Here is a 137,260-nt window from a genome sequence, read left to right on the forward strand (position 1 = left end):
GCACAGAGGGAGACACAGAATCCGAAGCAGGCTCCAGGCTCTGAGCTGTCAGCACAAAGCCCGACGTGGGGCTCGAACTCACAGAGTGTGAGATCATGACCTGAGCCGAAGTCGGACGCTCAACCGACTGAGCCACCCGGGCGCCCCGATCTCAGCGAATGTCTTGATCTCAGGGTCATGAGTTCAAGCCCCTCAATGGGCTCCTCGCCCATTGGGTTTACATAAAGCCTACTCAGGCAAAACACCAAAAAAGGCCAACTCGACGTGCGTCTGTAGGTTCAGGGTTCTTCCCCTGGTGTCAAGCATCTTCTGGACAGTGAAGGGTGAATTTCAGCAGGGATCTGTCGTATTGACCAGTCATCACGCCATTTCGTTCAAATTCCTTGGTCTCCAGACCGGAGTCCTCCCTTTGAACGGAACCCGTAGCGATGTTCCGAGGTCTCCAAAACCTCAGTCATTTGCCATCTTGGGAGTCTCTCCTCAGTGGTCCCCGGGGGTGTCTGGAGGGGCTTGGAGCCCAAACTGAGCCCTGGGAAAATGGCGGAAGGCCTCAACACCCCCCACCCTGCCCCGTGCCCCGGAAAGGCCGAGGAGACCGCTGCTGTCCAGGCTCCAGTCACATCTTTAGTTTGGAAGTTACGGAACGCTGGTACAGCCGGATTATACCTTCATCGTGCAGCCGCTTCCAGAGCGTTCTCTCTAACTGGAAGTCGTGGTTGATGTAAAAGACTGTTTTTTTCCAGGACTTATCGTAGTAGTGATCGGAGAATTGCTCGTGGCCCTCGGTGATGAAGCCATAGGCACTCACCTACATGAAGGTCGGAGGAGAGAGAAGCCTGAAGTCGCTCTCTCTCAGGCTCGCTCTCGTGGTCTCTGTGTGTCGGGGGAGGGGGGCCGTATCCTGGCTCTAGCCCTAGGGCTCCGGACGCAGGGCCCTGGACGGACACTTACGGGGCCCCACTCCCCCGCCCTCCCGGCCGTCGTCCGGTGCTGGGCACGTCCAGGAACGGCCGGCAGCTGTTTCCCCAGGTGGCCCCGCTCTTGCTCCAGAATCTCACCTGGTCACAGAGCTGAAGGGCTGTGAGCAGGAGGAGGGCGCCGGTCGTGGGGCGGTAGATTCTCCAGTGCACAGTGTCCAGGGTCTTGGACCTCAGGAACCTGGGAAGTGCCCCGGCCCCGGGCTGTCAGGAGGCTGCAGGGCTGACAGGGGCCCGGGCCTCTCCACACGCCTCAGCTGCCCTCACCTGTTTTTCATGTACCGCAGCGAGTCGGGGTGCAGCAGCAGGTATCTGTCCCATGGCGGGTCTCCCTGGAAAGCCACCTGGGGCCTGTGCCTGTGGGCAGGAAGGGGTCATTCGCGCTCCGTTCTCTCGCCGCCTCCTGTGTGGGCCAAGTCAGGGCACCTGGTACCCCATCTCCAGGTGACAGCGGAGGCTGTCCCCACCCGCCCAACCCCCTTCAGAGCCGCTCCAGACACAGCTCCGCGGGGGGCCGGGGGGTGGGGAAGGAGGGGGGGCCTGGGGTACCTGAACCAGGAAAGGCTAGTCTTCACCAGGCTCTGATTGAGAAACATCGCCTCCAGCCACTCATAGTCTCGGGTGCCTTCCAGGAAATGCAGGTAGCGGACGTCCTGAGGACCAAGGACAGTGTGTGGTCCGAGTCCCGCCTTCAGGACCAGGTGCGGCCTGGCTCTGACTCTGGCCCGCCCCCTTGCTCTTTCCGGCTCTGTCTGGCCTTCGTCCGTGTTCTCGCCCCTCGTACGAGCAGACCCTGTACCGACCAGACCCCAGACCCAGGACACCCGGCTCCCTCTCTTGGCTCGTGCGCCCTCATTCAGATTCTGCGCGCGGCCGGGCCGTCCCTCCTTGCTCACCTTCCCCAGAGGCACGTGCCGGAAACCCTGACCGTCCAAGGCCATAAGCGACTGGGTCAGGGAGAAGGCGGTGAAGCCGTAAAACGACGTCCGGGTGCCCACATCCTGTTCGTAGCCCTTAGTGACCGCTCCACTCAGTCTACACAGAAAGAGGCAGACGGAACCCGTGAGTGCAGGAGGGAACGCACAGAGGTGGGGGGGGATGCACAGAAATGGTGGGGGGCGCGGCAGCTATGTGGGGAGTCTCCGGAGAGCCCAGGATTCCACCTTCCAGGTACAGGCAGAGAACGCCCGATGAGACCTCTCAGAAGAGCCCGTCTCTGTAGGAGGGAGTCCGGGCGGGAGCCCGGGGCCGCACCGCTTACCGGAAGACGTGATCATGGCTGTCTATCTCCTGGCCCACGTGAGAGTTGTTCAAGATGCCCCCGTTGCCCACCACGGCGCACGTGATGCACTGGGAACTCCCGGCGGGGAGACCGGCCAGGAGCAGCTGTTGCTGGGGCACCGGAGGGAAGCGGGTCACGACCTTCTGCACCACTGAAACAGGGGAGGTTCACGTTCAGTCCCCGGAGGGGCCCGGAGGCAGCCCATCATTTCTCCCGGGGCTGGCGGCCTCCAGGGAAGAGGCAGGCCAGAGGCAGAGGGCAGCTGCCGTGTGCTGTGGGCCCAGGCCCTCCCTGCGCCCCCCCGGCCCCGGAAGACTCACACGAATAGTTGAGCTCCATGAACCCAAACGGTGGCGCAAAGTGCTCCAGACGGTCCCACTCACTCTGGTTGAGGTGGCTGGAGTCCAGGAAGAGGGTGAGGTTGGCCAGAAAGAGTGTCCGCAGCCAGGGTGACTTGGAGGCCTTGACCTTCACTGAGTCGGGGCAGGTCTACATGCAGGAAGGCGGGTCAGGCAGGGACAGGCCCCGGAAGGCCACGGCCAGGGACGGGGCTGGGGGCAGGGGCAGAAAGTGGGCCTGAGAGGTTGGAAGGCACTGCGGCTTCTGTGGTGTTCGGGGTGCAGATTTGGCCGTCTTGCTGCAGAGCGGGTAGATTCTCTGACCCTGCCCGGTGACCCTGCCCGGTGACCCTGCCCAGGCCTTCTGGGAGCTCCAGGGCAGGCCCGGGGCAGGATCTGGGCCTGCCTTCCCGTCCAGCCTCCACCACTTTTGGAAAGAAGGATGGGGAGGGCACGGGGTGGGACCAGGCAGGGCCTGGGGGCGGAGCCCGGGAGGTCAGAGAGGTGGGGTGGCCTGTCTGTCTGCAGGGGCCTTCAGAGCAGGGAGCCAGGGGGAGGACTCACCGTCTGTAGGGCCCCCACGTCAAAGCTGTATTGTTCCTCGAAATCCCACCGGGGCTCAGACTTGAAGTTGGCAGCCCGCAGACTTCGGCTTCTCTGTGTGGTGCGGGCCTGGCGAGGGGTGGAGGGTGGCTTGGCCCGGGGTGTCTCCCGGCGGGGCATCACGGCCGAGGCCACTCCTTTCATTGGCCCTGCTCCCGGGGTGGTCAGCGCCTCGGCCTGGCTTTCTGGCACAGGTGTCCTTGCCATGGTGGCCGCTTTGGCCCGAGGCTTCGAGGGCACCGTCCTGGTGGCCGTGGGCTCCCCATTCTGGTCCTGCCTTCCTTTGGTTGTCCTCACGTCCTGACTCCTCAGTGACAGTGCCTCTGAGGCCACTCCCCCATCCCGTGCCCTCGGGGGCCGCGTGTCCAGCACGGTGTCCTTCCTCTTTCGACCCCTCGGTGGGGCCGGCCCAGTCGAGGTGGCCCCACCGGTCTCTTCTCTGATGTCCCCCTTGGCAGGGAGGGCTGTGGCCTGGGCCGGAGGCACCTGCACGCTGTTCCCTCGCACGGACGATGATGCAGGAGCCGCTGTCCTTCCTTCCCGTGGGGGAGCCTGCCGTGCAGACTTGTGTGGCGACCCTGAAGATCTCTCCTCGTCATCCATGTGCTGACGCCTAGGGACGGATGTGCCCTTTGATTAAGGTCCAGGATCGTATCAACAGGTTGAAGCATAAATGGTATTTCTTTTTGTGCCTCGGGTAGACTTCAGACCGGTTTCCGCGAGACATGAGTATCGCCATCTATGCCCCAAATTAAGCTGTTGGCGTTGGGTCTGGAAACTTACCCGTGACCTCTAAATAGCGGGCGGTGGTGGCTTGGAGTTTGTTATGGGAACTGGCGTCAGGAGTGCCGCTGACAAGGCTGACCTTGGACAGCGTCCTCTCTGCGCTGGCTCCGGGATGACTGTGACTCCGCCCTGTTACTAATATCTGTAGGATGCTATTGACCTTTTCTCTTTTTCTTTTTTTAAATTTTACTTTTTTTTTTATATAGGTTGGTTTTTTTAAATTTTTTTTAACGTTTATTTTATTTTTGAGACAGAGAGACACAGAGCATGAACGGGGGAGGGTCAGAGAGAGGGAGACACAGAATCTGAAACAGGCCCCGGGCTCCAAGCTGTCAGCACAGGGGCCCGATGCGGGGCTCGAACTCACGGACAGCGAGATTGTGACCTGAGCCGAAGTCGGCGCTCAACCGACTGAGCCACCCAGGCGCCCCTAAATTTTACTTTTTAAAAAATGCTTGTTTATTTTTGAGAGAGAGAGAGACAGACAGAAAGAGAGAGACAGTGTGAGCGGGGAAGGGAGGGGAGAGAGAGAGGGAGACACAGAATGCTGAAACAGGCTCCAGGCTCTGAGCTGTCAGCACAGAGCCCGACGCGGGGCTCGAACCCACGAAGCGCGAGATCATGACCTGAGCCGAAGTCGGACGCTCAACCGACTGAGCCACCCAGGCGCCCCATCTTTTTTTTTTTTTTTTTTTTTTAATGAAGGGTAGGTAACAAAGGTAACCTCGTTCATAAGGGAGTAGGAGAATATACATTCATGTCAAGACTATAGCTGCCATCCTTGATCGAAAGATCGGCCTGAAATATTTACTTCAACCCCTGCCTAACAACAAGCTTGCCTGTTGGCATTGTTGGGAAAAAATCTCGGTACTCAGCAAGTGTTCACTCGTCAAGAGCCCCCATCTCACGTTAGATGCCAGACATCCCGGATGCGAGGTGTGTTTCCCAGCCACCTGCAAGGGGAACCCTAGTGAAGACACATTTGTGTGATTACGGTACAGAACATGTCTCACCCCGGGCGGGGGGCACGTGAGCTTGGTGGGCACGAGGGAAGGGTCTGTGCCTGGGCAGGAGATGATCCCAAGTGGGTAGACAGAACCGGATTATATTCTGCATTGTAGGTCCGACTAAGGAGTTTGGACTTCATCGTTGGTCTTCTTGTCCGGGAGGAGCTACTGAAGAATTTCAGGGGGGAGAGGGGGGTGGGGAGGGTGCCGAAGCAAGGGGGTGGGGGCCCATAAGCTGAATTCCACTGCACGGTGCTTGGTCTAGCGGTGGGAGAAGATACATTCAGGGTGCCTGGTCTGGCTTGGGGCACTCAAGGGTTTTGACTCCAAGGGTTACGTTTAGTTTCTTTTCATTCTCTTCTTTTGTGTGAGGCCGTCAAAAGTATCACTTAATTTATGCAAATTAGCGTCGGGTGTTCTGAGAAAAGCGCAGGTCCTCTGCTCAGCGCGGTTCTGTAATTGGACTTTGAGGTGGGGTCTCTGTGCTCACAGGTTTTGGGGGGCGATTCCTGGGAGGCTTGGGAGAAAGAATCATCCTCTCTGGTGACCTAGCCATCATCCTACTGGATTTCCAGGTGTCCTTAACTCCTGCTCTTTACCCTGATGTCCTGGGCCTCCCTGGCTCATCGTGGTCACTCTTGTCCCAGGCAGCTCCCTTGTGTCTGCTCTCATTCTTCTTCCAAGTCCCGTATCACAGACTCACTGAGGCCACAGAGAGAGAAGAGAGAGCATGACAGGTGCAGCCAGCCAGACCCGAGTGGGAGTTTGCCAGCATGACTGGGAGAAATCTTCACCCCCCCCCGGCCCTCGGTTTTCTCATCTGTAAAATGGGCTGCTGCCTTTTGCCTCTGAGAGAAGTCAGCTGTGGGCGTTGACTCACAGCCCGTGTTTAGCATCTGGCACAAAACACCTGCTCAGCCAATAACACCCGCCCTTCTCTCCCCGACCGCGGGGCTTCATTCATTCTTGATTTGTCGTGTGCAAGTTGGGGCGGGGGGAGGGTCTCCTGAGTCCGGTGTCCCAATCCCCTGGTTGCAGCTTTGACTTCTGCCCGCCTCCCAACTCCACCGCCCGTAGTTTGTTCTTTTATTCAGCCACGACTTTTGAGCGTCTCCTATGAACGCTGGGCTGGTTACTGGAGCCTGGGTGACGAGCTCAACCAGGTCCGGTCCTGCCCCCACGGAGCCCAGGATATATGGGGGACCACAGATCATCACAGATAAAATGCCAAGTCGTAACTCGGAGGTGTGCCGGGGAAATGGGTGATCGTGATGAGCCACGGGAGGTAGCCTGACCCAAGCTCTGTGTCCGTGACAACGTGAATGCTAAACCCCTACGTGGCATCGAATTGGGCGTGTTTTGGGTTGTAGTCGTTCAACGAGATGTCAGCTCTGCCCTAGATCGCAGGCTCCGAGGGGGCAGAAATCACTCCAAGCAGCCCTTACTGCAAAGCCCCCCCGGGGTGGTGCCATATCACATCAGTGCTTTCGAAAGGCTTTCTTTTAAACATTTTTTTTTAACGTTTATTTATTTTTGAGAGACAGAGCGTGAGCGGGGGAGGGGCAGAGAGAGAGGGAGACGCAGAATCCGAAGCAGGCTCCGGGCTCTGAGCTGACAGCACAGAGCCTGACATGGGGCTCCAACCCACGGACCATGAAATCATGACCTGAGCCAAAGTCGGATGCTCAACCGACCGAGCCACCCAGGCGCCCCTTGCAAGGCTTTCTGAGCCCCCCGGGAAATGGATTTAAACAAACGTGGGAGAGAATTTGAAATATGTACTCGCAGAAGAACATCTCATTCAACAGCTGTTCACTGTCTCCGTGCAACGTGCTTTGTGGGTCCCAGGAATACAAATTTGAACAAGGCACAGACCTCGAACCCACAGAAAACACAGTCACTGTTGTTACAGGTGGAAGACAGAGGAGACTTTGATCCCTAGACCAATAGAGGGCTGGCCCAAGGTGGTACGAGCAATAAGGAGATTACCCATGTTAATCCTTCCTCGTGTGGGGCCTCCCTCTGCATTGTGGCCGTGTTTCCTGCTTCCTGCGCCCCAGGGAAGAATGCTTGTTCAAGTGCTCCAAGAAGGACACTCTCTGTTCTGACATTCAAACTTCTCTGGAGGCTGTTAGGGAAAGGCTGGCAGTGGGGGTCCTTCCTCCTGGGAACACTTACACATTGTTACCTGGGCTCAGTGAACAAATGCCCCTGCCTTTGTTTTATGGCTCAGAGAAGGGACTCGAACGAGAGCTATCCCAGCCCAGAAAGGAGAGAAAGGCCACGAGGCAGGGCTGGGCTGTGACACGGAACAGCCTGGAAAAGATAATAGCCTTCAAGGTTTGAAGCCTTTATTCTTTTTTTGTTTTCCATTTTTAACTAAAAAAAAGGGGGGGGAAGGGGTGGGGAGATTTATCATAAGGAGAGAAAACATCTTGAGCCCAAGGCCAGGACGTGGTTGGGGCTCTAGAAGGTTCTGGAACCTGGAATCTCTCTTTGAGGCCTGTCCCTGTTCCTACCTATCCTGTTTCCCTCTCTGCTCCTCAGCCCGCATGGAGGATGGCAGCCCCGAGTCACCTGCCCCAGGGACTCTTGACTCTCATTCTGTCTCACTTGGGTCCCTTCTCCATCCCTGGCCACATGGTAAGTGACACGGGTCTCATGGCAAGTGGCCTCCTGGGGTCCACCCTGTGCACGGGAGGAAGACAGTCTCAAGAGAAAGAGGGGGTTATTGGCTCATGAGCTGGGCAGACACCCCTAAAGTATCCATTCTGAAAGAGGACCATCCACGCGGAGTGGAAAAGCTGAGATAGTTCAGAACATACACTTGATGGATTTGGGCCACCTTTGTTTCATAGAAAGGTTTGAGGCCTTGAGATTCACTCCTTCCCTTAAAAAAAATTTTTTTTTAAATGTTTATTTATTCTTGAGACAGAGAGAGACAGAGCATGAACAGGGGAGGGGCAGAGAGAGAGGGAGACACAGAATCCCAAGCAGGGTCCAGGCTCCGAGCTGTCAGCACAGAGCCTGACGCGGGGCTCGAACTCACAGACCGCAAGATCATGACCTGAGCTGAAGCTGGACGCTCAACTGACTGAGCCACCCAGGCACCCCAATTTTATTATTTTTTTAATGTTTATTTATTTTTGAGAGAGAGAGAGAGAAAGAGCACGAGTGGGGGAGGGGCAGAGAGTGAGAGGGAGACACAGAATCCCAAGCAGGCTCCAGGCTCTGAGCTGTCAGCACAGAGCCCGACACGGGGCTCGAGCTCAGAGCCGTGAGATCATGACCTGAGCCGAAGTCAGATGCTTAACCGACTGAGCCACCCAGGCACCCCTTCTCCCCTTTAATGTCACAACTGAGCTGAAGCCCCAGGCTCGGGGCACAGGCGAAGGCCTAGGTGTTAGCTCTCATGGCAAACAGCTCTCGTCACTCAGCCTTGAACCTCGGATTCACCTCCACCTGCATTTCCCACGTCCAAACCGCAAGAGGCCTCTAGAAGTTTCCCTTCCAAACTGCGAGCACCTTCGAATAGCTGTGATCGGGGAGCTGGTGTGGCAGGGCGGTGGGCGTGCAGCCCAGACAGCTGGTCCTCTGCCTCGTGGTCACGCCAGCCCCTAAAGAGGGGGCACCAGGCACTCCTTCCTGCAGCCCCTTCCAAAAGCGGGAGCCCCAGGGCCCCGTGCAGGGCTGTCTGCCTGCGACGCTGGCAGATTACTGATGACTCTTTTAAGTTTTACACGGAGTTGCAGCAGTGACCCAGGTACTGACAAAATTATGTAATTAAGTTCCATTTCAATTCCCTATAATTAAACACAACTATGATTGCTAGGAATGTGGGTGTTTTACGTAGGCATTTCCTTCTGTTCCTGCCTGGTATTTACTGAATGCTCAAATTCCTTCCGGCCATATGGTGAATGCCCTGCATTCGTCTTGTCCAGATCCTATGTGATCCTGAATGTAAACACCATGGGCAAGGCCAGGGCGGGGGGAGGGGCGGGGGGTGGTGAAGGAGGGGACCCTGTTTTCTGTTAAGGGTTCCGGGGGACAGGCAAGTCATTTACGGATCGCATCCAAGCAAAAAGCAATTCCATATCCAATTCTGATCTCCCGGGGAGGTAAAAACGTAAAATGTTGCACTTTAAAAATAGATTTATCAGCGGGAATCACATAGCTCTAGTCAATACGTGAAACGGATACGGAAGAATAATGGTCTGACATCTTCTTCCCTCCAAATTCTGAACTACGCAACACTCAGGGGGACCTGGAAGCAAAGAGGGTCAAGGTTTCTTTGTCCTTGGCGCCATGAAACAACGGTTGGCAAGCGTGCGATAGCACAGTGGATCCTTGAATGGTGTGTGGGTTGGGAGGGCGCCAGCCCACACACAGTCGAAAATCTGCGTGTAACTTTTGACTCCCCCCGGACTCAACTCCTAATAGTCTGCTGGTGACTGGAATCCTTATCAAGAGCATGCACAAGTCAATCAACACATGTTATATGTGCTACATGTATTGCATACGCGTACCTACAATCAAGTCAGCCAGAGAAGAGAGAACGTCTTTCAGAAAATCCTAAGGAAAATAGGGGGCGCCTGGGTGGCTCAGTCGGTTAAGCGTCCGACTTTGGCTCGGGTCATGGTCTCGCGGTTCATGAGTTCGAGCCCCGCATCGGGCTCTGTGCTGACAGCTCGGAGCCTGCTTGGGATTCTCTCTCTCCCTTTCTTTCTCTCTCTGCCCCTCCCTCACTCGTGTATGCTCGCTTCCTCTCTCTCAAAAATAAATAAACTTTAAGAAATTAAAAAAAAAAAAAGATTCTTTTATCCAGGAAAAGAAAACAGCTCAAAACACCTCCTTGATGATCTAGCAATTGCACATCTAGGTATTCATCCGAAGCAAATGAAAATGCTAGTCTGAGCGGCGCCTGGGTGGCTCAGTTGCTTAAGGGGCCGACTTTGGCTCAGGTCATGATCTCAGGGTTCGTGAGTTCAAGCCCTGCATTGGGCTCTGTGCAGACAGCTCAGAGCCTGGAGCCTGCTTCGGATTCTGGGATTCTGTGTCTCCCTCTCTCTGCCCCTCCCCACTTGTGCTCTGTCTCTCTCTCTCTCTCTCAAAAATAAACAAACATTGGGGCGCCTGGGTGGCACAGTCGGTTAAGCGTCCGACTTCAGCCAGGTCACGATCTCGCGGTCCGTGGGTTCGAGCCCGCGTCGGGCTCTGGGCTGATGGCTCAGAGCCTGGAGCCTGTTTCGGATTCTGTGTCTCCCTCTCTCTCTGCCCCTCCCCCGTTCATGCTCTGTCTCTCTCTGTCCCAAAAATAAATAAATGTTGAAAAAAAAAATTTAAAAAAAAATAAACAAACATTAAAAAAAAAATTAAAAAAAAAGAAGAGAAAATGCTAGTCTGAGAAGACACACACACCCCTATGTTCATGGCAACATTACTCGCAACAGCGGAGATACGGAAGCGACCCAAGTGTCCATCGGTAGATGAATGGATAAAGACGCGGCCAATGTGTACATAATGGAGTTGCTCAGCCGTTAAAAAGAATGAGATCTTGCCATTTGCAGCAACGTGGATGGACCTGGGGGGGTATTACACTAAGTGAAATGAGCCAAAGATCTTCCAGTAATAAATAAGACACGGGGGTGTGAAGTCCAAGCATCGGGAATATACGATAATACCGTAACAACTTGGTATGGTGACAAGGGGTAACTAGCCTTATTGTGAGCATTTCATAATGTCTGTGAATATCGAATCATTATGTTGTACACCTGAAACTGATATACAATTTCATATATCAGTTATTCTTTAATAACCTCCCCCCCAAACCAAAACCCTTTGATTTCCCTGAATAATTCTGGGCTGTGCCATTCAGTGGAGCAGACGCTGAAGAGGCTGCAGGCTAGGTGTGCCTGCCTTGTGATAAGTGGCTGGCCACACACAGGCCTCTAATCACGTCCTCACGACCCGGACCCCCTTCCCCGGAATCCCCACCATTAGCTTCTTCGCTCACTCTTTTATCTTGAGCCTCTTCAGGGTCACGCATCTCGTTCCCCCACCTGGGTTTTCATGATGCCTGCCTCTCCTTGGAAAGGGGAACCGACTGTAGGGTCCCCACAGTGTCTTTCCTCACCCCCTGCTGAGGACCCTCTGTGATGGGCGGCTCTCCCCTCCAGTACCTGATTTGTATTAAGCATTCAGGGGGACAGGCAAATCATTCAGGGATCGCATCCAAGCAAAAAGCAAATCCAACATCAAGTTCTAATCTATTGGGGGGGGGTGGTTAAAAATATAAAATGTCGCACTTTTGGGGCACCTGGGTGGCTCAGTCGGTTGAGCGTCGGGGTTCGGCTCAGATCATGATCTCACGGTTTGTGAGTTGGAGCCCCTGCGTCGGGCCCTGTGCTGACAGCTCAGATTCTGGGTCTCCCTCTCTCTCTGCCCCTCCCCTGCTCACACTCTGTCTTTCTTTCCTTCAAAAATAAATAAATATTCTTTAAAAATGTAAAGTAATTCAGTAACAGTAGGGCGCCTGGGTGGCTCCGTAGGTTAAGTGTCTGACTTCAGCTCAGGTCTTGTCCGTGAGTTCGAGTCCCGCGTTGGGCTCTGTGCTGACAGCTCAGAGCCTGGAATCTGCTTCAGATTCTGGGTCTCCCTTTCTCTCTGCCCCTCCCCGACTCTCTCTCTCTCTCTCTCTCTCTGTCAAAAATAAACATTAAAAAAAAAAAAACAACAACTTATAACCCAGCCTGGAGCCTCCCCAACTCCCTTGGTGCCGGCCGACATAACTCTTTAGGGGCTCTGGTCTTCTCTGAGATGAAAACCAATCATTCTGCTTCCCCCTCCCCCAGACTTTGAAGTTTATTTCCCCCAGGAAATCCTGACACTTTCTTGCATGATTTACATTTTAGAACTTCACTTTGAATCTTTAGACGCGTCCACAAGTTGCTTCAGTCGCTAAAATCTCTACTTTGCCTTAATTCTCTTTATTGGCTCGAAAGAAAACACCCAGAAATCCGTATTCTATTGTTATTCCAAGTGTTCTCTTTTCAAATCAAAGCCAATTCTCTTATTTGTGTAGTTTCCGGCCAATTAAATCCTAATGGGGAACAACAGAAAGAGGGAGAAGAAGAGGAAACACATCTAAGCCACTGCTCCTAATGCTTCAGTAGCGGGATCCAATTTCCAAAGCTCTCCCCCAGCAGGGGAGCCCTGAGCCTTCTCTGGGATCCCATTCACCTCACTGAACTCACTGTGGCCCAGGGTGGGTGGGAGGCTGGTTTAAATGTTGGACGATTTCCCTCCCTGGGATCCACAAAAACAGACACAAGCCTACACCTCTCCCCAGACCCAGAGGCGTGAGTCTTGAGATTAGTTAAGGAAAGTAGGGAAGACCTTGAACGGGGAGGGTGGTGGGTGTGACCGAGGTCATTGTTGTGAGCAAGAATGGCAGGTATGTCTGGGTCAAGAATCACAGATACGAGATGAGACCCTGTGGCCCGGTGGCTGGGAAACGATCCTTGTGAACCAAGACTGTTTAAAGCAGAGTCTATGTTTATCCCCTGTATCTGGTACCTAGCTTACCTCTCTTGGGGATAATCACAGAAAACTAACTTCCCGGCACTGGGCAAGAGGACAGCGGAGCTCACTGCGGTGGAAAGTCACCTGCTTGAGTTCCAGCCCGGCCACCAAGTGACCAGCTGTGGGATCTTGGGCAAGGTGCAGCACCCTGAGAGCCCCTGTTTCCTCATCCATTAAATGGGACTCTGTTTTCTTTTTTAAGAACTCCAAACTTACCTTTATTATGATATTTAGGGAAATATGTCATTAATGTTGAATGGCTACCGATGAGGCACTTACATTTTACTAAGATTTCATTTAAACTACCTCAAATCAAATAAGTTTAGCTCTCATTTTGCACATTATTGATAAAATGTATTGGCCTCTTTTGGTTTTGTTTTGTTTAAAAATTTTTTTAACGTTTATTTATTATTGAGAGAGAGAGAGAGAGAGAGAGAGAGAGAGCATGAGCAGGGGAGGGGCAGGGAGAGAGGAAGACACAGAATCCGAAGCAGGCTCCAGGCTCTGAGCTGTCAGCACAGACCCTGATGCCGGGCTCGAACCCACGAATTGCGGGATCATGACCTGAGCTGAAGTCAGACGTCTAACCAACTGAGACACCCAGGTGCCCCAGTAAGAACTAGAAAGTAGAGGACACCCTGAAAGACCTTAGAGGGAGGAGAAGATTTGGTGAAATAGATCAAATGTCTCGGAGAAGGACTTGTCTGTTTCCTCCCACCATCGCCCCCTCCCTAGAAAGTTTAGTCTGGGTGAAGAGGACGGAGAGGAGAGAGGGGCTCTGGGTCCCAAGTTCGGAGGGCTCCTGCGCCCTACTTGTCGTGTTCCTAGGGTCTAATAAGACCCCTGACAGACAATGGCTGACCCCTGAACCCAGGAAGACAGAACCGTAATTCCGACAACATCAGGAAATTCTCACACCTAAGCCAGATGGACATGAAAAGGCCAAGAGGCAGGGACGACGGTTGTCTCCACGGCCACACAAGGGCTAAGAATCAGCCACCCCTACCCGGGCGCTGGCACAGCGTGGCCATCCGGGAGCCCTTGACATCATCCTGGGGAGGCGGCAGAGGAGGGAGGACGGTCCCGACATGAAGTTTCCCTGCAGCTCCATGAATGGGGGTCCAGGACCGGAAACCAGGAAGTTATAGAAAAGAAAGTTCTGTGTCTTAGACCAAAATAAGATAAAAAAGAGAATCCACAGAATTGTTGAAGACAAATTCATTCCAGACCAGGAAAACCAAGCAGGTAGAGACATGGTCTTAGCTGGTATCTACCTATCCAGGGGCACAATGGAGACTGGGACCAAATGAAGAAGATACGAGTAGTCCAATAACCCAGGTTTGAAATCATACAATTGTGTCCCAGTCCTTCCTCTCTTTGTTGCCAAATCCAGCCGATCTGAGTTATTCAGGCCTTTCTTCCGAACGCCGTCCGCCCAGGGCTCTTGGGCCCTAAACCATTGCAACAGCCTCTACCCTAGCCCCCCACGGAGACCACCTTCCCCCCACCGTCTGCCGTGCAATCTAGTAACCGAGGAATCTGCACAATGCACAAATGTATTCAAGTTACTCCGTTCCTGTAAAGCTTTTCCTAGCCGTGGAATCTAACTGTTGGTCCCTCAAGGGCCACGCATTCACTCTTTCATCAACAAGCGTTTAAAAACCACCTCGCAGGGGCGCCTGGGTGGCTCAGCCGGTTAAGCATCCGGCTCTTGACTTCCATTCAGGTCATGAGCGCACTACTGGTGGGATCGAACCCCGCGTCAGGCTTCTTCGCTGAGAGCCGGGATCCTGCTGCGCATTCTCTCCCCCCCCCCGCCCCTCCCCTGCTTGTGCTCCCCCCCCCAAATAAATGAATTAACTTTAGAAACAAAAGATGAAAAAACACTGCCGAGGGACGGGGGTGGGGCTTGTGACACCAGCCTGGGTCGTGGCTTGGAGCACAGACTCCGGAGCCAGCTGGCCTGTGTCTGAACTTAAGTGACAAGGGTGACCTTGGTTGGGAAAGTTGCCTAACCGCTCTTATCTGTAAAAGAGGGGTGTTGCTGATAATAATATCTACCCAAAAGCCTTGATATGTGGTCAGTAATCATGGGTTCTGGAGACCAGTGCCTGGCATGCGGAGCCCCTATCAGCCTTGCTCACATTAGTCATCAGTCCCTTGAGGAACACGCCCCGCCCCCCCACCAGTGGCCCTGCTTCTGCACCATTCCTTCTGCTGCCTCCTTAGTGCGCGGTGTCCCCCCTGCTGCCATGTCGCCCAGCCCACCAGCGCTCTGCAAATGCCACCAGGATGTTGTCCTGACCCTGCCCCCTGGATGTAATTACTCTTCTCAGTTTCTTCCCATAGCGCTCGTCACCTTGGACTTAAATCGGGGGGTGGGGGGGGGTATTTACCACTATTAATAATGTCACCCTCCCTCTCTTGCTTCTTGTGTGGCTCTCCCCTCCATCGGACTTTTGAGTCTCCTGAGAATGAATGCATTCTGGGTAGTGGAGCCCAAATCCCGTGTTCACGTCTCTGTCTTGCTCCTTCCTGGCTGGGTGGGATTAGGCTTAACCTTTTGGAGTCTCATCTCCCTCATTTGTGTAAAAGAATAAAAACGCTGATCTTGGGCGACGATTGCGAAGATTGGAAATCACCCCCAGGAGAAAAAAAAAAAGGGAAATAACCCCCAGAAAGCTCCTGAGCATAGGTGCGGGTCTGGGGAAATCTCCAGCTCTGAGATGATATTGAGGTGTCATTAACATGCAGACTTGGGAACAGGGACCTTCAGAAACCGCTGATCCTATACTTGGGTTGGCATTCTACGACTCCCTTTTATGTCTGATGTTACTGTCACCCTTTGCCCAGGCAGCACTGTGGGGCGAGGTGGGCCACCCCCACCCCCACCCCAACCCCGTCTCTATCTAACTGCACACGTGCCTCCCCTCCCCCCACTCTTCTTCAAAGTGTCTCCTGATTTTCCGCTTCTTCCTACCCCACCCCTCCCAGATCTTCTGCACCTTACGTTTCACTGCCTAAATCTGCCAGGGAGGGCATTTGTCAGCCCCGGTCCTTCCCTTCACCGCAGGATAATCGGCTGTCGAAGTCCCTCCCTTGGTTCCTGCCCTGGGTCAGGCCAAAGCGGTGACTCACACCTCCCTTCCGATCTATCCTGTTCCCTCCTGGCAGACCAATCGTTGCACAATCCTGCTTTGCTGAGGTCGCCTCCCTGCCTGAAAAGCCTCTTGCATCAACCCTCGGCCCCACCCTCCTGAAATGCCCTCCCTGGGCTCCCCAGAGCAAGCCCCTCATTTCTGCAAGGCGGATTCGGATTCGCCCGAGGCTCAGCCAAGAGGACACTTCTGCAGGTCGGCCTCCTTGTTTATGCTATCCTCCCCACAAGCCTTTTCCAAGCCCTCCCTGCCTCCGAGGTCCTTCTTCTCAACGAAGCTTTCAACAGACACACAACCTTTCCTCCAGGGACCTCTGGCTCAAGGGGCTCAGTCTCTGCTCTGCGGTTGATCGGCAGTGTAGTAAGGAGAGACTTTCACTGAGAAGTCTCAGTGTGTGGCCCTTTCCCTATCTCTGATGCCTAGGGCAGATTTACTCACTTCACAGTCACCTTTGATGATTCAAACTCCGTCCACACACAAAAAACAATTACAGAAAAGATTTAAAAAAACAAAGCAAAACACTTAAACCCCAAATTCAGTCTCATCCATTTAGAATTCCAGGTGTCCCGCCTCCCCCCCCCCCCCAGAGACCCAGGCTTGGCAGGGGTGAGGCTGGAGGGGTGGGGGAGGTGGGGGCAGCTAGAATCCCTGGTCAGGCACAGAGTAGACCTTCCCTTCCTTCTGAAGGCCTAGCTCTCCTGTATTATTACTCAAGTCTGGGAAGAGTGGGGAGCACTTGGTGTCCCCGCTCGCACTGAGGTTCCAGTGGCTTCTGTCTGCTGACGTGGTGCTCTCGGTAGGGTCAGTAAGTGTGGCTTCCCTGGGGCAGCGCTCTCCTTTGCATTGAGGATCCCCTCATGAATGCCCCCAACAGTATTCGGGGTCCCCAAACGCTCCTCTGGAGTGGATGTCCCTTTACTTGGCCCCAGCGGGTGACTGGGGGGTTCTGGGGCCGTGATCCCTCCTGGCACCACAGGAGTGCTGACCTGCCATCCACAGCTTCCTGGGCTCTGAAGGCCCAGGCCAGAGCCTTCTTCCCATGTACATTACACCATGGACAATTCCCACCACCTTCCGCCTTCAGAAATCTCTAGACCAGAAACAGGCACCAGTCTGCTTATATCTCCCCTTAACTCCAGGACATGTGACATCGGCTGGGGAAGGAGACCAGGCATCCGGGTCACTATGAGTGACTCCTGCAGCCCACTCCTACCCCAACGTGTCTCTCCAGGGACATAACTCCTACATAAGAAGGAGTTGTGTCACGTGAGATAGCATAAACAAGGCAATAAAAACAAACATCAGCCTGAAGAAAACATTTCAAGTATTGTTACATCTACGATAGAAAAGGGTTAATATCCCTAATACACAAAAAACTCCTATCTCCTATTGTTAAATAAAAGAGAAATAATTTCGCTTCCTTTTTTGGGGGGTGGGGAAGCAAGAGATATGACCCAGTCATTCCCTAGAAAAAGACAAGCGGCGGTGACAGCTGGCTGACTTAGAAAAAATGCAAACGGTCAGCACACGTCAGAGGATCCTCAAATTCACGGTGGCCTGAGAAGTGCAAAGTCAAAAGAGAAACATATTTTCACCTCTCAGTTTCTAGAAACTTCAAAAGCATTAGTGATCTAGTGTGGTGACCGAGGAAAGAGTCAACGTTCACACCTGTTACGGTAGCCTTTTCAGAGTTGATGTGATGGCGTCTGATGGGACTAGATTTGTATGTAAGGATGAACTTGGGGACCAGAATTAAGCGAAGGGAGGGGTTCTTTTCTTTCCTTTCCTTTTCTTTTCTTTTTTCTTTTCTTTTCGTTTTTTTGGGGGGAGAGGTCATTTTCTGACAAACTCCACGGGGAGAGTGTGATTTTGAAGTGCATGGAATCGGGGCGCCTGGGTGGCTCAGTCGGTTAAGCGGTTGACTTCGGCTCAGGTCATGATCTCGCGGTCCGTGAGTTCGAGCCCCACGTCGGGCTCTGTGCTGACCGCTCAGAGCCTGGAGCCTGTCTCTGACCCTCCCCCATTCAAGCTCTGTCTCTCTCTGTCTCAAAAATAAATAAAAAAACGTTAAAAAAATAAAATTTGAAGTGCATGGAATCCACGGGGTAAATCTTGTACTTTAGGACACAGCGAATGGCATGTAAGAACTCACCCCCAAGCTGCTATTATCATTCACGGTCCCAGAGGGGGAAGGCATTTTCTGTCTATACCTTCCGGAGACCCAGACTCCTCGTTCTCAGACTCCTGCCCACGTTTCCCCTCTACCAGCCCCAAGGCATCCGGACCCCTTGGTTTTCCCACCCCTGACACCTGCTTGTCCCCCAGAGGCCCCCTGGGATCTTGCTTGCCAGTGTTTCTTGACAACATCCCTGACCCCCGCCTACCCCCGTGTGGGTGCAGCAGGTTCCCCAGGCTTCCCTGGACAAGAGGCTTTCAAGTTTCCTCTAATAAGTTCTGAGGCATTGGGAAAGGGGCCAGAACCTCACCTGAAAGGTTTCGTATCGGGTTCCTTAACGAAGGAGGGCAGGACAAAGAATAAGGAGATCAACACGGCCAAAAGCAAGAGCCATTGGACAGCTTGGTCCAGACGACTGGGTCTCCGCAGGCAGGTCCTCATGGTGGTGGCTCGGGTGCTGCGAGAAAGTTCTGCATATCCTGGAGCTTTGATGTGGACCGCAGGTAGTTTAAGGGCTTAGGGCTCCTGGCCAGGGAGTGCACGCCGTTTGTCTTGACGGTGAACCACTCTGGTAGGCACGGAGTCTATCAGTGTCTGCGAACGAAAGGAGGAGCTGCCTTCCCTGCTTTGTGGAGGCTTATAAGCTGGCGTGGCTCGAAGGAAGAGAAACTCCTTTTGTTCAAACAAGTTTGCTTTCCTTTTCTTTGTCGCTGAAGCCAATTTCTGCATGTAGAACTTTATGAGAAACATGCACACGTCACAGGGAACCTCGCTTTTATCAGGTTCCAAACCCTTGGGGACCCTGGACAAGTGCAGACGCTGGGAGAGCCTTGAACGGCCCCCAAGTTCAACATGACCTTTATAAGGAAGGTACAGGGAATCTGGTTGGCTTTAAGACCTTCCAGCAGTCTCTCCTAAAAGAACGTTCTGCAGCCGTAGACCAGAGCTGCGAGAACATCTCATTTGCAAACTGTTCAGGGTCGTAGCTCTCAGTCCTGGGTGCACATTAGAATCACTTGGGAGCTTTGCTACATCCAATGCCCAGACTGCAACCCCCACCAACGAAGCCGGAACCCCCAGGGGTGGCTCTTCTCCCAGGCAGGGGTATTTTTTTGAGTTCCCCCAGGTGATCCCGACACGCGGCCAAGTCGAGAACCGCTGATTTACCGTCAGTCGACTCAACCTTCCCGGCTTCTCATGCGGAGTCATGGCCATGACAGCAACGAGTGGTGTGGGTGCAGGCGAGAGCTCTGAGCCAGGCACTCTGAACGGTGCGCACGTGGGACCGCCCTCACAGACACCCGAGCCGCTAGGCGTTATCAACCCCCTTTTGCGGTTGGGGACATCGCCTTTGAGAGCAGGCGGCTTGCCCCAGATCGCGGAGGGAGCCCTCAGCTCTCGGGGACCCATCCGACTGACCTACAGATGGCATCCTTATCTGCGGAGTAACGACACCTCTGAGAAATCATTAACTCTGTTTTGATAGGAAGAACAAAAGGCGTGAGGCCTAGGGGAAATGTGTAGCTCAGAGAAGTGATACCAAGACCCGGTGTAGAAGACTTAGAAAATTCAGAGACGCAGCCCTCGGTCAAGTACGGTGGGTTAGTACTTTTCAAACTCTCGCTTACAGGATGTTGAATCACACAGGGGTTGTCCAGCAGCCGAAATGGCTCGCGATCCTCAGCTCTGAAGGTCGCGGGACCAGGGTTCATGGCTCACACACGGCCGGGTGCATTCGGAGGAATCGGACAGCCTCCCATCCTGTACCCAACGTCCTTGGCCTTCACCCAGGGCACGCACCAATAAATGTTTAAACCACCTTCCCCAGGCAGGATGAAAAGAGTAAGAACATGCTTCTGAGTGGCTGCCAGGAATAGAGACGCAGGATGGGCTTCCTCTGTCCCTTGCCATACGCCGGGACGCATGGCACTGTTCCAGGGGAGGGGCTGGGAACGAGGAGACAAGTGCCTCTCAGTGCTGATTCAGTCTCTCTCTCTCTCTCTCTCTCTCTCTCTGAACACACCTCACCTGCAAACGACCCTATACACTGATTCTATAAACATTGTCTGCATAGACCCGGGTTAAGTTCTAACTCTCCGCCTTAACCGACCCTTAATTGACCAGAGTTCGCCTGTGAACTTGGCGCGAGCAATCGCCCGACGCCCTGGTGCCTGTTCGCCATGCTAGGCAAACGGACCGCGCTTGGGGAAGGCGCTGGCTTACCCTTGGCACTGGTCTGATTGCGACGAAGCATCTCTTACATCTCGCCCCCTGCTCTTGGAGAAGGTTCTGGCTGCTAGTGTTTTCTCTCTGCCTTCCACAGCGCGGAGAGATCTAAGTGGGCTCCTGGGCGCGAGCTGAGCCACCGAACAACGGTCTTGCTGCTCACCCCCTCAGCGGTGGGTGGAACTGGGAGCCCTCGAAGCCCGCTGAGGGGGTGGGGGGTGGGGTGGCAGGCAATCCAGACTTCTGGCTTCTTGGTTCTCGGGTTCCAGACAACGTCGCCGCCGGGCACAGAGTGAGATCCAGAGAAACACGCGTTCTAGTGGAAACAGACTTTCCGAATGGGTTTCCGGCCATCACCACGGTTTCGCATTAGGTAAGGTGGACAAACTTCCCTCTCCTTTTAAAAGCCTCTGACTTTAGAGTTTATACGTCAGCGGACAGGATGCACAAGATCTTCCGTGCAGATAAAGTTGGTAAAAGATCATTCTCGGTAAAAGGTAAGATTGCGACGCTCCCGCGGATATGAAACGCGAACATGTGTTAAAGGTTTTATTCCACTCGTAAGCAAACCGGGCAGATGTAATATTGATCTCCAAGAAGTGCAGGGGCACCTGGGTGGCTCAGTCGGTCGGGCGACCAACTCTTGATTTTGGCTCGGGTCGTGATCTCACAGTTGGTGAGTTCGAGCCGCCCCCACGTCGGGCTCTGCGCCGGTCGCTCGGAGCCTGCTTGGGATCTTCCCTGTCTCTCTTTTTCTCTGTCCGTCCCCCTCCGTTTGTACTCTCTCTGTCTCTCTCAAAATAAATCAGCTTAAATAAAAATAAGCAAATACATAAAAGAGAAGCGCAGAGGCACAAATTAAAACAGAGTAAGGATGGTTAACAATGATTGCAAATGGGGACAAAACTGGTTTTTCCATGAAGAGGAGGAGCATTGGATAGACAGGACAGAATCTGCATGACTATCAACTCCCTACAATTTACCGAGTTGTAAAATAGTTCAAAGACCCGTGGGAGGCTGAAATCAGCTAAGCTGGAGAGAGGTCTTGTAGACAATGCGCCCTTTTCCACTGACGCACGACAGTGTTTCTGGAGTGCATGTCCCTTGGAATCACTCCAGGATTAGAACTGTTGACCTCAACCTTTGGATCCTCTCTGCTGGAAGAGACTCTTGATGACTTAGAGGAATGCTGGGTTAAATGGGAAGAGGTCAGCTTCTTAGGGGCGGCGGGAAGCGGCATTCAATGCCCCAGTATATGTCCTGCCTTCTCGAATTCCATTTTCTGTACCAGGCCCACTCCAAACTTTGTTTTTAAAACAGTCCGATTGAGGGGCGCCTGGGTGGCGCAGTCGGTTAAGCGTCCGACTTCAGCCAGGTCACGATCTTGCACTCCGTGAGTTCGAGCCCCGCATCAGGCTCTGGGCTGATGGCTCGGAGCCTGTTTCTGATTCTGTGTCTCCCTCTCTCTCTCTGCCCCTCCCCCGTTCATGCTCTGTCTCTCTCTGTGCCAAAAATAAATAAACGTTAAAACAGTCCGATTGAGATATAATTTATAGATAGTGTCTAGTTCACCCACTTAAGTGTACAATTCAATGGGTTTTAGTATATATATATATATGTTTTTTTAATTTTTTACGTTTTATGTATATTTGAGAGAGAGAGAGAGACAGTGAGTGAGCAGGGGAGGGGCAGAGAGAGACAGACACAGAATCCGAAGAAGGCTCCAGGCTCCAAGCTGTCCGTACAGAGTCCGACGTGGGGCGCGAACCCAGGAACCGTGAGATCATGACCCGAGCCGAAGTCGGACGCTTCACCGACTGCGCCACCCAGGTGCCCCCCAAAAATAGAGTTTTAAGTCCTGAGCCTCTGTTGTCTGATGAAGGAGTTGATGATTGAGGGTGCCCTGGGCAAGCATTCACTCTCGCGCTCAGGTAGCCTCTCTTCCAGACACAATGTCCTACCTCCCGGGCGGTCACGGTCAGCGGTGTGCTCGTCTTGGAACACGGTCTGGATCGGAAGCCTGAGGGGAGCTGTCTGGGCTACGGCGGTATTTGTGGAGGCGGCTAGAAAGGCCAGGTGGACCCGGATGGACCTCCGCGACAACGTTTCTTTAGTCTCCGGGTGCAGGGACAGTATTTCCTGTTCTCCGCAGAGTCACTATCAAAGAAGAATCTTCCTTCATTTCCTAAGCCTACCCTTCCTCGGCACATGGGAGAGCGTCTAGCCTTCCCACGTTCTCTCCTCGTGGAGAAATTCGCCTGGTGGGAAGGTGAATGTGCCCTGCGGGGCCCGGCGTCATGGTGTCAAGCACTATCTGAAAGAAACGTGACATGAGAGCGTTTGTTTATTTCACACTTGCTGAGAGGTCACCGTAGGGCAACACACACAGGGCCTTCCCTGGGGGCACGGGGCAGGGTTGACCAGCCTGAGCACAAAAAGGTTTCCCGGGCAGTGCTCCCAACATGGCCAGCGAGGCCCCCAGAAAACGTGGGACACGGACAGCACAAAAGACAGTGCCAGTGGGGGGGGGGGGGGGGGGGGCGCCTGCGTGGCTCGGTCGGTTCAGCGTCGGACTTCGGTTCGGGTCATGATCTCACGGTTCGTGGGTTCGAGCCCCGCGTCGGGCTCCGTGCGGACAGCTAGGAGCCCGGGGCCCGCTTTGGTGCTCCGTCTCTCTGTCTCTCAAAAATAAATAAACGTTAAAAAGGCAGCGCCAGGAAGGCTGAGGATGTGATGTAAGCGGGAAAACTCCGTTCTGCCCTCCGCCAGCCCAGAGAGGAGAGGCTGAGAGGTAATGGCCAACCGCCATCTGCAGCCTTAATCATCGCTGTGTAGAAGGTAGCTTTGTGGAGAGGCTTCTCTGGGTTGGCAGGAGACTGATCTTTGACGACAGTTCCCCAACACCGGGCCCTGTTGGTGCTGCAGGCGTGCAGATAAAGTCCTGACCTCCCGGAGGCTGCCTGCCGGGCAGAGAGGCTGATGAGACTCTGATAGACAGACAGGGGTGGGTTCTGTGAAGGGAAAACATGGGGGGTGAGAGCTGTGGTCAGGGACAGCCTCTCGGGGGAGGGAGCAGGTGAAGGAAGGAGGCAGGCCCCCAGGAAGATACGGGCAGACACCGGGCTGAGCCGAAGGGACAGGAACCCGAGACCCGGAGTCGGAAGCTGCTTGGCACAGAAAGGGACCAAATGCCTGGCTGGGGCTGAGCCAACAGAGGGACGGGTGGGGGCGGGGGTGCAGCTAGAGTTGGGAAAATGGAATTCAAAACAAATCTCCCTGCCCAAAACCCTCCGGGCAGAGATGCACGAGAAAGAAAACACTTTCCCTGTTGAATAACCTGACACCAGGATTCAAAGGGCTTTTGTAGGCAATCCGCTAAGAGATAGCAAAGACAGAGAGAGAAACCCTGCCCTTGGCTGCAGCCGAGAGAGAGCATGTCCACAACATAAACAGGGTCGAGTCCTCCAGTAAGAGGGCTTCGCAGTGCATCTGGCCCGTGGAGTTCATCCTAACTCCCCTCGGGGGGTCGGGGGAGACCATCTGTGTGGGCTCACTGGCTTTAAACAAAGCAAAATAAACTAGGCTCCTGCCCGCCCACAGAAACCGGGCTCTGGGGGTGCTATCTTCCTTGATCACATTTCAAAGAGATGCTTCCAGAGTCTTGGAGAAAGACCTTCCCGGGGCTGGCAAGAGGATTCTTTAGCCTTCAAAAGACTCACATACGTTTCAAACCGACAAAGAGTTTACATGTTTTCTAAAGCAAATGCCCTAAGACAAGGGAGGGGGAGAGGACTCTCTATCCTTAGTTTCCGCAGGGGAATGAAGCCTTATTTTTCCTTTGTATTTGCTCTTACCCTGGAAAAGCAAAGCGTGTGGGTGTTGCAAGTCTCGGTGAGAAGGTTCGGTTCATTCCGAGCTTGATGGACAGGCCCCGGGAGGACTGGAGCTGGACAGCCTTCTACAGGCTCACCACTGGGGCCCCCAGGCTCGGCCTGACCGCCGCAGCCAGGAGGGGACTTTGGAGGCTCCAGAAGGTGGAGAGAGATACTGATTTCTTTTTATGGTTTGTGCCAAGTAAACCAGGCAGATCTGCTTAACTGCCCCACTCTTTTCGTCGCTCTGCCGGAGCCCTGAATTCCTGTGTAGTGAGTGCCATGTGGTCATTACGGAACACATTCAGCATTCTTCCACTTTTCCTGGTCTTTTCTCTAGGACGCGCTCTCCCAAACGTTTCAAACTTCTCCCTACGAGGCGGAAATAAAGTAGAGACTCGGGAAACAAAATCTGGGGAGCTATTTATGGGAAGAGAAAAGAAATAACGAATGAGGACAGTGGCACAGCAAAGTCGAGGAAGGTAGACAGTAATGCGTGCAGCCGTAGGGCGAGGCTTTGAATGTGCCCCGCTCCTGAAAAGCAAGCAAAGAGAGAGGGCATTACCCACATCAGACCAAAACAAGTTGGTTTTTTTTTTCTTCTTCTTTTTTTCAGGTTCTCCACCTGGATCCTTTGTGCTCCCCTCCTCCTTTATGTAACCGTCAGTAGAATATTCCAGCGAAACAAACAGGTCTCTGAAAAGAAGCAAACTGATGACAGGTTCTTTTATGCTTGTAGCGCCGAATCTTAAATAGACTTACGCCCTGACAGCGCTCTGAAAAGTTTCCTCTCTGCCTGGCGGGCTGGGAGCTGATGTTTACGTGCGGAGATCAACCCACTCACCTGAATGTGTGTGACATTTCCGTTTGCTGTTTTTCTTGTTTGTTCTCTGGCTATCTGCTGTTGTTGTGTGTTTGTTGGAGAACACTCTCCCTATTTCCGAACCGCAGGCTGGCCAGAAACGAGGAGCTGATTGGATCTTTTCTGTGCCTCCACGGGAAGGTTTGTTTTGTTCTTGTTTTCATACCTTTGCGAGATCTTGGCTCTCGGAAAGGCACATGTGACTTCACGCCGTACATGATGCGTTTACCACGGAGACCTTTAGCACCTAACTGTGCAACTGCCTCCAGTAAAGGCAGCTGTTTGCCAGATCATATGATAAGAAGGACCTTCGGGTGACTTTGGGAATGTGAGTCTTTTAACCCTTGGGGAGTCCTCCCCCTTCTTGGGGTGGCAAGGCTGTTTTCCCCGAGGCTCATGGCTCTAACGGGGCCTCAGTGGGTTCCACGGCCGGCAGGCTCCTTCTGGCGGCCAACGTAGAAGGCGTCGCATCCGCCTCCCTGTCTCTCTCGTTACGCCCTGCCTCAATTTAGCCGCATAACCTTGAGCAAATCACACATTAGCGGTTATAAACATAACAGCTCACAAAGGCACAGACTCTGTTCTAAGCAGTTACACATACTGTCTTATGCCTCATAACAACCTGATGAAGGTGGCAGTTAAAATCCCCGTTTTACCATTTTACAGATAAAGTGAAGGACAGTAACTTCCCAGAGGCCACTCCGCTGGGAAGTTGCTCGGCCAGGATTCGGGCACCCGCACCACTCTGCTGTGTGGCCAAGGGCTTTGTGAAGATGAATACGTCGTCCGTCACATCAGCTAGTTGACCACGTGTCCTCCAAGGTCCCCACGAGCCCCGCAAGTGTCCGTGATGCTCAGTGGCTCACTAGCGTGCGTGCAGAAGAGGAATTCTCCATGCTGGCTCTGTTCACGCCCCGGGAACTTTCGCCAGCGGACGAGGGCAGAAACCACTGCCGGCGGGAGAAACCCAACAGGACTCATCTTCATGGATAAGTCATTCATGGAGCTCTACTGTGTTGGACGGTCAGGGTCTCTTCCCCTAGGTCGTCATTCACATACTAGATGACAATTCTTGTGTCAGATGGAGCCCCGAAAGCTTCTGGAACCCGCTGGTTCCTGGGCTGTGCAACGAAATTAAAGTTAAGCCCTTCTGCACCCCAAGTGGAACTGGCTTCTCTGTCCTTTGCACTCGCATACGTCCTACCAAGATTTGATCAATGACGTTTATGACGTGTCTTACTGGCTCCTCCCTTGACAATACAGTGAGGGGGTTTCTGAGCCAGGGACCGCCGCTCATCTCTAGGTGCTTCCCTGGCACTATTGTTATTGCGTCGTAGGCATTTAGCGAATGTGTGGCAAATCGAGGGAAGGCAAACAAAACACATACACGATGACATATGTAGTGTAAGCCCCGGCAGGCTTTTTTCCCTCTGTCTTTTTGGTAATCCAAGTGCTTAATTTAAGCTTCACTTGCCAAGGCACCCGCTTCAAAGAGCATTATCCACTTCTAAGACAGCTCTCTCGAATAAACACGATAAAGAGCCGGCTGTCCTCGCGCCGACACCCAGCCCCGCACCCCCCACCCGCCCCCGACTCCTCAGTCTTAGAGATCTTGGTTGATTTCAGTAACTGACCATCGAGGGTGCTTTTTCCTGTTCTCGTCCCACCCTTTATTTATTTTTTTTTCTTTTAAATTTTTTTTTTTCAACGTTTATTCATTTTTGGGACAGAGAGAGACAGAGCATGAACGGGGGAGGGGCAGAGAGAGAGGGAGACACAGAATCGGAAACAGGCTCCAGGCTCTGAGCCATCAGCCCAGAGCCCGACGCGGGGCTCGAACTCGCGCACCGTGAGATCGTGACCTGGCTGAAGTCGGACGCTTAACCGACTGCGCCACCCAGGCGCCCCTCGTCCCACCCTTTATAAAGTCCTGCTGTTAACCTTTTAAAATCACTGGTAAAGGCTGGGCCCCCCAGACCCTAGGGCCCTACCCTCCACCCCAATAAAAGCAGAGCCCCCGGCCTGCGCACGCTCTCTCTCACTTTCCCTGTGACCTCGCGGTGTGGGCCCAGGTGTGCGGTGTGATTTCCAGATCCTGTAAGTCACAGACCCTCTGTTTTTCACAATTTCCTGATGGTTGTTGCTGAAGGGCACCTTGTGATCGGAGTAAGAACCCCCAGGGCTGGTCCACTCGTCACATTGGTTTGGAAGGTGGAGAGTCTGAGGGAAGCTCGCTGGGGCTGGGCCTGCATAAGACATTATAAGACCCTTGTTTTTCGGCCCAGATGTCAGGATTCAATGCGATCAAACAAGCGCTCAGTAGTCCGGGAAAAGGGCTTGGGAAGAGAATGAACTCAAGCTCTTTGGGGTCTGTTATCATTACGGTGGACACCCAAAACGGCCTGGAAAATGGAAATTTCACATTAGTTATGTCGGTGGCCGAGGGCAGGCCGCCCCAAGAGGGACTGCTTCGGTGTGAAGATTATTTTTGATTTCAAAGTAATCAAAACCCCGCAGATTCAGGAAACACTCTTAATCTCCTGGTGCGCTCCCCCACCCCCCACCCCCCACCCCCCAACGGACTAAAAAGAACTTAGACACCGGACCTGCTCCAGGGACAGAGCTGTCACCATAGGTAACTTCATTAGGATACGAACAGGGAGGCTAGACAGGGAGGAACCCAGCGAGGCCTGTTTGATCAAAGACCTCTCTGTCCCATTGTTCCCGACAGGCCCCGCAAACGTTTGTGCACCGAATGTTTGCTGGTTTTCATCTTCCCGTGAGTCGAATCCCTTCCATTTGAAGTCCCAGATCCCTGGGGTGCCTGGGTGGGGCGCCTGGGTGGCGCAGTCGGTTAAGCGTCTGACTTCAGCCAGGTCACGATCTCGCGGTCCGTGAGTTCGAGCCCCGCGTCGGGCTCTGGGCTGATGGCTCGGAGCCTGGAGCCTGTTTCCGATTCTGTGTCTCCCTCTCTCTCTGCCCCTCCCCCGTTCATGCTCTGTCTCTCTCTGTCCCAAAAATAAATTAAAAAACGTTGAAAAAAAAAATTTGAAGTCCCAGATCCCAACCCACTCCTCCTTAGTTCAGGGTGACAAATACACCCTCTGGCGCCTGTCTTTGGAGTTTCTATGTCTGTGTGGATTCCCCACAGACGCGGTCTTCCTATCCCAAGACCCTTAACAAGCAAGCACTCACGAGAAAACAGCGGGCAAGTCGGGGTCTTCATCTGACAACAACCTACGAGGATGTCCATGAAAGGGGAGAAGGGACCCCTGCCCGTTTTTGCACCCCTTTGGAGCCCTGCCTGTTAAGAAGAAAATGCCATTTCTCTAGACTCAAAATGCCAGCTTGTTTTGGCCTAATATTTGAATCTTGACTCACCTTCCTCTCAGGGTTCAAAGCTCAAAAACGAGGCCCTCAGACAGACCTGTATCTTGAAAATGGGAAAGCTGGACTTCCTCCAAAGGCTCAGACAAGAAAGGCCACCAGTGGGGTGGGAGGGGGAGGGTGCACCTCCTGCTCACTGAGCGTGGCAGCTGCAGCCGGGCCTGCCACCAGCGTGCACCTTTTGGGGGACGGGAGCTTTGGAGAAAAATTGACGCACGTTCCCTAGGGGTTTGGAGTTCACGCAGGTGACCACTGCATGACTGTTCACACTAGTGTGGCTCTTGTCTCCAGTCTAAGGATTTCTGGAGGCGGGACCCTCAGTGGAGTGGCCCATGCCAATGGAGTCTGAAAACACTGTGTGGGTCTGGGAACGAGGATGGGGGTGCCCCCGTGCCAGTCTCCCGTGGCCCCTGGACGGTGCACAAAAGCCTGGGCGTTTCCTGAATTTTCCTAAGAAGCACAAAGGTCAGAGGAAGGGCGGGCCCCGCGGGCTGTCCAGGTGGCCTCCAGACCAGACCGTGAGCCGGCACTGACAGGCTGGAAGCAAACAGAGAACCGTTTCGTGTCGCTACCCCGACCCACCGAGGCTCAGTGAAACCACACGTAGATTCTTGTCCGGAGCGCACGCCGCCTGCCCCTCTGAGAGGACAGTTCTGTCCCAAGGTCCTTTTCTCAGCCAGCCTGGAGCGTTCGCCACTACCCTTCCCTTTGGGAAACCCGGGAGCCCAAAGTGCACGTTCCTTAGCACGCCAAGGGTAGGCCTTGAACTTCAGACCTCCCTGGTTGTGGCGACCCCGCGGAACGGTGTCGGTCAGAGGCATTCGGGACAAAGGGCATTGCATACCACTTAAGAAGTGTGTTCTTGGGGCGCCTGGGTGGCGCAGTCGGTTAAGCGTCCGACTTCAGCCAGGTCACGATCTCGCGGTCCGTGAGTTCGAGCCCCGCGTCAGGCTCTGGGCTGATGGCTCGGAGCCTGGAGCCTGTTTCCGATTCTGTGTCTCCCTCTCTCTCTGCCCCTCCCCCGTTCATGCTCTGTCTCTCTCTGTCCCAAAAATAAATAAAAACATTAAAAAAAAAAAAAAAAAAAAAAGAAGTGTGTTCTTCTAGGGAATTCACGAGAATAAGAGGGAGGTTTGCTGATAGTGAAGGCAGTTCCGGGTGAGTCGGGAGCCCTTCTGACCGCAGAGGGAAGGACCTCGCGGAGGACAATTGCCTCCGGGGATAACCGGGGGTGGGGGTGGGGGGGCTGGGACAAAGCCAGTCCTCGGGAGTGCTGTGTGTTTATTGTTTCCTTCGAAGCAGCTACCTCATGCTTCTAGGTACCCGGTCACTTCCCTGACAGCCTCTTGAGGCCTCGGTTTCTGTTTGCATTTCCGGTGATTACAGTAAATCAATAATGTTAGATAAGAAAAAACAAGGAGATCTTCGAAGCTGCAAGACACCATAAAGTCTGTCATAAAAAACGAGTAGGTAAACACCTCAGGGATGCCACTCCAATGGACAAGCGTCACATGTCCTCCTGCTTTTCCTACTGGGAAAAGCTGGTCTGCGGAGGCCGGCCTGAAACCACCGTTCCCCCCCCCCCCCCCCCCCCCCCCGCAGGGATCTGGGTGCCACTGGAGAGTCAGCCCCCCCTCCCCCCACCCCAGCTGCTGCCCATGAGCCCACAGCCCCCACCCCCCTCACATCTGGCCTCCGCCACCAGCCAGGGCACTGGAATTCAGTCCTGTCTCTAAATCCCATTTTCCACGGAAAGAAACCAGGGATGTCTGGACAAGCGGCCCATTAGGCTCCAGAGCAGGAAATGTACAGATGGATTCGGGGCATCTTGTTATGCCAGAAAGCAAGGAAGCTATCAAAGAGGAATCACACTAGAAGTTCACAGAGTCTAGTGAAGAACTGGCCTGTACCCTTCAGAAATGTCAAGGTGACGAAGGACAAAGAGACCGAGGAGCCCGTCCAGATGAAGGGAGACAAGAGAACCAAACACAGCGTTTGATCTTGGATCGGATCCTGGTGTCGTCGACTCTGAGTCTAAAGCTGTCTTTTGTCTAGCAAAAGAGCGGACGCAGGATTCAAACGAGAGACGGCTTGTGTCTGGCGGGGGGGCGGGGGGGGGAAGACAAGAGTGTCCAGGGGGGAAAAAGACAAGAGCCCTGAATAACGGTCCTTGCCCCGTATTTATTCAGATCAGAAGGCTTGCAGATGTGATGGGCGTGTACAAAGAGACAAAGAAACTAGGAACATTAACTTGGGGACGAGGCAAAGGGGGTTTTGAAGATATACTGTGTTTGGGGTTGGGGTCAACCTAAAACAAAATCCAGGCGCCGGGCAGATGGGTAGATGGTTAACAACAGACAGGAGGCACCGTGCCTGTTTACCTTTGCCAGCCTAGGGGATGAGACAGACAGGAGGAATAACCTCAGGGTTGACAAGGCACCTTTTCTTTTGTTAACCATCTCCCATCCGGGCTGCTTTGCCTGCAGCCCAGCGGTCCAAAGTCCAATCCACCAATTTTTACCTACCCTGGCCCTATTCTCCTATGAAAGCAGCTTTTCTGCTATAGGACTAAACTTGGGGTGCTTTCACCCTGAATATCTAATCTTGTGATTCCTATGTGTGGGGCACCTTTCCACTGATTCTATTTCAGGCCTTTGCCTCTCTCTATTTTGGGGGGGTTCAGCACCCCCTCCCTATTTGGGGGTGCCTTTGCACCTCCCTATTCTTGGCACCTTTGTGCCTCCCTATTCTTTGTTTTTAAATTTTTTTTAACGTTTATTTATTTTTGAGACAGAGAGAGCCAGCATGAGTGGGGGAGGGGCAGAGAGAGAGGGAAGGAGACACAGAATCCCAAGCAGACTCCAGGCTCCGAGCTGTCAGCACAGAGCCCGACGTGGGGCTTGAGCCCATGAAACGTGAGATCATGACCTGAGCCGAAGTCAGACACTTAACCGACTGAGCTACCCAGGCGCCCCTGTGCCTCCCTATTCTTGGAGTGCCAATCTGGTTACCCAAACTCGGGTGTGAGCATTTTATGACTCTGTGTTTCTTTGTGCCTTGTTAACCCATTGGTGTAGGCCCGGGGGATTCCTAAGCTTATCCCCCACATCCTGGAATAGGTTTTTTTTTTTCTTTTTTAATGTTTATTTATTTTTTTATTTATTTATTATTATTTTTTTGAAACGTTTTATTTATTTTTGAGACAGAGAGAGACAGAGCATGAACGGGGGAGGGGCAGAGAGAGAGGGAGACACAGAATTGGAAACAGGCTCCAGGCTCTGAGCCGTCAGCCCAGAGCCTGATGCGGGGCTCGGACTCACGGACCGCGAGATCGTGACCTGAGCCGAAGTCGGACGCTTAACTGACTGCGCCACCCAGGCGCCCCAAGGTTTATTTTTGAGAGAGAGAGAGCAAGAGTGAGAGCACGAGAAAGGAAGGGGGCAGAGAGAGAGAGGATGAAGGATCCGAAGTGGGCTCCCAATTTTTAAAAAAACAAAATACTTTGGGGGCGCCTGGGTGGCTCAGTCAGTTAAGCATCTGACTTCGGCTCAGGTCGTGCTCTCACGGTTCGTGAGTTGGAGCTCTGACATCAGGCTCTCTGTTATCAATACAGAGCCTGCTTTGGGTCCTCTGTTCCCCTCTCCCTGCCCCTCCCCTGCTCACGCTCTCACTCAAGAATAACATTAAAACAAAACAAAACAAAACAAAACAAAACAAAACACTGTGTTGGGACAACTGGCAGAGTAAGACTGAGTCATAGATTATGGCCCCAAACACTGCACTTGAACAACTGAGCCTTTAGAGCAGTTTGCAGTTTCCAGTTTGCAGGAAATACGGGGTTTAGAAGAATAGGGAAACTGTACCTTGAGAGCACCATCAGCCAAATCCGGAAGGTGAACTATTCTAGAAAAGACATATGAGTGACCTGGTTTCTCTGTCAAATCAATGTCATTAAAAAAAAATTTTTTTTAACGTTTATTTATTTTTGAGACAGAGAGAAACAGAGCACGGGGGAAGGTCAGAGAGAGGGAGACACAGAATCTGAAACAGGCTCCAGGCTCTGAGCTGTCAGCACAGAGCCCGACGCGGGGCTCGAACTCACAGAACCGTGAGATCATGACCTGAGCCGAAGTCAGCCGCTTAACTGACTGAGCCACCCAGGCGCCCCAAATCAATGTCATTTAAAACAAACAAGAAAAAGGGGTGGCTGGCTGACCCAGTTTGTAGAGCACACACCTCTTGATCTTGGGGTTGTAGGTTTGAGCCTCATGTTGGGTACAGAGATTACTTAAGTATAAAATCTTAAAAATAAAAAATAAAAAAAAAATAAATAAATAAATGAAACAAAAAAAGGAAGGTAGACTGTTATTAGCTAATAAAAGAGACTCGAAAAAAAAATTAAAAATTAAAACTAAAAATAAATTAAAGAGACTCAAAGGGTGCCTGGGTGGCTCAGTTGGTTAAGCATCCAACTCTTGATTTTGGCTCAGGTTGTGATCTCATAGTTCGTGGGTTTGAGCTCCACGACAGGCTCTGAGCTGACAATGTGGAGCCTGCTTGGGACTCTCTCCCTCTCTCTCTGCCCCTACTCCACTCGCGCTCTCTCCCTCTCTCAAAATAAATAAATAAACTTACAAAAACAAAAAAAGAGGTAGACTCTCAAAGGTCTTCTTCTCTTAAGCTACACGGTTCACTCCTCCCTGGGTGATAGACTCTTTTGCTATCCATGACGCCAGAAACCAAGATGAAACAAACAAACAAAAAAGCAGAAGAAATCTCGAACTATGTTAGAAGCGGATTAGCTTCCCACCGGCAAGTATGATACAAAGAGAGAACATGTGAAAAACCAGATAGCCCCTGCCCCCTCCCCCCACACCCCCAAACAGAAGCTTTAAGCATCATACTCAGGTCTCAAGTAACAGTTTGGACATACGTAGGACAAATTTAAATTCTACTAATGTTTGTCCAATAAACATTTACTCTTTAGGTCTGATCATCTATTTGCCACGGAATGATTTTTAATATCCGCCTGTCGCAGGGTGGGCTTTTCTTCTCCCCGTCTTTTCTCCCCTCTCCCCTCCCTGAGTGGGAGTCTTTGATAAGGGGAGAAAAAAAGACAGTCACGTCGTAAGACACGGGCGCAAAGGAAGAGCAAAGTGCGTTTGTTGCGGACGTGTTTTGCCCTGACGAACCGGGTAGATTTCAAGCCCAGCTAGGTCTCCCCCAAACCACCACCCGTGAACCGTGGTAAGAGTGTAGTGCATCGCCGTGGTGCTGCCCAGATTCCCCTTCAGGACTGGGGCATTCCCCCCACAGCGGCTGCGGGGTTGGCTGGTAAATCATTTTCTGGAAATTTCCCTCCGTTGAGGGCACCACCCTGTGCCCAAGCAGGTTACAGCTACTTCCTCAGGAGCAGCTTGTATTCGGTGACTGGTCCGAGTGGAATCTCAAGGAACTGGTTCTCTCTCCTGCGCTTGGGATCCCGGTGAAGACCATTCCAGCTTTGGAACTCCCTATCTGGGGCCTCTCCAACTCCGTGGGGGCCCCGCTTCTCTTCCCGCCGTGTTCCGCTTCCTTTGCTCCTTCCTTAGCAGTGGTGTTCCCGGTGCTCCCAACAAACCTGCCGAAGGACACTGGTTGTTTTCTGTTTCCTCATCTTCTGTTAAGATAATTGCCATCTTAATGGGAGTAAGGTGACAGTATGTTTCAAATGTCCCTGTTTTGTCATTTGGGCTTCAGCTACACATGTTGTTGGGGAAGAAATTTTTTCCTCTGTCATTCACAGGTTCTTCCAGCTGGTCTCAGAATGAAATCGAGGGGCGCCTGGGTGGCTCAGCCCGTTGAGCGTCTGACCCTTGATTTCGGCTCAGGTCAGGATCCCAGGGTCACGCGATGGAGCCTGCTTGGACTTCTGTCTCAATCTCTCTCTCGCTCCTTCTGTCCCTCTTCCCTGCTCCCATGCTCTCTCTCCCCCTCAAAATAAAATCAAATAAATCTTTAAAAAAATAAGGAAATTGACATGATACGGATTAATAGGGGGAAATCGAATTTAATTTCATACATATGGGAACCCCACATACAGGAGAGGTTCAAAGACCGAAAAGTAAAGAGGTGCATTGCCATTCTGAGCTGAGGAATGGGATGGGAGCCTGGGCAGGGGAGGAGGGCAACTCACAGGCAATGAGAACAGGTGCTTGGTAATTACATGTTTGCCCTGCCGTATAGACGGGTCACTCAGATAAAATTAATTTCTGTAAAAACTCCCATTCTGGGATAGACCTCCAATTTAAATTCTTCTAGGTAGTTAAGACACGGTCAAAAAAGTTTCTCTTGAGTTTTCAGGTCTTGATTGCATTTGGCTCAAAATAATTCAACGGCCAACGCGGAGCATTTTGGGGAGACTTGTTCTGATCCCCTTTCAAACGTTTCTTATAGACACAAACAAACCTTCCAGTTTAAGCTGAAATCTTCTCTGTTCACCATCCTGATTCCATTCTTCCTCCTTCCGATCTATCAAGAACGGGGTCGTATCCAGCCCCGATTTTTGTACCTTTAGAACGTGGGCGTCGCGTCTCGGTCTGTGGTCCCCAGAAAGCAGAGCCGAGATAGGACTTGGGTGCGGGTTTATTGGGGAAGTGTCCCTAGGAAGCAGGCACGAGGAAACGGACTGAGCCACTGACACAGGGCAGGAGGAAAAGCCCGTGTGGGAGCCCTGTTGGCCGGCTGCCACGAAGATGGTAATCTGGGCATTTATCCAACACTCCTGTTTACCACTGATGGAGGGTCGCCCTTGCACTTCCGGGTTGCCCTAAGGGCCGAGTCGAAACAGAAAAGAGAGAATGTGGAAGGTGCCTGAGGAGGTGTCTAAACACAACGGAGGTCCTGGGGGGGTGGGGGGCAGCCAGCCAGGTACTAACCAAAGGTCCTGGGCTGTGAGTTCATCTAGTCACCTGCAAAGTTTGGGTGCTCGACGCCTCACTGCCCCTCAGGCCCAGTTCTGGTTCTCTGGCCCTCGTGGTGACTTGAGCTCCCAATGTCCTTTTAGCATAACTCCCCTTCCTCTCAAATCTTCCAGAAGTGGTTTCTCATCCTGGCATCAGTGCTGACAGATACGGTGTGGAAGTGAAAAGCGAGAATTCTGGCATTTGTAGAAATGATTTCCTCTGTTTGACCCCCATCTTTGGCGTCTGATATCTGTATTATCGGTGGGAAAGGAGGCCGTGAGAGGCTCCTTCTAGCCTCCTCTTACAGTCCGTGGTGTGCCCACCTCCCCTGTGAGATTCCCTGTTTGCATTTATGTTAAGGGCTGCAGGGTTGCCAGGGGCATGGGGAAGGGGGGCGGTCAGAAGCCGTAGGTGGCTCTACTGGGTATCTTCCTGGGGAGGGGGGCTTGGTGCTTCTGGGCCGGTCCGAAAGGGTGTGGGGGTCAGAGGACCCACCAGCCTGACCAGTCCCGGGAGGTCTCTAACAGGTCGCCTGGCTCGTTGTCCCGGAGGGCTCCATGCTGCAGGGACCATTCTAGGCCGTGCAGTAATCCTGGAGGGAGCAGTTCTCTGCAGTACCCTGGGCCGTGTGGTTCTTCTTCACTCCAGCCACTCAAGGCGTCTCAGGGCAAAGGCAGTTCAGCTACAGCCCCCCCCACCCCCAGCCACGCAGCTTCCCGTAGCTTCTGTACCTGCACCGTTGAGCTACTTAGCCTCTCTAGGCCTCAGCGTTCTTTTCTGTAAAATGCAAACGATACTCACGGTGGGTGCATTGATGTGCCACCCAGATTCCCCAGGCCTGGTCCTCACACTCCGTGGGATGAGCTCTGCATGTCCGTCCAGTCTTCAAAACGCCCTCCGGAGTCTGCCGCGGGCCCTCCCCTCCTCCTGCAGGGGCTGACGCGGGAGCACTCCGAACTCTCAACTTTTTTTGAGACATAATTCACATACCATGCAAGGCATCTATTTAAAGCGGACGGGTCAATGGCTTTTAGCGTATTCACGCAGTTGTGCGAACATAGCCACAGTCGATTTTAGAATGCTTTCCTCGCTCCCCCAAAGTACCCTGTACCCATTAGCGGGGACTGCTCTTGCCTTCTACCCCACCCCCAGCCCTAGGTAACCACGAATCTACTCCCTGTGTCTCTCGATTTGCCTCTTCAGGACATTTCATATAAATGGAATGGTACAATATGTGGTCTTTCGTGTCTGGATTTTTCACTTGGCGTATTATTTTCAAGGTTTATCCATGCGGTAGCATGTCAGTACTCTGTTCCTTTGCAGGGCTGAATCATATTCCATTATATGGTTGGACCACATCGTGTTTATCCATTCACCAGGGTATGGACATCTGGGTTGTTTTTACCTTTTAGCTATTATGAATAATGCTGCTCTGAACATTCACGTCAAAGTTTTTCTGTGGGCATATGTTTTTTTGGTGGCCCCCCCCCCAGCTTTATTGAAACATAATTGACATACGACCTTGTGTAAGTTTCAAGTGTATAATGCGTTGATTTAATACACATATACTGCGGGGCGCCAGAGTGGCTCAGTCGGTTGTGTCCGACTCTTGATTTCGGCTCAGTCGGTTGTGTCCGACTCTTGATTTCGGCTCAGGTCATGATCTCACGGTTCTGCTGAGCACGGAGGCTGCTTGGGATTGTCTGTCACCCTCTCTCTCTCTCTCTCTCTCTGCCCCTCCCCTGCTTGTGCGTGCTCTCTCTCTTTCAAAAAAATTTTAATTTAAAAAAAGAATACAAATTAAAGATTTAAAAAATACACATATATTGCAAAATGATTTCTACCATGGTGTAAGCGAAACCTCCATTACAACCTATGATTACCATTTCTTTCTTTCTTTTTTTTTTTTTTAATGAATGCGGACATACGTGTCGATTTCACTTGGGTGTATACTTTGGAGTAAAATGGCTGAGTCATGTGGCAATTCTTGAACCTTTGGAGGAATCGCCCCTGTTCCACAAAGCAGCTGCATCGATTTACATTCCCGTCAAGAGCGTAAGGGTTCCAACTTCCCCACATCCTCACCAACACTTAACATCTTTTCTGTTTAATTGTTTTTAATGTTTATTTCTTTTTGAGACAGAGAGGGACAGAGCATGAGCAGGGGAGGGGCAGAGAGAGAGGGAGGCACAGAATCTGAAGCAGGCTCCAGGCTCTGAGCTGTCAGCACGGAGCCCGACGTGGGGCTCGAACTCACGGACCGTGAGATCATGACCCGAGCCGAAGTCGGACGCTTAACCGACTGAGCCACCCAGGCGCCCCTCCTTTGCTTATTTTAAAACCGGGTCATCGCCGATAGTTTTGGAGTCGTTTCCTTCTCCCATAAAAGAAGAGCGTTACTGAGGCCTTCACAGATTTGCTGGGACGATTTCACACAGTGCCCTGTGCTTCGCGCGCGTTCCAGAAAGTTGGTGAACCTTCATCTCACCTTGCCTCAAAAGCAGAAATCAAGTCAAATTCATCCTGCACGACATCACCCAGTGTAGCGCTTCGCAGGAGGACGCGTGAGGACGGGCGCAATAGACGTCTGGAGGCATAAATGTGCCAATTCACAGGACTCAATGTCCCAATTTGCGTCTCCGGTGCCTTGCCCCCTTGCTCCCATTTCTCTCGGCGAACCTTTTCTTCTGGGAACAATTTTCTTAATTTTATTCCCCTTGCCAGCTGCTTCCCGGCCTGAAATTTCGCTGGCAGCGGCACTGAAGCTGATTGCAAGACAAGCGAAGGCACCACCCCACAGGGCTGGGGGGAACCCGAGAAACTTTTGAAGGCACCGAATGCCTGGCGGCACAACATTGTCCCCCTTGGGAGAGCTCAACAGAAAGCAATGAAAGGCATTACAGAAGCGGCTTGAGATTTTCAAAAACAAAACCCTGACTGCAGACTGAGTTATTGAACGGTTCAGTAACCCTTAACGTCCCCCGCCTGGTCTGAGGCATAGCCCTCGTTCTCATTTGTAGAGAACCAGGCCACTCACTGGCAGGTCCAAAGATTCGCGATTGGGGCTTGGGGGTGGCGTCCCCGCTAGGGTGTGGACGGATTTGAGTGTCGGACAGGAAACAACTGAATCACTCAGGCCAAGTGTGAGTTCTGCCTGATTGCACACTTACTCAGCGGTGCTTTGGTAAACCCGGCTGGATAATCGTGTTTACCAGGTGAACCCGCCCGGGGCACGGTGGGAAAGGGCAAGCACAGGTGAGGAAGGTGTCTCATTCCACCTTGCCCCTTCTTGAAGGGAAGCCCAGTACCAGAGGCACCACGGGTGGGAACGCGGGTGCGTGCGCTTGTGCGATCAGAAGGTTCTGCTGGATTGTACCTTAGGCCCGGGTATAACCGGGGAGGTGAAAAACAAGGAGTGCGCGTGTGTGTTGGATTCAGCTGCAGAACAGGGGTCTTAAACCCTGGGCCACTGGACGGCGGGACTGGGCAGTGCTGGGGGAAGAAGGTGGGGATAGTGCGCTCCGGGGTGCAGGGACCAGAGCGACTTCGTATGCGGGGAGGCGGGTCCTAGCACGACGGACTGTCCTGTCCGGGCCCCTGGCCCTGTCGCGGGAGGGAACTGGAAGCCAGCCTCTGGCCGTCCAGCTCACCAGGCCGTAGCCGGAAGCGGCGGCGCCCGGGCGGGACAAGGGGCACCCGGGGAGCCGCAAACACCTCGCAAGGTCCGGGTGGAGCCAGACGCCAGACACCGCCCTGGCGGCCCCTGTGGCGAGGGCGGGGCCTGGCGTGGGCGGGACGGACCAGATCGCGCTTCTCATTGGACAAGTGCCCCTGTCCATCACTGAGGAAATGAGACCGGACGTCCTGGACTTTCCACCTCGAGGGAAGGAGGGCTCTGGCTAGATGGAAGGATGCGGTACCCAGTAGCAGTCAAGATGTTTGCCTTCTCGAGAGATTGGCATTTGCTCTAACCACTGAGGCGTCGCGGAGGGATACCGGTCGTGGAAGGGGATTGGCTGCGGCACTTGGATGTTTCCAGGCGCCGGGAGCCTCATAGTCTATAAAAGGGACGCCTAAGGTGCAGGTGAAAGGGTTTGGGCTGCTTCGAGTTTTTTGCGTTTTTTAGGCTGGTAGTTAGGGTTGCGGTTTTCATGAAGGCTCCTGAGTTTGGTAGGCTTTTCCTGGAATTACCGAGATTTTGTGGACTCATTAGTAAAGCACCCCGTTTCACGTTTAGGGTCAGGACTGGACACTAAGGGGCGCTGCGCCCGGAGCGATGACCGAGACCCTCGGAAAGTTCCGTGTTCCCCGGGTTAAAGCGAAGGTTAAATGGAAATTCAGTAGAAAACAGGAAGAAACAAGAACGGAAGTTTGCAGGGGGGAAACAATGCAAGGAGCCCCTAAATATTTGAACGGATGCTCAGCCCTTCTCGTAATAAGAAAGATGTAAATTAAAACTTAGCTGTGAGCTGGCCATTGGCGGGGGTTGGGGTGGGGAGTGTCCCCAACGCCTGCACCGGGCACCAACCCCGCCGCGCCGACCCTGAGTCCTGCATGGCGTCACTTGCTGGCAATGCCGGAGACCCGTCCACCCGTTCCCCTGATGGGGACCCCTTCTTCTCTTCCTCCCTTCCCCCACGCCCTTCATCATCACATCCCAGGCTTTCCTAAGTTGCCTCCTTCTAGGGCCCTTCACCCTTTGCCTTGGCAGACCCCCTCGTAGCTCCCACTGCTCTGCCGACCCCCTACCATCTGGACAACACAGACTTTCCAGAAACCAAAGGCATGTCCTGAGGGGCTTCCAGTCTGGACAAGATGGCATAGGCTTGTCTGTCCGCTCCTCCTGACTAACCTAACAATAAATGCAGGAAATAAGAGACAATGAAAACGGGCGCCTGGGCAGCTCAGTCCATTAAGGGGTCCACTCTTGATCTCGACTCAGGTCATGATCTCAAGATTGTGATTTCGAGCTGCACATTGGGCTCTGCGCTGATAGTGCTGAGCCTGCTTGGGATTCTCTCTCTCTCTCTCTCTCTCTCTCTCTCTCTCTCTCTCAAAATAAACATTAAAAAAGAGAGGGAGAGAGGGACGCCTGGGCGGCTCAGTTGGTTAAGCCTCTGATTTTGGCTCAGGTCATGATCTCGAGGTTCATGGGTTCCAGCCCCGCATTGGTCTCTCCGCTGACAGTTTGGAGCCTGCTTCGGATTCTGTGTCTCCCTCTCTCTCTGTGCTCTTCCCCCCACTCGCACTCTGTCTCTCAAAAATAAATAAGCATTAAAAAAAAGAAAAAAGAATTTTAAAAAAACTTCGCTGAGCTAGCCTTTCTGACCTGTCAGATTGGCAGGAACTTTGTTTGACAGGGTACTGAGTTAGGCGTGGAGCTGGTGGTGGGCAAACTGGCCCAGCCCCCTGGAGGCCATGGTGGGGATCTTACAAAATAACATGTATTCACCTTCGGCCTAGCAATCCATTTTTACGGACCTACTCTGAAAATACACTTCCACACACAGGATACAAACCGTGTGCACAAAGCTTTATTCACAGTGGCATTATTTGAATTAACAAAAGATGGGAAACTACACGAACGTCCATCAGCAGGGAATGGATGGACAAACTAGGCTGTCAGCACTATGTAGCATTATATGTGTATATATATATATGTATATGTATATATGTATATATATATGTATATGTATATATATACATATATGTGTATATATATGTATTTTTAAATTTACTTTTTAAAGTGTTCTCTCTTTTTAAAATTCCTTTCAAAGTTTATTTATTTTTGAGAAAGAGAGAAAAGGGGAGAGAGAAGGAGACCCAGAATCCGAAGCAGCTCCAGGCTCTGAGCTGTCAGCACAGAGCCCCGATGCGGGGCTCGCACCCACGAACTACAAGATCATGACCTGAGCTGAAGTTGGACGTTTAACTCACTGACCCACCCGGACACCCCAGCGGCATGTAGCATTACAGAGCGGACTATGAAGCATGAAAAAGAATGAGGACACCAGGGGTGTCCTGGGTCCTGTGGCGTGAGCTCCAGACGCTAAGCAGGCTGCTACCTTTAGCAAAAAGAAATGCGGCAAGGACAGAACCAGCACGATAACAATAGTTGCTCCTAAGGGGTAGAGGTGGTGGTGGTGAGTCTGGTGGAAGCCGTGGGGGGTGGGGGGGGATAGAATACAAATAAAGTGATAGTAATAACAATAGTAAAAGAAACCCAAAAATAAACCAAACGAAAATCTGTGACAGTAGAAATTTGCCAAGCTTGGCCCCTCTTCTCCCGGGACCCAACATTAGGTCTCGAAAGCGCAGGCATGCTGGGTGGGCGTCAAGGTCTCCCAAGTGGGGCCACGCTGCAGACTGCCCTAAGGATTTCCAGCATCCTGCCCCTCTCCGGGGCTCCTGGGGGAGATGAGGAGGGCAGAAAGGAAATGACTTGTCTCTGCTTCTAGGTAATACAAACCTCCCCTCCACCGTGAGAAGGAGACACTGAATGTGGATCCCGGACAGTGAGGATGAGGGGCCCAGGGGAAGAGGGTGGGTCTCAGCACGCCCAGGCAACGGCGCGCGCACACACACACACACACACACGCGCGCACGCGCTTGCGGGTTCAGAGGCGGAGCTTCTCGACGCTCCTCCCCAGCACTGCCTGGTTCCACGCAAGGGATGCCGCGGCCTTCCAGAAGCACGTGGCCTGGCCTGCCTGCACCTGGCCAAGCCTACACCCGAGTGTACATCCGGGTCTTCCAGGCCCGGAAAGCTGCCCAGAGGATAAGCTTGGGCTCTGTCAATCGGAGGTCCTTTGGACAAATGTATTTTCTCACAGTGAAACTGGGAAAAACAAAACTACTCAAAGTGATCTGTTCTTAGGAAACTGATTTACATTTTCAGATTAAAAAAAAAAATTGAGGGGCGCCTGGGTGGCCCAGTCGGGTAAGCGTCCGACTGTGGCTCCGGTCGTGATCTCACGGTTTGTGAGTTTGAGCCCCGCGTCGGGCTCTGTGCTGATGGCTCAGAGCCTGGAGCCTGCTTTGGATTCTGTGTCTCCCTCTCTCTCTGCTCCTCCCCCGCTCGTGCTCTGTCTGTCTCTCTCTCTCTCTCAAAAATAAATAAACATTAAAAACATTTTTAAAAAATTAAAAAAACAAGGGGGGGTGCCTGGCTGGCTCAGTCAGTAGAGCAAAGCAACTGTTGATATTGGGGCTGTGAGTTCAAGCCCCACGTTGGGTGTAGAGATTACTTTTTTTTTTAACGTTTACTCATTTTTTGAGAGACAGAGTTGAGAGCCAAAGTTGACTGCTTAACCAAATGAGCCACCCAGACTCCCTGAGATTACTTTTTAAAAAAAAAATCGAGAACAAGAACAAATCACCCAAAAAGGGGGGAAAAAAGAGCTGTGTGCACAAGGAGTTCACAGCAAGTTTACTTTAGGTTTTAGGCTACTCTTAAAGCTGCTTAGATTGCACATTTTCTTCACCCTGGCCATTTTCGGTGCAGGAAGGGAGGAGACACCTAAGTTTGTCTCGATGGTGGCAGTTACAATGGACATTTTGAAGGAAGGTAGCCCTGAAAGGTTTCTAGCAAACGGGGTTTGGTAAATAGAAGTGAACTGTCTGTGGACTTGGTTTTGAACCCACTGGAGGTGGTGATGGATGCGATGGGTGACAAGCCACTGCTATTTGTGACAGGTAGTAAGGCCAGCCTGTGCGCAGGGCTCCAGGGCAGAGTGGCGAGGGGGTGCAGGGGGAGGCACTGAGAGTGGCTGGGCAGACACTCTCGGCGCCGAAAGTCTCAAGCCCCAGACTGGAGAGAGTTCTTCAGATTGGCCTCTGTCAGCCCCTGCGGCTCTGGGCCCTGCGTGGCGGTGACACGCCGGCAGTGTCCTGCCTCCCCGTCCGCCGCCCCCCCGCACCCCAGCCCAGTACCTTAAACTTTTTAGTGGCGCTAATGGCATCAAGGTCATTTTCTTCCAGCCACCACTGCGAGCAAGGGGGGGTCTCGGCTTCAGCTTGCAGGGTGGGGTATTACCTTGTGGTTGTGCGTTATGTTCTCGCCATCGACTCCGGGAAACTTCTAAGAGCGGGTTCCCAATCTGCAGGTACATTTTGTCAGAGGCATTTTGATTTTCCTGCCCCGGAGCAGTACTGACCTCTGGTGGGACAGATGGGTGTCCATTTGAAATGGGTCCTAAGAGGATTCTTCTGGCCACAGATGGACTCGAGGGTGTCCCAGTGAGGCAGAGGAGGTGACGGAAATGGTATAAACGGAAGTGGGCGCTTATCTGGAACTGGCGTCGGAGCCAACAGTCGCCAGTGAGCCAGTGGTGTTTCCTCAAGGCACCAGGGGCCAGTGTGGACCCTGGGCTGCAGAACCACCACCCGGGAGGTATGCAGGGTGTATGCAGCATATTCAGAGGCTCCCAAGTCCCCAGCAGGTGACAGTGGTCCTGGTGTCTACCCAGTAACCACCCACCCTACCCAATCCTCACAGAGCCCTGATGGGGTCTACTCGTCTGCTCCTCGGAATGGCCCTGTGGTGACGCGTTGCTGCCCCAGCCCCGGGTATCCCTGCCGGCCATGGAGGGGGGGGGTCCCCATCTCCTTGCCCGTGATTGGTTGAGGCATGGACATGTGACATAATCTGCCCAACTGGGACGTGAAAGGAAGGGAGAGGGGCACCTGCATGGGTTCCCTAACTCCTAGAGACACAAGCCAGAGATGTCCCATTTCCTGCTTCTGGATGGGACACCTGAACTCCCACGGCCGTGTCGCGGCCACGGGAAGAGCTAGTCGGCCACAAAAGCCCGCTCTGCGAGGAAGACTGAGCCACAGGGACTGTGGTCAGGGCCTGCAGCTAGTCTGCCTTTGGGCCCCTCACGTGACCTAGCTCTCCTCTTGTTTAATGGGGCGCCTGGGTGGCTCGGTCGGTTGAGCTTCCGACTTCGGCTCAGGTCACGATCTCACCGTTCGTGGGTTTGAGCTCCGCACCGGGCTCTGTGCTGTCAGCGCGGAGCCTGGAGCCTGCTTCGGATTCTGTGCCTCCCTTTCTCTCTGCCCCTCCGCCACTCGCACTCTGTCTCTCTCTCTCTCGAAAATAAATAAACATTAAAAATAATACCAATAAGCTGGCAGAGTCGGAGTTTTCTGTTCCTTGCTGTTGGAGCATCTTAGCTGATGCAAGTATATGAAAATTCCTTGACTTTACTTCTCCCACAGCCGTCGGAATTTTGACTCAAGCACGACCAAGTCCTTCCTGTTTGGCATGATCAGAGCTGAAGGACCCAGGCAGGAGGAGAGGAAGGCCCATAAAGCGGTCCCAGGGCAATGCGCTTGGCAGGGTGGCCCTGGGAGAGGTGGCCCTGCCCGCCACACGATGGAAGGGGTCCCTGGGAGGTGACGAAGGAAACAAAGAAGGCTAACATCATAATTTTTTTTTTTAAAGCAGTGTCAAGATATATATATCTTTTTTTTGGTTTGTTTTTAAAGCACTGACATTTGGGTAGGACAGCAGAGAACAGACCCTTCTCCTGTGCAGACTGTCCACAAGGAAGCAAAAGGAATGGCAGGAGCAGACAGGGGAGGTGCCCGAGGAGAATTCCAGGAACAAGAGGAGAGGACGGAGGGAGAGGAACTTACCCCCACCCCCGTAATCTCTAACGTGAGGTATGCAAAATGCCACTGCTGCTTTGAGTTCACTGTGTTGACGTAGCTTTATTTCAGCAAATACAAAATATTTCTAAGAACGTCATGGGCTCTCTCTGGGGCAGACCCTCTCCAGCTCGGTTGGCTAGGAATTTTCCAGCCTGTGGGGCGAACAGAAACAGGGACCGTGCAGCAGGCAGGAGCCCCGCCGTTATCTGCGTCCTCGCAAGTTCGCGGACTCCCAGAGATTTACTGACCTCCTGATGTGTCCCGGACGCTGTCCCGTGAGGTCATTCTGGTGTTTTACTGAAGGCTGTCTGGGGACCTGCTCTCTCCCTGCACACGTGCCTCGCTTCTCTGAAGGACTTTCGTCTCCTTAAAGGGAGGCCCCGTGTTGCATATGTGATTTCTTCTACCTCTAGTAGCTAGCGTGGCCCTGGGTGCATTATAAGCACTCAGATGAGCCTATATGTGAAGTAAGTCTCACGCTTCCGCGGGGGAAGCTCTCCGAGGGTCCCAACTCTGATAACACTGATCTGCTCCAGTGTGGAAGGTGAGGGTCGAGTTCGAGTTTTTGCTAAAAGGACGCTCAGAGCCCCCCCACCATGGCCCCCTGGGCACATGGGTGTGGGAAGGATTCAGGGGTGCTGTGGGAAGACGGGTAACAGGTCCTGCTGCCCGAGTGTCCAGTCTAACAACCCTGCGCTCTCATTCTGCCTCAGAAGGCTTTCTGGAAGCTTCTGTGACTGCACGGACGCAAGCCGTAGGGGAGCATTCTCTTAGCAAAAAAAAAAAAAAAAAAAAAAAAAAAAAAATGTCTGACTCCGAAGACAATAATCCCGATTGCTGGAAAACCATGCCTAAGTTTTGGGAACCGCATGGCCCGTGTGTAGCGCCTCTACAGCTACAGACGCGAGAGCAAGCGAGCGAGCCTGCCGCAGCCGGCAAGTCGGGGACGGGGCCTCGCGGGCGGAGGCGGCCTACATGTCGTAGAGCCGGAGCTGCTCCTGCACGTCGCCGTCTGTCATCTCCCCAAACGTCTCCTTGTTGTCCTTCATGAGCTTGAAGATGGCCTCCAGCTGCTCCTTCTGCACTCTGTGGGGAAGAGAGGGGACAGAGGAAGAAGGTGCTCGGGGGCCCAGCGCAGGGGGCCGCCCAGCGCGTCCGGGGCTGGGGCGCTCCCCTCTCAGCTGGTGCCGCGTCTGCTTTCCGGGACAGCAAGAAAGTTAAACTGAAGCCAGATCCACTCAAGACACACGAGCTGGTTGGGCCGAACGGCCTCAGCCCGAAGGTTCTAAAAGCGGGTTCTAAGTCTGGGGTTTTCCCTGCAGGTCTGGGGACCCACGTGACCCTGAGAGTTCCTGCGCCCCTGTTTCCCCATGGGTGCCTTTTGAGCTTAGATCTCGCGTGACCCGGGGCGTAACGGGGAGAGGGCTGTTTCCGTTCCGTGGCCGGAGAACCCACGAGAAACCATGTTAGCGACAGACTTTTAGAAGGATGAGGACGGAAACCGTTACCAGCTGGGAAGCAGGCAGCACGCAGAGGTGCGTATGGAGGCTTGACCAGGGGCAGGGTTGGCACGGGGTCTCGCTGCCCGGAGGAAGGGGCACCTCTTCCTACTTTGCACATATACCTTATGGCCAGCGGGTGCCCTGAACTGGCCTGCACACAGGCCTGCGAGTGAAGGGCTCTTATCTTTTCCTTTTTTTAAGTTCTTATTTATTTATTTTGAGAGAGAGAGAAAGAGAGAATGAGCAGGGGAGGAGCAACGGGAGAGGGAGAGAGAGAATCCCAAGCAAGCTCTTCACGGTCAGCATGGAGTCCGACGCCGGGCTCGAACTCGCGAAGCATGAGATCATGACCTGAACTGAAATCAAGAGTCGGAAGCCCAGCCGACTGAGCCACCCGGGTGCCTCTCAAGGGCTGCTGTCTTTAAGAGGCTCAGCCACCCCATCTGACCAGCACAGGACAGCTCCCAGGGGCGCGAGTGTTGTGAAAGGCTGGGGTGAAACCGCAGCAGGAAACAGGGCTCGGGGCCAGTCTGGGGCCTGTTCCCGCTCCAGGTGCTGGCAGCGAGGCTGGTCCTGAGGTTTCCCTGCGCACCGGCCCTCCCTGCGGCCGGCTCCGCTTTAGACGCCGCACGGCAGGGCTTCGGCACGGCCTCCGGCCACCCAGCACCCATAGCGCTGCCCGGGGCGGGGTCCCACCGTCTGGTCTCGTCCCATCAGACTCCTTCGGCGGTGACCCCTTATCTCCCATCCAGCAGGTGGTTTCCTGGCTAGAGCAGCATCTAGAAGCTGAAATACTCAAGTCCCAACTCCCAGCCTCTCTTCGTCGCCCTGGGAACTGTGATTTCTACGGTCCGTTTTCCTGTCCTGCCATAGGTGTTCTGTACCCTACAGTCCGACAAAAGCACTGGGAATGGAAAGGATGTGTGTTGGGCTCCCTGGACGGCATCACAATCCCCCGCCCCGAGTGAACGCAAATTCTCAGGTATTTTCGCCGGCCGCGGCGCTCGGGCAGTTTTCGCAGACATAGGACTTGTACTCTGCTAGAGGGTAACGGGCATCAGAATGAGAGCTCAAATTCTAATGGGTTCGAAGGACAGGATTTCTGAAAAGCAAAGCGAAACTGAAAAAACACACAGTCACCGAGATCATCTACTCAAAGTTTATTGGGCTGAACAAAGGCTGAATACACAGATCCAAGCCATCAGGAGGACGTGAGGCTTGGGGCCCACGAGCCATGTTCAGAAAGATCCCAGACAACTAACTAGCTAGGTAGCTGACCCGGAGGGAGGCAGTCCCCCGCTCACGGCGTCATTAAGATCCCAGTCTGGACAAGGCCGTCGTATTGCGTGTGTGGGGACCTGGGTGCTAACAAGACAGCATCTACCTGTCAGGTCTCGGTGTGGCTGATGTTCTGTCCCGCGCTCCGTCCCTAAACCTAAGGTTCGAGGCCCAGAGGAGAGGGTCACTGGGAATGCGACACGGCCTAGGGGTTGACATCCCGGCCTTCCATCAGATGGCGATCGTTTTTCTAAAAAACTTACTGCTTAAAAAAATGTTGTAACCAACACATCTAAAAACTGCACATTAGTCTGGTGTAGTATAAACGTCGTCCAATATAAAATTCCAAGAAACGGATCTGGGACTGCTCTCATTCTCTCGCGAAATTCTAACTTATCTATGAAACCTTCTAGGAAAAGGCATAGTCGAGAGATCTATTTCAAGCAAACTATTATTATTGCTTCTGCCAAAGCGAAGGTGGAGATTCGGCCGAGCTTGATAAGAGCGTCAGTGAAAAGGCTTCTTTTAGCAACGAGAGGGCTGGATTCAAGCCTCCTCGAAATGAAGAGTCAGGGCAACCGCAAATCTCTAGCCGACGCTGGTTCCCTGCCGCCCCGCCGTCGATATAGCATCTCTCACCACCCCCCCCAACGACCGCGCCCGGAAGGGGGACATGGGTCCCCAGGGAGAGGAAGACAAGACCACCCCTAAGCCAGCCACTGAGCGCCGGCGTCTCTCCCTCATTTGCCTGGCACGCCTCCAAGTCTTTCCCGGGTTAGGCGTCAGTGGAGGAAAAGGCAGGGGGTGGGGGGGGGGCTGGAATGCAGCCACATGGTTTTAAAATGACAAGGTGGCTGCCACTGGCCATATCACAGGTGTGAAGGGTGTGTGGAGAGCTGGGTTCAGTGATAAGAAAAATCAAAGTCTACGAAACCCTTGCTTAACCGAGCCATCTGCGCCAACAGGGAGGAACGCATCTCCCCCGGGGGTGGGGGGCCAGGGCGCCCCCTGGCATCCTCCCTGCCGAGGGACGGGTCCTGACGGAGGCTCTAGGTCCCAGCGGGTTTATGTAGGCAAGAGGCACCCGGGAGCCCGCGTGGCTCCGCTCTGGGGATTTCCATTCTAGCGCTCAAGCTTTTAAGATGTCAAAGGGAAAAAGCCTTTAGCAGGAGGCTAAGGATAACTTCATTATTCTTCGGTTCTGTAAAGAGAAATGGGGAGAAAAGATCATTTATTTTACTCCTTCCATCTTGCAAGTATCACGGGGCGGGGGTGGGGGCGGGGAGGAAAGGGGGGCATCGGGGACGACGGGGGAGGACGTTTGGAGTTGCAGAAGCCGGGCTGGACACTGGTTTCTCAGACACGGGGTGAGTTTGCTTCTCATCACCTGCAGCAAGACAGTCTGTCCCCCAGAGCGTGGCACCGTGGCAGCCCGCCGACCCCCATTCTGCGTCCGCGAGGCACTTAGTTAGGCAGAGGGGGCCCCCGCATCTAGGCAGTTGGGCAGGGCAGACGTCTGGACAGATACTGGGTGCTCCGGATGTTTGGCTATGTGCTTCCCTGGGGCCCTCCCGTCCCGCTCTTCCTATTCCCACTGGCTGGGTTTTGTCCCCGCCGGGGACACTGGCACCCTAGGATGTGTGCCCACCCCGTCTGAACAACACCCAGCAGCCCACAGACTTGATGAGGGAAGAGGGGACGATTTTGTCCCTCTGGCGCCCTCTTCTGGAGGTCAGCGTCGCTCATGTTTCTAGACCTTCACACGGGCAAATCCCTCACGGACACACCAGGTTGCGGACACGGGAATATCCCACAGCCTGGGTTCCTCCGCCCGCTCTCGCCCTTCCCTGTCATGCTGAACAAAACACCTTCCACTAGAGTCGTGCCCACACCCAGAAAGGTCAGGACATTGCCGAGGACCTTCAGAATGGAGAGGGTGCTGGGGTCCCAGGTTCCCATCCATCAGAGCCACTTTCCCCTGGACCGGAAGGTGGGACGAACGGATGGCATACAAGGACATGTGTGGCCAGGGGTGCTTTTTTTTTCTTTTTCCTGCCAAGCCTCCAGCTTCACTAGCTCTGGGAGCGGGGAGGAGCGGTCCGCAGCCCGCAAACCCGCCAGCCCAGCTACACCCTGAGGCTGGATGGGGCGCCTCCCAGAGGAGCTTCGGTGCGAGCGCACAGTCCCCCAGCCCGGCATGACGGTGCCGAGGATACCTGTGAGCCCTAGGCCCCAGGGGACACCTCGGAGGAGGGGGCGCAGCCAGTGAGAAGCGGGCTCATTCTTGGGCAGCAGCTGTCTCTGGATTTGCAAACCTTACCATTTCCGACCCCTTGGGCAGAAGGAACCTGACCTGCGGGCGATTCTAAGGATGGGAATGTCCGTTTAAACACGCGGAAGAACAATCTGGGATCTTGACTTTAGTCCTGCTTCCTAAAGGCCGTGTTCTGAAAACGTGTAAAGTGAGGCTTTGGGGGATGCTCTTTGGTGGGACCACTAAAGATTCGGGCTCTGGATACGGCTCTGTTGGCTGAGGTGATAAATTTAACGTCGGGGACTTAACAGCATTTATTTGTTAACTAGCTTGCAACTCGACTGGGACCCGGAGTGCCAGGAAAGGAATTAGAAACAGGCAGAGTTTGGTCAGAAAGAATCTTGACGGGCAGAGAAGGGAGCAGACTTTTCGCTGGCCTGTGGTTGCAGCGGTTTGACAATAATATGCCTGTTCTTTTCCATACTGGGATTCCAGGGCCGTCTCCTAGACTCGGCTGGGACCAGAGCTACCTCGCGCCCGTCGGCTCTCTCCCGGGCCACACGGGAACCACCGTGCTGTAGATGAAAAGACAAAGCCAAAGCTGCCGGCCTCTGCAACCCCAAGCGTGGCCATGCAAGGAACAGAAGCAGCCGTTAAGAGGGGTGGCGCGTCAAGGGGCCCCATGCAGGGCCGCGTGAGCTGGCCGGGCGCGCAGGGGCAGGAGGGAGCCGCGGGGAGCATGCTGGGGAAGGGCGGTAATGAAAATGAACATGAACTCCGGCTCCACCCTTCGAGGACGGTGTTTAGCCCCTCAAGTTGGGGCGCAGCGGTGATGACCACAGCCTACAGATGAGGAGAGATCGCCCCCTTCACCCCAAGGGCGACACCCGGGGCGCGGTCTCCACCGCACGGAATAGCCAGGTGTGAACTGGTATATGACAAGTCCCCAAAGACTCCGTAGCGAAAGACCCTCCTGTCTAAACATAACAGAGAAGGGACTTTCCCTCCCCATCGCCGAGGTCCCAGCTCGGAGCCCAGCGACAGCGGCCGTCTGACCCCTGGCCCGAGGCCTGGCATCCATCCCCTAATTGGTCCTTCCTGTTCCAGTGGCTCTTCACATCCTCTGAGCACCGGGAACCAGGACCTCAGCTCCGTCCCCGGGGACCTTCGAGAGCCCACAGGTGCATCCCGGGGCTGCGAAATGTTTCTGTAAAGGGCCCGATCCGGACTCTTTTGGGCTTTGTGGGCTTTCTCACTCCGGCCACAGCAGCGCAGAAGCCACCACAGGCCACAGGAAAACCAGAGTGGCCGTGTTCTGGTCACACTGAGCATAGTGACCAGGGCTGAAGTCGGCCACCCTTTCCTCTGAGCCGAAAAACCTGCCTGTCCCACAACTTGGGAGCCCGGGGTTTTTGCCGCACGAGGTTTTATCAGCTGCCTCACCTTCTCAGGGCAGGACCAAAGTGGCAGGGGGACAGCCAGCGGGTTTCCCCGCAGCCTCCCTGGTCCCCAGGGGAATGACAGTTCTGCCCAGCCTCACAAGGGGGCGCTAGCTCCCCGCCAGCTGGTCCATGAGGCCCACGGGGGACGCGTGTTCACTGGGCTCCCAGGACCCTGCAGCCCTGGGAGAGGGGCCTGGTCACCCAGCGACCCCCGTGCTGGCGAAGAACGAGGCGGCTGGGTGCTCGGTGCGCAGAATGAATTAATTGGTTATGAAGGCGGCGGGGGGGGGGGGGGATGGGGGAGGTTTAGACCACGCCAGTCATGTTGGGGACACATTAACAGACAGGAGGGGGGAAGCACCAGTGGTCTAAGAAGTCCGTCTCCTTACCAAAAGGATTTGCAAGATTATGTGTGGCTCAGGACCTAAGGAACGTGCTACAGGGAAGTGAGGTCAGAGGTCAGCTCAATCCTGAAATATAAAGGCAGCAAACCGGGTCACACCCACAGGCAGTGTCAGCAGCACGGAGGAGTGGGGGGGGGGCTCCCCTGGAGGCCAGGTCCCCCTGTTCCGGGTCCTCCTCGCGCTGGGCCGACACCGCCACCCCTCCGCCCCCGGGGAAGAGCCTTCCAGGCCGGCTTTGGAAGAAGTGGGGAACAGCCGCAGGAAGGGAAATGCGGGTTCTCGTGGACAGAGCGGCTTCTGACGTTTGAGGGACCCTGAGTGGTGTGGCCAGTGGCAATGAAAGGGTGGCTGAGCTATGCATTCTGGAAAAATAAACCCTCCTGTCCCGTGACCCGAGAACCGCAGCTTGTGCTAACGAGCGGGCGGTGGTCACCACAAGCCTGGGCTCCCGTTTCGATCCTGCTTGAACCAAAGCACGCCAGCAGGCTCCAGGCCTGGAGACCCCGGGGCTCGGGGTCAGACCCCCGGTTCTCCCTTTCCCAGCCGTCCTGCTGTTTCCAGAGCGCTCCTTGGCACGCTGGCGGGAAGGAGCGCAGAGGATCCGCGGAGGTTAGCCCACGGGTGTGCGGGGGGTGTCCGGCGGGGGTGGGGGGCGCCCGACTCTAAACCTGGGGCGCTACACGGCTGCCTCGGCCTCCGAGCTCCACGGAGCAGAACAGATACAGAAGGAAGGCGGCCGCTGGGCGAGGAGGGGCCGGAGGGGAGCGGCCAGAGAGATGAGCAGGAAGAATCGAGCTCTGTCCTAAAGTGACAGATTGGTTCTGTCATGAACTCTATCTGGTCCAGGCTCTTCCCCGGCATGGCATCTCGCTTTTTCCCTCTGCAGCGGGGCGGGGCGGGGCAGGGGAGGGGCTCAGCGGGTGACCGTCTCCAGGGGAGACGAGCCCAGCTGAGTGGAGGCAGGACAGACAGATAGGAAAGAAGCCCTGGAACGAAAACAAAACGGAGGGTGGCAGGGGGTGGGGGCAGGCAGCTGGCCCGAGGCTCAGCTCGCCTCCTCTCCTGGCCCCCAAGGGCAGGGGCCAGACAGCCCTGGCTCCTCGGAGAGGAAGGTGTGCGGCCTACCTCTGTTCTTCCTCCAGCTCCTCTTTGGTCATCATCTTCTTGTACTGGTTTCCCCGCAGCTTCCCGGGGCTGTATTTAAAGGAGAAGACCTCTCCCCCTGCAGGGAGGAGACGGGGAAGGGGGTAAGAGCTGGCGCGTGGGACTGGGGAGGGGGCTGGGCGCCTCCCACAGACTCCGAGTCCCTCCCTCCACCACCCCCCCCCCGCCCCCGTCCACCCTGGTGACCACGCACGTGCTGCCCAGGCCTCCGAGAGGGCACCTGCGACTTTTCTGCTCGACTGGCAGGGCTCCCTCCCACACTCTTCCCATGAAATCCCACAGTGACTTAGGGATTCGAAATGGGGATACAGAGACAAAAATGAGATAGTTGGAGAGAAATCAGTCCCCCTCCCCAAATGGTATGGCTCCATCCACCAAATGCTGGACCCCTCCCCCAAGGCAGGGTTCAGCCACCCACAGAGCTGTCTGGCAAAGGCTCCCGCCAAGCCGCTGCCTTGGAGGACACTCTACCCTCCTCATTGAAGCCGCTCCCCCCACCCCACCCCCATTACTGCCGTGCGAATTACATCAGACCCAGCAGGCTGGGCCAAGGTGCTGGGCTCCCTGCCTCTCCTCGGGTCCCAGGCCCGGAGGGTGGCACGGGGACTCCTGATCCTTCTGCCGAGGTCCTCCAGGCTCTGGGGCTTGGGGGATGCCCGCCAGCTATCAGAAATCTGAAACAACGCATCCAGCTCACAGGAGTGGTGTGGGATCTTTCACACCGTGTTGAATTTGGGCATCCAAACCGGGGCCTGGTACTGAATAGGTGTACCGGGATTTGCCAGTCCCCGAGAGCAGACTCCTTAGCCGCCTTAGAACAAACAATCTCGAGGCCCGATGAGAGGGCACGCCAGAGGTCTGGACAGAGAAAGGCAGGAATGTGCGACAGGGAGCCAGGGCAGGTGCTGAGCAGAGACTGCCAGGATGGAAGAGAAAAGAGCTTCGGAGCGGAGCCCTGGGCTGAGTATCGGAGGGAGAGAGCCCCCCGCCCTGGGAATCGATGGCCGTAAGTGGTCCTTCAACCCAGCAGGTGTAGGGCAGACGGCCTGGGGCGCCCCAGGGGCTGTGGCCTTGCCTTAGGGAGAAGTTCCTACATTAGTACCAGGATTCATGGGCTCTTTATTCTTTCTGCAGACATGAAGTGAGCTCTCTGCTAGGTGCTGGGGGCTTAGCCGTGAGTCAAACGGGCAGCAAGCCAAGGTAAGTAAAATACAGCGTTTGACGCTGGTCATGAGAGCTCTGCAGAAAGAACAGGGGTGTGGGAGGCAGGGAGGGGGCTGCTTGGAAGTTTCACTGGAGATGGGGTGGGGGTGGCATCGGGAGGGGTTTTGCAGATGATAGTCGAAGGGAGCAAACCCTGTGCCGTCTGGCAGCCAGATCCAGTAAAGCAGGGAGGCCAGCGGCACTGGGTGGCAGAGAGAGGGGCCAGGCCGCGTGGTCGGGGAGGGGGGGCTTGGTTCTTCCTCCGGGTGAGACAGGGCTTGGGGCAGAGACGGGGGAATCCGCTCCCACCCCCCCACCCCCACCCCCCACTGGAGACCCTGGTCCCCGCCGGCCGGCTCTTCTGGAACACAGCTCAGGCTGACAAACCAAGGGCTGGGTCCTTGGGGACCGCAGGATCAGGGGCTCCCAACAGCACCAGGTATGGCCTGCCTGCGTCTGAGGATCTGGGCGCTTTGCTGAGTAATTCCGAGCCCCTGTCTGAGGGGCCCAGGTCCCTGGTTGCCAGGAAAGCCCTGAGAAAGAAGCCTGCGTTCGGGGCGGAATCGCACAGAGCTGCGGTCTCAGACTGAGCTCAGCGACCAACGCACCAACCACCAACGACGCCGCTCGCCGCTCGCTCTGGACCTCCAAGACGGGCAACAAAGAAACCCAATTACCCTCAGCGTCAAGGTCATTGTGTTGCTATGTTTTAGAAAAACAGCGATTTTAATTCTGCCAGCTGGGCGCTGCTCAAGGTTTCAATTTACGGGGCAGGTCTGATGACGATTTTATGTTTTCCAAGCCAGGCAGAACGAACGACCGAACGTCCGGCCGGAAAAGCTTTTCCCTTAATCACATCGCACGTGGCGTACCGAGTGATCCGCGGCCGCGTCCAATCCAGCCAGACCAGGGGGTTTCGAGGTGAGGGCCTCCCGGGGAGGAGGACTTCTTGCAGCCTTGTGTGACCGACTCACCAATTTGCTTAGGAAGGGCATCTTAGCGACACTAATCAATTAGCCTGGGAGCTGAGCTTCGCTGCCGAGGGCCTGGGGGCCCACTCTTCTTTCCTCTGACAGCTGGGGCCATAGCCCTCCCCTCCCCTCCCCTGCCTTGTCAGAGCTGGCAGGTGGCGGCTGGGGGCTGGGGGCCGTCCAGGGGCAGCAGTCAGATAAGGAGGGAGGGCCCAGCCATGAGGCACACGGCTGGGGGTGGGGCTAGTGAGCCTCCCCTTGTCCTGGCCGACGGGCCTCCGGCGGCCTCGGCTCCTGCCCCTTTCTGTGTCCCCAAGTCACTAACGGGACCCCCACCTCTGGCATCCCTGCAGCCACCTGGGGCCACGAGGCAGGGACAGACCCCAGGGCCACAGTTCCCGTGCGTCTCTAAGCCCCAGATGACGGAGAAGCTACTGCCTGCCTTTCCCTCTTCCCCTGAGGCAGTACTGACAGAAGCCGCAGCGGCCTGTGGGGCCTCGGCGGGGTGCCGGGGGCCCCCCAGCGCAGCCGCACCGCCAGCCCACACGCCCACACCAGCCGTGGTCACTGCATTCCTGCAGCGCGTTCTTTCCACTGCCCCTGCCAGCAGTCGGCCAAAAGTCACAGCAACAGTCTTGCCTTTTGACAAATTGAGAACTACTTCGGACATACACGAACGCACGTCCTCCGTGTACTTGCCGTGTAGATGAACAAATGTTGACGTGTTGCTGTTTTTTGTTTTCTTGGCTTTTGTTTTTAAGTTTATTGATTTTGAGGGGGCAGGAGGAGAGAGAGAGAGAGAGAGAGAGAGAGAGAGAGAGAGGATCCCAAGCAGGCTCCGCACCAGCAGCTCAGAGCCCGACTCGGGTCTCGAACTCACAGACTGTGAGATCATGACCTGAGCCGAGATCAAGAGTCGGATGCTTCACCGACTGATGGAGCCACTCAGGCGTCCCTGATTTTTTGTGTTTGTTTTTAAGAAATAAAACACGACAGACCCAGCGGAAACCCACACCGTGCTTGGTTCTGCCTCTGTCCGGCCAGGGCACTGGCCCCCGGGGGTGCCCAGGACAAGCCCACCGCCTTCCACCCGCTCGGGTTCGAGCTGGCCGGTTTCCTTAACGCTCCCAGACACGCCTGCTCCCTTCTCCTGGCTGGCCAGAGTCTGATGGCAGGGATCCCACTCACCATCTTCCTCCTCAGGCTCTGCTCGGGGTGGGTCCTCCTGGCCATCACGCTCCTGCTCCTCTTCCTGCAAGATAAAGAGAGAGTCAGCGCCCGGTGCCCGGAGCTCGACACGGTTTACTCGGATACCGCCACCCAGGCGTCCCCGACCCCTTGGTGAAAGCGACCTGACCCTGGCCCCCGGGCAGGAGGGATGCGCCACAGCGGTGGGGGCACTGGAGGCCGGTGACCGCCTTGGGGAGGTGGGGCAGCGGTGGGCAGAGCGTCAGGAGAGGAAGGGGCCGCCGAGGGCCAGCCTGAGCCCACACGGCGCCGGCGCCGGTGCCTGTCTGTTGGGCGTGGTTGGGAGGACGCTGGTGGGGGCCACGGTTAACCAGCAGGTGGAATCCGTATGATCCCCGAGCTAACGCTGTTTGGCCAAGACGATAAGGGCCGAGGCGCTGTGCTTTCGACCTTTGGACCTCAGTCTCTTTACCCTTTCCGGGTGGGTGCTGGCCAAAGCCTGTGGATGCCATTTTGGTAAGGGGACTGGGGACTCCCATCCCACACTCTGGGTGCGACTAAAGGCGCCAGAGGAAAACTGGCGGGCCATCCGGGGCCGGGCCATCACAGAGAAGGTGCGTTCGCGGGCTCTGCCTCCCGGAACCTCATTCCTCCCGTTTCAGAGTCCATTTCCCCCACCTCCTGGAGGCCCGGCTCTCCCACGAATGGACTCAATAAACAGACGGCTGGAAGGAGCGTCCCGAGATGGCCTTCTTGGGAGGAAGGAGTGACTCCAGCCTGCAGGAATGCTGGGGGGCACCGGGGACACGCGGCCCAAGGAGCTGTGATGGACAGCGGGCCGGCGGATCCGGAGACACCCCCGGTTTACAAGGGGGAGGCACACACGGAGTGAGCTCCCCGGGCGGCGAAGGCAGCACGCCCAGGCCTCTGGGACTCGGCGCCCGGGGGGGGGGGGCAGCCAGGGTGGCGGCCTCGGCAGGGGCAGGGAGGAGCGGCCGCAGAGCGGAGGAGCTCTGTCCCTCACGGCAGAGCGAGCGAAGCTGGGCTGCAATTCTGCACGAGCCCAACCGCGGGTCGTAAGTGGCAAACCCTGAAGGGCCTTGACTTTCTGTCGCTCACAAAAGGCAGCCAGGGGGAGCCGGGCGGGAGCCGGGAGCAGGGCTCTCCATTCAGTTTCCATCCAGCTCAGCGTCAGATGTGAGCGATGTTGCCCAGAGCGCAGGTCAGTACGTGGCGCCTGGGTGTCCAGATGCCCCGAGAAGTTTGCCCAGCAAAGCATCTTTGTGGCTGTGGGGAGGGGGCGGGGGCAGGCCCCTTCGGGGGAAGCAGGGTAAGGAGACACCCCTGTGACCCAGCACACCCACCGCTAGGGACCTGCTCTGGACTGGAAAACCATCTGTCTGGGTTTTTCTACAGTGACTCTGATTTTGTGCCGCAGAAACCAATCCAAACTGGAAACCACTGAAATGTTCATCCTTAAAGTTCCATATATTTGGTTAACATGTTCACCAAAATACTAACAGGTTGAATATATCACAGCACACACACACACACCGTGCATCAGTGTGCATTAAAAAGGAGGCAGCCGGGGGCGCCTGGGTGGCTCAGTCTGCTGGGTGACCGACTCTTGATTTCAGCTCAGGTCATGATCTCACGGTTCATGAGTTTGAGCCCCGCATCGGGCTCTGTGCTGACAGCTCAGAGCCTGGAGCCTGCTTCGGATTCTGTGCCTCCCTCTCTCTCTGCCCCTCCCCGGCTCATGCTCTGTCTCTCTCTCTCTCAAAAATAAATAAACATTAAAAAATTTTAACAAGGAGGCAGCCATACACACTGATGTGAAAAATGCATCAGGACAAATTTCCAACGGGAAAAAGCAAGAGGCAGCACAGTGTGAGAGGGGCCATCTTCTGGGTGTAAATATAAAAATGGGAATGCACATAGATGCTCATAATCACCGAGAAAAAGTTTTCTGGAAGGACACACAAGACACTGTTAGTGGCTACCTTTGGGGAGAGGGGCTGGGGGGGCAGCCTTTTGTTTTTATCTTACACATTTCAGTATAATTTGGATTTTCTAATATGCATGGAGATACATGGATTTCTCTTAATATATCTTAAAAATGCTACATTTTTAAATGCTACGGTTCAATGGGTCTTTGAACTGTGAAATTGGTGATTTTTTAAATGTTTATTTATTTTTGAGAAATAGAGAGAGAGAGAGAGAGCACAAGTAGGGGAGGGGCAGAGAGAGAGGGAGACACAGAATCCAAAGCAGGGTCCAGGCTCTGAGCTGTCAGCACAGAGCCCGACGCGGGGCTCAAACCCGTGAACCGTGAGATCATGTTCTGAGTCGAAGTCGGACGCCCAACCGACGAGCCACCCGGGCGCCCCTTGACAGCTTGAACATGATTTTAAGGGGGGGGGTCGACCAGCTCACCAAGGTGCCCGTGGGAGAGGACTCCTCTACCTGCCTATCCATGCAGACTCTGGCACACAAAGAGTTAAAATGAAAACCTTAGCCTTCAAATGTCAGGAAGCTAAGTATAAAAGGAATTTAAATAAGTAAATATTCAACTATGTGTATTGTAGCTCTGTAGCATTCGCATTTCTTAAGTTATTAAAACTTAAAACTGCACTAAGACTTTGGAGGTACCTCTGTAACCCAGAATTAAATTAAAGATAAATAGTGTTGTGTGTGTGGTAGAGATGGATAGATAGATGCCGTTATAAAATTTCCTGTGTGGGTCTGTGGCTTTTAAAATCGATTTTTTAGGGGTGCCTGGGTGGCTCCGTTGGTGGCACGTCTGACTCTCGATTTCAGCTCAGGTCGTGATCTCACGGTTCGTGAGTTTGAGCCCCTCTCTCGGCCCCTCCCCTGCTCTCTCTCTCTCTCTTTCACAAAATAAACTAATAAATAAATAAAATAAAATAGATTTTTTTAATGCAGTCTTCATGAAGTCTGGAAAATAGTGCTGAATTGGCCACATGCTGTTTTCTGTCTGTGCAGAAATGCCCTTCGTTCAGAAGACGCCCCTCGAAGCCTCTGGGCCCTTCTCTCCTTGGGGAGAAGGGACGTCTGGTCCCAGAGCTGTGAGCCTGGGAATGTGTGTGTTGGGGGGGGCGATCGGGGGGCGCCTGGCTGTGGTTGTCCCCGAGGCCACTCCACCCTGGCCTTCCCCTGTCCGTGAGAGACTCAACTCCCAGTTCTGCGCAGACTGACCAGCCAAGTTGCTGTCACCGACAGCCAGAGTCCTGACCCCTGTCATTGCCTCCTCACCCGCCACTTAGCAAGCCCAGAACACATCGATTTCTCTAGGGAGAGTGCTGCCTGCATCAGATGCCGGCAGGACGGCAGCTGGGGGATGGGTAGGATGCTGGAGTTTTCCACCTGTGCTTTGGGGAAGCACCCCAGGCCCACATGTTTATCTGGGCTTACTTAGTGGGCTTTTAGATAACATCATGATAATGGAAAGGATTCCATTATTAAACAGAACGCTGTGTATTGCATTTTGGCCTTATTTTATAAAAAAAAAGTGTACACAACAGGAAAACCCGAGTGCTGACACCGGTAATAAGATGGACAGGTCTCGTAAACAGTGCGATTAGGCCACAGATGGCCATCCTTCTGGACGGCGGTGGCCCTCCAGCCTCCGTCCAAGACTCTCTGCCTCAAGATGGTGAACTGTGGGGGCGCCTGGGTGGCCCAGTGGGTTAAGTGTCCGACTCTTGATTTTAGCTCAGGTCACAATCTCACAGTTTGTGGGTTCGAGCCCTCCACTGGGCTCTGCGCTGCCAGTGTGGAGCCTGCTTGGGGTTCTTTCTCTCCGTCTCTGCCTCTGCCCTCTCCCCCTGCTTGCGCTCTCTCTCAAAATAAAGAAGCATTAAAAAAAAAAAAAAAAGGCAGTGAACTGTAAACTATGTGTATGACAGTGAAGGAAAGCAGTAAGGTGGAACCGTGTACCAAATGCTAGAACAGGGGAGCCTGGGTGGCTCCGTCGGTTGAGCATCCGACTTTGGCTCAGCTCATGATCTCGCAGTTCGTGAGTTCGAGTCCCGCATCGGGCGGGACTGAGGGGCGCAGCGAGGCCCCAGAGGGGACGCCAGGCGGGGAGCCTCGCGGCTTTTGCAGTGACTGGCTGGAGTCTGGTGTGACCGCAGGGGATCACGGGGGTCAGGAGGCAGGGCTCGGACCAGGAAGATCTTATAGGGAACAAGGCATTGAGGAGCCCCCGGCAGCTTTTAAATGGGGAGAAAGAGGAGGAGACCGGCATTTTTGGAGCAGGAAGTAGGAAGGCATGGTGAGGGCAGGATAGGAGGCAGGATGAACTTCCAGAAGGGGGGGGTCCAAGTGCAGGTGAGGGATGTAAGGCCTGATCGGGGAGGGTAAGGGACTCGGCCCTCAGCTCAGTGTTTGTCGAATAAATCAGCGAAGGCCCACCTGCATCTGGTTCGAGGCAATGCCCTGGGGGTCTCGAAGTCGGAACCCCACCCGTGGGCTTGCTCCCTGACACAGCTCGGCTAGGACCACGCCTGGGGCAGCATGACCCCGGCAGCTGCTCAGAGTGGGGACTGCCAGCCCACAAGAGCCCATCGCTGTGGATTTCTTCTATTTTTTTTTTTAATGTTTATTTAAGTTTGAAGGAGAGAGAGAGAGACAGAGTGTGAACGGGGGAGGGGCAGAGAGAGAGAAAGGGAGACACAGAATCCCAAGCGGGCTCCAGGCTCTGAGCCGTCAGCACAGAACCCGACGCGGGGCTCGGACCCGCCAACTGTGAGATCATGACCGAGCCGAAGTTGGACGCTCAACCAACAGAGCCACCCAGGCGCCCCCACTGATGTGGATTTCTTGTCACTGCCCTTGGTCCCGAGAGTGACACATGGCACCTGTGTGTTGTAGACTGAATTATGTCCCTCCCCAAAGTCATATGCTGAGGTCCCAACTGCCAGTACCTCGGACTGTGACTACGTTTGCAGAGGGGGCCTTTAAAGAAGGAATTAAGTTAAAACAAGGCCGTGAGAGTGAGTCCTGCCCCAGTCTGACTGGTGTCCTTCTAAGAGCAAATGTATAAGAGGAGGACACACAGGGAGATGCCAGGCGAGCGTGTGCTCGTGGAAAGGCCCCGGGAGGATGCAGTGAGAAGGTGGCCCCTGCAAGCCGGCGAGAGAGGCCTCGGGAGAGACGGACTCTGCCCCCCGCCTGGATCTCACAGTTCTGGACAAAGTAAATGTCTGTGTCTCAAGCCGCCCTAGCAAGCCAGTGTAAATCAATTTTGTGAAAGCTGTGAGTCGGTGACACCCTCGGAGACAGACAGCTGGCGTCACCCTGGCTGGTCCCCAAAGCAGTCCCAGGCGGGGAACCCAACCCCATCGCCTCCCTGACCAAGAGTCCCAGCGTTTCGCTACTGGATAGAACCCGAGGGCTCTAACGCCACGTGGCCCCGGCCACTTTTCCTCCAGTGGAGGGATGGGTGGGGGGACAGGCAAAGCACAGGGGCCAGGGTCTCCCAGAGGCCGGGGGGGGGGGGGAGGCTTCTCGGAGCCAGCGCGAGCCTGCAGACAGCATGTTGCCTTTTATGGCTGCCTTGATGCGCAGCGCGAGGCAGAGGATGGGGAGACGGAGACGGAGACAGAGACAGGGGTAGGGAAGAGACAGAGAGAGAGAGAGAGAGAGAAACATCTCTCTGCCTGAGCAGAAGGCTCGGCCCTGGGGTCCCGCACACAGGCTCTGCTGGGACCCTGTGAGTTGCCACCAAAGCCAACTGGGCTGTGACCGCGGCAGGGCCCCCTGGTTAATCCGGGAGCGATTTTAGAGGACCGCGGCTCCGCCAGGCAGGGGGAGAGGGAGGCCTCACTTCCCTGGGGATGCCCGACCCTCCCTCCCCGGCAGCAGCCAACAGAGAGAGGGGCCTGCACGATTCCCCTGCACCTCTCCTCAGCCTGGGCAGCTCCACCCACCGCAGCGGCTGCAGGCTTCCCACGTGGGCACCGAGAACAACGGGCATCGTGCGGGCGCTGCCTCCCCCCCCCCCCCGCCCGGCCCCAGCTCCACTGCAGGCAGGGGGGGTGTGACGGTGCTCTCTCCCCTCCCAGAAAGATGCCATTAGGCAATCAGGCTCCTCATCTTTTGCATTCAGGGGGAGCAGCTGCGGGCGCAGACCTGGCGCCAGCTCCCGGAGCGCCCGTGCTGGGCGGGGAGGGTGCGGCCGGCAGAGGTCATGGTCACGGCGGCTCTCTCTCTCTCTCTCTCAACCCCCCCCCCCCCGCCCGAACGTCCAAACAGCTCAGCCACCGCACGCCCAAGTGACAGCTCCAGGCAGGGGACCCTGTATTTGCGGCTGGATAAGGCGCACCCCTGAGCCAAGGAACTTGTGTCTTCTTATCCCAAACTGGCCCCTCTCAGCCTTTCTCTGTGATCACGGCGTCTTTGACACTTGGTCATGGCCCGGCAACGCCGATTCAAGCCTGCTGCTTCCTTTCTGCTTCCGCTTCTCAACCGCTGTCCCTGTCTCCCCGCCATGCCCCGTCCCCCCAAAAGTCCCTAAGACTCACCCTCATTCTCACGCTCCTACCAGTCGCTCGGTGCCTGAAACGGCACCGTTGTCCTTGACCTCACTCTCCCCTGACTCATTTGCTCTGAGAACACCTTAAAATGCCAGCTCGATCATGCTTTTTTCCCCACTAGAACCCTAAAATGACGGCTGCCGGGTTCAATTCAAATATCCCCAGGCCTGTGAAGTTTTCCTGCTTCCTGATTCAGGGGCTCAGTCTCTAAGGCTTCCCGGGAAGTGCTCTCCTCTCCCGCCCCCCGGGGGCTGCCATGGGAGGGCAGGCTGGAACTTAGGGTCCCCCTTGGAACCAAGGCCTCGGGTATGTGATCTCGGGCATTCACCTCTGGGTGATCCTCCTTCCTTTGCGCGGGGTCCTTTGAGGTCACAGAATCCGGGGAGGATGGTCTTGAGCTCAGTTTTTATTTTGCCCTCAGTGGGCAGACCCCTGGAGCTTTGTGGTGGGTACTGAGGGGATTGCTGTGAGGAGGGGCAGGGGAATAGAGGGGCTGAGACCTCCACCCAGGGCAGATCTGCTTTTGCCTTATGCACTGGGCTTCCACTTAAGATTGAAGAAGAAAAAAGGTATCTAGCGCCTTTAAAAAAAATTGTTTTTCATGTTTTATTATTTATTTTTGACACAGAGAGAGACAGAGCGTGAGCGGGGGAGGGGAAGAGAGAGAGGGAGACCCAGAATCCGAAGCAGGCTCCGGGCTCCGAGCTGTCAGCACAGAGCCCGACGCGGGGCTCGAACCCAAAATCGTGACCTGAGCTGAAGTCGGACGCTTAACTTAATTTAATTTAAGTCGCCCCCTTAATTTTTTTAAAATGTTTATTTATATTTGAGAGAAAGAGACAGAGTGCCAGCGGGGGAGGGGCAGAGAGACAGAGACAGAATCTGAAGCAGGCTCCGGGCTCTGAGCTGTCAGGACGGAGCCCAACGCGGGGCTCGAACTCACCAGCTGTGAGATCATGACCTGAGCCGAAGTCGGCCGCTTAACCGACTTGAGCCCCCCAGGTGCCCTGCTAGTGCTTTTAAAAATGTGAGGAAGCCACTGTGGCTTTGACCTAATTCAAAACCCTATAGCTGATAAAACCTTTGATGAAAGTTCTCCAGTGTGTTTGAACACTTGTAGCCTCGGGGAGCTCACTACCTTACAGAGCCGTCTGCCTCTCTGGGGCATCCGGGGGCATGAAGAGAAATGGCCTCTGCCTGCTGCCCAGGCCAGTCCTACGAGGAGGTGGCATTGCCTCCTGGCAGGGGCTGCCCCGTTCCTTCTCTTTGTTGTTCCTGCGGTTTATAAATTCCACAAGCATGTGGTGGGTGCTACTGTGTGCTGAGCCTGCTGTAGGAGCTGGGGGTGTGGCCGTGACCACGGCAGGCAGGGACCCTGTTCTCCGAAGCCGACATTCCGCTTCGGCAGACAATGCGCGCTGACATAAGGGATGACCTCAGACCCTGTGGAGTGCCGTGAAAAAAGCCCGATAGAATGGCGTGCTGGAGCAGGGGTGGGGGACTTCTATCCGCTAAGGTGCTCAGGCGCCAGACCCTGGAAAGGCAAGGGGGCAGGAGCAGTCATGTGAAGGTCTAGGCCAGGGAGGGTCCTCCGGGCAGAGCGGAGAGCAAATCCCAGGGTCCGGATGGGGGGCAGGCCTGGTGTGTCTGAGAGCTGGGAAGGCGGCCGTGGCTGCAGAGAGGAGGCAGGGCGGGCCGCAGGGCCGAGGCAGGAGTTTGGAATGTATTCTGTGCCACCGCAGGGCTTAGAGCAGGAGAGCGTGAGGGGCCCGTTTCCAGGTTATAAAGATCGCGCTGGTTGTTGGGTGGAATGTGGGGGGCGGGCTGGAAGCAGGGGGAGCCGCTGAGAGGTTCCTGCACAGCCCAGAGGAGCCACGGACTGCCGGAGCAGCCTGGAGTGGAGAGGAGGGCCTGACGTCAGGAGGAGGTATCCCACAGGCAGAGGCGACAGGACTTGCTGCCGGAGTGACTTCGGGCCGGAGGGAAAATGAGAACACAAGGATGTTGTGTGGGCTTTTGGCCTGAGCAGCTCTGGGAGCCACGGAGGAATTCTGAGCAGGTGGTGAAGGACGCTGGGGGCGGGGAGGGGCCGAGGGCACGCCTCGGGCAACAGAAGTCAAGAGCACTAGGGGCGCCTGGGTGGCTCGGTTGGTTAAGCGTCCCACTTGGGCTCAGGTCACGATCTCACGGTTTGTGGGTTCGAGCCCCGCGTCGGGCTCTGTGCTGACGGCTTGCTCAGAGCCTGGAGCCTGCTTCGGATTTTGTTTCCCTTTCTCTCTGCCCCTGCCCTGCTCACACTCTGTCTCTCTCAAAAATAAATAAACATTAAAAAAAGAAGAAGAAGAAGAAGAAGTCAAGAGCACTTAACAGACAGGGCCGTGTCAGGTGCTCACTGGACAACCACAGGCCAATGTTGAGGAGGCAGGAGATGGGGCTCAGGAAGAGGCTGGGGGGGGGGGCAGTGGTCAGTGTGTTCCAGAGGCAGCAGCGGCAATCCGGGTCCAGAGGTGAGCTCTCCACTTGATATGGGCATGAGCTTGACCAGCGTGGACCAAGAACAAAGGAAGAATACTGGGTAAGATGCTGACTCAGGAAGCGGGGATGGGGGGGAGACGGGGAGAGGAGGGGAGAGACTGAGACCCAGCGTTCACGTTCCCAGCACACAATACCCGGGGGCGTGGAGGAGCCAGGCTGCAGGGCCAAGTTCAGCCATCCAGACTAACAGGGCCATCCTGGACTCCGACCTCATATCCCAAATGAGGGCACATTCACAAGCCCTAAACACACTCTCTTGCTCAGATGGCCAAGCACGCCAGATCCAATCCTCTCAGATGAACGGCTTTTGGCATCGTTCCTACAAAGAGGATTTGGAGGACATCAAAAGCTTCATTAAAAAAAAAAAAAAAAAAAAAAACACCACCCAGAGGCACCAGCCAGCATTCTCCCCTTATCAGCAAGGATTAGGTGGAATTCTAGTGTCTACATTGCGGGATAAATAGAGACGGTTATGCACAGCGAGAACCCGGGGACAGAATCAGAGCTGGGAGCACAGGATGAAATGAAACCACTGTGCAGGGGGACCGACCAGGCTGAAGAATTCTGACCACGACCAGCTTTAAGGATAATAACACAAGACAGGTGGCCGGTGTTTAAAATGTCTAAGGAGGCCTCTGCACCACAGGCAGAGAAACTGGTTTCAGGCTTCATGAAGAATAAAGATACAAATGGTTGGACCCCTGGAGCAGGGTTTACTGATCTGGACTGGAGGTGTTTGCTTGTCTTGGGATTGCTCTCAGATTCTGAGTCCTCAGCAAATAAGCATCTGGCCAGGAGAAACACTATTAATCCCGAGGTCACAGAATTAGGTCCTTGCTGAGAACGTGCCCAGGGGTGTCTCAACCAGAGGTCACGCTGGCCAGACCAGTGTTAACAACGTGGAATTGTGTTAACAACGTGGAATTTTACTTGCAAATATGAAACCCACGCGTGCACACAGATAATCGTGGACGGCCAAGCGCTCTAAGAGATATCAGAGGTGGTTTTCGTTGAAGCCTTTCAGTTTGGGGAAACCGAGGCCTAGAGGCACAGAGGTTAAAGGACGCCCCCCCCCCCCCAAGTCCTACCTACGGCTATTCAGAGGCAAAAATATTAGGTAAACAAGCACCATGCATTGTCACGCTGGGTTTCCTTGGGACCATTTAATGTCACTTGTTATTCTTTAGCCACTGTGGCCAGGAGAACGCGACTGATACTTCTCCCTTCCGGGTGGGAGGGGAGTGGCATCCTGCTGCAGCATCCCAGGCTTCCTTTTCGGTTCTGACCAAGCGGCAGGCAGAAAGAGTGTCAGCAAGGCGCTCTGTCTGTGCACAGCACGACCCTCGTAGGAGGGGGTTTCTAACCCCATCGAAGTCCTGACTCATTCACCTGTGCCTAACGGTGGCAGACCAGGTGTGGTCAGACTCCGGCTGTTCCAGAAAGGCAGCTTTGTCTCTTAAGACATGTTCTTGGGGCGCCTGGGCGGCTCAGTCGGTTGAGTGTCGGCCTCTTGGATGCTTGATTTCGGCTCAGGTCATGATCCCAGGGTTGTGGGATTGAGCCTGGTGTCAGGTTCCGTGCTGAGTGTGGAGCCTGCTTAAGATTCTTTCTCGGGGTACCTGAGTGGCTGGGCTGGCTAAGGGTCTGACTCTTGGGATTCTTGATCTTGGCTCAGGTCATGATCTCTCGGTTCATGGGATCGAGCCCCACATTGGGCTCTACGCTGACAGCCCAGAGCCTGCTTGGGATTCTCTCTCTCCCCCTCTCTCTGCCCCTCCCCCACTTGTTCTCCCTCCCTCTCTCTCTCTCTCTCTCTCTCAAAATAAATAACTAAACTAAAAAAAAATTTAGGGGCGCCTGGGTGGCTCAGTCTGCTAAGCACCCGACTTCGGCTCAGGTCATGATCTCGCCGTTCCCGAGTTCGAGCCCCACATCGGGCTCTGTGCTGACAGCTCGGAGCCTGGAGCCTGCTTTAGATTCTGCGTCTCCCTCTCTCTCTGCCCCTTCCCCACCTGTGCTCTGTCTCAAAAATAAAAATAAACATTAAAAAAAAATAATAATGAAGGATCTTTCTAAAAAAAATTTTTTTAAAAAAAGATCCTCTTTCCTTCTGCCCTTCTCCTCCACTTGCAAGTGCACTCTCTCTCTCTCTCTCTCTTAAAATATATATATATATAGAGAGAGAGATTCTTTAAAAATTTACCACCTCCCACTACGTAGAAAATTCTGACAGCTGAATTTTCTGTGTGCAAATAAGACTATCTCCGAAAGCTGGGGCGCCTGGGTGGCTCAGTCGGTTGAGTGTCCGACTTCGGCTCAGGTCACGATCTCGCGGTCCGTGAGTTCGAGCCCCGCGTCGGGCTCTGGGCTGATGGCTTGGAGCCTGGAGCCTGCTTCCGATTCTGTGTCTCCCTCTCTCTCTGCCCCTCCCCTGTTCATGCTCTGTCTCTCTCTGTCTCAAAAACAAATAAAACATTAAAAAAAAAATTATAAAAAAAAAGACTATCTCCAAAAGCAAGAACAAAGTTGAGCCATCGGGAAAGCCCCTGGACTTCCTTCTCACACGGAAGAAGACTTCTGAGCTGAAATAACTTTACAGAAGATACCGTCTTGCACTACCGAACCCTGGACTCTTGTCTGAAGCTTGGCACGACCCCCCAATGTGATGGTATTTGGAAGTGGGGCCTGTGGGGGTCACCGGTGTTGGATGAGGTCCTGAGAGTGGGGCTTCCATGATGGGATTATTGTCCTTATAAGACGAGGAAGAGACCAGAGAGCTCTCTCTCCACCACGTGAGGACACAGCAAGGAGGTGGTTGTCCACAACCAGGAAGTGGGCTCTTACCAGGAACTGAATCGGCCGGCACCTTGATCTTGGGTTCGCCAATTTCCAGAAGTGGGAGGAATAGATTCCTAGTGTATAAGTCACCCAGCCTATGGCATTTTGTTTTAGCAGCTCGAGCTAAGACAAGATTCCAAAGTGAGCAATTGACAGATATCTGTCTCGCCCTCCACTGGCTGGGTTCTGTGCCTTTGCTGAGAGAACAGAAAGTGGGGCCATGTCGGCATCACGAAGGTCAGGAGGGATGATGGGGGAGGGGATTCACATGCTCCTAAATCATTCTGTGGTCTCTGGTGGGGGGGGGGGGGCGCGTGCAGGACACAGCCGTGGTGACAAGGATGGTGAGGGTAGGGGACACAGCATGGACCTAACAGCAGGAACACATCAGAGGTGAACCAGGGGGGTGCCTGGGGGGCTCAGTCAGTTAAGCAGCTGACTCTTGATTTCGGCTCAAGTCGTGATCTCACGGTTCACGGGTTCAAGCCCCGCATCGGGCTCTGCACTGGGGGTGCGGGGTCTGCTCGGGATTCTCTCTCCCTCTCGGCCCCTCCCTCTCTCGTGCTGTCTCTGTCTCTCTCAGAATAAATAAAACTTTAAAAAAAGAAAACAAAAAAAAAAGGAGGTGAACCCGGGCCCCGCTGCACAGTGGGGACAGCCAGGGAAGGCTGTGCAGCCCAGTCAGACCCACACCACCCGAGGGTCTGAAAAACCAAGCCCCGTCCTGAGAAATTCCCCACTGGGTTTCTTTTTTTTCCAACACTGTATTTTTTTGTGATTCAAGTATAATTAATATGCAGTGTCATAAAAGTTTCAGGCGCCCAATATAACGATTCAACAATTCTATAAGTTTCCCGGTGCTCATCAAGTCTCCAACACTGTATTTTGAGAAATTCCAAACCTACAGAAAAATTGGAAGAATAAAACGATGAACAAGGTACTCACGTACCCTTCACTTAGATTCACCGATTATTAACATTTTGCTGTCTTTTCATTTTCTCTCCACGTACACACCCACCTTGCGTGTGTGTGTGTGTGTATAACGATTAGCATCATGATACGTTGACCCCTGAACGACACGGGTTTGAACTGTGTAAGTCCACTTATAGGCGGATTTTTTCAATAAATACAGTAAATGAAAAAAAAAAAAAAAAAAAGAAGAAGAAGAAAAAAGAATCACTCTATGTTATTCCTAAATGTTTAGGCATGCGTTTTTCTTTTTTTTTTTTTTTTTTAATTTTTTTTTCAACGTTTATTTATTTTGGGACAGAGAGAGACAGAGCATGAACGGGGGAGGGGCAGAGAGAGAGGGAGACACAGAATCGGAAACAGGCTCCAGGCTCTGAGCCATCAGCCCAGAGCCCGACGCGGGGCTCGAACTCACGGACCGCGAGATCGTGACCTGGCTGAAGTCGGACGCTTAACCGACTGCGCCACCCAGGCGCCCCTAGGCATGCGTTTTTCTAAGAACGACAACATATTTCCACATAATCACAACGCCAGCATCACGCAAGAAACTGTGGTGGATACAACAAAATAACCTAATAAACCATTCATTTGAAACATATCCCAGTTATCTCCAAGATGTTCTTTATGGCTCCCCACCCCCACCCCCATCCAGAACCCAATCAAGGATCAGGCATTCCGTTTGCCTGTCTTGTCTCTTCAGTCTTCAGTCTGGCAGAGTGTCCTTGCCTGTTCCGTGTTTGGTGATACCGTCCCCACTCGGTTGCTGAGCAGAGCTAGGACCCGAGTGCCAAGAAGTCTGAGTTCTGGCCCAGACCTCACTCTAGTACCATCTGAGTGACCCCTGACTTTCACCTTGACCACTGTTTGGGAACCCTACGACGTAGTTTTGCTGGAATCCACGCCTCTGTTGGGTAAGAAGCCTGGTAATCCTAAAATTGCAACTTATACATCAGCACCAAAGAGCACTGTTTCCTGGCCTTAAAAGGGACCGGCTCTGGTTCGTGACATTGTTGGCCACCATTCTCTGTGAGGGTGTGGCAGGCCTGTCACGCTTCCTCAGCTGCCCACCCCTACACTCGCCCCAAGGAGACATGACAAGAAAGAGCTTCTAATAATAGAGCTCTGCCCAATGCCCAGCCTCCCTGCCCTGGCCGGTTGCTCACCCCCCATTTCTTCAGTGGCTGCCCGGTGTCTCGGGCCAGCATGCTACTTTGCTCCCCGCAACCGTGGGGACGCTTCCCAGTGAACCACAGCCACAGTGAAAGGCCGCTTCCCTGGGCTCTGGATCCTTCTCAATAATCAGCTTTGTGAGTCAAAGGAAGCAGCTGCCCTGAGCCTCCCAGGCCTGGCAGGGCAGAAGGACGACTGGATCAGAGGAACTGCCGTTAGTTAGCAAGGTGGCTGTATGCCCCCAGCCCCCATTTCCCCAGGGTCCTTCCACCCGCTCTCCCGGCTCGGCAATATGATAATGAGAAGTCTGTTTCCAGCCAATTTCTTAACAGCTTCTTCCAGGGGTGATCCCACCACTAAGAAGGCAGAGTAGTGGGGGACAGTGAGAGGTGTCCCCCCCCACCCCCAGCACCTGATCCCGGGGCCTGAGGCACGGCGATGGTTTAGTGTTTGCCAGCTGGAGTTGATGGGGGCTGGGCAACTCGGCAACGGCTGGGGACCTGAACCTACAAGGGAAGGCAGGAGCTCCGAGTGAGGAGACTGACTTCAACATAACCCTCGCGTCGGGATGATCTCGGGACAGGGTGTCGCAGTGGGAGGACGGCCTCTCAGGGTCATCTGGCAACTGCCCCGCATGTGAACCCCTGTGATGAGCTCTGTCCTTCAAAGCACCCACTCCCCCCCACAGGACGAGCATTTTCCAGACAGAGGCAAATTGTGCTCTGGCTGCTACTGACCATGGGCACCGGGCCCATCCCACTAGATCTCGAATTGCTGAGGGCCCCCAGGCCTTGCAGAAAGCTCTCTCCTGGGTGCTGTAACCCAGAGGGTCAAGACATGACTGGATGCCACAATCAGGCGCTGCAAACTTCAGTCTAGAACTTGCTGCTCAGTGATAAAGGGCCACTGTGGGAGCAGGGCTTGCTGAGGGCAAGCGGCTGAGAATAGCCCGTACGCCTCTCCTGTTCCCAGGAAGCCGTGAGCGCAGGCAGAATCCCAAATACGGGAGCAAACCTAACAAATCAGCACAGGTCCAAACCCTACCTGCCATCCTCATGGATGAGGTCAGCAAGAACAGCAGGGCCTCCATTAAAGCGGAGAACCTGTCTTCCTTGGGCCGGATACAACAGCCCTGGGCAGGCTGGTTAGAATCCGCTCTAATGACACAATTAGTCACCCACTTGGTCAAACAAAGCGCCTGCCTGCTCAGAGGGGTCCGGCACACTTACTCAGCAAAGAGAAACCCCTGGCCCCAGCCTCACTGCCTTCTCCCCTCGAGGGTTCTCTCCAGTATAAACCACCGCGTCCAGCAGAATTCAGAATGGGCACTGTCGACACACTGACAAGGCACTAAAGCAGCCTGGCCATGCTTTCTACTGCTCTGGCCATCCTCCCTTCCAAGAAGAGGAGCTGGGAAGTTAATTCTGATGTGGGCCCTGGGTGGGAGCCTACAGGGGCCCAGGGAGGAGGAAATCCTGGGAATGTGGGTTTTGTGCCTCGCCAGTAGGTTTCCAATGTAGAGACAAGCACTGGGAAAAGTGTATTTCTTGGTGGGTGAGAGCATATCTCTCTGGGTATCCTGAAGCAAGGCGGCACCGTCAGGACAGGGCTGAAGGACCACAGGGAGTGAGGCGTGGGGCAGTCGCAGGAGGCTCAGCACAGGGGTGCTCAGCTGTGCTGTAGGGGGGCCTTATCTTGCCCTTCCATTCCATAAAGGCCAGGCTTATCTGCAACCCCCGGGGGAGATGTGCCAAAGCACGTGTGCAGTTTGAAAACGACAATAAAAATGACCGCAATTGTGTGGTGCCTTTCCCATCGGCCCCACCCTATGCGCTTCACCAGAGACATCACTGACTCTGGAGTCTGGATTTCAAATTGGCTTAAAAAAAAAAAAAAAGCCAGCTTTCCTTCCCCCCCCCCCCAAGTATGACTATTTTTTTCTTTATCGAGACAACTCTCATTACTGCAGACCTTGAAATGTGCCACATGCACGTGGATGTGGGGACCCGTGGGCCGGGGGGGGGGGGGGGGGGAGGGGGGGAGGTGCGGGGTGAGGGGTGGGTGTGACCCGCGCGGGGTGGGGCGGGAGCCGCAGCCGGCCGGCCGGGAAGAGAGGATCGCCAGCGGAGCACACAACTCCGACAGCCTCGTCGCTCGGCGACACTTCTGGGGGAGGAGGGCGAGTTTGCCGGCGGGGCCCTTCCTCCCTGCCGGCCGCGGGCTCTGCGCTCCCGGGGACGGCCCGGCCCGAGGCTGGGGACCCGATTCCCCGCCCCGCCCGAGCCGGGAGACGGAGGGGGCGGGGCCCCGGGGTGGGGAGGGGGCGCCCGGGAGGGCCGGGTCCGTACCTGCCTGGCCTCGGCGGCCTGCTCCTCCGCCTCCGCCTCCGCCTCCGCCTCCGCCGGCGCCGCCGCGCGCTCCCCCGGGCCCTCGAGCTCCCCCGGGTCCTCCGGCGCGGCCGCCGGCTCCGGGGCGCAGGGGCCGGGCGGCGCGGGGGTCCCGGGGGCCTCGGCCGGGGGCGCGGGCTCCGGACTCGCGGCCGCCCCGCGCCTCACCAGCAGCCAGGCGAGCAGCAGCGCCAGCGCCGTGGCCAGCGCGGGCAGCGCGGCCAGCAGTTCGGCCGGCGCCTCCATCGCGCCGCGGCCGCCGGAGTGCCAGCCCGCGGGGACCCCGAGGGAGCCGGCCGCGCCCCGCCCGCGCCCCGCCCCGGGGCGGAGCCCCCGCCGCGCCCCGCCTCCCCCCCCTCCCCCGGGGGTGGCTCCGATGCTGGGGGACCCCGGGCCTGACCCCTGGGGGCGGCGCTCCTGAGGCCGGACGAGTCCCAGCCCCGCCCCGGGCCCCTAAGCTTTGCGCTTAGATTTTTGTTTTGAAAACCGGCTTGCAACACTCATTCCACGGGCGCCCTCAGATCACCGTCGTTCTCGGCAGCATTTCCGCCCGGTACAGAAGGCCATCTCACAGCACTTTGGAACCGCCAGCGGAATGCCGAGGCCCGGTGAGGCCGGAAGGCTCGCCTAAAACCGTGGCCCTGGACTGCCGGCAAGACGGTGCAAAGCGAAGGTCAACCCCGCTTTACTCCCGGCCACTCCCCGGACACGTCCACAGCGTTTTCAGAGGACACTGCCCGAGCCTGGCCGCTGGATGCCCCTTCTGGGCTGAGACCCAGCAGCCTTCCACAAGGGCGTCCTTGTAACGTGGCTGCCCCCCAAAGGCTGTTTCTGGAACTCAGCTCCAGGTGCCTTGTGTCCACTCTGGTCCCCTACTGGCTTTTCCTCTTGGAGTAATTCTGGAAGGTAGCGAAGGTGGAATGAAGGGAAGTGTACTGGTTTTGTTCCTTCCAGATCCTTCCAGGGCTCTGTTGCTGAACAGTGTGTGTTTGAGATGACTACGCTGTAACCCGAAATAGTATTTCTCCCCCGCTCCCAATAAACACAGGGCGGACGAAGTGTATCAGGTACCAGCTGAAAAAACAGGGTGCGGGTTTTTGCTTTGGATACATTTACTGCTGTTTTGGAAAAATTACAGTGCCTGAGCTGACATCTGGTGGGAGCCAAGAAGCTAGAATGGAGTGTTGTTTAAATTTTTTTTTAATGTTTATTTTTGAGAGAGAGACAGAGCGTGAGCAGGGGAGGGGCAGAGAGAGAGGGAGATACAGAATCGGAAGTAGGCTCCCGGCTCCGGGCTGTCAGCACAGGGCCCGACGCGGGGCTCGAACCTACGGCTTGTGACATCATGACTTGAGCCGAGCCACCCAGGCGCCCCTAGATGGAGTGCTGTTTAAATGGAAGATGCTAGCGTGTGCTCAGGCTTCCTCCTGGTCCAGTTATGACCAATGGGCAAAAGGCAAGCTTAATCCTGCCGGATCACATAATATGAAGGTACAAGCAAAAGGAATTTCAGTGGTGACCGATGAAAAACAGCCCGTAAGTGCAAAATGCGGAGTGGGGCTTAGGTCTTAGCTACTGGCTTCTGACCACAAGGGGACTTATGGGCTAAGTGGGTCTTCTTCCTTGTCCCCTGTCCTCACTGCTTCAAAGTTGCTATGTAAGAGGGCCCGTTGTGCAAACTCGGTCATGTTCTGTATCAACTATCGGATGAATAACGGAAAGAAACAAGAACAGAACAATGCAAAAAACCCAACTCCAAACCAAGTTGCTTTATTTAAAATGATGAACAAGTTTCATCCAAGTGAAAGTTAAAAATACCAGTCAAATGGCAGAGCCACAGGCATTTGGTGGCGGAGCCCATGGCGAGATGAAAGCAGACGTAGGAGGCTGCTGGGTGCGTGTGACAGCTGCAGGAGGTGTGAGGACTCAACTCAGCACGTGGTCCCCGGCCTTCCGCACTGTCCAGTCACCCTGGAGACAGCCGGCCGGGCCAGTGCTCAGGGGACACGAGGAGTGTCACGTTTTTGAACTACCGATGACAGCCACCACCTGAGGGGCCGGGGCACGAGGTTTGTCTAGTTTGGCTGTATAGAACGTGACATCATTGGAACATTGTGGCAGAAGGCGGGGAGGGGAGTGTGAGGAGGAACCAGACTCCGCGGGGAACCATCGACAGTACCAGCACACATGACAAACGACTTACTTGTGGAAACGCTACACAGGATTCGAGGAACCTACAGCTGCGCACTTACACGCCTACGTCCTTAGAAAGCACTTTTTACGACATTTACCGCAAAACTCCCGCTCTGTCCCACACGCTCATCTGAGGTCCTAAATCACATCCAGGCGGAACCTCTAATAAGTTCACGAAGCAACTTATACCAGCAACTTTCTTGCTTACCCTTAGATATCTTTAGCTAATTTAGAAAGAGAAACCAAATACTAAGAACACGGCTATGATGTTAATTACGTTCTTTTATGAAGATCTCATCAACTTGTATTTTACAAAGCCTGAACTTGCTTTTCTGGCCGCGGAAATGGATATGCTGGACTCTACCGACCCCGACCAGCGACCCTTGGGAACCACGGCACACTCACTGTCCCTTAGCTCCACGAGAGGAGGGACCTGGACTCGTCACTGCTTCATCTCCAGCACCTAGAACAGTGGCTGGCACTCAAACGCAGGCTGGGTGCTCGAATGACTAATCAATGGGCATCTGCGAGCCTGAGCCAAATGTGAACAACGTCCCTGCGTTTGGTGGCTCTCCCCTCAAAGGTGTCACCCTGAATATCCCAGCACTACTGATGACCCCAGAGGCACCTGTGTGCGGCCCTGGATACTCAGGCTGATGGTAGAACCCTTGGTGCTCACCCCCGAAGCCCCAGAGGCTCCCCCACCCCCCCAGTGTCTTCATCCACCTGCTCCAATCAGTTACCAGTCCAAGAGCCCTCGTTCCAGGACCCAGCGCATTGGGTCTAGGGAAGAATCCCTAGAAAATAGTTTCATGCGGTATCCTTCTCTCACTACTGCTGATGGCACGCGGAGCAGCTCAGGCCACGAGGGCAGAAGGGTTGACGTCAGAACAGATGGCCCTGGTCCCCACTTTCTACCTTGTCCTGAGCACCCGGCCATCACTCCACTCCTTTCTCAGTTTCCGCACCCCATCCCTGCCCTGCTTTCTTTCCACGCTGGTGTGCTCGGCTGGCCCACGGTGACAGTAAAAGGGGAGGCGTGGGAGGTGCTGAATCCCGGCCTGGCTAAAACAAAGACTGTCCATGGTCATTCGTGGGCCGGCGAGAGCCCAATGGCAGCACGTAATCTGTGTGAGCCAGATGCTTTCAGGTGAAGGGACTGCGAGTCTGCCAGACGAGCTGGATCCCTTATTTCTGAGTATTGTTTGTCAAACAGGAATCACCCATCGCTGGAGCCTCTGGGGGGGGCAGGAGGGGGGAGAGGCTAATCTCTCCAATTCAAACTGCCCTGTCGTCGCAGCCACTGCACGCCCCCTGGCGGCAAATAGCCTTTTGCTTTTGTTGGTTTTCCTTTAAACCGAGGCTTAGAGAGAAGTTGGTACGAATTTGAGAGGAAGGTGCGATCGCCCCGTAGCAATACTGGGGAGATGAAAAAATTATTTTGAAGATGGCAAGAAAATTTTAAAAAGGAGGAGGAACACCATTCAGGTATTAATACAAACAGGTTACAAGTTCCGTGTGTGACTTTACTCACACGCACACACACCCTGGAGCCCGGGGCCGCCTGAGCCCCGTGGCCGGGCGGGGAAAGGAGGGTGGGTGACCGGTGCCAGCGCTGAGAAGGTGGCAGATGTTCTCCATCCCGTCCAGCCGCTTCTTTGCATTGGCATTTGAGGATGCAAAAAACACAAAATAGGGGCCCAACCTCCTAGAGTAAAGCCACTCGACCGACCTAGTGTCGAGAAATGGTAACCACTCTGCTAAAAATGTAACCTCTGCACAGAAGAGACCTGGGTTCCCCAGATTAAAGCCACGTGTCGGGAGGATCTGGGGGAGGCGACACCACACGATTCCAGGATGCGTGCACACACCTCGCGGCTCGCCCGGGAGACTACGGTGAGAGCTCCTCTGCCCTCCGGCTGCTCGTGCCCTGGCCTGCGTTCCCACCCAGAAGATGGCACGTCCCTGCCAAGCCCCCTTTTACTTTTAAGTTTCGTTGAATTCAGGGACAGATTAAGGCAAGCAGATAAGAATGAAGAGAGCAAGACGTGAAACCTGCTGGTCAATCCCCAAGCGTTCACGGCGGAGTCGTCTGGAAGCCCAGACAAGATCCCAAAGGCGAGAAGCACCGTATACGACCTCACTCCAGACGTGCAGCCCGAGCCGCCCACCTTGTCGTGTCTGCCGGTCAAACGAACGGGGACACTCATCGCGACGTCTCTTGCGGAGCAGATCACGCGGCAGGAAGGACCAGGACGCGTCTGTCAGGAGGCAGCCCCGTTCCTCATTCACGTTCCGTGATGAGAATGCACTGAACACCTTTCCTGCTCTGTCCCCAACCCAGACCCCGATGCGGCGTCCTTCCCCCCAGGACACTCGGCACACACACACCACCGGGACGCACGAGGCCCTCCGACGGCAGAGAGAAGGGAACGCGTCACAAGACAGTGCTTGCGGTGGTGAGCGGTGCCGCACGTGCCGGCTGGGTCACCGCCACGCGGCTTCGGACAAAGGGTGACACGGGGAGGTGGCGCACACGCGGCACTTCGTACGCGTAACCGGCTCGCACGCAAATCCGAGTCCGCTCGCCCCTCAGGGCCCGCTGGTGGGCAGCCGGCTCTTGGACGGCAGAGGTTCTGCACCAACGGTCGGTGAGGGGTCAGATGCAGCCGGCCGCTCCCGGGATGGCGACCCTCCGGCCTCGGGGCGGAGCAGCGTGGTTCAGAGACAGCACAGGCCTTGTCACCCAGGGGCCCACGGGCCTGCAGCGTTTCGGGGTTTCACTGAGGGTCGTGAGCTTTTAAACTTCTTGGCCATCTATTCTTAGGAAGCAGTGAAAACAGCATTTGACCGAAGACAGAAGCTTGGACCAGAGAAGGATGATCCAAATTCAGAGAAGACAGAGGAGAAGGAGGGAGCAGAAGACGTGAAAACTGAGTCAGGTGGCCGCCAACCACGTACGCAGGAACCACCTCAGGGACAGTCTCTCTCTTTGCTCAGGGGTGAGCCCGGCCTCCACAAGTGTCCCTAATCCTGCCAAGGAAAGTACAACTGCCTGTAATCAGCATGTAGACGGCACAGCGGGTGCAAAGCTGGAAGGAAACGTTAAAGCCGAACCCCAGGACCCCACGTGGCATTAAGGGCAGGGCTGTCCCTACGACCTTCCCTTCCAAGTTACAAAGTCACACATTGCGGGCAGGTAGGAGTGAGTCCGCGACAACACAGACGCCTTAAAAAGGCAAGAAGTGAAATCTAAGAGCGGCCTGAAGAGGGCGACTGGGTTGAGGAATGCACGTTCTAGTCCCACAAACTCAGGTGAACGGGACACCTGAACTTCTCGTGGGATTCCAGTGTGACTGCAGAGGACGAGGGAAACAGACAGAAAGGAACATGGGTCCCAAACTTTCCTAACACACCGAAGACAACACTCTGCTCAGACATACAAAGGACGCGACAGGGACGTCGTCCGCGGTACTGCCGGGGCCTCAGACACTTAAAAAGTCGTGGGAGCTTCAGTATCTGACTACCTTCCCGAAACGTCTCCCCGTCTCCCCGTTGCAGACGCGCTGCAACTCGCTCCGTGGCAAGGGGCTCTGGGATCCGGGCCCCGGGGCGCACGGCAGCCACCAACCCCCCTCCCCGTAAGCCCGTCATGTGCCCAGCACAGGGCCACTGCTGGCAGAAATGACCTTAGTGACTTTAAGCGTTCGCTTATTGAGATCCACTCTGGTTCGAACGAGCGTGGGAGACGGGACGGAGACCTCACAAAACACCCGAGTTCTGCGCCGCCGTCTCCCTCGGTGTGAGCGCTCAAAGGGACGACGGCAGTGGGGGACGACGCCAGGAGGCCACACCTCAGGCCCTCAGGAGGCACGGGGAACTTCTCCCGCGCTGCCGCCTGTACAGCTGTAACCATCGCCTCCCCGCGAGCGCGCACGCCAGCAGAGTCCCTGCTGTCCCCCAAGGCCGCAAGAATAACAAGGGGGGGTTTCTGGTATTCTCGAGGGGAAAAAATGGCAAGGATAGAAAATGGATTTAATTTTTATTAAATAACATTAAGGGTGTCCTTGGCACCATCCACACAGATTCTTGCCTTTCCGCGTAAAAGAAGCCACGTTAATCTGCACCGGTAGCAGTGAAAAAAGCCACTGCAGCAAAGGCCGAGTGAACGGAATCGTATTCCGAGAGCACCCTCATTCTCTGCCTTTGTCCGGCCCTCCCCTTGACCGCGGATCCAAAAGGCTGACCTCCCCAGGGCCCCGCCCCTCGTGTGGCCACGTCCCTCCTACGCAGACGGCGGCCGTGCGTGGTCACCTGGAGGAGCTGCGCTCTTTGCTCACACAGTCGTCCTGGGAGGTGGTGTCCCCGTTTCCCATCATGCTGCACGTCCTCCGCTTCTTCCTGCGGTGCGTCGTCCCGTCCCCTTCAGACCCGGACTCACACTGGACACGGAAGGAGAAAAGCAGGAATTCGACCGGATGCAACCCGGTCTGTCAACAAACCTCCGCCCTCCAGAAACGGCACAAATGTCCGGGTTCTCCCAGAAGCGAAGCAGCCGCTTCTGCCGGCTCCGCAACACGCCCCGCTACCCAGCCCCGGAAACACCGCGGCTGCCCCCAGATGCCGGGGGGCCCGCCAGCGTTCTCTGATGGGGGGGCTTACGGGTTTAGAATCAAGACACGGCTCTAAGGACGGTCTACAGCCGGCGCTCTGACGCCGCATTATGCGATCCCGCTGCGCGGACACAGACCCCGAGGCAGGCGAGTGGGGACACAGGGCCCTTCACAGTCTCGCTCCCCCGCCCCCCGGGGAACACCAAATCGACAGATTCTGCGAAGCGGTAGGACGGCAATTTCACCCGCTGAGGGCACAGGTCCCTCTTCCCCGGTATCCCGTTAGCTTTTAACAAGCCGCTGAGCTTGCGCGGATCCCAGGCTCACGGGTTCCATTCGCAGGGAAAATTCTCAGCACGGGCTTTGAGCTCGCGAGGCTCTGCGTCCGAACGCCCACGCTGCCGTTTGCTAGCTGTGTCATCCTGGGCCGCTCAGTAGCGAGATCCCCCAACACTCCTTTTGCCTCCCAAAGTTCTCGCGATGACCCCCACGCACGCGCGAGGCTACAAACTGGGCAGAATCCACCACACAGCAGGGAGGGTGGCAGCCAGAGCTCTTGGCGGAATCGGCTCTCTCTCCCTCTGGGCCAGGAGGAGGGAAGGCTGCCGCTGAGTCCCCCTGCCAGTGACCTCCCGGGAGGCCTGGGGAGGGAGCAGGGCCTCACCTCCGAGTCCGAGTCGGACGAGCTGGAGCTGGAGGAACTGGAGGAGTCACTGGAGCTGTCGGATGCGATCCCCGTGGACTCCTGAAGGTCAACCGAGTCGGCCAGGACCGCCAACTCGGGGTGCTCTTGCTTCAAGATCCTGAGAGACAAGAAACATCGTTCCCAGCGCTGAGACCGGCGAGCACACCGAGCACATTTAACCCCGAACCCGGAGCTGAGGCCTGCCTCTCTCGGGAGCGCCCGGGAGTGCTGGACGGGGACGTGGTGAGGACACACGCACCCGCAGGCCGGGAGCAGAAGCCCCCGCGTGCCTGCCGCCCAGGCTCTCCGGGAAGGCGAACTGGCTGCTCGCGGCTCACTCTGACCTTCGCAAAGGAGCCGGCTGTAGTGCCAACGTGTGAGGCACAGTTGCCCTGAGTCAGGCTGCGCTTTCGTCCACCTGGGAGAAAAAGTCTCTCTTCCTTGTGTTTTTTTTCCGTTTGTTTCCTCCTGAACCTTTCCTAGTGGATTTTCTAAACCCTTCCTTTCCACAACACAGCGTTTAGTGACTGCAGTCGGGCTCGGTTAAGTTCCCTTCGTAAGCGGAGAAACAATCAGATTTGTAAGAAATAAGAAACGTCAAGTAACAGAGAGGGTTCCCCTCGCTCGAAGATACACCTGAACTGGACTTTCAGAGGCGGGAACCCTCCCCTCAGGGACCTAATCTGGCGTCCGCACTAACCAGGGACAAAGCACCTGCTGTGCGGTTAAGGCCTTTAGAACGACCGAGTCACGGCATACAGCGGCCGGTGGGACAAAGTAAGTGGGCCGCAGGTGCCCGAGGGTCCGGGGAGAACAAAGCCACCACCCTTGCTGGCCCTCTCAGCAGGGAAGCTGAGCACTGACCAAGCCAGGATCCCTCTCTTACCCCGAGAGCTGGTCCCTCCAGGTCAGGGTTGGGACACAGTGGCACGGGGTGGCTGGGGGTGGCTTGCACTGCCGCTGCCCGTGCTGTATCTGTTCTGTGGATAAACAGAGGAGCTAAGTCTCCAGGGCAGTCACCTCGCTCACAAGAACTGAAGGCAGTAAGTTCAAAGGGGCATAATGCTTCTGAGTAAGAAAAAGAAAAAACCAAAATAAAACCCAAACAACATGGCTTCCTTTGCTAAGTGCTAGCCTTTGTGGGGGGTGGGGGGGGAGACAAAAATCGAAAACAAAACAAAACAGAAAACAAAAGAAACACCCCAATCATGGCCACGTTTTGACGGACTGACTTTGATCAAACATGCAGAGTCTTACCCTGTCGCCTCGAGGCTGGCAAGCATCCTGAGAACTAGCCCTGACCTTGGACCCCCTGGCCTCTGCCCATGAGGTTTTGCAGCCCCAGCTCTCCCAGGCCTCAGACCAGCACACGTTACTGCAGCGGTGGACTTTTTTTTACTTCGCCTCTGGGGTTGGAGTTGGAACGAAGCAAAAGAAGAAGGAAACGTCTCTCACCTATACCATTTCCGCGATAACTTTGGTCTTCCTCTTACCGTCTTGTGCCATACAACAGGGAAGTTGGTGCTGCTGGCAAAATTCTGGGTGATGGCAATGGTGGTGTCAAGATTAAGGACAACGTGCCACCAGCCTCCTGAAATCCAACAAATAAGCAGTTAAACAGGGCTGGGTTCCGTACAAAATCACGAATGACAAAAACCCTGCCAACAGCAGGTTCCAATCGACGGGGAGGGACTCAGGGGCAGGAGACCCAGCGTGGTAAATGCTTCTCCTGATCCAGGAATCACAACTAATCCGTGTAAACTTCTCCTGGAGCACAGCTGTGCCTGCTCATTTCCAGGCTGTCCGTGGCTGCTTTCCTGCTCCAAGGGCAGAATTAAGCAGTTGGAATAAACACTGTCTGCCCCCCAACCCCCGTGCTTAAAATATTTACTCTCTGCCCTTTACAGAAAAAGCGTGTGGACCCCTGCTGATCCAAAACTGTGATCAAAACTATAAAAGCAGTTAAGTTCTTCAGTTTCTATCTCAATACCTATTCAGACCTGTCTTAAATTTATTTATTTATTTTTTTTTAATTTTTTTTTCAACGTTTTTTAATTTATTTTTGGGACAGAGAGAGACAGAGCATGAACAGGGGAGGGGCAGAGAGAGAGGGAGACACAGAATCGGAAACAGGCTCCAGGCTCCGAGCCATCAGCCCAGAGCCCGACGCGGGGCTCGAACTCACGGACCGCGAGATCGTGACCCGGCTGAAGTCGGACGCTTAACCGACTGCGCCACCCAGGCGCCCCTTAAATTTATTTTTTAATGTTTTTTGTTTTTTTTTTTTGGCAGAGAGAGACAGAGCATGAGCAGGGGAGGGGCAGAGAGAGAGGCAGACACAGAATCCAAAGCAGGCTCCAGGCTCTGAGCTGTCAGCACAGAGCCCGACGCGGGGCTCGAACCCAGGAACTGTGAGGTCATGACCTGAGCCGAAGTCGGACAATCAACCGAGTGAACAACCCAGGCACCCCATAAGACCTATTTTAAATATTAAACACCCTTGCCCTCGACACTTAACCTATCATAACAAAACGTCGTTTTTTTGGTTTTTTCCGAAGTGTAGTTTTCAGGTATGGGACTTCCTGCCTCTTGGCCCCAAGTTCGTATTTCCTGACTCAACCCAGCCAGTGCTACACTGTATTAAAAACCCAATTTGCAGAAATACACACAAGTCACCGCACATCCACAAAGACACTAGGTAACTACCAGGGACAGAGATGGGCACACTCTTTACATACAGGAAATTTCCTGACAGCCACTATAGATTCAGGTTACAAGAAATGTGGACAGCGGCCCCCTAAGTGCTTGATGGCACAGCGACAGACCTCACTGTCCGAGGCAGGCACCAGTCAGTTCATTTAGAGTCAGCATGCAGGGGGATCTCTTTGACTCCGTCTGCATTTACTTCTGCTCCGAAATGACAAATAAAACAAATCAAACAATGTGCTTTCTCTCAGTTCCTCTATACCTGGTACGAAGACAGTCTCTCCTGGTTTTTGTAAGATCTCCAGGGGTTTGAATTCAGGCGGCCAGGTGGGAAGCTGCGTCCGGGGATGGATGATACTAAACCAGGTAATAGCCTCGTCTTGCTGGTTCCCTCCTTCTTCACGGGTCACCTTGATGAGTTCCCTGGGCGTGCTGGTAGGAAACAGGCACCAGCGCTTGTGGCCCTGAACTAAGGCGTTCCAGGCACTGGTTCCCAGAGGGTCGATGTGAATTCCGGTTCCAGAGCGTGGCGGCCCCATCACAAACCACCTGAAGGACAGAAACGTCCAAGATGTGAAGGATAAACTGACTCTGCGCACACATACTACAAAACAGTGAGTTCTTGGTCTCATAAAACACGTTACATGACCTCTATTTCAGAGATCACGCAGACCCTGCCACAAGGGAACACTGAACGAATCGTGCCTGGAGTGCTCCATAACAGAAAAAAATAAAAATCACTGATGTGGCCTACTACTGGGCTTTAACTATTAAAACTTTCCTTGGGGCGCCTGGGTGGCTCAGTCGGTTAAGCATCCGACTTCGGCTCAGGTCATGATCTCGCGGTTCGTGGATTTAAGTCCCTGAACTGACAGTTCGGAGCCTGGAGACTGCGAGGGATTCTGTGTCTCCCCAGCTCTCTGCCCCTCCCCTGCTCACTCTCTGTCTCAGAAATAAAGAAACGTTAAAAAAAAAAAATTAGAAGCCACCCTTAAAGATCAGTAGTTCAACTCTGCTTGAATGTTCGTTCGAGTCACCTGGGGAGCCTTCTGAAATCTTGATGTCTAGGTGGCAACCCAAACCAATGAAACCCGTCTGTGGCGGCAGGGCCTGGTCAGGCAGCAGTAACCCCCTAAGTTCCATGTGCAGCCAAGGAGAACCACTCAGCATTCTGGAAAAAGGTTGGCTGACGGCGCTCAGGTGACACATCCTGTCGTACAGAAGAGCCTAAGGGCTTCACCCCCAAGTACTTTACCTGTAAGGGGGCCTGCGTTTCTCCCCGGCATACTGGAAAAGGTCATCAGTGAAAAACTTGGGCACCTTGTAGTCTTCCAGAAGTTTCCTTCTTTTGGGGTGTTCACCATAGCTGCTGTCAAAGATGTAAAGGGGGCTGTCATCTCGAGTGCTCTCCATGTACTCGATGTAGTATTTCATCTTCATCTTCACTGAGTAACCGTCATTATCCTCACCGCACTTGAACTTCTGGTTCCGGTATTTCCTTTTGAGGCGCTCCAGGGTCCATTTCTCCTGAGCAGACCAGCCCTCTTGGGCATTGAGCAGAACCACGGGTTTGTAAGGTCTTTCGTAGCGCTCGACAAATTCTTCCACGGACAACTGTAACGCGTCTGCCCTTTCCACGTTATCCTGGGGGAATCAGAAAAGACCCATCCAGTTAGAAAAAGACAAAAGCAACACAACAAAAAGTCCAGCGGTAGAAGACGGCGTCCCCCAGGTCCAGTTAGCTATGACATACCTAAGAAGCCAGATTCTTGTTCCGGCTTATCTTGCGGGGGGTGGGACGGAGGTGAAGGGATAAGGACCTGCGTGCGGACTGACACGTCGCACCCAGCGCCGCCCCACCAGGGGAAGGGGGCTACGCATCTCCCACTCGTGGGCCTTGACAGTCAGGTCCCAGAGGGCGCCGCCACCCAAAGGGGTCTAGGGGCGACAGCTCTCGTTGAGGGCGCCAAAGGCGTCAGCCTCCAGTTGCCCCGGGACAGGCGGCGGCCACGGCGCGGGCGGAAGGAGGTCGGCCCTGGAATCCGGCCCCCGATGACCCCGACCTCCGCGGGGTGCGGGTGAGCCCATCGGAACTCGGGGGAGACGCGCCCGGAGAGGTCCCCGGCCGCCCGGAGACGCCCGTGCCCGGCCCGCGACCCCGACCCCGGCCCGCTCACCGCCACCGCCGCCGGGTTCAGCGAGAAGCTCTCGTAGTAGTTGTGACGGGTCCAGTCCAGCGAGTCCTTGAGCTCTGGCCGCGCACTCCGCTTGGCCTCGCGGATCCGCTTCTTGCTCTTGTGGTTCATCTTGCGCGGGTCACCAGCTGCTCCCGCGACCACCTCGGCGCAGCTCGCTTTCTGCTTCCAACGCGCCCCCTCCCCGGCCCGGGCGGCGGCGGCGGCGGCGGCGGCGGCACCGAAACGCCCTTCGCTCTGGCCCGGCGCCTTTAAAGTCGCCTTCCAGAAGATTCACTCCGCAACCACCTCCCGGGCCTCGGGTTGGGCACGCGGCTGCCGTCTTCCCCGCCCCCGGGCCTCTCGCGGTGAGCATTGGCTTGGGCGCCTCCGGGGTCCGCCCTCACACTCCCCGGCTCGCCGCCATGTTAGGAAGGTCAGGCCGATGGAGGCGCCTCCTCACTGCGGTCCCGCCTCTCCCGCGCCCGCTTCCGCTGTGTACGTCACTTCCGGAAGCGAGCGCTCACTCCGCCGCCCGTTTCCGGCGTGCGAGCAGCCGAGGACACCTGTCTTTTCTGTCTTCTCTGCCAGGTCTTTGGTCTCTTGCCGTACGGCCACATCGTCCCCCGAGGGGTGTGTTCCCCGCCCTTGCTGTCCCGTTGCGGCGACCCGACGGGGCCCGCGAAGGGCCACGTGGCGCCGGTGAGGCGGCTCCAGCCGGCCCCGGGGTCCCCCGCGTGCGCAGCCTGGCAACCTGGCGCCCTCCGCTGCTCGCGGCCCGCCGGGGGGCCACCGACTCCCCCACGGGCGAGCGTGGCCTTCGAGGGCATGTGGTTCGGGCCCAGCGCTTTCGGTTCTCAGAGGAGCCGGGCCTGGGGGCTGAGGGGACGGTGCTGGAGGTCAGCGTCCCGCAGGTGCGTGCAGCGGCACCCGCCGGGGGGCGCCTCCGGCCCCTTGCGGTGGCGCCCGGGGCAGGAGCTGTTTTCAGCGGCCGGGGGGGAGGGGGGCAGGGGGGGTGTTAGGAGGGGGTGGGGGACGGGCTCTGGCGGCTACCCTGCCTGAGGAAGGGCCTCCGAGCGGGAAGGATCGCGGTGGGAAGCCCTCTGACAGTCTTGAAGTAAGAAACTTGGGGGTCCTGCCAGGAAGAGAGCCCTCCGCATCAAATATTTCCTGCCCGAAAAGTGACATTTTGGACACCGAACACTTCCTTTGACCTAGTAGAAGGGCTTCTTAATTCAGCTTTATCTAGGATCGGGAATTCTACCCTCACTATCCGAATAAAGTTCCGTGGGTTGGCACCCGTTCCTTCCGGTTTACAGCTGCCCCAAACTCTCAGTAATAATAGTAATACTTTATGCGTCCGGTTTTTCGAAGCATTTTGACGTGGCCGTGTTTAGATTTGAACAGCGGTGTGTGAGGTAGGTATTAGCAAAACAATTCAGAGGGGCGTCCGACTCTTGATTGGGGCTCGGGTCGTCGTCTCAGCTCAGAGCCTGCTTGGGGTTCTCTCTCCCGCTCTCTGCTCCTCCCCCACTCACACTTGCGGTCTCTCTGTTTCAAAATAAATAAATATTTTAAAGATGATAAATGGCTAAGAGGAGGTAAAGTCTCGAGTGAAACCGTTTCTAATAGTTTTTAAATGCCTTCCCGTTGAAATACCCACTTGATTTCTTCCCGCATTTAGGAGGTGAAGATACTCCGTGTGAGAAGAACTCTTTCCACCCAAATCTGCAAACTCAACTGCTGTGATCAGAAACCCTTTAATGTATCTTGGGTGAAAGCTACCAGGGCAGGCATTTTATTCACCATGCACGTCCTACACTTAAGACCCAGTGCCTAGCATATTTTAGGCACTAAAATTTTGGAGAGCGAATTGAATGATTTGAGTTCAAACTTCCAGTTCCTTCACCTTTGGTACTTTGAAAACTTGAGCGCCCTTTCCAACTACTAGCAGCACCCTTTGCTCTAGAAAACAGACTTGCGGTTTTGCAGTCTTTCAATAACCGCTCAAGGTGTGTGCTCATTTTGTGCCTGGTGCTGTACTAAGTTTGCGTCAAATCTTCCACCATCACCCTATGGGATAGTGTTTTGCAGTGGCGGAAACTGAAGCACGGACAGGTTGAATGGCAGGTGAGGTCCCACAGGTAGTCAGTTACATATCTGGAGTTTGAACTCAGGCAGGCTCGTTCCAAAGGCGTGAGCCGTTTACTTTGCCTCTCTCGCAATTCTGTGTCTTTGCAAAGGCTCTGTATGCTGCCTGCCTTCCTAACTCCAGGACCGAGCTGCACTCAAACCTCTTCTGGAATGTCTCCCTAGCCTGTTTCCCAGGACCATACCAAACTGCCTGTGATTATAATCCTCGGATACATTCTTACTGCACTTACAGTAAAAGCTAAACTTCCTGTGGCCCAGAAGACCACACAGGTCTGGTCCCTGCCTTCCCTCTGACCTCTGCTTGTACTACCACAACCCTGCCTCCAGCCCCCATGCGCTTGCTGTGGGTGCTGTCTGAACCGTTCTATCTAGGACAGCCACCTTGTGATCACTGTCCCCCCATTGTTCCCTGCCCCCACCACTCCCATCACCCGGTTTTGTTGTGTTAGCATCCACACCAGCCAAAAACATATTCGCTTACTTATGGCTTGTCTCTTCCTAGTAGGGTATGTACATGTGTATTCCATGAGCTTTACATCCATAGCCCACTAAATCACTCCCAGTCCCTGAAATAAATGCTTGTTGAGTGGAGAGTGGCTATCCTGTGGTATTGCAGTTTCATATGCCCCATAGGATGTGAACTTTACAGCAGGGAATCACCGTTTTTGTAATAGATGCCAGTGTCAGGCACTCAGTAATTGCTGTAAAAATAAATATTCCAGCTTCCAGCAGATGAGTTATTTTTGGCTTACAAAAAATTCTTTTCAGGTCCTGCACCTCCAGTACGGAATGTATGTTTGGCCCTGTGCGGTGGTCCTGGCTCAGTACCTGTGGTTTCACAGAAGATCTCTGCCAGGCAAGGCTGTCTTAGAGGTACAAGTGCCCCTGAGGTTTCCAAGAATCCTATGTTCAGATCTAAGTCTATGTGCTGGTTACTGGCTTTTGTTTAATATTTTAAAATTGGATGATTTGGCCCGCTTGTAAGTTCTATGAGCTAAGAACGCTTTTTACATTTTAAGTTGTGTAAAAAAAGAACGTATACCAGAGACCACAGGAGACCCACCAAGACTAAAATATTTATCATCTGGCCCATTACAGTTTGCCGACCCTTACTCTAAGTGAAGCCCATTGATTAATTTCAGTCCTAGAATCTTGGTATGGAAGCAATCTCTAAGGCCCTCTTTCCAGGGTGTCCCAACTGGGTCATTTGGGGTCTACTGTGACATGTGCGGTTTCTCAAAAAACAGCCCTTTCCATTTTTGGAAATCTTGAGTGTCCTCTACTTTTCCTGATCACTCCACTTGAGACCACTGACGGCTTAGAGAAAAAAACTTTTGTCAAGTTTGCAGACGGTACAATGCTTAAACCCTAAGGCTGAAGACAAATCCAAAACTTGTAACCCCTCTGAACTTTTGCAGAACCACGTAAATGAATGGTGTGAAGGCACTTGGCATGCTGTTATCTGGCAATTTGTAGACATTCAGATTGAGAATCTCCCCACCCGTCCTTAAAACTGGAAAATGGGAAACTTGTGCTTCAGCCAAATAGACACTAAAGGCATTCGTTAGTTATTCCTTAGTATGCTTAAGACTTCAGCACTTTGAAGTCCCAACTGGAAAATCTCCTTTAGTATGAACCCTGTTGAAGATCTGTCAGGCTAGAGCCACATGAAAGAGGTTACAATTGGTAGGAACAGCCAGAATGGCTGTATGCATGGAAGTCACCCATCAAGCTTCTGGAGACCCAGTGTCCCATGTAATTAGGAGCTTTTATGGACTGTGAGAGAACGAAATGCCGCTAGTGTCCAAACTGCCTGGGGCATATTCAGCAATAAACTGCCAGAGATGCCCATGGGAATTTGGAAGCAATATTGTCGGTTGCAGAATTTCGGGCCCTGTATGGGACTTAACCTTTCAATCCAATTGAGAGACACCACTTGATTTCTACAAACCCAAAAACCTAAGCTTCACATACAAAGGCAATGTCTAATTATGGCACACTGTGCATACATGAGCTCAAGAATATACTTAACTCCCTGACCCTGTACTCAGGGAAACTAAAACCCCAAATTCCCTGCGATGCGAAGGAAAACCTTGAAATGCGTATATTCATCAGATTGGGGCCGGTGTGAGCCTTCCAGGAATCGTGGCTGCAAAATGTGGCGCCGAGGTAATACTGTCCGACAGTTCAGAGCTGCCTCACTGCCTAGAAATGTGCCGTCAGAGCCTGGAAATGAACAACCTGCCACGGGTGCGTGTTGTAGGACTAACGTGGGGCCACGTATGTCCGGATCTCCTGGCTCTGCCACCACAAGACATCATTCTTGCATCTGATGTGTTCTTTGAACCAGAAGGTAAACGTTTTTTTGCTCTTCAATCATAAATTTGGCTGAAGGTAATTTAAGTTCTTCTATTTAAGGAAAGTCCTTTCTTCCCAGACTTTGAAGACATCTTAACTACAGTATACTTTTTGATGCAAAAGAACCCCAAGGTCCAACTGTGGTCTACTTACCAGGTAAGAAGGTAAGCCTGCGTAATCCTGGGTTTTACTCTAAATTGTACTCTAGGTTAAAGATTGAATTGGATTCCCCGTGCGGGTCACGATCTCCCGGGGCCCATGAGATCGAGCCCCACGTTCAGGTCCTGCTTGGATTCGCTCTCCCTCTGCCCCTCCCCTGCTCATACTCTGTCTCAAACAAACAAAAACCTTTAAAAAAAATGTATCTAAAGCAAAACAGGAAAAGCAGAATTTCAAAAAAACAATTTATTTCTTTTTCAGTGCTGACTGGTCACTTGAAGCTTTGCTCTACAAGTGGGATATGAAATGTGTCCACATTCCTCTGGAGTCTTTTGGTGCAGACAAGGAAGATATAGCAGAATCTGCCCTCCCAGGAAGACATACTGTTGAAATGCTGGTCATCTCCTTTGCAAAAAAGGACAGTCTCTGAATCATACCTACATACAGGCTGCTCTGGGGCAATGTCAACACTGATTTGCAACCTATCGTGCCAATTAGAACTCAGACCATTTTAGCTTCTTGGGAGTGAGTACAAGCACTGGATTTGAAGATGGTCAGATCTGTCGGCCTTAAAAGATTGTGGTGGGTCACCTGGACAACACTCGTGGGTTACAAAGCCATGAAAACAAAAATAAACACACCTGTAAGAGAAAGGACTTGGACTGTTCTTTAAAAATCAATAAAAATACGACATAAATTAGACTATGACAGAAAGGGGGTAACCCACAACCTCCACAAAGTGCTGCCTTAGAGCATGGATTTTAGGGGTAGTGGGTGCTGAAACGGGGTTTCCACTTTTTAACTTAGGGAAAAAAAGGTCAAGTACTAAACATTTCGCTTTCATACTATAACAGTCAGTAACAATTCACAAGATAATTGCACAGGTCTTTCAAATAAACGGGAAAAAAAGACCAAGACATATTCTGAGAAAAGCTAACACCAAGAAAACGTTTTAATTAAACTACAGAAACAACGGTTATAGTACAGAATATCCATGAGCAAAAAGATACACCATGTTATAAGTACTTACAAAGTTACAAACCATTTGCTTCCTTAACATTTTCCGCATTTTAAGTTCATACATGAAGATGATCCGATTTACCATTTTGGGGGGAAGGGGAGAAAAAAAAAGGTGTATTTATCATCAGCTAGATGTGCTCACTGTATGCTCCGTTATTTATATGCAAGGCCCGGGTGACTGGAAGTGCAGTTGTCAGGCATTTTAATAAACTGGACAGCCATTTGTTTCTGCACGACAAGGCATCTTTACACAGGAGCAACCGGGAGAAAACAGGAAACAGCCAAGCACTCTGCACTGCAACACGCCACCTTAACAGCTAACCAGCATTACTCAACTGCTACACAACTGCGCCTAGTGCACAAAAATACACAAGAGAAGAGATTAGAATTGTGTTTGGTAAACAATCCTTTCAAAAAATCAAGTCTTTTCACCTGAAAAGTCTTTACACAAATTTGGGTTCAGATCACCACTTAGATCTGAAGGTAAATAACATATACAAACAAACTGACACCAACTTTTGTAGCTTTTTAATTTTAAGGAATGAAGGCAATGTTGAGTCAATCTCTTGACAGCTTTAGGCTGTGCGTAATGGCTGCACACGTTTCCTTAAAAGTCAGGAGGCCACAAATTAGGTTACCAATCTGTTTAATTTCAAACAAAAAAAGTCAGCACTATATAAACAAAAAGGAAAATTTACCTCAAATATCCAAGCCAATAATGAAATCTGAAGTCGTTCACCTCACTAAATTACAAGAAATTTGAATAACAGCAACAAAATGGCACATAAAATGAAGTTTGCCACCTGAGGCAAAGCTTTAAAACAAGTAAAAAGTTAGACAAAATGTTACAAAATAACCTTTTCAATAGCCAGTTGCTTGTTCCAAGGACTCTTCGATGGACTGAGTATGTGGTCCTTTTCCCCCAAGTCTTCCTTTAGTTACGTTGCTCGTCGCCACATCTAGGTTTGAAAAGAAAAAAGTTCAGCTTACCTTCCATGCTATGAAGTTACCCAAAGTGCACATGGTTTCAGTTTCAGGCATGTACTGACTAAGGCTCTGGTGAAACAAGTAGGTTACGGAAAGGTTCCACCCAGCCATTATCAGTTTTTTTAAAGAAAGGCCCAATTGGGAAATTTTCACAAAGACTAACCATCCGCTTTTACAAATTTGTGTTTATGCAATCTTGGCCAAATAACCAAGGTGAGAAATAAGGGAGGGAAAAAGAAAAAGGAGGGGGAAGGGGGAAAAAAAAGGAAGAGAGAGGGGAATTAAAAAAAAAAAAAAAAAAAAAAAAAAGGACCGTATCCAAACCAAAACTTGAAATCAGACAGTCTATTTTACGATAAATGTTTAGCTTTCAAATGAAACGTTTGGCAATTGAGAATAAAGGCTTTAAATATCTCGAGCTACTTAGGGCCCTTTCCTTTTAAAAAATAGGACCAAACAATTTAAGAGTTAAAGACACACTATCCTTTCCCCACCCAGTGCGATACCTGTAAACTTTTTTGGGGTTCCAAAAGTTCATTGCTCCGCTTTGCAATTCGTTTGCCACATCCGTTAGAATATGAAGTCCCAGTCAGTACAACAATAGTTGAACTGATTGTTTTCTCTAAGAGGATAGTGCATCTTTAACGTTTAAAGACAAACCTGCTCCAATACACGCCCACAGAAACTGGTCCCTGGAGGATCAGCCAAATCAGTTAAAATCTGCAATACTGGCCAATATTCTTTTATCAAACAGGAGACCGCAGCTTTAAAGGGGGAAAATGCAGACGTTGGATAAAAACAGCAAGAAATAGTCATTTTCATTAATAGGTCTCAAACAGTTCACGAAACAGCCATTATTATCTAAGCTTCACGCACATCCTCTCTGCAGACCCCTCTCTTCAGAATTACTCCCAAAGCCGAGTTAGCTCACAGCCGCGCTCCCGACGTCGGGAGTCGCTTTCCTACCAACACGGATCATAAACGGCTACCGCAACCCCATCTCTGCGCTCGGGTGGTGCGTGCGCCTCGGACGCCCACGGACATTACCATTTGCTTAAGAGGACACCGCTCCTTCCTCCTCGGGAGACTTGGGGGGGCTCTTGGAGCGCGACCTGGACTTGGACTCCCTCTTGGACACGGGCGGAGGACTCCGGGACCGGGACCGGGACCGGGAGCGCGAACGGGACCTGGACACCGACGACGACTTGGACTTGGATCTTCGCGCCGACCTGGACTTGGAGGTGGACCGCGACCTCGAGCGGGTGCGGGACCGGGACTTGGAGCGGCTGTAGCGGGAGCGACTGCGGGACCGGGAGCGACTCCGACTCCGGGAGCGGCTGCGGCGGCGGCGCCGAGGGCTGCGGGCGGGCGGGCGGGCGGGGCGTCAGGGCGGCCGGCGGGGCCTCGGGCCGCGCGCCCCGCCCGCCCCGGCCGCCATTACCGCGCCGCCCGCCCGCCCGGACGCCATTTCCCCGCCGCGGCCGCCCGCGCGCCCGCCCGCCCGCCGCCACGTGTCCCGCGGACCTTTGTGACCCCGCCCGCCGCCGCCCCCCCCACCCCTCCCCCGGCCCGCTCACCTGCGGCTCCGGCGCCCGTAGCCGCCGCCCCCGTACCGGCGGGGCGGCGGGCCCCGGCGGCTGTGGTGCGAGTCCGGGGGGCGGCCGTAGCGCGCCATCTGCACCCGCAGCTCGCGGCCGTCCAGCACGGCCCCGTCCATGGCGTCCATGGCGTCCTCGGCGTCGCGCTTGTCGTGGAAGCGGACGAAGGCGAAGCCGCGGGACTCCTTGGTGTAGCGGTCCCGCGGGATGTACACGTCGCCCACGCGCCCGTACTTCTCGAACACGCGCCTCAGGGTGTCGGGCGACGTGCGGTAGGTCAGGTTGTCCACCTTGAGGGAGGTCATGCCCTCCACATCGGGAGGCGGGCGACCGTAACTCATGGCCCTGGAGAGTCGGCCGGGGGCCGCGACTGCGCGCCGACAAACGAGCGGGCCCGCGCGCGCGGCGGAGACGGCGGCTTCCTCGGACTAGCCCGGCTCGACGCCGCGCCGCGCCTCTGGCAGTCGGCTCCCGCGTGGGGACGCTGGGAGAGGCCGGACGGGGCGACGCGAGCGAGACACCCACGGAGCCGACTCCACCAGAGAAACAACTGGGCGGGCAGTCGGCCCCAGCGCCCGTTTATAGCCCTCCTCACAAAATGGCGCCCGCGCCACCCGGAAATGAATCCCCTGATTGGCTCGCCCCGCCCCGCCCCGCCGCGCCGCGGCCACGCGCCCCGCCCCTGTCCGGCGCGCCTGCGCAGAGCCCGGCGGGCGGGCCGAAAAGCGCGGAGTCACTGTTGCTGGGAGGGGGGAGCGGAATTGGCGAGCGGTTGGAAAGCCCGCGAAACGCTCTTTCCGGCAGCGAGGCCGGACGGGCGCTCTCCCGCAGTTGGGGCAGGAAGCGCTCCCCTTCTAGGCTCCGCCTCCTTTTCATGCCCGTATCCGAGCGCCGCGCAGCTTTTCTGCTCCGGCCCCCGCGGAACGTTCTCGCCTCTCTCGGAGAGGGGGGACTCTCCCCCCGCCCCCGTTTGCCCCGCTGTCTCCAGCCTTCTCAGACCCGGCCCCGTCGCCCCCCGGGCTCCCTCCCGCAGTTCCCGACTCCTCCGCCGGGTTCCGCTTTGTAGCCCCTCCTCCGCTGGGGCGCGCGGACTCGGCCCCGCTCCCCTCCCGGCGCGCCCTACCCGTCTCGGGGCGCGCAGGACTACATTTCCCAGCGGGCCGAGCGGCCGGCGCCGAGGCTGCGGTCAGGTGACCGGGTCGCGTGGCCCGAGGTGAGTCAGGGCCGGGCGGGCGGGGCCGCGCCGGCCGCTGCACCTCGGCCGTGGCCCCCTAATCCCCCTCGCGGGCCCCTCAACCTGGAGCAGCGACGTTATTGGCACTTCTCCGAGTGTTGGGCTCGTCCATACTCGGATCGGACTCTAGGAATGTCCTGATTGCCCGTGGGGACGACTTCACCCTCGGCCGGGGATTCTGATCCGAGAACTGAAGTTGACAGCTCGGCAGCCTTGCTCCTGGATCCGTCCGCTCTTCTCACCGCCTCATTTCCTTCCCCAGGATCGTCAGTGGGTTCGCCCCGAGGAGAGCCGACCGCCCTGGGCCGCTGCTGACCTCTGGCAGAGTTGAGCCAGAATGTCCCCGGAATCCAAAAAGCTTTTCAACATTATTATTTTAGGAATTGCCTTTATGTTTATGTTCACCGCCTTTCAAACTTGTGGAAATGTGGCGGTGAGTCGGGATCTGTTCTCCCTCCTTTGAAGTGCCTACCATAAACGCGTTCCAAAGATGATGATAAACGTTAATTACATCGGACAGCGCGCTTAAACGACACCTTTTATTTTTCTGCCCTACCCTTCCTCGTTTTTATGCTTAAGTTTAATTTGATGTGTCAGACATTTCTTGCTAATAATAGGGTATCGGGACGGGGTGTTAAACAGTATGGTCTTCCTCTGATCTGACTTGGGGTCTGTGTGTGTTGACCTGTTATTTCTTGTCTGTATTAAGGTTTGCATTAGTACTGGGAGAATACTTGGTACTACTACCGGTACTAGTACTAAGGCATAGTTACAGCTGCTCTTTGCCCCCTTCCCTGTCATCGGTTTGCCTTTTCCTGTTTTGCAGTCCTTTTCATCTCTCATAGTTGACTTTCAGTATTCAGGCATGGTGCATCCCGAATTTTATTTTACTGAGTACTTCGTTCTCAGTTCTTGGAGACAAACTTTGGTGGGGATGGGGAGGGAGACTGCAAAGTGTTTTCATTGATTAGCTTTATCTTCCACACAGCAAACTGTCATCAGGAGCTTAAATAGCACAGATTTTCACGGCAGTGGATACACCAGGTACTGTACCGTGCAATCGGCTATATTTTATATACTACGGCAGTTACCTGAATCTTAGAATCTCCGGCAGTAACGTTGTGATTGAATCGGTAGTGATTGCTTTTTCTCTGCCCCTGGGCTGTTTGGGAGAACATAATAGGATAAAGGTGATGAGTCTAGGTTTCATGTAGAATTTCATACTAGGTCTGAGATCCTGGTTTCATGACTTAATCACTGCCTTATGTTAGGCAAGTTACTTCTGTCTGTGAGCCCAATCTCCTTGCTCAGATGACGCGTGTAAAGCTCTTGGCACAGTGCCTGGCACTTAATAAACACTCAAGTATTGTCGTTAATTATGTCTTCTCAATCCTAAACGGAGGATGTTTTATACGACTCTTGAAACATTTGGTCCTCCTGTTTTGGTAATTTCATGATGATTAACATGCTGCCATCAGGAGCTTTTAGATTTCTGTTAAGGTGTTTAGTCCCAGTTTTACAAAAAAATGACAAGACCTTCATTGTGATCCAAGCGGGGAATGTAACGCATATGTGGATATAAACGCATACGGGTTTCTTAATTTCTCTGTAATTAACTCTAAGGTGATGGCCAACACCCCCTTCCCCCATAACTCTTATTATTTGGTTCTTTATTATCGATCCTAAACGGATCTTCTGTATGATATTTGAGACTAAAGCAATGTTAATGTCCATTTTTCTCAGTGGTTAATAATACCCTAGTTTTTTTGGTAACGCTCTGTCTTCGTGTACATTCCAAAGAACGCTTGCTGTTGGAGGTGCATGGAAGGCAAAGAGTAATTTACTTTGCGTTTATGAATAGAGGCTAGTAAATGAGTTGAGGACCCTCAAAATGGTTTCAGTCGTACTTTGCTGCAAGACACACGTACTAGGGCCGGGTCTCCGGTAGCTGAATGATGTTCAAGTGAGGCCATTAGATTGAGTTAAATAAGTTCCAGTTTAAGCAAGTGATAACTCGGTGCTTGTTATTTATATAACAGCGAAATTTTATGCTGTTGCCAGGAGTTGTAAGCTAAGTGTGTAGAGTAGACTGTTGACTAGGGCTTCTGGAATGAGCTTACCAAGGATGGCGTCTTGGCTCCAACCATTCACCAGCTATCCAGCTGGACTTTTGGCAAGTAACTTAACCCCCTTGTGTTCCGGTCTTCTTTTCTGTAAAATGAGGGTAATAATAATACTGTCTTCACAGAGCTGTCAGGTTTAGTAAAGAAAACATGGAAAACACTTGGCACGCTGCTGGCTTTTATTACAATTTTCCAGGGCATTAAAAACTACCGTCCAGGGCAAGCTGATTCCAAAAGAAATTTGATGAGACTCCCAAGATTTTGCATAAGTGAGAACTGTATTATGAGATGCAGCTTAATGAGAGAATTATTAACTCTAAAGAAATGAATGCTTATGTCAAAAAAAAAAACCCCATACACTTTAAGTAGATTTGAAAAAGTGCACTTTTGAGACAGCGATTCAAGGGTTTTGTTTTTTCCTTTTATGTGTTATGTGCACAGCATGGCAATTATTTATGGAGTGTTCTCAGCTTCAAATTTGATTACCCCATCAGTGGTTGCCATTGTAGGACCTCAGCTCTCTATGTTTGCAAGTGGTTTATTTTACAGGTGAGTAGTATGATTTTCTTTCATATCACCCAAACACCTTCAGCACCTTTCAAACACGTAGGAAATATTTGACAAGAATGTGCCAAATTGGGGGTGCCTGACTGGCTCAGTCGGTGGATGTGCGACTCTTGATCTCGGGGTTGTGAGTTCAGGCCCCGCTCTGGGTGTAGAGATTACTTAAATTAAAAAAAAAAGATCTTAAAAAAAAAAAAAAAAAAGAATCTGCCCACTTGGATTACATAGAATACAGGCAGTAGTTTTAGGGATTTGGTTCTCTCCTTGATGCCCTGGGATACCTTGTTGTTTAAATGTCCTGGGACATGTGCGTATTTCCTTTTGTTTTACTATTAATCAAAATAGTATCCAAAACTCTCTTTCTGTGAAAGAGATCTCGTTCAAATGAAAGAACTAAGCTTTTTTTCTGGGTTGCAGAACTACAGTCCCAGCATGCGCTAAGCAATTGGCAGAGGCCGATTGCAAACCTTCGTTCAAGTGTCTGATCTTACAAACTTGAAACAGTAAATTAAGAATGAGAAGGTCACGGGGCGCCTGGGTGGCTCAGTTGGTTGTGTCTGATTTCGGCTTGGGTCATGATCTCACGGTTCGTGGGTTCTAGCCCCACATCGGGCTCTGTGCTGACAGCTCAGAGCCTGGAGCCTGCTTCAGAGTCTGTGTCTCCCTCTCTCTCTCTGCCCTTCCCCTGCTCACATTCTGTCTCTTTCTCTCTCAAAAATTAAAAGACAAAAAAAAAAAAAAATGAGTAGGTCACGTTTGTCCCTTTTTTCCCAACACTGGAGAAGTCCTTTACAGGTTGAATTAAAAGAGAGAGAGAGAGAATCCTCAAAATTGATTCCTAGAAGGCATACTTGGCATTCTATTTAAGGTATTGTTTGACTGTAATACATTGACCTGTTATATTTTAGCATGTACATTGCCGTTTTTATCCAGCCTTTCCCATGGTCCTTCTACACAGCCTCTGTCTTCATTGGGATTGCAGCTGCTGGTAAGCATCTTGATGCTTATTTTCTCTGTCTTCTGGGATTTATCTAAGAGTATCATGTGTTTAGTATGTAAAGCTAAGTGATGACATTCTCTTGATAACCTTTCGGTTTGAATTTTAGTGCTTTGGACGGCACAAGGAAATTGCCTGACAATAAATTCAGATGAGCACACTATTGGGAGAAACAGTGGAATTTTCTGGGCACTCTTACAATCTAGGTAATAGTCCTTCTGGAGCTTAATCTTTCCTTTAATTATTTTGCCACACCATTTTTTAGATCTTTGTTGTATTGAAAACTCAGATCTTCCGTGTTAACATGGCTTGAGTTTGTAGCTGCATATGATTCAAATTTAAAATTTTACGGAATTACATAAAAAGCATGGACCTACCTCATTGTAATTCATGATGAGTAAATAGAAAATAATACTAACCATAACGTATTTAGCGCCTGCTATATTTCAGGCAGGGACTGTTGGCTTCATGACTAAATTTCAGTAATCCTCACCACCTCATGACACCAGAAAGTATTATCTCTGTTCTACAGATGAGAAAACAGAGGCCTAAAAGTGCAGTAACTGATCTGATTTAAGCCATCCTTATCTGGATTCCAAAGACCATGGCCTTCCCACTGAGCTACACCTGATAGCTATTAACAAGTATGTTGAAATTCAAAAGTGAGGGGCGCCTGGCTGGTTCAGTCAGTAGAGCATGCAACTCTTGATCTCAGGCTTGTGAGTTCAAGTCCCACGTTGGGTGTAGAGTTACTGAAAAATAAATACGTTTTATTTAAAAAACTTCAAAAGTGAGTCCAATTATATCAACACTGAGCAACAAACAGCATGTTATATATTTCCTAAGTAGAAAGCAAAAACAGTCATTTTATCATGGAATCTGTCCTGAGGATTTACCCTCACGGATATCACCCAAAATTGGGGTGTTGGTAAGGTTTCACGAAGTGCAGATGTTTAGTGTAAGGGGGGGTGTATGTTAAGAAACCGGAGTGTAAGCAAAAGGTTCTTTCTCCGGGAAAGTATGTTAAGTAAAGCATCTGATTAGATGCAGGTGACTAAATCATGGATTTTTTTTTTTTTTTTTGGAGATTCTTTAAAATACAGGATTTGAGAAGTAGCATAAGCCTGCTTCCACATAGTCATTTCCAGAGTGCCAATAAATCACATGTTTCAGAGCGAGTCAAGTCTTTGTAGGGTGGTTCTGAATCAGGTTACTGTCACGTGGGAGGAGACTGAATTCCATCTGGGTCAGTGACAGTTTTCAGAAAAGGGTCAAGGTGGCGTCGATAATGATCCAGGCAGGTAGCTACTTTTAAAATTATATATGCCCCCCCCCTTTTTAACAAATAATGGAAACATTGCTTTAAAAACTGTAAATATGGAAATAAGTCCTCAACATCTTCTTCTCCCTTTTCTTCCCCCAGCTTGTTCTTTGGAAATCTCTACATATATTTTGCTTGGCAAGGGAAAACTCAAATATCAGGTTTGTTTATTCACTTTGCTTTATTCAGACATATTCGAATACATCCACAAAGTATCCATTATTGCTTTGTTCATATCGTGGCAGTGAACCGTGCTGCCTGAAGTCCTCTCAGATTTTACCTGTTAGTAACTTTTTTTCCTTGTATTAAGCCAGGATTTTAGTGCGTGGCCTGTGCCTCAAGCAGCATCTCGAGGTACAGAAGGTTATGCTGTGTATGACCATAATGTTAGACTTTTGTATGCTTCTTTGGCTACAGAGTATGATTAAAATTCTTGTGCTGTTTTTCTTTTGGGTTATTGGTATTCCTTTAACTGAAAGACAAAGGTGGAGGTATTCTATTTAGTTCTTTATTTGAGATTTTCACTAACGCAGTAAAGTAAACATTTAACGAGGAAATATTTGGATGGTCATAAACAGCTTCTGAACACAATGCAGACTCTGAAGTTGTGCGCGGTTGGTGCTATCTGCTTTCTTCTTTTTTTTTCTCCAGAGAGTGACCGAAGGACAGTGTTTATTGCCCTGACAGTGATTAGCCTGGTGGGGACAGTTCTTTTCTTTCTCATTCGGCAACCAGAGTCTGAAAATGTCCTGGGAGAAGATGAGTCTTCTGATGACCAGGACCTGGAAGTCAACGAGTAAGAAGTTGGCATGTTCCTTTCTATCTAGAAAAAAACAAAAACATGTATACGTATACGTGTATATATAAATGTTTATTTTCTTAATTTCTTTTTTTAACATTTATTCATTTTTGAGAGACAGAGCACAAGCGGGGGAGGGGCAGAGAGAGAGAGGGAGACACATAATCCGAAGCAGGCTCCAGGCTCCGAGCTGTCAGCACAGAGCCCGACATGGGGCTCAAACTCACAAACCGCGAGATCATGACCTGAGCCGAAGTCGGACGCTTAACCGACTGAGCCACCCAGGCGCCCCTATTAATGTTTATTTTTAAGAGAGAGAGAGAGATAGAGTGCAAGCAGGAAAGGGGCAGAGAGAGAAGGAGACACAGAATCCAAAGCAGGCCCCTGGCTCCAAGCTGTCAGCACAGAGCCCGACATGGGGTTCAAACTCACAAACCATGAGATCATGACCTGGGCCGAAGTCGGACACTTAACCAACTGAGCCACCCAGGCGCCCCAATATTTATTTATTTTTGAGAGAGACAGAGAGACAGAGCGTGAGCAGGGGAGCAGCAGAGTGAGAGGGAGACACAGAATCCGAAGCAGGCTCCAGGCTCCGAGCTGTCAGCACAGAGCCCTACATGGGGCTCGAACTCACAAACCGTGAGATCGTGACCTGAGCCAAAGTCAGGCACTTAACTGACTGAGCCACCCAGGTGCCCCAAAAATATATTTTGAGTAGAGCCAGTTTTGGGATTAGTAACCTTTTCATAGTCCTAACTGATAATCCAACGTTGGGCAGACATGAGGAAAAAGTTTTATTTGTATTTGTATTTATTTTTTTAAGTAGACTCCATGCCCAATGTGGGGCTCGAACTCATGACCCTGAGATCCTGAGATCAAGAGTTGCAGGCTGTACTGACTGAGCCAGCCAGGTGCCCTGAGGAAAGAGTTTTAAAGCCAAGAGAATGAAGATAAAGGGTAGCTCTGGGGAGGAGGAAGGGAAGAGGAGAAGGAAGGGAGAGGCAGGCAGAAGAGGGAGGGGGAGAGGCTACAGGGGATTTGAGCCCAATCCCAGGTTGCGGCTGACAAGTTATATGACCCTGGACAGTAGCAATAATCCCCTTAGTTCCTCTGGGTCTCAGTTTCCTCCTTCAGTTCAGCCGGTGTCCCGTGTGTTTTAATGTGCAAAGATAACAGCCTTATCAAGTTACATTGGAGACAGTTTTTGCCCTCAGTTACGGTTTGCGTGGTCCAACCCCTAAAATTCCCCCATTCCTGTGGCACGTGTGAGTGGCAGGGCCGTCAACAGTTGGTCACACCCAGTCTCTTACGTGAGGTGCCTGGTTTTGTGCTAACCTATACAGGTAGGTGGTCTTCCCCAGGGTGGTCCCAGTGGGGAAACAAGTAAATGGCCTTGTGTTTTTCTACAAACTGTAAATTAACTTGAGCATATTTCAGTTATAAGTAAAACTAAAACATCACAGACAATTTCTCTGCAGGTACCATCCAGGTTGGAGGAGAAGGAAATGAGAAATCTTTGCCAGGCTCATTTTGCTTTGTGTGTGAGTCAGTAAATTGTGAAGATTGCCTTATCGCTCTTCCTGTATTGTTAGAACGTTTGCACGGGGTGTTCTGTGCTGCCTTGTTAATCCCCCAAAGGCCTAAACCTCTCCAGTCATCGGTTCATTAAGCACTCAAAATTTCACTGTTTGTTTAAAGCAAAAGAGAGGCGTGACCTTGGTTTGAACACGTGTATTTATGCGTGTGTATGTGTATATATGTACATATATATATAACGTGTATGTATAACGTAAACTGTATATGTGTATACCAAGCATAAACTGATAGATGTTGGAGATTCTGTGAACGTGAACACCACAGATTCAGTGAAAATTGAACACCTGTTCTTTTAGCAAATGTCAGCTGTGTGTGCTGTGCAGACAAAAAGAATCCCCTCCCTTTTCCTAGGGAACTTCCCCGATGGAGGATCGTGTAACTGATAAGGCACAGTACTGAGGAGTGCCGATCAGCCTTTTTAGCATTTTCTCTTCCTGAAGCGTCTCCCCAACTTGAAGCTTCCTTGTCTCTAGTCTATAAACAGCAGGGACTCTCTGCCAGCCCCCCTCTCAACCTGAGGGATACCGCAGCGAACAAGACCGAGAAGTCCCTGGTCTGGAGGGACTTCATTTTAGAGGGGGTGTAGACTCCAGGTGTGTAAAACCGCAAAGGAAATGCTAAGAAGACAGCGAAAGGGGATTGGGGGTGGGGAGCTGGGTGGCTCCCTGCGGCCTGACTGGGGAGGAGGGACGATCAGCTGATGGCCACTGATTGCCAAGACCAGGTGGTAGACAGGGGTGTGGTGGGTGCCAGGGCTGCAGGGAGGCCCGTGGGAGTCAGCCCGGGGAGGGAGTAGAGGTAGGAGTGTCTGCAGCAGGAAGAGATTCCGTTCTGGGAAGCGGCAACAGGAGTGCGGGTTCTTTTCTGGGTGCGATTGGAAGCCACTGAAGGAGGGGCGCCTGGGGGGCTCCTTCGGTTAAGTGTCTGACTTCGGCTCAGGTCATGATCTCGAGGTTCACAACCAATGTTAGAACGTTTTTATCACCCTCCTCCCAGAGAATCCTGTACCTCTTAGCAATCCAGGATGAGAAAATAGAAATCTAGAACAGAGCAGGCTACAGAAGCATGGGCTTGAGGTGGGGGGGCGGGGATGCCTCGCGATTCTAGGATATAGTAGTTGCGTGTAGGTAATTGATCCGACATACACGTAAAATTGTAGATGGAGTTGCCAGAGAAGGCTGAGAAGGTAACATTTAAGACGTAGGGACGAAAAACCATTCTCCCTCCACTCTTTCGTGTTCTTAGCTGAGACCCCTGTAATCAAAGATGAACGAGGGGAAAAAAGCAATCAGAAACTTATTAACACGTATGGTTCGTGTATACGTGAAGAAACCCCAGGGGAAAATGAGTGATTTCCCAGGATGGCTCAGAATTTAGGCATTAAATACCCGTCTAAATCGGGAAAGGGGAGGAGGATAGAGGCATCTTAGGGGAGAGTAAATGATTTCTCGGAAGGATGAGCGGACCCTTGCAAGAATAGATGGGAGACATAGTTTGTGACAAGCTGTCCATGTCTGGTCTCCCCTCTGGTGACAAGAGTCCATCTTCCCTATGTGATGAAACTTCCGGAGGTGATTTATAACATTTGGGTTCCTTCTAGAGGATCTGTCTTTAGGCAGATGAGGGAAGTTCCGAGAAAGCCTGTCCCCCCATGTGCTGTTTTTCTCGTGCCTACCGCTCGACATAATCAGTGTACCAAAGCGGCATGTTTTGGGGTGACCCGTTCTGCTACTCTTCAAAGTCAGGACCTTAAAGAGGTAGGCTGGGCATGAGATGGGAAGGTGTTGAAGGGTTTGAGAGGGGTTCGCAGTGATCGTACTCTGCCCGCTCCGTTCCTTGCAGGACCTGGGGTTCGTCTTATTTCAGAATTCTACTAGAAATGGCTTCTTTTAATAGGTCATTGATTTGCACCCGAGTGCTGGCTGGCTCGCTTGTATTGTAACAGGCTAGAGAGTATATAAATCAGTTCCTACTTATTTGGGTACTGAAACGTAAAATACTAAAATCCTACATCCGAGCCTATCCATCTACAAGCGTCCTATCAGTTATTTGGAATCTGAAGAGTATTTGCCTCCAGGCAAGGCACGCGTTTTTATGGTGAAAAAAGAGGTTTTCCTGTCCGCTAGAACAGACTACCTTTTTTGTGTCAGTAATTCATTTATATAAGTCAACTGGATCTCCATGAGGTTTCTTCTTCTTTTTTTTTTTTTTTTGTAAGTAATGTTATTTAAAGGGGTGCCTGGTGGCTCAGTCGGTTAGTGGCCGACTTTGGCTCAGGTCATGGTCTCACGGCTCGTGGGTTGGAACACGGTGTTGAGCTCTGTGCTGACAGCTCGGAGCCTGGAGCCTGCTTCGGATTCTGTTGTCTCCTTCTCTCTCTGCCCCTCCCCCACTTGTGCTCTGTCTCTCTCTACCAAAAATAATCAAACGTAAAAAAAAAAATTTAAAGTAGTCAGAGTGGGGGCACCCGGGTGGCTCAGTCGGTTAAGCTTCCGACTTCGGACGCTTCAGGTCACGATCTCACGGTTTGTGGGTTCAAGCCCCATGTTGGGCCCTGTGCTGACAGCTCAGAGCCTGGAACCTGCTTCGGATTCTGTGTCTCCCTCTCCCTCTGCTCCTCCCCTGCTTGTGCTCTTTCTCTCCCTCCCTGTCCCCCTCTCTCTCTCTCAAAAATAAACATTAAAAAAATAACAAAGTAGAGTGGAGGGAAATTGAATTTTTACTAGTTGTTTTTACAGTATGAAAATAGCAGGGTGGGGAGACTTCTGTCCCGCCTGAAGTATCCTTTCTGAACAGGACGTGTGTGGATGTGAGCCACAGATTTAGCATGAGAGAATCGGGTTTGGACGCTCTCCCCTCGTCCTCTGCAGCGAGGACAGGGTCCCATGTTGTGCGGCAACGGAAATATCTGCCAGACCTCGTAGAGGACGGTGTTGTGACAAACGTCGGTGAAAACGCGATCGCTGTTTTGTTCCCTTTACAGCTTTCAGGGGAAATCACTTTGATCTCTTGTTTTTATGTTTTCAGGTCTGCCCAGAACACCATGGCAAAGGCAGTAGACGCGTTTAGTAAGTATTAGAAAACACTGGGTCTGAAATGCCAGAGCTGTTCGGGGACAACTGCGACATTTGCCTTTCCCCCTCCCCCCGCTAACTTTGGATTGACGATCCCCCAGTGTTTCCGTGTCTCCAGGTATGCCGCCCCGGAGCGTGCTAGTCTTCTCAGCCAGTGCCTCTGGAACAGGAATGGGGGGGGGGGGGGGCGGGGTGGACGGGGCCCTGCAGGGGTGGCGTGGGGAGGGCCAGAGCGCTCGGGGGGCCGGAGCTCCACGCCAGGAGGCGAGGACACACGGGCCGTCCCCTCAACTGAGTCTGTCGGCGTGGTCGTGCTCCTCCGCGGAGGGCTCTTCCCGGCCAGGCCTCCCCCCGTGTTCACGTCGTGTCCTTCCTCACGACAGTTCTGTGTCATATAGTGCACGCCTGTCATTCTCTCCATTTGATGGAAGAGGAAACCGAGGCTCAGAGAAATGATTTACCCAAGGTCAAGTAGCTAGGATGCGGCCGAGCTGGGATCGGAGTCCAGAGGGTGTGACTGGCAAAGCCAGTGATTCCCATAACGGTCACCTTGTGCCTCCTTCAGAAAGCGGCAGACGCGGCTTCCGATTCTAATAAGGCCTGATGTGGGCCAGTCCTTTGCTTCTGCCTGGAGCCCTCGCAGCCTCTTTGTCTCCCAAGGAGAGTCTGACGCCGTCTAGAAGGGAGCAGCCTTTTGGGGCCACGTTGTTTCAGTTAGGACCCTGGGCCTTAGGCTCTTCTGTGCTTGTGGCCAGCCGACAGGTTGCCTCGGGCCAGGGTGCAAATTCTTGGTCGAATCGGCCATGGCCTAAGTCAGATGACCGAAAGCACCCAACTTTTAGCCAGCAATTCCTGTAGTCTCCTTTTCTAGAAAGGGTTTATGGGGTGTGATATTCTGAGCTTTGAATATATAGCATATTATTGTTAAGGCTGTTTAATCAGGCTTTTATCGTACGTATTTCTTACATTTCGGGAATGCGTTCGTAATTACAACTCGGGCTACCCGTTATAATTAGAAAGGATGTAGCCTGCCTGTCCCCCAGCAGGATGGGAGGTCACTGCAGTCAGAGGTCTGGCTCTCAGCTTTGCAGACCTAGAAACTTGTCTGTCACGAGCGCCACCATCGATCAGAGGGGCCGGAGGGGAAAGGACTCAAGCTAAACCCACAGAAGTCACAACTGAACCATTGATGATGGCATTTAATATGTTTTAGCGAGCCCCTTCATAGATACTCCCTTCTTGTGATCCGGGGCCCAGAAAGCCCCCTATGGCTAACTTGGCGAGCCACGGAGTCGAGGGAAAGGGGCTTGCCTGGGTGATCTTCAGGCTTATGGGATGTTCCGTCCAGCCTTGGGCGAGGCTCGATGCAGCCCCCTCTCCCTGGCTGCGTGTTGACACCAGATTCAAGATGTCTCTCCTGGATGTACAGACTTTGCCTCAGCCTGTCTGTAAAATGAGGCGCGAACACGATTAGGGCCACACGGTTTCGTCATGGAACTAGTTGGTTGCTGAGCAGGGTTCAGGACTGATGGGATGTTGTGCCGTCTAGTTTGGGGAGAAAGGAGGGGCAGCCAGAAAGGTGCTACAGGGCAGGCGGTTTGAGGAGCCGGTTCCTGGGGAGCAGCGGGAGGCAACGAGGTGGCGCGGAAGCCAGAGAGAGCACAGAAAGAAGAAGAGTGTCCAAGCTTTAAGTCATCTGTCATCCGTTGTTTACTCATCAGATGCCTTCAGTTGATGCTGTGATGAATGGGGGGCAGAAACGGTTTCTGTTCATCTGAAAAGCACTTCATTCCCCAGCTGGACGTGTATGTTTAATGGGATTCTGGAACACTTCGTTAAAATTTTTAAAAATTTATTTCTTGGTCTTGAAGAAACAATCCTGAAGTCCCTCTGGAAGCAAAAATGTCTGAGAATAGCCAGGAGAATTTTTGAAAAGGATTTAACGGGTGCCTGGGTGAGCATCCCAACTCTTGATTTGGGCTCAGGCCATGATCCCAGGGTTGGTGGGATCGAGCCCCACGTTGGGCTCTGTGCTGAGCGTGGAGCCTGTTAAAGATTCTCTCTCTCTCTCTCTCTCTCTCTCTCTCTCTCTCTCTCCCTCCCTCCTCCTTCCTCTCCCCTCCTTCCTCTCCCCTCTTCCCCACTCATGCTTGCTCGCTCTCTTTCTAAAAGTAAAAAAAAAAATTAAAAAGGACTTTCCCTAATAAATGTTAAAATCTGTGAATTCATTTGAAAACTTTGGAGTAGAAGGAGCAGTAGAACTAAAGTCTAGAATGAGGCCCATGTCCGCAATACAATAAATACAATAAAAGAAACTCTTAAGCAAAGTTAGGGAGCAGACAGTGTAGAAAAATATAGACTCAAACTTTATATATCCTAACGTTCCAGGTGGATTCGATGTAAAAATGAAACTACAAAAGTAATTGAAGAGACTAATTGGGTAGAGCAATGCCTTTTAAACAGGTCATTCAGACAATAAGGGAAAAGAATGCCCTTTTAAAGTTGCTTAAAGTATAAAACTTCAGTGTATCAGAACAACCTAACGGATTTAAAATGGCAGGGAAAATATTTGTTTAAGTAGAAGAAATGCAAATTTAAAAGTGTTCCATCAAAAAGGAAAGTTTTCCATCAAATTTCAAAAGATAAAAATAATAATCGTCTGTATTATGGATGGTGAGTACTTAACACGCATAAGACCATGCTTCTGATGGGAATACACATTCGTATTATTTTCTTTAAATTTTTTTTCTTTAACATTTATTTATTATCGAGAGACAGAGAGACACAGAGCATGAGCAGGGGAGGGGTAGAGAGAGGGGGAGACAATCCGAAGCAGGCTTCAGGCTCCGAGCTCACAGCACAGAGCCCGACTCAGGGCTCAAAGTCATGACCTGAGCCGAAGTCGGTTGCCTAACCAACTGAGCCACCCAGGCGCCCCCGTTTATATTATTTTCTGAAGAGCAATTTGTCTGCAAGTGTCAGAAGCCTTAGAAATATTTGTACCTTTACCCCAGCAATTCCACGAATAAGATTATCCTCAGGAAATAACTAAGCATTTTTGTCAAGATTTAATTACTAAGATGTTTATGTAAGTGATTTAAATGTTCAACTACAGGGCGCCATTTTGTATATCTATACGACAGATTATCCTAGCCATAAAAATGATCTTGATGCATGTTAGGAAATATTTGCTCTCTTATGTGAAAACAAACTTAGAAATAGCGTACGTGTATATATACATATATATATATACTACATACTATATACGTATACTATATATACATATACTTATATACAGTAAAATTTGTGGTTTTTTTTTTAATTTTTTTTAAGCTTTATTTAGTTTTAAGAGAGAGCCAGCATGAGTGGGGGAGGAGCAGAGAGAGGGAGACACAGCGTCCGAAGCAGGCTCCAGGCTCTGAACTGTCCGCACAGAGCCCGATGCGGGGCTCGAACTCACAAACCGTGAGATCGTGATCTGAGCCGAAGTCGGACGCTCAACCGACTGAGCCATCCAGGCGCCCCTTAAAATTTGTTTTTATTAAAAAAACTTTTAAGTCCAAACGGAGACCCATTATTTAGATTGTGGGGTTTTTTCCTTAATAGAATAGCTTTATTGAGCTATAATTCACACACCATGTGATTGGCCACTTAAAGGGTACAATTCAGTCCTATTTAGTATCTTTCTAGAGTTGTGCACCTCTAACCACAGACGGTTATGGAACCTGTCCACCCCAGAAGGAATTTCTGTACCCATTAGCAGTCACTTCCTTTTCCTCCCCACTCCCCCCGTCCCTTACCCTAGGCATCCATTAATCCACTTTCCATCTCGAGCTTCGCCTCTCCTGACATTATGTCGTACGAGTAGAATCATACTATGTGTGCTCTTTCGTGACCTGGATCTCAGCATCATGGTGTCGAGGCTCACCCGTGTTCTAGCGCGTTATAAACAACGGGCTGTTTGTACTTCGTAGGTGGCACGAGTCACGCTGCTGTGAACATTCGTGTCCAGGTTTTTGCCTGGACGTTCGTCTGCACATCTCCGTGCACACACTTGGTAGGAGTTGGGTTGCTCGCTCCCGTGGTCGCTGGGTTCAGCCTTCTGAGGAACCAGCAGATGTTTTCTAGCGCGGCTGCACCATTTTACGTTCCCACCGGCAGTGTCTGAGGCTTCCGGTTTCTGCACGTCCTTGAGTTACTGTCTTTCTGTTGGCAGCTGTCCAAGTGGGTGCGAAGTGTCATCCTGTGGTTTTGATTTGCATTTCCCTAGTGGCTAAGGACGTGGAGCATATTTTCACATGCTTGCGGGTCATTTGCATCACGTCTCTGGAGAACCGTCTACTTGGGTCCTTTTCCCAGCTTTTAATTGGAGTGTCTTTTTGTTATTATTGAGTTGTAAGAACTCTTTATATATTCCGTATAAAAAATCTCATATATATGTGATTTGCAAGTATTTTCTCCCATTCCTTCGATCAATTTTTCGTTTTCTGATGGTGTGTCTTAAACCACAAGAGCCCTACATTTTTGACGTAGGCTGACTTATCTGTGTTACCTTTTGCGTGTGTCTTTGGTGTCCTCAGAAGGTTTTGCCTGACCCCTGGGTCACAAAGATTTGCTCCTGTGTTTTCTTCTAAGGGTTTTATACTTGTAGCTCTTACCTTCAGGTGGAGGGTCCATTCTGAGTTCATTGTCGTGTGCGCTGTGAGGGAGGAGTCCAACTTCATTCTGCATGGGGCCACGTGGTTGTCCTGAAAAGACGGTTCTTCCGCATTGAATCGTATCGGCGCCCTCGTTGAAAATGAATTGACTGTATACGGCAGAGTTTATTTCTAGACGTATGTGTCTGATCTGACGCCAGTAATCCACTGATTACTGTCAAGCTTTGAAGTTGGGAAGCGTGAGCCCTCCAACTTTGTTCCGTTTCAAGATTGTGTTGGCTGTTGTGAGCCCCTGGAATTGCCATGTGAATTTTAGGATCGGTGTGTCTATTTCTGTAGATAGATGATGTGTTGTTGTTATTGTTCGTAGACTTCATTTTTCAGAGCCGTTTTAGGTTCACAGCAAAACTGAGGAAAGTTCCCATAGCCCCTCCCCCCCCCCCCCCCCCCCCCCCCCCCGCCGTGCACAGCCTCCCCCACCCGAGTGGCATAGTTGATGAACCTGCGATCACACGCAGTCGTCCTCCTGAATCCACAGCTCACATGGGGGCGTGCTTTTGGAGGTTGTACCTCTTACAGGTTGGGACAAATGCGTAATGACATGTAGCTGCTGTTATAGTATCATTCTGGATTATGTTTTAAAATTTCTTTTTGTTAAATCTTCCGATCTTTCAGAAACGAACGTGCTTTGCTAATATAATTATTTTTTATTAAAAATGATTGCTTTGGGGCACCTGGGTGGCTCAGTCGATTAAGCGTCAAGCTCTCTGTTGTGGCTCAGGTCATGATCCCACAGTTTGTGAATTCAAGCCCCATGTCAGGTCCTGTGCTGACAGCGTGGAGCCTGCTTGGAATTCTCTCTCTCTGCCCCTCCCCTGCTCATGCTGTCTCTGTTTCTCTCAAAATAAATGAATAAACTTAGAAAAAATAATTGTTTTAGGGGTACCTGGGAGGCTCAGTTGGTTAAGTGTCTGACTTCAGCTCAGGTCATGATCTCACAGTTCGTGGGGTTGAGCCCCACGTCAAGCTCTGTGCTGACAGCCAGGAGCCTGGAGCCTGCTTCGGATTCTGTGTCTCCCTCTCTCTCTTCCCCTCCCCCGCTCACTCTCTCTTTCTCTCAAAAAATGAAAAACATTAAAAAAAAGGAAAACAATTGTTTTAAACGTCATACTGATGGTGTAGTTTTCCTGGAAATACATGCAAGTAGTGAAATGTCTCATTGTATTAGTCTCACCATATTTTAGTGAAATTCGAGAACAGGGTATCCTCTTCTGCAGGTGGTGACATTCGGGACCGTGCGTACGTGTCTTGTGTAACGTTTGTAGTCAGCTGTCGAGCGAGAACTAAAATCTGGATTGACTGTTCATTGAAGACACTAGGTCATTGGCCTCAAATTATGAAATGTGAGCAGGTTCAAAAATACGGCTAAAATACAGTTTGTGTGGGGCACCGGGTGGGTGGCTCAGTCACTTCAGGGTCTGACTCTTGGTGTCGTCTCAGGTCATGATCTCACGGTTCGTGAGTTTGAGCCCTGCGTTGGGCTCCGTGCTGGCAGTGTGGAGCCTGCTTGGGATTCTCTGTCTCTGTGCCCCTCCCCTGCTTGGTCGTTTTCTCACTCTGTCTCTCTCTCTCTCCCTCTCTGTCAATAAATAAATTTAAAAAAATACACAGTTTGTAGACATGCATTTTCCGTTGCAGATTTCAACTGCGTTGAACAGCATAAAAACAGACATTAAAGTGGTCGTAAACAAACACGAAGAACTAAAGTTTCAGTCCTCAGATCTAGAGAACTGAGAATCACAGGAAGTGGTGTCGCAGCCTCTGTCTGCTCAGAAAGCTCCCTCCCTGATCTAGTCCAGTCTTCAAGCCACTCTGTGATAATTCCTCGGGTACATGAGCGCTTTGCCAGCCGTGGACTCAGCCTAACCTTCAGTCGAGTCCGTTGAAATAAGTCTCGTTTTGTTTGATTCTATTTGTTTTCTCCGTTTCGTGTTGTTTTTTGAAATCCGAGCTGGAGAGTGTGTGGGGGAAAACACAACTCTAGAATGTATTTACGCAGCTGAAATAAACATTTTATTTAGAGGGCAGATGTAGTTCATCCCTTAAGCATCTGAATCATTAACCTGTGTCCCACTTTTTTTTTTTTTTAGTGTTTATCTTTGAGAGAGAGAGAGAGAGACAGAGTGCGAGTGGGGGAGGGTCAGAGAGAGAGGGAGACACAGAATCTGAAGCAGGCTCCAGGCTCTAAGCTGTCAGCACAGAGCCCGAGACGGGGCTCGAACCCACAAATGGTGAGATCAGACCTGAGCCAAAATCGGATGCTTAACCGACTGAGCCACCCAGGCGCCCCGTCCCACTGTTTTTTGTCTCCTGGCATTATCGATGAGGGGTGTTTGGGTTGAGTAAATGGTTTAGAATTTTTGTTTGAGTAAGTAAAATCTAGTTAAGTACTCCTAAATTGTTTTCTTTCTTACAGGAAAGTCTCTTAAGTTATGTGTCACCAGGGAGATGCTCCTTCTTAGTATTACAACTGCTTATACAGGTAATGGGCTTCATGACGGGGTTTGGGTTTTCTGTTGCTGCATAATGCCAGTGAGGACCAAAAACAACCACTGTATTATTCATTCTCACAGTTCTGTGCACTGACGGGGCTCAGCTGAATAGTTCTACTGATGGTCTTTTTTTTTTTTAATGTTTTTATTAAAAAAAATTTTTTTTTTTTAATGTTTATTTTTTGAGACAGAGAGAGACAGAGCATGAACAGGGGAGGGTCAGAGAGAGGGAGACACAGAATCTGAAGCAGGCTCCAGGCTCTGAGCTGTCAGCACAGAGCCCGACGCGGGGCTCGAACTCACAGACCGCGAGATCATGACCTGAGCCGAAGTCGGCCGCTTAACCGACTGAGCCACCCAGGCACCCCAAATGTTTTTATTTTGAGAGAGAGAGAGGAAGGGGCAGAGAGAAAGGGAGACACAGAATCTGAAGCAGGCTCCAGGCTCTGAGCTGTTAGCACAGAGCCCAACGCAGGGCTTGAACTCATGAACAGAACCGCGAGATCGTGACCTGAGCCGAAGTCGGACGCTTAACTGACTGAGCCACCCAGGCACCCCAGCACCAGGCTTTTCTTAATGCTTCGGCCTGGCACGAGCCCAGTGCCCCTTTCACTGCATTTCATTGGTGAAAGCATATCACAGGGTCAGCCCAAATTCAGTGTGGGAGAATTCTACACGGGTTGAAAACCGGTTCATCCCAACCAGTGATTTTAGGGCAAAATGGAGCACTCCGGAAAATAACCATGGGTAAATCCTTGTAACTTTGTATAGATTTCCATATACTTTTTTTTTTTTTTTTTTTAACGTTTATTTATTTTTGGGACAGAGAGAGACAGAGCATGAACGGGGAGGGGCAGAGAGAGAGGGAGACACAGAATCGGAAACAGGCTCCAGGCTCTGAGCCATCAGCCCAGAGCCTGACGCGGGGCTCGAACTCACGGACCGCGAGATCGTGACCTGGCTGAAGTCGGACGCTTAACTGACTGCGCCACCCAGGCGCCCCTCCATATACTTTCTGATGAAATGGAATGAGCTCTGTGGCTTAACCCTGAGAGTAGATGGAGCGCTCTGAGGTCTTAAGAATGAGGAAATCGGTTTCCTTTTAAAAAAATGCCATCAGGGGCGCTTGGGTGGCTCCGTCGGTTGAGCATCTGACTTCGGTTCAGGTCGTGGTCTTGAAGTTCATGGGTCTAAGCTCTGCCTCAGACTTGCCACTCTCAGCGCAGAGCCTGCTTTGGATCTTCTGTCTCCCTCTCTCTCTCTCCCCCTCCCCCCACTCACTCTCGTGCTCTCTCCAACATAAAACATTAAAAAAAAAAATTTTTTTTGAAGCTGTCATGTTTTAAAAAAAAAAAAAAAGATGCTTCAATGTGCCAGTGATTAGTTTTGCCTTTATGTGCATTGTACGTATAAACATCTTTTTCGGAGAAATAGAATAAATATTAAACATCTAATTCCGTTGCATCAGCTCTGTGGCTCTATGGGGGAGTAACCCGTCCCCCGAGGGAACTTTATCGTATATATATATATAGCTCAAATACCACCAGCCGCGGAGAAAACCAGGAAACGGAGGTTGTGGATGTGTAACTAAATCTGATTTTTTTCCTCCAAAGGTCTGGAATTGACTTTCTTCTCTGGTGTCTACGGAACGTGTATTGGTGCTGTAAATAAATTTGGGACAGAAGAGAAAAGCCTCATTGGACTTTCTGGCATTTTCATTGGCATTGGAGAAATTTTAGGTTGGTTTAAAACTGTGGGTTTTCGCATTAAACCCGTTGGTTGTAGTCATCAGAGATACTGTAAGTGTATTTCATTCACTTCCTTGTCTTCGTGTTTTAGTTTCCTTGCTTAGTTCTACTCACATCGGTATGTCCTTGTTTTTTTATTATCATTGTTCTAAAATGAGGCAGTTGCCATGTGATTCATAGACAGAACCGTAAATAGGAAAACACATCCAGTCTCTCCCAGCTTCTTCTCTTAAGACACTTCGGGAAAATGTCTCGGAATCCCTGACTTTCTTGTCCTTCTGAATCTGACACCAGCTGGATGTCCGGCAAGATCATTCACTTCTAACTCTTAAGTACTGGAGTTTGCGTCCAACTCCCCAGGTCCGAGGGCTCAGTGCCACAAAGACGCCCTCACTTCAGACGCCACTTGTAAGTCCCAGGTCCCCAGGCTACCTACCTGCACTTCTGTCTGACTTGGCTATGAGTTGGGAGGTTCCCATGAGCCCCCAGGAAAATGCTGTACTTACTGTTAAAAGCTTTTTATAAAGGATACAAATGAACAGCCAGATGAGGCACGTGGGGCAAAGTCCAGGAGGGTCCCGAGTGTGGGAACCTCGGTCCCCATGGAGTCAGGGTACATTACCCTCTCAGTACGTGGATGCGTCCACCAGCCAACCAGGCTACCTTTCCCACACCTGTCATTGAGGGGTTTTTATGACTTTTCATCAGCGAGGCAGGGTTGATGATATATCATTGGCCAATGGCGATCAAAGTGGATCTCCAACCCCCACTCACCTGCCCTGAGCTTGGGGGCTGGCCCTGAAAATTCCAACCCTCAGATCAAGTCTTGGCCCTTCTGGCAACCAGTGGGCATCCTGAAGCCGGCTAGCTACACCACCCCTAAACCCCCGAAGAACCAACTCATTCGCATAAACTCTGGTCCGGTCAAAAGGGAGGTACGAGGGAGCACAAACGAAAAACGTGCCTGACACCGAGGAAAGCCACAGGGTTCTAGGAGCTCTGTGCCAGGAAGCGGGGAGGAAGGGGGAACAAGGCAAAGACCAGTGTGTGTTTCTCCTGGGCCACGCTAGGGATTCCTCTTTTTATATATATTTTCAAATTCCAGTTAGTTAACATCCAGTGTCATACTCGTTTCAGGAGTACAGTGTAGGGACTGAACACTTCCCTTCAGCTGCCCGGTGCCTGTCACAAGTGCGGCTGTTCCGTATCGGGCAGAGGTCGTTGGAGACCTTCACCCGTGTATCAGACATTGTCACGTACGAGGAACTTCCCAGATTCATCAGATAACTGTGCATCCACTGTACGAATAAAAGACTTCCTGTCCGCGTGAAACTTAGGGCCTTGGGGAAAGACACAGACCATAAAAAAAACACAGGACCCTTCGAATGGCCAGCGGGGATCACGCTATGGAGAGAGCAGACTTGAGTGTTTTTTTGTTTCCTGCTTTGCCGCCCACACCTAGAACAGTACCAGGTATTTAGATGTATTTGAACACAGGGAATACAGTTCTATGGATTGTTCTCACGTTTCTGCTCATCCTAGTATCTGTGACGGTTCTGGGGTGGTTTTTTTGGTTTTTTGGTTTTGTTTTGTTTTTTACACAACTTTCTCGAGATATAACTCACATGCCATATATGCCCCCCACTTAAGGCGTCCAGGGCAGTATTTTCCAGTATGTTCACAGGGGTTTACAGTGATCACTACCCTCTAACTCTAGAACCTTCTTATTGCCCTTCTCCAGGCAACCACTAATCCCCTTTCTCTATACGTTTGCTTATTCGGGACGCTTCATGGAAATGGAATCACAGAACGTATGGTGTTTGGGGTCTGGCTTCTTTAATTTCGCAGAACGTTTCCAAGGTTCTTCCACTTTCTAGCACATATCAGTATTCCATCCTTTTTTTCTCACTAGATAATATTTCATTGCATAGATAGATCACATTTTACTTATCCATCCATCATTCGATGGACATGTGGGTTTCCACATTTTTGGCCGTTCTAAATAATACCGCCGTGAACATGTATGTATACTTTTTGTGTGAACATAACGTTTTCAATTCTCTGGGGTATGTAACTAGGACTGGAATTGCTGGGTTGTATAACAACGCCACGTCCGACTGCTTTTTCTCCTCATGATGGGTCCTGTTTTCCTGCCTCTCTGCTTGGGAACAGTGGGGACACCAGACTCTGTGAACTTAACCTTGTGGGGTGCTGCCTGTTTTTTTATTCTCGTGAATATTCTCGAGCTTTGTTCTTGGCTACAGTTCGTTTACTTGGAAACAGTATGACTTTTTCAGGGCTTGCTTTTAAGGTTTGTTGGACAGGACCAGAGCAGGGCTCAGACGAGGGCTAATTATTCCTCGCTCCTGAGGGAAGACCTTTCTGTGCACACCCAGTGCCTGTGAGTCATAAGATTTCCTGTCTGGCTGGGGGGACGAGGCACTATTCCTGGCCCAGGGCGGGCGCTAATACCTCTAACCCTCCTGGATGGTTCTCTTGCAGGCCTCTGCTAATTTACTCACATTACGTGCTGATCGGCACTTAGGGAAGACTCAGGGGGGACCCTCTGTAGGTCTCTGGAGTCGTCCTTCTGGGCAGCTTTCCCTAATGATAGCCTGTTCTGGAACTCTATAGCCACCCATGTATCCCCAGACCCTGGGCTCTGGTCTCCTCCTCTCAGGGAGGCTGTGGGATCCACCTGCCTTCCCCACCCCTCCCTGCAGCCCAGCTTAAACCTCTCTCTCGACCAGCCGGTGGGCAGTAGCCGGGTTCACCTCCTTTGCTTCCTCCCCCATCTCAGAGATCACTGCCCCTTTGTCACCGCATAGCTTGTGTCTTCAAAATTATTACTTCGGATTTTTTTAGGCAGGTGTTAAATCTACTCCCTGTTACCTCACTGACCTAGAAGTCAGTTCTGACGTTTAAAATTTCTTCTGTTTCAACGGTTATTTTTTATTTTTAGTATCCGTGCTTTCTTTACCCCTTCATTAACTGGGCTATTGGTTTATCGGTTTATTTTTTTCAAAGAATCAGAATTTTGACTTACTAAATTTTTCTGTCCTCTACGTCATTGGCTCCGTAGGTGGAAGCCTCTTTGGCCTGCTGAGCAAGAATAATCGCTTTGGTAGAAATCCAGTTGTGTTGTTGGGCATCCTGGTGCATTTTATAGCTTTTTATTTGATATTTCTCAACATGCCTGGGGACGCCCCTATTGCTCCTGTCGAAGGAACGGATAGTACTGCTTACATCAGATCCAGGTATGGTGACTGTCATTTTATTTTATTTTTTAATGTTTGTTTATTTCTGAGAGAGAGAGAGACAGAGGGCAAGTGGGGGAGGGGCAGAGAGAGAGAGGGAGACACAGGAGTCGAGGCAGGCTCCGGGCTCTGAGCCCTCAGCACAGAGCCCGACGAGGGGCTTGAACTCACGAACGTCGAGATCATGACCTGAGCCAAAGTCAGCCGCTGAACCAGCTGAGCCACCCAGGCACGCAATGACTGTCGTTTTTCTGGTAATTCAAGGAAGGGTGGCAGGTCACGGGTGGCTAGATACTTATAAAATGGAGAAGTTAATCATGATCTGAAAATCTGTTATCTTTATAAGGTGACCTGTCAAATGTTGAACCGGAATTAGTTTAAACAGGAGCTCATAGGAAGAATCCCAAGCTCTTTTTGAAATGGTCGGTTTTTGTTTTTTTTTTAATTTTTTTTTTTTTTAACGTTTATTTATTTTTGAGACAGCGAGAGACAAAGCATGAAGGGGGGAGGGTCAGAGAGAGGGAGACACAGAATCTGGAACAGGCTCTAGGCTCTGAGCCATCAGCACAGAGCCCGACGCGGGGCTCGAACTCATGGACCTTGAGATCGTGACCTGAGCCGAAGTCGGCTGCTTAACCGACTGAGCCACCCAGGCGCCCCTGAAATGGTCGGTTTTAACCTTTCAACGCACCTAAATGTTTTTCTTGATCTGTGAAAGAGCCTATAAGTACCTGATGTGATTTCATGTGTCTGCTTTCTGAGCGGTGAAGAGTGGTGAGGAGAAGGGTCATCGGCCAGCTGGGTGGGCCGTCCAGTCCGTGCATAGCTGGTTTTGTCCGTTTTGAGGATCTCACTGTATTGCCATCAACTCAGATTCATTGTAGATGTAGACATTTGGGTCCGATCCACCATCCAAGGCCGGCCCTGCCCAAACACAGTGTTTGCTCCCAAAGAGTTAATTGACCAGCGTTTGCCAGACCCTGAAGTTGAGCGTGTCTGAGCATAAATTCTTACTTTGGGGACTCTGGTATTTACTTCTTGCCCCATAGTGCGTAAAACTTGAAAGTGAGATGCTCTTGCGGGGCAGTGGCTTTTCCACTTGAAATGGCTCCAGCAAGTATGGTCAGAACGCTCATTCTGAGTCCATTTTCCTTTTATGCAGCAAAGAGGTCGCTATCTTCTGCAGTTTCCTGTTGGGTCTTGGGGACAGCTGCTTCAATACCCAGCTGCTCAGCATCTTAGGGTTTCTCTATTCGGAAGACAGCGCTCCAGCCTTCGCAATCTTCAAGTTTGTTCAGGTAATCTCTTCTCCACACTGGCCTTAAGTGGACTCCCCTTTTTTGTTTAGTGCTTTCAACCTTGTTTTTTTTAATGGTTCTTAAATGACAATCAGGGACAGCCTGTCAGGTATTTCTGATTGGAATTAGGAGGCAGAGAGGAGTGTGATTTAAGAGATTTTACACTCTGGTCTTTAAAGTTTTGTTTGCTTGTTTGTTTGATTTTGAGAGCAAGAGAGAGAGCACGAGCGGGGGAGTGCAGAGAGAGAGGGAGGAAGACACAGAATCCAAAACAGGCCCCAGGCTCTGAGCTGTCTGCAGAGCCCGACGCAGGGTTCGAACTCACAGACCGTGAGATCATGACCTGAGCCAAACTCGAACGCTTAACTGACTGAGCCACCCAGGTGCCCCATTTTACGCTCTGGTCTTACCGCTCAGATGAGAGGCTTCCTGCCTTAGATACCCAAATTCCTTTGTAATATAGACAAGCATATTTCTGCTGCATATGTACATTATTTTATTACTCAGTTTCTCACAAGATACTATTTTTTTTTTTTTTTTGAGAGAGAGGGAGGACACAAACAAGAGAGGGGGGCAGAGGGAGAGAAAGAAAATCTTAGGCAGACTCCACACTCAGCGCAAAGCCTGACCCAGGGCTTGATCTCACGGCCCTGGTGTCATGACCTGAGCCAAAATCAAGAGTCAGACACTTAACCGACGGAGCCACCCAGGCGCCTCCCAAAACACTACGTTAAATGACAGGTTGCAGCTTACTTGGTTGGTAGCAGCTCTCAGCGGGAGTATGTGGTGTGTGTTTGCGAGCTAGTGACGGATGAAGTCCTATCTGGATGCAGGAAGGGCAGGTGCACCGCCGGTCACAGAAAGAAAGCCAGGGGGCGGAGGGTGGTGGGCTCCTTGTGGCGCCGTAGGGCCATCTGTGTGCATTTTCTGACTCGTCTTGTTCTGTCTCAGTCCATTTGCGCAGCCGTGGCATTCTTCTACAGTAACTACCTTCTCCTTCACTGGCAACTCCTGGTCATGGTGATATTTGGGTTTTTTGGAACTATCTCGTTCTTCTCCGTGGAGTGGGATGCCGCTGCCATTGTAGCCCGGGGCTCTGACTACCGAAGTATCTGATCCGGGGCCCCTCCGGGCGGCACAGCCGGACGACGGCCCGGCTGACGTAGCCACCTGTCGTCGCCGCCGAGTATTGGACGGTATTCAGTACGGAAAATCAAGGAATTAAGACTGCTCGATCTGCCAGGGTTGGTATTCAAGTTTACAGAGATCAGCTATTTAAAGCAAGCAGAACGAGGGGGACTCGTTCTGTTCATTATAATTGTTCAAAGATGTTGTTTTTCCATTCATCTGTCTCAAGTCCCTTATAATCATGTTAGAGAATGTAAATGTTTTCTTCTCCCTCCTGTTCTCTTTGAGAGATCCTGCCCCGATTCAGGATACGAGGCCATATGTCATATGAAGATCCTTGCTGGGTATGGAGTATGTGCTACTATGTAATAATAGGAGCGTATGCTCACCCCACATGTGCGTCTGGGAATGACATTTAAATAAATCGTGAGATGCTGGCGTGGGATCTTTGACAAGATTTGCACTTTCTTCCTCCCTAAATGTTTTGTTTTGGTAAGTTGTCCTACCTTGTCATTCATAGCAAGGACTGGCTAGTTATTATAAAATGAGGTGAGAATCGTCGAAAGTCTTAAAAATGAATCTAACGTGTAAATGAACAAAAATGCATTGAAAACACACACACACACACATTTACCAGAGGAGGATCTTGGCTAGTATTGTCCTAGAAGATGCAATACAAAAAAAAAAAAAAAAAAGCGACAGCAGTTCTGTGGTAGCAGGGCTCCCGTCACAGAGAGCAGACACCACAACTAACGCCGTACGGCTATTTGGGGAGACGCTTACATGGAAACGTTAACTTTCCTCCGTGAGAGATTGCTTGCGGCTTCTTTCTAATCGACATATGATTCAGAAACCATGGAATTCACCATTTGAAAGTGTAGTTTCGTGGGTTGTTTTTTTTTAAGTCTGTTCACAAAGTTGTACAGCTATCACCACGATCTAATTCTAGAACGTTCTCATCACCCCAAAAAGAAACCCCACGCCTTTTCGCAGTCATTCCCCATTGCCTGGGTTAGCACTAGCAAACCTTCCTGTGCTTTCCGTCTCTCTAGATTTGCCTGCTTGGACATTTCTTACGAACGGGAGAGCTCACTTTTAACTGTGATGGTTTACAGTACAAATGAAGTTTTACGGCAAGGTCCGTTCAGCCAAGAGGACAGATGATTCCTTGTTTCCTCTTGTTTTTTAAAAACCTGCTAGAAATTTAGAGATGTTTATAGTTGGCATACAAACCCGAAGAAATTCGATGGAGTATGATTTTCAGACTGCAGGGAGTCAGAAACCCTTGGAGTTAGCCAGAATCCTTAGAGAAATTTAATTCATGTGGAGCACTGTGCTCCTTTGTTCCTGGTTGTATAAAGTTTTGGTTTTCTTTCTCCAAGTTGAGATAAATTCCATTGTTCCTTGATGCTACATAAATAGTTTGTAAGTGCTATTTCAGAATTAATACAAATGATTTTGCGGTCTCCTTACGCACATGACCGCTGACCCAGGTGTATGAGTTTTCTATCGTGGTGTAACAAATGACCCAAAAACTTAGCCACTGAAAACCACACACGCTTGCCATCTCACGGTTTCCGTGGGTCAGGGATCTGCGTGGCTAGGCTGGGTCCTGGGCTCAGGGTCTGTCACAGGGCTGGGTTGGGCTCAGCTGGGGAAGGACCCTCTTCTCAGCTCACTGTTGCAGTTGTTGGCAAGAGCCCGCGCCTCGCAGGCCGCTGGATAAGGGTCTTCATTTCTCACTGGCTGTTGGTCGAAGGCCACCTCTCTTGTTCCTCGTTTAGGGCGCTGTCTTCATCAAAGAAAGCAAACGAGAAAAGCCAGGGAATGCTAGCGAGACAGAAGTCAGTCTTTTGTAACTGCATCTCTAAAGAGACAGTTCCGCCCCTTCTGCTCTCTTTGTTAGCCACAAGTCACCAGCTCTGGAGGGGAGTGTTACTCAGGGAGGGAGTACCACGAGTCAGGGACCCCCGGGACCATCGCCATCGTCCAAGGCTGCTTATCGCACCCGGCTTAGACTCTTACAGTTAAGCTCACACTGGGGCCTACGTTCCCACATCCCTTGCCCCATTTGTTCCTAATGGGTCTGCACGATGAGGCTGGCTGAGGTTAAGTAGCTTCTGTGAGCGACACAGACTGCCCTCATCCAAGAAAGCCGTTATGTCTCATCCCCACTAGGAGGATTCCTGGGAACTCAAGAAGGAAATGAAATGGAGGGAGGTGCGTGGCCAGGAACGTGACTTCCGGGCTGGGTCCCATGGATCTGTGTGGTAGTACCTGCTTGAAATTCTGTACTCACATTCAGTTTCCTGGGGTTTGGCTTTTACTCAGTTTCTTCTTCTTCTTCTTTTTTTTTTTTTTTTTATGTTTATACATAGTGTCGATCTTGGTGGTCTCTCTAGACGATGGGTAACATGAAGCTCCTCTTTTAAATTTTTTTCATTATTTGAGCTAAAAAGGAAATGTGAATGAAATAAAGAATTTAACTTTTATACGTGTCCCATATAGTCTGTTAAATAACTTTATCTTCATATCTGGGGGCAGAAAAAATCTTAGCTCGGTTTCTCCTGGCGGGGTGTGTGCGCGTAAATTTGGATGTGCTGGTGTTTTATCGAACATTTCATACGGTGTATATTGAAATTGGGTCAGACCTTGAGCAACCTTTCTTGAATCACAGATGTCTTCGCCCTTAGGATGAAGAACTCCCCCTCCTCCTCCCTCCTCAGAGGGAGCATGTCCCCTACCCAAATGCTTGAGAACCTTTGGTGGGAATATAAAACGGTGCAGCCTCTGTGGACTAGTGGTTCCAGAAGAAACTAAAACTAGAATTACCATATGACCCAGCAATTCTGTTTCTGGGTACGTACCCCAAACCACTGAAAGCAGGAACTAGGAACTTGAAGAGACACTTGTCCCATGTTCATAGCAGCATTATTTACAGTGGCCAAGAGGTGGAAACAACCCACGCGTCCATCGACAGATAAGTGAATAAACAAAACTGATGTGCCCACGTGGTGGGGTATTATTCAGATATTAGAGGGTGAGAAGTATCGGCCCCTACAGCACGGATGAGCCTGGAGAACAGAATGTTAGGTGAAATGTGTGTGTCACCCAAGGACAAATACCGTGCAATGTCACGTACGGGAAATACCTACAACAGTCAAATTCACAGAGACCGAAAATCGAAGAGTTGTTGCCAGGGCCTAGGCGGGTGAAGGAATAACCCCCTTCCCCACAAGTGCTGTCTTAGCCGTCAGTAAGGAATTTTCTGATCAGCATCAGTGAGGTCATCTGTCACGTGGGCCTCTTCCAAACCCCGGAAGGGAGATAGGGTAAGACGGCTTGCCCTTCCAGCTAAAGAAGGTGATCTTGCCTGAAACAATCCTTTTCTTTTGCTAACAACTTTCTTGCCCCACCCTCCCTCCCACAAAAACCTTTTCTTTTTGTACAATCCTCTGCTTGCTGGACGGGATCCTGCCCGGTTTGTGAATCTCTTGATAAAGCCAAGTAGATCTTCAAATGTATTCGGTCAAGAATTTTGCTTTTTGAGAACGGGTGTAGAGTGTCACTTGGGGAAGATAAAGACACTGCTGCTTGCACAACATGAATGTACTTAATGCTACTTGATGAGGTAGCGTGAGGCAGCCTGAGGGCAAAATATTCCTCGGGCACTTCTGACTGCCCAAGGACAAAGGAAAGGACAGAGAAAGGGTTAATCTGGTAAGAGTCTCCACCAATTTCCCCGAAAAAGGCAATCCCATCAATAGCCTGATGTCTAGTAATCTGTAGATTCTTGATTTTGGCTCGGGTCGTGATCTCATGGTTTGTGACTTGGAGCCCCACGAATGGTGGGGATTTTCTCTTCCCTGCTCTTTCTCTCTCAAAATAAGTAAAATTTTTCACGTTTATTTATTTTTGAGAGAGAGAGAGAGAGAGCGCGCAAACCGGGGAGGGACAGAGAGAGAGAGAGAGGGAGACACAGAATCGGAAGCAGGCTCCAGGCTCCGAGCTATCAGCACGGAGCCTGACACGGGGCTCGAACCCATGAACCGCAAGATCATGACCCAAGCCGAAGTCGGATGCTTAACCAACTGAGCCACCCAGACGCCCCTTTTAAAAAATAATAAAAAACTAGGGGGAGCTACCTGAGTGTGTTTCACGGAACCCCAGGACCACCCCTAAGTTGGAAGATTTACTAGAAAGAATCATGGGATTTAGCTTATCAGCATCCCACGGCTAAGGTTTATCATGGTGGTGTGCCCCTGGGACAAAGCCCCAGGCAGAGTCTGGAAGAATCCAGGCACAGGCTTCCTTCTGCTTTCCCTCCCCTTGTAGCTGGGGCTCTGGGGGTCCCAAACAGACCAGGCTTGGTCACTTGCTGCTGACAAAATCCAGAGCCAGAGAAATGAGTTGTGGGGAAACAAGGAATTTATTTCAGTGAGGCCAGCACCGCAGGAAGATAGCATCTCTTAAGACAGTGTCTCCAAAGTGCTGAAAACTCTTCCAGGTTTGTATAAGGAAAATGTGGAACAGAGGTCAGTGGCTACGTGCAGGTTGGCAGCGAAGGTCAGGTTGATCATTGCGGCTAATCACATGGGGTCTTGCTGGCTTAGGGCCGTCCTCATGCTTGAGGGGCTAGTTTTCTGTTTCCACCTGGGATGCTTTGCCTGCAGGACCTTTTGCCTGAGTAGGAGCATACACTAGAAAGGAGATCTTAATTAGAAAGTACGCCTGAAGTCAGGATGGAGGTGGTTGACTTCCTCTTTCACCCTGAGGGGTCACTCAGAGCTCACACTTTCCCCAGCGGGGAAAATGTGGTGGCCCACGTGCAAAGTTTCTGCCCAGGGAAGGCCGCTAGAGACACAGCACCCAAGGTTTTGACTGGGCACCGGTCACACAGGCTCTCTCTGCCTGGCTCGTATGGAGATCCCAGACCCCCGGAGAGAAAACTGGCATTCATTTAATAGCATAAGCCACGTTGTTTGCCCCAACAGTCCAGATACACTGAGCCACCCTTACCATTAACTGTTGGCTAGAAATGCTCTGAGAGCCCGCATGCCAGTCAAGGACCAAATCTGTCCAATAGCCTTTCAAAGATGGTGGTCTCAGGCCCGCTGTGTTAATCCTGTAGGGCAAGCCCAAGGCAGTGTGAAGTAGGGTCTTAGAAATCAGGTTGGACGGGGCACCTGGGTGGCCCAGTTCATTGAGCATCTGACTCTTGGGTCCAGCTCAGGTCTTGATCTCACGGTTCATGGGCCCCGTGTTGGGCTCTGCACTGACAGTTGTGGAGCCTGCTTAGGATTCTCTCTCTCTCCCTCCCTCGTGTGCTGTCTCTCTCAAAAATAAATAAAGTTCTAAATAAAAAAATACAAGGTTGGAATCGTTCTTCATCACCGATGATCTAGAAAAGCCTACAGAGGGAAAGGTCTTGAGATGAACTAGCCCTGGGCTTAACGTCAGACATTTCTTTGGGGGCCACGATACTCAGAACTATTGTGCCTTGCTTGTACTTGAGAACTGTATCTATGCCTGACTCTAAAAGGGGGGCATCTCCAATTTCCCCCATTCTGAGATTTCCCTGGAGGGTTTTGTCCCAGGTGACCTTCGAATTGTCCTCAAGGATGTTTTATTTTTTACGCTTTTTTTTTTTTTAAGCAGACTCCAGCCTGGGGCTTGAACTCACAACCTCGAGATCAAGAGCCGCATACTCTACTGACTGAGCCAGCCAGGTGCCCCTGAGACACTGATTTTGTAACTGAAAAAAATATTCTTTGTCATATGGCATAAGTGTCCACTTGCCTTATTTTTGGTCTTCCAAGAAAATGGGTGTCTTGGGCAAAGTGGCTCAAATTCCAGCCAAATAGTGGGACAGATGTAATGCCAAAGAGGTAATTAGGTTTGAAAAGCTAATGTCTCATTAAAATATAGCTTTGTCTGGCTTGTTTGGTTGGGTTCTTTTGGTTCAGTTCGGAGCAAGGAAAATACAGACAACGCCTCTCTACAACTCCTATTCCTTAAGAAGACAATTGTCTATATTAAGAAATAGGAAACACATTCCATGGAAATACTCTGACTCTTAAAGTTTGGTGTGTTTTCTTTTTTGTTCGTTTCTTTAAACAGAACTAAATTACTTTATTGAATTAAAAAAATAGACTTATTTTTACATATTCAAAAAATATACTTTTTTTTAAAGTATATTTATTTTGAGAGAGAGAGAGAGGGAGAGAATTCCAAGCAGGCTCTGCACTGTCAGCACAGAGCCCAACTCAAGCCTCACAGGTCAGTTCGTGACCTGAGCCAAAACCAAGAGTCCGATGCTTAACCGACTGAGCCACCCAGGTGCCCCTAAAAAAAAATAGACTTTAATTGTTAGTGCAGTTTGCGTTCCGGAGCAAAATTGACAGGAAGGTACAGAGATTTCCCAGACACCCCACCCCCACTCCCGCGTAGTCTTTCCCACTATGAACATTCCCCTGGGAGCGGTACGTTACCTATAATCCATGAACCACCAGTGACACGTCATCACCCTGAGTCTGTTGTTTACATCAGGGTTCACCTTGGTGCACGTTCTGTGGATTTGGATGAATGTATTAACATGTATCCACCGGTATAGTGTCACACGGAGTAGTTTCACTGCCCTAAAAACCCACCGTGTTCCTCCTGTTCATCCTGCCCTGCCCGCCAACCACTGATCTTTTTCACATTTCCATAGTTCTGCCTTTTCCAGAATCTCATACAGTCTGGAATCATACAGTCTGTACTTGGAATCATACAGTCTGTAGCCTTTTCATTTTTGGCTTCTTTGGTTTAGTGAGATGCGCTGAAAGTCTCTCCATGTCTTTTCATGGCTTGATAGCTCACTTCTTCTTAGCGCTGAATAATATTCCCTTGTCGAGATTGTTAAAAACAAGACCAGGCTAGGCCCCAAATGAATTCGCTTATGCTAAGTCCCAAGTCCCCTTCACCATTACTGGGTCAGCTTTCCCGGAAATGGAATCTGAAGCTAGTTGATCAGGAATTGCCTGATGGACCCCTTCCATCCCCTAAAGGAAAATAACCTTGCAATAACCAACCCGATTTTTTTTTTTTTTTTTTTTTTTTTTTTTTTTGCCTGGTGTAAGTCCCTTGTTCCTGCTTCCTTCTGTCTATAAGTCTTTCATTTTGTAAATATCTTTGTACAGGTTTTTGTATGGACATAAGTCTCCAACCCTTTGGTGAACACCAACAAACAAAATTGCTAGATTGCACAGTAGAGGGTATGTGAGTTTTGTAAGAAACTGACAAACTGTCTTCCAAAGTGGCTGCACCATTTTGCATTCCCCCCCAGCAATGAAGGAAAGTTCCTGTTGCTCTAACATCCTCACCAGCATTGGATGTTGTCGGTGTTGTGGGTTTTGGCCATTTTATTAGGCGTGTACCAATATCTCGTTGCTTTAATTTATATTTCCCCGATGACATGGTATGTGGACCACCCATCTGTCCCCTTCTTTGGTGAAGTGTCTGTTAAGGTCTTTCTTTTTTGTATATTTCGAATACCGTCCTTTATCAGATGTATCTTTTGCAAATATTTTTCTCCCAATGTCTGTGGCTTATCTTATGATTCTCTTGAGTGTGATTTCTTCTTGTCGATTCATGATATATTAAAAAAATTTTTTTATTACATTTATTTTTGAGAGAGAGAGAGCGCGCGCGCACAAGTGGGGGAGGGGCAGAGAGAGAAGGAGACAGAATCCGAAGCAGGCTCCAGGCTCCGGAGCTGTCAGCACAGAGGCCAATGCAGGGCTCGAACTCACAAACTGGGAGATCATGACCTGAGGCAAAATCAGACGCTCAACCGACTGAGCCACCCAGGCGCTTCTGATATATTATCTTTTAATACCAGGAAGTATGTTTCTGTTAATTTGGTAGGCGAAGAAACTATGATGTTTCACAGTCCTTTCAAACTTTGATTTTCAATTTTGTATACAAATAGTCTGAATCATCTGTGAGCATTAGTGCTCATCTGGTTGGGGCTGCTGATTTCTGAGCTGCCGTTAAATCTGGAAGGTTTGATGTTTTTATCAGGAGTAGTTCTGCCCTAATCCTGTGTGAACTGAGATGGATAATTTAAAGAAAAAAACTGATTGCCGTTTTAGAGACATCAAATCCAAAAGAGACTCATTTGGGATTTTTTTTTTTTTAACTGTATTTCAATTCATAGGTCCTTTTATTTTCTTCCTTAAAATGTTGTCAGATATTCTCAATTCCTCTATCTTCTTTGTTTATATTCTAAGCTTGTTTGACTTTTTTTTTTTCTTTCTATTTTACATTTTAAAAGGGATCTTTTGGGATAATTGTCACATGAACTGAAAGCAAAGTCTTTTGATGACTCATCTTGTAGACACTGTGAGAGCATATTGAGAAAAAAGCAGATGATTTTTTCTCTACTTCTTTTATGTTGTTACAACCATTCAAATAACAGAAGACTACAGCAAATGTTGTCAGCTGGCATGTTGGGTAAGTAGTCTGTCGAACTGATGTGACTCTCGGAGGGAGCCATGCGAGGGCATCTGGGCTCACTCTCCTCCTGAAGGTGGCTGGACCCAAAGCTACACTCTGTGTGTTCTTTTTTTTTTTTTTTTTTTTTTTTTTTAAGTATTTAATGTTTGTTTATTTTTGAGAGAGAGACAAAGTGCAAGCGGGGGAGGGGCACAGAGAGAGAGGGAGACACAGAATCCGAAGCAGGCCCCAGGCTCTGAGCTGTCAGCACAGAACCCGACACAGGGCTCAAACCCACCAACCGTGAGATCATGACCTGAGCTGAGTCGGACCTCCAACCGACTGAGCCACCCAGGTGCCCCTACACGGTGTGTGTTCTGTTCTGTGGGTAATGATTTGTTTTGCATCCAGAACTTGCTTTAGACTTAAGGTCATCGTGGGGCATCCCAGTTGGCATTTGCCAGTGGCGAAAGAATTCCCCCAAGGCAGAACAAAAGAGATAGAAGTTTATTGAATATACTGCAAGGGAGTGGCAGGGCAGGACAGCAGAGACTGTCTGCTCTGAGGTGGTGGTGAGGGGCTATAGTTACAGGGCAGAGTGAGGGAGAAAGGTAGGGGGCAGGGTGGGGGGAAATGTATGGAATTTCCCCTTTTTTGGTGATCTTAGGCACTGTGCCTGGTTGTAAATAGCCCAGTGGTCAGTTACAGCCTATGGCTTGATAGCCCATTGGTCAGTTACAGCCTATGGCTTAATGAGCCTTTTTGCATCAGCTCCGTTGTCACTGTGGGGCCTTTTGCCTCACTCAGGTTTTCAGTGCTCAAGCCTGTTGCCTAAAAGTGGCCTCTACAGTCATCACCTTAGCACCGACAAACCCTCTGACATAGGCACCATTTTGGCCTGTCTTGTTACTTTGCAGGATAGGGTGCACTGTGTTTGGTATGCAGTCTGTTTCCTTTCCAGAGAGCTCAGCCTTGTCATTTAATCTCTTTCTGGATCAGCGTAATCATTAAAAGTGAAAGTGTAGGGGCGCCTGGGTGGCACAGTCGGTTAAGCGTCCGACTTCAGCCAGGTCACGATCTCGCGGTCCGTGAGTTCGAGCCCCGCGTCAGGCTCTGGGCTGATGGCTCAGAGCCTGGAGCCTGTTTCCGATTCTGTGTCTCCCTCTCTCTCTGCTCCTCCCCCGTTCATGCTCTGTCTCTCTCTGTCCCAAAAATAAATAAAAACGTTGAAAGGAAAAAAAAAAAATTTTTAATAAAAAAAAAAAAAGTGAAAGTGTAAAAAAAAAAAAAAAAAGTGAAGTGACAGGTAAATAGGCCAATGCAGGGCATGATTATTTGCGTCTATTCATGTCAAATCCTGATATGCACACAGTGCCATCATGCCCTCCAAGGCTGGATTTCCCAAGACTAATTTTGTTTACAGACTTCACTATTATATACTGAGCCCTTAACAATACCGGGCACAGGTGTCAGAACTTGGCCCCATCCTGAGGCTATCTAGGGGTCCCATCTCACTGATCCTCACCACCATAAACTCAGGGGTGCTCACAGGGGCTCCTATGAATAACAAAAGACACTCCTACCACTCAGGAAATCCCAGCATGGTTTTTAGGAGCTCTGTGCCACAACCGGGGACAAAGGCCAAATATATTTCTTATTATATTGCAACTAGTATAGATCTGAGCTATAAGGTGACTCTTGGTAAGTAATTAGCAATCGAATAGCTATTTCTCTAGTATGATTTTGAAAATCCGGAAATGTAATACATTCAGGGGGCAGCCCTGGAATCATAAGGTGCAGACATGGAAGGAACCTCAGAGAACATTTAAAACTTAGGACACAGTTATGGGAAAGTCTTCATAATTCCCAGTGATAGCACAGAACCACACCTCTGTGTCCTAAATCTTGGTGCAAACTGATCCCCATCACAACCCTGCCCACAGCTTAAAAGTCACCTAAATCTGTTGGGGTGCAGGACCCCAGTCCATTTTCTTGTTCTGATCAGATGCATCCTTTCACATTGCCTGGCCCGTGATTTCTCTTGCCTGCCTTCCTGTTCCGGCCACTCCTCAGCCTTAAGTTTTATTGTTCTCTCTTTTTTGCCAAATTTCTGGCTAAAAGGATTTTCTTGGAGTTAAAGGACTGAAGCCGGGTCCTTAAAGGAGGTAAAAAGTCCAAAAGCTTGCTTAGGTGTCCAAGGAGAAACTGCTAATCCTCCAACAGAGAAGGAAGAATTAATTACCTTGATAATGGTCACCTATGAAATCCTCTCTAAACGGCCTCCTCCTCCATATTGCGGTCTCTGGGTGGCTGGGCCATTCATCTGCGGGTAGTGGCCGGCTCACAAAGGATTGTTGCTGCTATCGTTAACCTTGAAAATAAATAAAATCGGTCATTTTACCAGCAAAAGAGGGATTTATTTGGGAAGAGCAAAGAACTGCCCTCCAAGACACCCAAGCTATGGCAGAACCACAGGCAAGTGCATAGAACAAAGCAGAGGAGGCTCTTTTATAGAGGAAAGGGGCATGCTGGGAGGGCTGTTGTAAACAGAAAGCCCATTGGAGTAAACTGGGAGTTGGAAGTATGGTGGCTTCTCATTGGCTGGACTGTGTCTATCTCTCATTGGCTGGGTTGTTGCTGGGACAAGAGGAAACCTTCCTTCCAAGTAGTAGCTAACATTAGTGCAGACTTGCACGGTCCATCTCTTCCCCTTCGTCTGCCATGGACAACCCAACTCTGTTTTAGTGAGGTTTTCCTTTATAAATTTTCACACTATTAATTGTGTGTGTGTGTGTGTGTGTGTGTGTGTGTGTGTGAGAGCTCTATATCTAACGTGGGGCTTGAACTCACAACCCCAAGAGCAAGAGTGGCATGCTTTACTGACTGAGCCATCAGGCACCCAATCTTTTTTTTTTTTTTAAGAAAGAAAATTACACACATAGTAACCTGTTTGAAAAAGCCCCTTAGGGGCGCCTGGGTGGCGCAGTCGGTTAAGCGTCCGACTTCGGCCAGGTCACGATCTCGCGGTCCGTGAGTTCGAGCCCCGCGTCGGGCTCTGGGCTGATGGCTCGGAGCCTGGAGCCTGTTTCCGATACTGTGTCTCCCTCTCTCTGCCCCTCCCCCGTTCATGCTCTGTCTCTCTCTGTCCCCAAAATAAATAAACGTTGAAAAAAAAAAAAAAAAAAAAGAAAAAGCCCCTTAGTTGTGCATCATGATTTGTTTCCTGGCTGCAGAAAGAGTGCAGCGTATAGCCGTCTATAAAGTTTTCTTGTTGCCACAGAGCTGATCAGCTGCAGTGAAGTAACCTGAAATATGTTCTATGTTCAGGAGCAGGTATGCATGCTTGGAATTTTCTGTATTTGTACCTTTATAGATACCATACCCCTCCCAGGTGTATGATAGGGTGATGGATGGAGTGGCCAAGGGCAAGACTCCCCAAGATGGGCACTTTGGCATGAAGATTATTTTGAGTTAAAAGCAATCAAAACCCAGCAGATTCAGGAAAAGCTCTCTACCTCCCCCTCAGCTGCCTAAATTCACATTGGGAAGGAGAGGCTGTATCAGAAAGAGAGCTATTAATAGAGATTTCTCTTTACCTAAGAAATTTATCTGTATAACAGGGCAATCTTTGTTTTCCAAATATCTCTATAGTATAACTCCCCTTTGTATCCCCAGGCCTTATCCCTCTCCTTAGCTCGTAGAAGCCTCATGTTGCCTGACTGCCTTTGGAATCTCCTGTCTGTGTGGATTCCCCACGTGTACCAAACTAGATTTGATTTTCTCCTGTTAATCTGTCTTGTGTCAATTTGATTTTCAGTCTAGCCAGAAGGACCTTGAAGGGCAGACAAATTTCCTCCTCCCCAACATGGGCATGGTCAGGTTCTGCAGAGATAATTGTGGGTTTACATTTAGTAGTAAGCAAGAGTAAATGAGTAAATATGGCAACTTCCAACATGAAATGCATTGCATATTAATGAAAGTTAACCTTAGAAGGAGAAGGAGAATTTGACCCCTCAGGTGAAATGGACAGACTCCTAGAAAGACACCGTAACTGACTGAAGAAGAATTAGGAAATCTGAAAAGACCTATAACAAATAAAGAAACTTAATTAATAATTAAAAATCTTCCCACAAAGAAATCCCCAGGCCCAGATGGCCTCATTTGTGAATTTTATCAGATATTTAAAGAATAAATAATGCCTCTCCTTCACTGATTATTTCAGAAAATAGAGGGGGAGCGGAATCCTACTGGTTCCATGAGGCCAGTATGTCCCTGACACCAAAGCCAAAGACATCACAAGAAAAACTACCATCAAATATTCCTCATGAACATAGAGGCCAAAATATTAACAAACTGAATCCAGATAAAACAAATCTATAAGAAAGATAAATCCCACTGGGATTTATCCCAGGAATGCCAACACTAGTTTAACATCCAAAAATCAAAATAATGGTGTCATTTTCCAGCACCGATGATTTTCCAACATCAGCTGGGTGTCGCGGACGAGTCATTTCAGTTCTGACACGAACTACCCAGAGTGAGTACAGACCCCATAACTTGATGGCTCAGCCCCAGGCAGCCCCCACTTCAGATCCCAGCCGCCAGTCTTGGCTGTCCCCAAGGCTCCCACCCTTCTGCCTGGCTGAGCACAAATTCAGGGATTCCTACGACCCTTCCCTCAGAGTTGAGAATTCGTAAAATCAGGGAAGCATATACTTAATATCACAGTTTTATTTTATAGGCTCCAACTCGGCAACAAATGGAAGAAATGAACAAGGGTGAGGTGGGGTGGGAGGGTTCGGGATTAATACGGCCTCAGGCTCCTCTCCCCATGCCTTGTAGGTGGAGGAGGCAGAACTGAAGTTCCAATCGTCTAAGTCTAATCGTGTAGTTGGTTCTTCTGGCAAGGAGCCCCCTGTCCTGAGGCTGGGAGGGCCCACCCTGAGTCACCTCGTTAGCATAAACTCGGGCTTGATCCCCAGAGGCCCATTACGATAACGAAAGACATTCCTAGCACTCAGGAAATCCCAAGGGTTTTAGGAGCTCTGTGTCAGGAATGAGGGACAAAAACCAAATATAGATATATTTGTATAAATATGCATATTAAATATAAATATGTATTTGTATAAATATATACTTGTATAAATATATATGAATATAAATATATTCATATAAATATATTTGCATGAATCTATATTTGTATTAATGTTTATATATTTGTATTAATATATATTAATGTATATATTAAAGATGTCATTTTTATTTATTTTTTTTTATTTTTTATTTTTAAAAAAATTTTTTTTTTTCCAACGTTTATTTATTTTTTGGGACAGAGAGAGACAGAGCATGAACGGGGGAGGGGCAGAGAGAGAGGGAGACACAGAATCGGAAACAGGCTCCAGGCTCTGAGCCATCAGCCCAGAGCCTGACGCGGGGCTCGAACTCACGGACCGCGAGATCGTGACCTGGCTGAAGTCGGACGCTTAACCGACTGCGCCACCCAGGCGCCCCAAAGATGTCATTTTTAAAGTAATTCCTAAACCCCATGTGGGGCTCGAACTCACAACCCCAAGATCAAAAGTCATAAGCTTCATTGAGCCAGCGAGGCACCTCCCCCAAGTATATATTTTTTATTCCACCACAGTAATACACCATATAAATAAAATAAAGGACAGAAACCGCATGATCATTCACATTGCAGAAAAAGCACTTGACAAATTCCAACGCCATGATCAAAAACAAAAACTAAGCAGCTTTCATTAAAGTAGGAATAGAGAGTTTCTTCAGCCTAATAGAGGCATCTATGCAAAAACCCACAGCTAACATCATGCTTAACGTTCTTTTTTCTAAGGTCAGGATCAGGGTAAAATGTACATTTTTGCCATTTGTGCAATAAGGCCAAAAGAAAAAAAAAAAGACATCCAGATTATCAGAGAAAACTGTCAATCACAGGTAACATAATCTTAAATTTTTTTTTAATGTTTCATTTATTCTTAGAGCACGAGTGGGGGAGGGGCAGAGCGAGAGAGGGACACAATCCGAAGCAGGCTCCAGGCTCTGAGCTGTCAGCACAGAGCCGACGTGGGGCTCGAACTCAAGCCTTGAGATCGTGACCTGAGCCGAAGTCGGACGCTTTACCGACTGAGCCACCCAGGCGCCCCAGGTAACATAATCTTGTATGTAAATAATCCCAAGAACACACGCAGACACACATAAACCTACTAGCTACTAGAGCTAATGAATTTAGCAAGGTCAGGATACAAGATCACTATACAGAAACCAATTGTACTTCTGCATACTAATACTGGGCAATCTACAAGTGAAGCTAATACAATTTCATTCACCAAAGCATCGGAAGGAATAAAATTCTTAGTAATGAATGTGACAAAAAGTAGAATTCTTATTTGCTAAAAACTACAAAGCATTGTTGAGAGAAATTAAAACTATAGGGGCGCCTGGGTGGCTCAGTCGGTTAAGCGTCCGACTTCGGCTCAGGTCATGATCTCACGGTCCGTGGGTTCGAGCCCCGCGTCGGGCTCTGTGCTGACAGCTCAGAGCCTGGAGCCTGTTTCAGATTCTGTGTCTCCTTCTCTCTGTGACCCTCCCCCGTTCATGCTCTGTCTCTCTCTGTCTCAAAAATAAATAAATGTTAAAAAAAAATTTTTTAAATATATATATAAATAAACGGAGCAAAATTTCGATATTCATGGGTTGGAAAACAGTATTGTCAAGAAGGCAGTTGTTGCCACATCGATCTGTAAATTCAATGCAATCACTCTTAAAATCCCAGCTGGGTATTTTTTTTTTGAGGAAATCAACAAGTTGACTTTAAGATTTGTAGGGGAATACAAAGAGCCATTGGCAAAACAATTTTAAAAAAGAAGAACAAATTTGAAAGTGCTTTTGCTTTTTTATTTCAGACTTACTGTGAAGAAACTATTATCTAGACAATACAGTGCTGGATTAAGGATAGATCAATGGGAGATAATCGAGAGTCCAGAAATCCTTACGTTTACGGTCAATTGACAAAGGTACCACGACAATTCAAGTGCGAAAAGATAGCCTTTCGCACAAGTGGTGATGGGAAGGTTGGATAGCCGCATGCAAAGGAGATGAACTTAGGGGGCACCTGCGTGGCTCAGTCGGTTGAGGGTCTGACACTTGATTTCAGCTCAGGTCCTGATCCCAGAGTCATGGGACTGAGCCCTGGTTGGGCTCCGTGCTGAGCATGGACCCTGCTCAAGACTCTCTCTCTCCTTCTGCCTCCTCTCCCCTGTTTGTGCTTTCTCTCTCTCTCAAAAATAAAAAATGAAAAAAAAAAAAAAAGATGAACTTAGATATTTGAGATACTTTCATGATGGCCTCTGGTAGATCGTTCTACACAAATACTCATGTGTCTTTTTTGTTAGCATATGTATGGAAAATGGAATTCAGGACACCAAGGAAAGATCTGTTCCCTAGAGCACAGTGAGGGGTGGATGAACACCGCATTTATTGATGGAATTCGTGCTGGGCCATTAAGTATTTATCTGTGAACACACAGGTGACTTGCTTTCAGATATTGGGCCTCTCCAGCCTTTGTTCATATCTTCGGGTTAGTTTTCTTTTCTTTGTCAATGTTTATAGATATTTTTTCGGGGGGTGTAGGGGCAGAGAGAGAGGGAGAGACAGAATCCCAAGCAGGCTACATGCTCAGTGCGGAGCCCAGCGTGGGGCTGGATCCCATGAACCGTGAGATCGTGACCTGAGCCAAAATCAAGAGTCAGACGCTTAACTGACTGAGCCCCTCAGGCGCCCCCGTTTTCTTTCCTTTGGCCCGTCTAAACCCAGACCTGTCAACATGCATCGATTCCTGACCCAAACCAAAAGTAGCCTGGGGAAAATTCGGACATCGGCTCTGCCTCGTGCAGATATTGGTGATGAAGGGACAGTGAGGCATCGCTCCCTTTATAGCGTGGGCACCTTTATAGCTAACAAAAAAGACAGATGAGTATTTGTGTAGAACCATCTACCAGAGGCCATCATGAAGGCCTACACCCGCAGGGTAGGGTAGCAGGACTTTGGTCCTGACTCGGCTGTCAGGGACATTCCTGCTTACGTCAGCATCGTGCTTTATCCTGGCTAAAACCCACGTGCCTTCCAAGGAGCAAATCTTAACTCCTTTTATCCCCAAAGATGCAAAACGGCCGGATGGAATTGTATACCGAGGCAAGAGCAAGTCACGGAATTGCAGTTAGGACTTGTCACGTTCAGGTTTGGACTGCATTTTCTCCTTAGAATTTGGCGGGGGGGGGGGGGGGTGCAGGCCCTGAGGCCCTCTCCGGTGCCTTCTCTGTGGAACGAGACGTCACATCTACACCTGACTTTGCAGAGCCCTTTCAGGTCCATTCCCACGTGAGCCTCCCCAGAACCCGGCACAGAAGTTCGGAGAGAGGGATCGGCATTCCCATCTTATGGCTCGGAACTGAGCGCCGAGGGGGTTTGCCTAGGAGGGCAGGGGGTTGGGTGTACCCCTAGCTCAGCACAGGCTTGTCTCCGCTAGGCCCGACCGGTTGCTTCTAGACGCAACCTTTGCCTGGGTGTCCACTCAGCTGTGGGACTACTAGACGCTGAGTCCGGAGCATATGACATTTCTCTTCTTTGATCCAGTCCAAGGGAATTTAGTTACTCAGCCCCTCGGAGAAGCTTGTGGAAACATTGCCTTACCAGGATGTGGGGAGTCTGGGCCTGGTTTTACGGAAGGTCCGGTAGAGCTGGGGATCGATACTAATCACCACACGAGGAGAGTGGGTCGGGAAGACTTCCGAAGCAATTTAGGAAGGAGTCAATTGGGTCACCTTCCCAGGTGCCTCTGAAATGAAGCTTGGGGCTGAGGCGCTGAGCAGGTGCAGGGGTTCTGCGGGCTCGCCGTTTGCTGACTCAGTCTCCGCTTCGTCTCCCAAATTATGCGCTTCTGTGCAGATTCCTTTTTTTTTTTTTTTTTTTTTTTTTACCACTTGTCTCTCTGTGTTATTGGAAACTGCAAGCTATCCACAGTAAAGCCAATTTAAACCCAGTCAAGC

At 51.7% G+C, this 137,260-nt stretch overlaps 6 protein-coding genes and 3 long non-coding RNA genes across 23 annotated transcripts; 3 read left to right on the forward strand and 6 right to left on the reverse strand.

Moving 5' to 3' along the window:
- Window positions 1-459: 459 nt before the first annotated feature.
- ST6GALNAC1 (ST6 N-acetylgalactosaminide alpha-2,6-sialyltransferase 1) lies at window positions 460-19,254 on the reverse strand. The gene is made up of 9 exons (XM_030295751.1): window positions 18,219-19,254; window positions 3,162-3,813; window positions 2,580-2,748; window positions 2,239-2,410; window positions 1,874-2,012; window positions 1,527-1,630; window positions 1,245-1,334; window positions 1,059-1,158; window positions 460-808 (listed from the first exon to the last, which is right to left on the reverse strand). Exons 1-9 carry the CDS (start codon window positions 18,347-18,349, stop codon window positions 617-619), a joined length of 1,749 nt encoding a protein of 582 aa, XP_030151611.1. The 5' UTR covers window positions 18,350-19,254; the 3' UTR covers window positions 460-616.
- A 2-nt stretch (window positions 19,255-19,256) lies between these two features.
- LOC115500969 lies at window positions 19,257-26,023 on the forward strand. The gene is made up of 5 exons (XR_003964682.1): window positions 19,257-19,509; window positions 20,232-20,307; window positions 20,404-20,507; window positions 24,623-24,698; window positions 25,535-26,023. It is a non-coding gene; the product is annotated as an uncharacterized LOC115500969 (long non-coding RNA).
- On the reverse strand, window positions 22,466-43,433 carry LOC115500968. 3 transcript variants are annotated; one of them, XR_003964681.1, is made up of 4 exons: window positions 43,235-43,433; window positions 24,572-24,702; window positions 23,989-24,378; window positions 22,466-23,145 (listed from the first exon to the last, which is right to left on the reverse strand). It is a non-coding gene; the product is annotated as an uncharacterized LOC115500968 (long non-coding RNA). The 3 variants fall into 3 exon arrangements; XR_003964680.1 differs by lacking the exon at window positions 43,235-43,433 and adding an exon at window positions 24,851-25,536 and having other exon boundaries at window positions 24,576-24,702; XR_003964679.1 differs by lacking the exon at window positions 43,235-43,433 and adding an exon at window positions 24,851-25,536.
- Window positions 43,434-44,894: 1,461 nt separating this feature from the next.
- Window positions 44,895-73,004, reverse strand: MXRA7 (matrix remodeling associated 7). Its single transcript, XM_030295772.1, has 4 exons — window positions 72,683-73,004; window positions 56,263-56,326; window positions 52,862-52,958; window positions 44,895-45,942 (listed from the first exon to the last, which is right to left on the reverse strand). Exons 1-4 carry the CDS (start codon window positions 72,965-72,967, stop codon window positions 45,828-45,830), a joined length of 561 nt encoding a protein of 186 aa, XP_030151632.1. The 5' UTR covers window positions 72,968-73,004; the 3' UTR covers window positions 44,895-45,827.
- Window positions 73,005-75,628: 2,624 nt separating this feature from the next.
- JMJD6 (jumonji domain containing 6, arginine demethylase and lysine hydroxylase) lies at window positions 75,629-85,437 on the reverse strand. Of its 4 annotated transcripts, XM_030295756.1 has the most exons (7): window positions 85,096-85,429; window positions 84,174-84,562; window positions 83,181-83,467; window positions 81,668-81,803; window positions 80,192-80,330; window positions 79,229-79,356; window positions 75,629-77,947 (listed from the first exon to the last, which is right to left on the reverse strand). In XM_030295756.1, the coding sequence occupies exons 1-7, from the start codon at window positions 85,222-85,224 to the stop codon at window positions 77,911-77,913; spliced, it is 1,245 nt and encodes a 414-aa protein (XP_030151616.1). In that variant the 5' UTR covers window positions 85,225-85,429; the 3' UTR covers window positions 75,629-77,910. The 4 variants fall into 4 exon arrangements, with proteins under 4 accessions (XP_030151616.1, XP_030151617.1, XP_030151618.1 ...); XM_030295757.1 differs by lacking the exon at window positions 75,629-77,947 and having other exon boundaries at window positions 78,940-79,356; window positions 85,096-85,426; XM_030295758.1 differs by lacking the exons at window positions 75,629-77,947; window positions 79,229-79,356 and adding an exon at window positions 81,099-81,192 and having other exon boundaries at window positions 80,198-80,330; window positions 85,096-85,437.
- Window positions 85,438-85,626: 189 nt separating this feature from the next.
- Window positions 85,627-90,451, forward strand: METTL23 (methyltransferase like 23). Of its 4 annotated transcripts, none has more exons than XM_030295771.1 (5): window positions 85,627-86,006; window positions 88,015-88,119; window positions 89,362-89,599; window positions 89,684-89,768; window positions 90,025-90,451. In XM_030295771.1, the coding sequence occupies exons 2-5, from the start codon at window positions 88,036-88,038 to the stop codon at window positions 90,191-90,193; spliced, it is 576 nt and encodes a 191-aa protein (XP_030151631.1). In that variant the 5' UTR covers window positions 85,627-86,006; window positions 88,015-88,035; the 3' UTR covers window positions 90,194-90,451. The 4 variants fall into 4 exon arrangements, with proteins under 4 accessions (XP_030151631.1, XP_030151630.1, XP_030151628.1 ...); XM_030295770.1 differs by having other exon boundaries at window positions 85,843-86,006; window positions 88,015-88,102; window positions 89,684-89,760; window positions 90,025-90,115; XM_030295768.1 differs by having other exon boundaries at window positions 85,851-86,006; window positions 88,015-88,102.
- Window positions 90,452-90,684: 233 nt separating this feature from the next.
- Window positions 90,685-93,961, reverse strand: SRSF2 (serine and arginine rich splicing factor 2). 5 transcript variants are annotated; one of them, XR_003964676.1, is made up of 3 exons: window positions 93,348-93,959; window positions 92,431-93,128; window positions 90,685-91,742 (listed from the first exon to the last, which is right to left on the reverse strand). XR_003964676.1 is itself a non-coding variant. In XM_030295765.1 (3 exons), the coding sequence occupies exons 1-2, from the start codon at window positions 93,707-93,709 to the stop codon at window positions 92,825-92,827; spliced, it is 666 nt and encodes a 221-aa protein (XP_030151625.1). In that variant the 5' UTR covers window positions 93,710-93,961; the 3' UTR covers window positions 90,685-92,534; window positions 92,818-92,824. The 5 variants fall into 5 exon arrangements, 2 of the variants coding, with proteins under 2 accessions (XP_030151625.1, XP_030151627.1); XR_003964675.1 differs by having other exon boundaries at window positions 92,277-93,128; XR_003964674.1 differs by having other exon boundaries at window positions 90,685-91,135; window positions 91,641-93,128.
- A 247-nt stretch (window positions 93,962-94,208) lies between these two features.
- Window positions 94,209-121,201, forward strand: MFSD11 (major facilitator superfamily domain containing 11). 3 transcript variants are annotated; one of them, XM_030295754.1, is made up of 14 exons: window positions 94,209-94,581; window positions 94,865-95,035; window positions 95,591-95,646; window positions 97,167-97,274; window positions 98,198-98,277; window positions 98,396-98,492; window positions 99,710-99,768; window positions 100,259-100,403; window positions 105,033-105,073; window positions 112,214-112,279; window positions 113,903-114,028; window positions 117,120-117,294; window positions 118,457-118,592; window positions 119,544-121,201. In XM_030295754.1, exons 2-14 carry the CDS (start codon window positions 94,940-94,942, stop codon window positions 119,706-119,708), a joined length of 1,350 nt encoding a protein of 449 aa, XP_030151614.1. In that variant the 5' UTR covers window positions 94,209-94,581; window positions 94,865-94,939; the 3' UTR covers window positions 119,709-121,201. The 3 variants fall into 3 exon arrangements, with proteins under 3 accessions (XP_030151614.1, XP_030151612.1, XP_030151615.1); XM_030295752.1 differs by lacking the exon at window positions 94,209-94,581 and having other exon boundaries at window positions 94,593-95,035; XM_030295755.1 differs by lacking the exons at window positions 94,209-94,581; window positions 112,214-112,279 and having other exon boundaries at window positions 94,593-95,035.
- LOC115500973 lies at window positions 104,707-109,227 on the reverse strand. Its single transcript, XR_003964686.1, has 2 exons — window positions 108,880-109,227; window positions 104,707-106,985 (listed from the first exon to the last, which is right to left on the reverse strand). It is a non-coding gene; the product is annotated as an uncharacterized LOC115500973 (long non-coding RNA).
- Window positions 121,202-137,260: the final 16,059 nt, after the last annotated feature.

Source organism: Lynx canadensis, chromosome E1, assembly GCF_007474595.2.
Source record: "Lynx canadensis isolate LIC74 chromosome E1, mLynCan4.pri.v2, whole genome shotgun sequence".
Lineage (NCBI taxonomy): Eukaryota > Metazoa > Chordata > Mammalia > Carnivora > Felidae > Lynx > Lynx canadensis.

Excerpts from the sequence above, each read along its gene's own strand:
- ST6GALNAC1 (XM_030295751.1), bottom strand. The coding sequence starts at position 18,349 with ATGAGGACCTGCCTGCGGAGACCCAGTCGTCTGGACCAAGCTGTCCAA. Across the intron at positions 3,814-18,218 it reads CCCGATACGAAACCTTTCAG|GCGTCAGCACATGGATGACG; the intron begins GTGAGGTTCTGG and ends ATCCGTCCCTAG. Across the intron at positions 2,013-2,238 it reads AGCCATGATCACGTCTTCCG|ACTGAGTGGAGCGGTCACTA; the intron begins GTAAGCGGTGCG and ends CTTTCTGTGTAG.
- MXRA7 (XM_030295772.1), bottom strand. The coding sequence starts at position 72,967 with ATGGAGGCGCCGGCCGAACTGCTGGCCGCGCTGCCCGCGCTGGCCACG. Across the intron at positions 56,327-72,682 it reads AGGCCGCCGAGGCCAGGCAG|GAAGAGGAGCAGGAGCGTGA; the intron begins GTACGGACCCGG and ends TTTATCTTGCAG. Across the intron at positions 52,959-56,262 it reads AGAGCCTGAGGAGGAAGATG|GGGGAGAGGTCTTCTCCTTT; the intron begins GTGAGTGGGATC and ends TCCTCCCTGCAG.
- JMJD6 (XM_030295756.1), bottom strand. The coding sequence starts at position 85,224 with ATGAACCACAAGAGCAAGAAGCGGATCCGCGAGGCCAAGCGGAGTGCG. Across the intron at positions 81,804-83,180 it reads AGAGACTGTCTTCGTACCAG|GAGGCTGGTGGCACGTTGTC; the intron begins GTATAGAGGAAC and ends GTTGGATTTCAG. Across the intron at positions 79,357-80,191 it reads CGTCCGACTCGGACTCGGAG|TGTGAGTCCGGGTCTGAAGG; the intron begins GTGAGGCCCTGC and ends TTCCGTGTCCAG.
- METTL23 (XM_030295768.1), top strand. The coding sequence starts at position 85,921 with ATGTGGTTCGGGCCCAGCGCTTTCGGTTCTCAGAGGAGCCGGGCCTGG. Across the intron at positions 88,103-89,361 it reads TCACAGAAGATCTCTGCCAG|ATTGGGGCCGGTGTGAGCCT; the intron begins GCAAGGCTGTCT and ends TATATTCATCAG. Across the intron at positions 89,600-89,683 it reads TGTGTTCTTTGAACCAGAAG|ACTTTGAAGACATCTTAACT; the intron begins GTAAACGTTTTT and ends CTTTCTTCCCAG.
- SRSF2 (XM_030295765.1), bottom strand. The coding sequence starts at position 93,709 with ATGAGTTACGGTCGCCCGCCTCCCGATGTGGAGGGCATGACCTCCCTC. Across the intron at positions 93,129-93,347 it reads TACGGGCGCCGGAGCCGCAG|CCCTCGGCGCCGCCGCCGCA; the intron begins GTGAGCGGGCCG and ends GCCCGCCCGCAG.
- MFSD11 (XM_030295754.1), top strand. The coding sequence starts at position 94,940 with ATGTCCCCGGAATCCAAAAAGCTTTTCAACATTATTATTTTAGGAATT. Across the intron at positions 95,647-97,166 it reads CACGGCAGTGGATACACCAG|CATGGCAATTATTTATGGAG; the intron begins GTACTGTACCGT and ends TTATGTGCACAG. Across the intron at positions 112,280-113,902 it reads TATTACAACTGCTTATACAG|GTCTGGAATTGACTTTCTTC; the intron begins GTAATGGGCTTC and ends TTTCCTCCAAAG.